We start from the raw sequence: 118,041 nt of genomic DNA, 5'->3' as shown, positions 1-118,041 counted from the left end.
AAAAGCTCCTATATGACTGGTTGTGCTATAACAGTCGTTCTGGTGGAGTGGAGAAGAAGGTGACATTGCCAACCACTCTTTGCACTGCATCCTATGAGCCCATGAGAACAGCCATGCTGGTCCAGCACTTGCACTGCTTCACACTTAAATCCCTGTGGGAAAGACAAATAGTGCAATCCTCAAATGGGTTCTCTCTCTCTCTCAAACACACACACACACACACACAGCATGCTTAATTCTATGTGTTAAAATATTCACACTCTTCTTTTTTGACTTTCCAGATAAGGATCACACAGTGACCTTGTTTGCACAACATGACAACCCACAGAGTTGTCACCTGTTTGTTTCAGGGTGGCTTGTCGTAACATATGAAACCCGCTGTGATTTCCTCAGCGTGGTTTATTTAACCATGCAGAAGCCACCCTGAGAAACCCATAGCTTGTTAGGTTGTTCAGGGTGGCTTGTCAAAATGTGCAACCCTGACAGAATGGCTTATGCATGGCTTGTCAGAAAGATCTACAGAGCCACATAGGCCCTGTTCAGAAGACACCTTAAACCATGGCTTTAACCATGGTGATTAAGCCAGAAAGCCAGGCTGTGTTCAGAAGACACCTTAAACCACAGCTTCAACCATGGTGAATAAAGTAAAAGGCCTTATTCACTTTGATTAAAGCCATGGTTTAAGGTGTCTTCTGAATGGGGCCATTGTAAGCACAACAAAAATCCTTGGTTGCTCCTTGCAAATCTTGCTAGTACCATCTCCCACTTCTATCCTCCCCATCTGCCCATCCTCCAATACATTGTTGCCTCACAAGACAGCAACACCTTTTTTCCTACCTTTGGGTAGATTTGTGCAAATGTAACGTTATTTTGTTTTCCCCTTTGGGGAGATTGTGCTGCAAAAGCCCATGGGATACGTGCCAGGTGCAGACAAGAACACTGAAGGGGAAGCAAGCCACAGAGCTCCTGATTGTCTGTTGGGAGTAACATGGGTTAGTGAATGAGCAACCCACCCACTGTGGCTTATTTTCAGGATGGCTTATTGTGACTTGCTAACTGACCCAATGTCCACAAATTGCAATTTAAAACAATAAAAATCGAAGACAATAAGAAAACCAATGAATGCCTCCTCTCCACAGAGCCATCTAGTAAACCCAATTAAAAATACCTAAGGAAAAAATGGTTGTTAAAGGCAGCTTTGTTACTTCTGTGCTGCTACAGGTAAGATGTAGCATGGGATCAAGCTGTTTTTGGTATAGTCCACAAAGAGAAGTCTGAGAAATAAACTATGCTCTAACTTGAATTCCAGTATAAGCTTCAGTTTATATGCAATCTCAAATGATGTGATCAAGATGTGTGTGTTTACAAAATCCTAAGCAGTAGGACATGCATGCTATAATGTTCCCAATCATTGTGTAGAGAAAAATCTGCCTAGAGGAGGAGGAAGAGGAAGGCGGTGGCGGCAGCAGCTCTGGGACCAGCCACCACCACCTCACTTCAGAGTGTTGCGGGCCTCTGAAGCTGGTCTTAATGTCCAGGTAGATTCTTATGGGGATATGTAATTCTTCAATCTAGTCCCAAGCTGTTTGATAGGTTAATTGTGCTCAGAAATGGATCAGAAGCTACTGTAGCTCTTAAAAACTGCCAGGACGAATTCCTTCCAGCCACTCCCATTTAATAACCAAGTCACTGTCTTTTGCTCTTATAGTTTACATACAGTCTTCAAAGGTCACTCCCTGTAGACAGCACTACGGTAATCTAAATGCATGGATAACTGTGGTCAGGTATTTGTGCCCAGGAGAAGCCACAGTTTCACACTAGCCTAAGCTGGTGGAAGGTGATTCATGCCACAGAGGCCACTTGAGACTTGAGTGACAATTCCAGTGTGACACAATTTACCCTTCCTCCAAGATTTCCTTAACATATGCTGCCAAGCATGCTCAAATGCAATGGAGTAGCTCAGTACAACAAGATGAAAACTGGTTTCCTTTCCTGACCATGCTTCTTACCAGATTTCATTATTCTGTTCCAAAGGTGGACAAGATATGTTTAGATTCTGTAAAAAATAATTGATCAAATTCTGTTCCATGTATTATCCATAAGACTGAAATGCCAAAAGAGAAGGACTACAGTTGTTTATATTAGTCTCTCCCTTTGAGCCTCGTGTGGATATGAGCCTTGTGTGGCGCAGAGTGGTAAGCGGCAGTTACTGCAGCCGAAACTCTCCCCACGGCCTGAGTTTGATCCCAGCGGAAGCTGGTTCACAGGCAGCCAGCTCAGGTCGACTCAGCCTTCCATCCTTCTGAGGTCGGTAACCTGGGGGAAAGGTAACTGCGACTGGGGAAGGCAATGGCAAACCACCCCGCTACAAAGTCTGCCAAGAAAACGTCAGTGAAAGCAGGCGTCCCTCTAGGAGTCAGCAATGACTCAAGTGCTTGCACGAGAGGTTCCTTTCCTATTTTCCTCCCTTTGTAGTCAGTGACCTTATCCTGCTGATATTGCTATCAGAAGTGATCTTTATCCCAAAACAGCGACATCACCTTGGAGTTAGGTGATGTCATACATGTGATTGGGCTGTTCTTGAACTTGCCAGAGGAAAGTGGAAGAGGACTATCTATTTCAAGATGGTGCTGTAGCTTAGGCTGTGCCTGCAGTTGGTGGAAGTGTAGAGGAGACTATTTCTTGGTTTGGAACTTAAAATGCTGGTGGTGGTTCTGCATAAACCTATGGCCCAGTTGGAGTCTACCATGAGAAGAGCCTTCAGTGTGGTGGTTCCCTTTCTGTGGAACTCCCTGCTTCTGGAAGTCAGGCAGGCACCAACATTGTGCTGTTTTTGGTACCTGCTGAAAATATCTTTATTTCAAGAAGTCTTCCTTGATTGACTAGCCATGGCTTTTATTGGTATTGCTTTTTTAAAGAAATGTTTAATATTTTTTTTATTAATCTTTTTAATTTTTATTGTTCACTGCTCCAGGATCTGTTTAGTTGAGGAGTGGTTTACAAATGTTGCAAATAAATACATGCTGTTTCCCAGATAGAGCCCCTGTGTGTCATGGAATTTATTTTTTCTTCTTCTTTTTAACTTTGATTGAATTATCATGAATATTATAATATCATTAATAAAACATAATAAATATTATTATAAATAATATTTATAAATAATAGTATGAACACATAATAAATAGTATGAATAGTATGTTCATAATAAATAGTATGAACAAATAAAAACTGTGAAAACACTTAACATAAAAGAAATGCTAAATGACCATTGGGAGCGGTCATTAGGGGATTTGGAGCTAAATGCCATCAATACGCTGATGGCACGCAGCTCTATCTCCCTGTGACAACTGAATCAGGTGAGGCTGTGCAGGTCCTGGGCCAGTGCCTAGACTCAATAATGGGTTGGATGAGGGCCAATCAACTGAGACTGAATCCTGGCAAGACGGAAGCCCTGTGGGTGAGTGGTTCCTGAGTCCGGGAGACAGGCTCATTGCCTGTTCTGGATGGAGTCGCACTGCCTCTGAAAGTTCAGGTTCGTAGTTTGGGGGTACTCTTAGACAGGGATAGCTTGGCCATGGTGGTACAAGCACTGGTAACCTCAAGTTTGGATTACTGCAACACGCTCCATATGGGGCTGCCCTTGAAGCTGCTCCGGAAGCTGGAGCTAGTGCAGAATGCTGCAGCTCGGCTGTTGTCTGGAGCTGCCCCTTTCCAACATGTAACTCCTCTGCTGAGGGAACTGCACTGGCTGCCTATTTGCTACTGGGCCAGGTTTAAGGTTCTTGTACTTGTGTACAAAGCCCTAAACAACTTGGGACCAGGATACCTGAGACAGCGCCTTCTCCCCTACCAACCTGCCCGGTCACCAAGGTCATCCAAGGGTCTGCTCTTGGTGGTTCCACGTAGATCCATTCTCCAATTGGAGTCCATCAGGGGAAGATCCTTCAGCATGGTGGCTCTCCTTCTTGGGAATTCCTTACCTCTGGAGGTTAGGCAGGTGCCAACTTTGTACTCCTTTCAGTGCCTCCTGAAAACATCTTTATTCCAGGAAGCTTTTCCTTAATATCCAACCATGAGTCACTGTATTTCCTTCTTTTATAATCTGCTTTAAGTGTTTTATTCTGTTTTTATTTTCATTTTATCTTGTACACCGCTCTGAAACTTTTCAATGGGGAGCAGTATATAAATATTATAAATAAATGCTGCATAGTGCATATTGACAATGAAACAAAGGTGGGGGTTTTCCTTAAAAGTACTAATGGTTTGAGCACCTGTGTCTTGACAGTATGCTTCAAAGACTCAGCGGTCTATAAGAAAAAAAATTTTTTTTTACTCTGTTCTTATCATAGCAAAAAAGAGTATGATGTAGAAAGGGAAAAATGTGGAAGACATAATGGTTCTTTCCCAGTAATAGTGCCCTTAAAAAGGATTAATAACTTCTGGTATCATTATTAGGCTTATTTGAATTTTTTTAAAAATCAGACAGCCCCTGCTCTCAGGCTTGGTAGCATGGTGGGCATAAAAGGGCTAATATCAGAGTGTTTACCAAAATACCTTTAATGTTGATAAAATGCAAATTTGGAATGTCTCCATCAGGGCCACAATACCTCAAGAAGGGTGCTTCCTTCCCTGTTCATGAAGATACAGTAACAAGAGATAGTAGGTCCCACTGTTGCGATTTAGTAGTTTTGATTGCATCTTGGGCTCCACATATATTTTAGGAACTGGAAGAATATTTAATATTTCTGTCCACTTTGAGAATCTAAAGGAATTTATAAATTTTTTTTTTTTAATCAAGTAAATAGGTTTTCCCTCCATTAATGATAGCATTAATATTGTCCTTTCAAAATGGAAACAACAGAAAAACAACAGCCCATTCTGTGTCCAGACAAAGGGAAACCAATAAACATTTCCCTATTGATAGTGCTCTGCCAACGAATTCAGGAGTAGAAGTAACTAGTCCTGGATGCTCAAGTCTTGTTTACTTTAAGAAAAGGGTCATTACAAGTGTGGAAATGCTGAGGTTACATTTGGGCAATCCCACGATTCTGAACATTAGCAAAGTATTGAGAACACACTAGTAGTTTCATAGGTCTGTTGCTGACTGGACTTCATGCGCACACAATTATTTGGTAAGTTACTATTCTTAGTTACTTGCTCTCTATGAGTTTAGAGCTATAAAAAAGCCACTAGGATCTGAGTCTCCAAACAGTTCTAATATACAAAAGTGAAACTTGTCAGGGTTGATCACTGTCCTAAAGAACAGCCATCAGCTGGACCAGAAATATTTGCGTGCGGGGAAGGAATTTAAAACAAAACAAAAAACAATAGTAAGTATATTTTTGTAAATAAATGATAGGAGCTATGGACGTTTAAATTTAAGTGAATCTACACTATTGCTTTAAAGCGCTTTATAACAGTTTTCACAACTGTATATGGAAGTGTGTCCTGGGCCTCAATGGTTGTCAAAACTGTTATAAAGCGCTTTAAAGCAGTAGAGTAGATCTTGCTGTTGTTTGAACATGGCTGTAATATTGGAAGTCATGTCTGTGCTGTTGCTGAAGGTGGAGGTGTCCTTGTGAAGTTTAGGGCGCAATCCTATGCATGTTTAGACGGGAGTAGCTGGGGAATGTTGGCAGTTATGGGACTTTTCTCCCTGTCTAAACATGCATAGGATTGTGCAGGTAGTGTGCGCTCCTTAGTTGGGTTTGAATTGGTTAACCAATTAGGTGCCTATATTATAGGAGCAGTTGAGCAGAGCGGCCACTGGGGCTGACAGTACTTAGAGGATACACTCAACGTGGGGCATCATGTACACCGAATTCCTCGTTTCAAATCTGTGATCTGAAAGCCCATCCTCGTTGTCTTTTCTCTCGATGGGGGAGATGTAGTGAGGAGGCGAATGTGAAAGGCACTCTGCACCTGCCCAAGGGCACATTTTCAGCGTGAAACGAGTGCTGGCAGAGGCCGAGTTGAGCCCTGGCACAAGCAAGCCACACTGTGGTCTTCCTCCTCCCACCTTCGCCTCCATCGCCACACAACCCCGCTTTTCATTTGCCCGGTTATGAGCGAGAGCCCCTCTGAACTCCAAGCGGCCGGGGAATTCTACAGTTTCGCTGGATATTTATAGCTTAACGGCGCTTCCAGCCCAAAATAACCCGGCTGGGCCGGAGAGGGGGCCCCATGCGGCGCGGCGAGGACGCTGAGTGGGGGGAAGAGAGGAGGGGGCGGCTGCCGTGTGTGTGTGTGTGTGTGTGTGTGTGGCGGGACAGCTGCAGCCGCGCCGGGGCTCGCTTGGAATGCAAGAGCGGGCTGCGCACCGGGACTTTTATGGAAACTTGCAGAGCCCGACGCTGGAGCCGCAGCCAAGGGGCGCAGCAGCAGCAACGGTAGCAGCAGCAGCAGCAGCAGCAGCAAAGACGCTCTCCAGCTTCTCTCACGCCCACCCATCCGCTGGGATTAGCTGGAGACGAAGAGCGCAGCGCACGGGGGCTCTCGTCCCTCTCTCTCTCTCTCTCTCTCAGGTACGAAAAGCTGCCTTTTGAGGGGTAGGGAGGACGCGCATTTTGGGGCACCACGGCCGGCCTGAGGCGGGCATTTGGCGCGCAATGAAGGAAGGGCGCAAAGGGAGACTGGGGCGGGGAGAGCAGCGTCTCCTGAGGGAAACTCTCGCTTCCAAAGTCGAGTCAAACTTGGTTTTGCTTTCTGCCTGATTCCCCTTTTGCTTTTCCTTGTTCGACGAGGTGTGTCTGGCTGTCTTTTTATCGACTCTCGCTTGCGTTGTGTTTTGCTCAGTTAGGTGACAGAAAGCGGAGGGATGGTTAACCCCTCACCCCACCCCAGCAGCTTTTTGGTCCTGATGAGCATTGCCCCCCCCCCCCATCCCGGGCAAGTTAGCCCTGTCTGCTTAGTGTCTCCTCCAGAAGGCAGGAGCTCCCCTGCTCCCCCCCCCCCGTCCCCTCTTCTCTTCATGAGCTTTTCTCCCCATCGACAGAGCAACAGGCTAAATCGTTTCACTTGGAAGAAAAGAGAGGAAACCCCCACCCCACCCCCGCCAACAAATTTCAATGTGTCCTAAGCACGTTTTAGCACTGCGGCTTCTAAATGGAGGAATCGGACAGAGCCAAGCTATTGTGCAATGGAATAGCAAGCAGCCCAGAAGAAACGGTTCCCTTGTGTGACATCTTGAACTGGGTAATAAGACCAGATGTCCCTGCTTCTAAAGGAGGGCCCCTACTTATTCTGAAACCATTCCACTTGAACATATTGCAACACTCCAGAATTTATGGTACAAAGACCCGCATTTTATATCACATTATAATTGAAGTAATATGAAATGCACTCTCCCCTAGTCCTTGCAAGCTAGGGCAAGAGGTAGGGGAGTTTAACTAAGTCCTGGAGAGAACAGCTTGGATTATGCAGATGTCTTTCTGCTTCCCAGAGGTCAATGTAAAGGAAACCCTTTACTGCAAGGTGTAGGACTGATCAGTGGCTAAGGAGATGACAACGGGGAATAAGGTGCTGAGCTAATATTAGAGCCAAGGTAGTGGTGGTGATACTGTCACCAGATAAGTGGGTGGGTGATCTCTAAACCCTTGCTCTCATCATTTGCTTATCTTGTGGTAGTCACGATGCCATTACTAAATGTAAAAGGCTGTTCTGGGTGACACTGGTAAATCATAGTAATTTATTTAAAGCTGCTTCCCAACGTTCTAACTGTTTAGTGGTTTGTATAACTTTAATGTGCACTATACTGTACAGGGAAGGATAATTTAACAAAATGTGGAGGCAATGAATAGTTGTTCAGTAAAGCAAAAGGCTGATACATCTTTTCATGATGGACAAGTGGAACTGAAGAAAACCTAAATGAAAAAACCCAATGTTTCTTGTATAGGGAATATACCTCTTTGAAGTAAGGGGTGTAAATGTGTGCAAAACCAAACACCCAACAACATATTTTAGCTAGGTTGCTTTATATTTTGAGAACCACCCAGAAAGCTTAAGCTATTGGATATATAGAAATGTAATAAATAAATATTCAAGACCTTTTTAAACAAATGCATACTACACACCCAATGTAAAGTTTTTAAAAATATGTTTATTTACATTGTAAAATATAAGCTTTCTATCAAACTTGTAGTTAAAAACAAATGATGTATGTATGTTATATTATGTCGAGATATTCTCAAACATGCATTATCTTAAATAAGGTAGGGTGGAGGAAAGTTGTTGGCATTTTATATTACCAGGTATTTTATATTACCAGGTCAGTTGTGCAGCTTGGTGATTTTAAACCCTGGAGTGAATGGTCTTATGGGTTGGCCCTTTAGATGGCCTTCTGATTTACTTCAGTTGTGACATACACAACTAACATTTCTCTTCTCCACCAGCTATTATTCCTTGCTTCTACATTCCTTATATGTTAGAACAAGGGTTCTCAACCTTTTTACTAACAGAGCCTGCTTGTGAGAGCTGAAAATGACTGAGGCCCACTAGCCGCAAAATGGTGACAGATGGAGGTGGAGTTTGGCATGATCAACTGGCAATTACAGATATAATTTTATATTTATACCTAACCCCCTCTTTGAAAATTGCTGAATTCTTGGCCAAAGATATTTCCCTGTAGCAGGGAGTTCCGTACTTTAGTTTCCTTAAACTGAAGTACAGACATTGACTCTGGAGGTATTACTCAGCCTCCTCAGTTCTGGAAGAATTTGCTCTGTGTCTGGATTTCCAAAATGGTGCTCATGAACACCAGGCAAGCTCAGACCACCCCACATCTGCCTTGTACATACTGTAGGTGCTTGGGCTAGTTACTATTCTGCTAGTCCTCTGTGTTTGGCTTCTGGGAAATGAGTGTTTTGTAACTGGGCCATGTGCATGGTACTCTCTCAAAGTTCCAAATGTGCCCACCAACTCAAAAGGGTTTGGGACCCATGCGCTAAACAGAGAAAACAGTTTATTTTATATTGTTTGTCTTTCTCCCCCGCCAACATGCCTCTCAAAGTCCGTTTCTACACCTTCCTTTTTTCCAGGGATCATCCCTGTGCATGCAAATGACACACAGGGGATCCTGGGAGCAGGCAGGGACAATCCCTCCATTTTCCTGGGATAATCCTTAGGTGTAGAATAGTTTCTTAGGGGTTCATCAGATGAGCTGTAGGTTATCGCATGCTCGCTACTGCCCACTCATGTTTTTTTACATGTCCTTTAGGTGACACTGTCTGCCTCCCATGTGCCTCCCATTCCTTCTTGCATTCTTTCCATCACAAAATGAACCCCTTTTAATCCGACAGGTTTTTTGGGGAAATGGAATGTGTCGCCATTTCCTACTGTGTGTAGGGAAAGCGGTGTGATAAAAACGCCCCCTGAACGGGCCATGTGTCTTTGTTTACTTCCTCTTCCTTCTTTGGGAAGAAAGATGAAATATTGTGGAACAGTTGCGGGGTCAGAGAAGCGATGGTAGGGAACCGCAAACCCACCCACCCCCAGTCTAATAATGCTCTTAGCCACTGATAGAATTTAAACTTGGAGAGCTATGCTGAGAAAGAACCCAGATGGATTGGTAGGCAAACACATTTCCTTGTTTTGAATATAGTTATAATTAAGTAAAATGTAAGGGAGTGCTTACACCTCAACCCATATCTGGTTCAGGACTAGGCTGCCTTGGCCCAAAGCAGATTAACCCCGATGACCAGCTGCTTCGCTGTGGCCGTCCATAGGACATACTTGAAGCCTCTGTTCGCATTGGCAAGCCACCTGTCCTCCAAAAGAGCTGCTCCGGTGTACCATTGTCCTTGTAGGCCCCTTCCAACTCTGCTATTCTATGATTCTATGATTTCTGGCTGCTGTAGGTTACAGCAGTACTACAGCAGGCCACAGTAGCTCTCCTGGAGGATGAGTGTGGCGATACCCACCTTTCTGTCCCTTAGGTATGTCTGGGTTTGTATGTCTAGTGAGTGTGGAATGTTTGACTGAGTGGGTCTGGCTGATGATGCTGTGAGAGAGGGGGAGGGAGGAGTATAAATAGGGGGAATGGTTTTAGTTTTGAGGTTTTGGTTTTAGTCTGGGAGTTTTAGTCTGGCTTGTGCTTCAGGAGAGTGTTTGTTGTGAGGAGTGAGAAGAGATAGAATTTTAAGGGACTTGGGATTGTGGTTTTAAATATAAAAATATGCAGGTTTGATCTAAATTGAAATACTAAAGTTTTGTTAAATTTCAATAAACTTTACTTTGTGTTCTGTTACCACAAACCATGCGTCAGCTCGGATTTATTACCTGCTATATTACACAGTGTAAAAACATCTAACAATACACCTGCAGTTCTGTACATCAGTAATAGAAGCTATTTTCCAAAACCCTTTTCCTTGTTCCCTCACAAAAAGGGGAGAGGTTGTGTTGTTTTTACCCTTTCCTCAGGCTTTTCAAGAGGTGGCGCTTGGCTTGAGAAGGGTGTGCTAGACAAGGCCTTCTCTGTGAGGTTGGTGCCATCGCAATGAGTGACTTGATGGCTTGAGTGGAGGTTTCAGGTAATTCCCACAGGCGGGGAGCAGCAGCTTGCTGAGTTCTGGGGGCAAGCAGGAAGGGAGGGGAGTCCTATGGACTCCCAGCTGGCCTTGCACCCAGCTTTCTGGGAAACCACAACCTCTGCCCCACTTTGGATTCAGAACTGAATCTGAAGTGGGCCAGGGTGGTTCTGAGGCATCCCAAGTAGAATTTGGAAGCTCTGAATTGGCCTCCAAGGTGAATCTGGGAGTGGGGGCTATACACAGCCCTAGTAAAATGTACCAGCTACTTGGAACAATGGTGCAGCTAGGAGGCAAAATACAGGGCCCTGCAGCCCAAGGGGTCTCCAAATGGCCATCCAGAGAGCAGCAGGTGATGAAGGCATCAGGGCAGCAGATACAATCTCCATTTTATTCCTGTAGTCATGACAGTGCTGTGATTTAAGCGAGCTTAAAATGTACGACTGCACATACTCAGAAAATGTCTTTCTTTTTTTTAACCAGAGTAGGCAAAGATATTAATGTTTTCATACTGTGGGTTGGGACCTAGCAGTGGTCTCAGCAGTCTCAGTGCTTCAGGCTACCCAGTATCTCTTTACTTGACTGACCTGTGCCACAGCCACACCATGCACATTGCATAAGCAGATGTGGCAGTAGGAGTTGGTTAGACAGCAAGGCTAATATTTTTTAATAATAATACTTTTTTTTAAAAAAAAATAGAATGAATAGGAAGGGAATAAGAGAGAAGCTGTTATAGGAGGAAATGAATGTAAGAACAGCAAGAGGGAGGGATGAAAGAAACTGATAGTTGGGGATAGGGTACAAGTTAAGTGTGAAAGAAGGAGAGAGAAAATGACAGGAGATGGGTAAGAAGACTTGGGCCCTTTCTGTGAACTGCAAAGTCCCAATTCAAATCTTACCTTTCCAGTGAAGTAACTTAGCAAGCAACTAGATCAAACCACTATGCCGTAGGACCTTCATATCTACAATACTAAGATAATGCTGGCCTATAAGGTTATTTTAACAATGACTGAGAGAATTCATGGGGAATATTTAAAAACTCTAAAGTGCTATGTAGTGCTAGAGAACTGCCAGCCCCAAAGCTGATTATTTTATAAATACATAGTGAGGGGCATGGGAACACAGTTCTGGAGATGTAAAGGTATCTCTCTACCATCATCTATCCTTCAAGGATACCTGGTGTATAATGAAAGTGATCAAAGCTACGAAATTGGGCCCCTATTTGTCCATCATCATCTGTGGTTTTCCTGACCAACTGCCAACAACAAGTTAACATTTTTATTTTTCTGGCTGCCTCCACTAAAACAATTCATTATCCTTTGGGACTTTTGGTGCTTTTCAGCCAACCCACTTTAATCAAGGTTAAGCCATTGACAAATTTAGTTCTTCTTACTAAAAGTTTTGAAAACAGCAGAGCAATTGGGCTATCAAAATACTATGGAATGAAACAGCTCCATCTAAACCTTTTCTAAACTAATTCCCTATTTAACCCAATTCCTAATAATAAAGCAAACAATTTATTTCAGCTTATCCTAGCCTTATAGCATTGTAGTTTCCTGCCTACTTGTTTTCAATTCATCTTCTATTGTCCTTGAAGTCTTGGCTCTTTGCAGCAATCCCTGTAATAGCTTCTTTCTTTTGACGTCTAGCTGTTGAACTGCTTATCTGCCTGCCACCTTCTTTTATATATTCTATTCCAGCTCCTCCTCCCAACCTCTTAGCCAATCAGAAGGGCAGTATTTTTTTTTTCTTGGCTAAGTTTGTGGTTCCCATATAAAATAGGATTCTTTTCCCCGTTAGGTTTCAGTGTGCAAGGCTGACCCATTGTACCTAAAGACCTTTTGAACTCCTTGGCAAGAACCAGCCAATAACAATCCAATGTCTAAAGAGGAAACAAATAGTTTATAACTAAGAACAAATATAAAATAGCTGAATAGTTCCATTGTTTCACAGAGATGATAAATGCTTTTCTTAATAATAATAATAATAAAATTAAGACTTGGTAGTTGTCAGCTTTTAAGAATGTTCAGTAAGAAATTAGTATCTTTAAGTGAAATCGTGCAGTTAAGATAATAGTTGGTATTTAGAAACAGACATGAACAAAGAAAAAAACAAGCAAACTAAGGGCCAAACTACAGTGTTTCACTAGAAAATCCACAGCTGATTATTTATTTATTTATTACATTTATATATGCCCCATAGCTGAAGCTCTCTGGGCAGTTTACATAGGTTAAAAAGATAGGATTAAAAAGACTGAACATTAAAAATCAATATACAAAATTTTAAAACATAAAAACAGTTAACATTTAAAACAATTTTTAAACACTCAGGCAGGCCAAAGCTATTGGAGTCAGTTAAAACTCAGCATATGCTGTTGAATGCTTGGGGGGAAAGGAAAGTCTTAACCTGGCTCTGAAAAGATAGCTATGTTGGCACCAGGCAGGCCTCATCAAGGGGGTCATTCCATAATTGGGGGGGGCACCACAGAAAAGGCCCTCTCCCTGATGTCTTATTAGTAGGGGAATTACAGGCTTGGTACTGGTATTTGTATCTTCTTTCCCCTGCAGAGCAAATAACAATATCGATGGGCAATTTACATCAGTGAAAGAGTTAAATGTTCCAAGCTGCTATAGGGCCTGTTCAGATGACACACTAAGCTATGGTTAGGCTGCTAACCCTTTTGCAGCAAATAGTGAATGTGTTAAACCATGGTTATGTAGCCACCATGGTTAGGAATGGTTCATACAACACACTATGGTTCACATGACATGCTAAAATGTCAAAATGAGCTCAAAATGCTCAACCACCATGGCTTAGCGTGTCACTAATAAAATTAGAAGCCACCCACCTGCTGCATTTAATGGGAGAGGAAACATTGGCTTAGTTTGGCTGTTCATTATTTTGGTTTACTAAGATGATACATAATTTGGCTGTAATGCTTGGCTCGAAAGGCTGTGAAGCTAGTTTTGTGAGTCCAAAAGGGCTTTTGTCTGCAATCCTATATACACTTACCTAAGAGTAAATTCCATTGAACTCAATGAAACTTACTTCTGAGTAGACACACCTAGGATTGTACTGGTTTACTTGGTTTTGAAAAGAAATGCTTCCTTGTCACATGGGAAATTGATTCTGAATCTGAAGAGAGTTACAAAACCAGTTTTTGATTATGACATAAAGATTAACTGTTCAAAGAAACAAACAAAACACTCTACTGGCTAAAGTAAGGCTCTTAAACGAGCCTAAGCAGCTCTTTGGATCCTGGCCTAGGAATTGTGTTTTATGGGGCTGTTTGAGGCTGGCTATTAAGTGATATTTCCAAACATGTTATAAAGTGACCCACAAGTAGAATTTTGTTTTTTAAAAATAACTTGGAAGTTGCATGGTTCTTTAGCATCATGGGATATATTGTTCCTAAAGCCGCTGGCATCTTGGGAATACATCCCCTGCATAGGTGTGCACAAGGGGTGTGTCAGGTGTGCCCAGGCACACCCTAATATCTCAAGCAATAAGTACTGAATTGAGGGGGCCACTGAGTAGGGATCCAAATGCAGTGGGAATGGTCCTCTGGCTGCCCTCCAGCTGCTCCACCACCGCACCAAAGAACCACTGCTTCTGAGAGAGCATCATTACTCCCAGCAGCAGGAATGAAAAGGGCAGTGTCACCACAAAGCCCCTCATTTCCCCCCCTCATCTGCAACAGCCCTCCCACAGTCAGCCAAGCTGAACATGGAGTAGGGCATCAGTACCTACAGTGTTTAATAAATAAATGAATAAAAATAATGTCCTTTATGACTGAGTAGTCAATAAATGTTAATCTTTTATTTTAAAAAAATCTCTGGACGCACACCCTAATGAAATGTGCTGTGCACGCCTATGGTCCCCTGAACCCAGTGGTGGTAGGTATTAGTTCACTGTTTGTCAATCGCCACTGAAATGAAACTTTGTTTTAGCACATTCATGTTTTTGTTAATTTTTTAGGCAAAAAAGTTGTTCTACGTTGTGGTGTTGCTGCTAGTAGTTGATGCATACTTCATCTTTTGTGCAGCCCCTTTTTCTCTTAATCATAGCATTGTGCAACATGAGTGTTTGTAGATGCTGGTGAAAACAGGAGAGTAAGATGGTGATTGTCCATATGTGCTGATTGTTTCCACATATGGATGTGGAAAAAGTAATTTAGTTAGTTAACAAGATCAAGGAAGAAGTCTTGGAACAATGTGGTCCTTTTTCTAATTTGTGTGCTATAAGTTTGTGAAATGGAAATTGGCAGCTATTCTCCAGAACATGCTGTTAAAGAGTTTTTGGAGTGTGTGTGTGTGTGTGTATGAAATGTAACACATGTTTTATCTCTTTCAATGAGGAATGTAAGGATTACTATACACTTTAGCTCTATGCAGCCTTTGAAAAGTTTATTGAAAGACCACATGGAATTTGTATATAGCAGTCAGCAAGTTCTAAACAACTGACTCAAGAGTTGCTTACATGAAACAGGTGGACTGATGGGAAAATAGATGAGTTTGAGGCAACTCTGCTTGCTTGTGTAAATAAGCTTCATCCCTTGCAGTGGTATAATGGAATAAATACATTGTGGACAAACAAGACTACTGCTTATTCAACTTCTCTCAGTACTGCCATGTATCTTGCTTCTTGCTTCTTTTGGGTAATGAGGGGAACTTTGAGAGTATGTCCTTTAATGCCTTTTTCAGCTGTTTAAGATGGATCAGCCCTATTTAGAATATCTGAATATCTGGTTCACTAAGGTCTTGCTCTCGAGAAGGGAATATTTGCTAAGGTCTTGCTCTAGAGAAGCCTTCTGCAATCTGGTGCCCTCAAGATGTTTTGACTACAACTCCTACTAGCCCGAAGAAGCATGGCTAACTGGGATGTTTCCAGTTGTAGTCCAAATCAGCTGGAGGGTACAAAGTTGGGGAAGGCTGCTTTAGAGAATATTTACACACACACCCCGCATCCTTTTGAACCAGAACCTTGTTCCCCACATTTCCCTAAAAGAGCCACCACATGATGATGATGGTATATTCTAGCTTGTCAGTCAACTATACATCCTGAATTGTGGATGATTACACATCTGTTAAAGAAGTGGGATCATCAGTGGGTTTTTAATAGTCTAATGGATACTGTAGCTAACATCTTGATAGAACCACTTGTTTTGTATGTTCTTTTTTCAAATGCAGTCAAGATACCATCTCTCAGTGATGGCTACGGTCTTGGTTTAGATGCATAATTACTTCTTTTCTCAGGCACAGCCCATGCTGTTTTTAAACTGTAGTAGGAGTGGAATGTAATTTAGATAACAAATGTAAAAATGATGAAACTGCCTAACATGTATTTAACTCCAGATAGTTAGGGTGCAAATGATCAAATAGGAATAGTCTGGGACAGTCATGAATTCAAAGCTCTCTTGTGTATTTGGGCTAGGGTTCTTTGGAGACTTGCATTTATGCTCTGTTCTTTGGATTCAGTATGCCTATTCTAGCACACTTCTCTCCTTCAGTGAAATTTATTTGTTTTTAAGTGAATGGAATTTCTCAACATGGGGCTACTTTCTCTGGATCAAATAAAAATGTGTAATGTTACTATGAACTAATGTTGTTTAGATGAGATAAGATAAGTACTAAATAAGTACTCAGTGTTAGGTATTATGATAATATCAAATATATACTGAGGATCTAGATCATTGTCTCCAAAATATTTAAATGTATGGTATCTTATTTTTAAATCAGAATCAATTATTCTAATTTTTAAAAAAATCTTTTTGAAATCTTTATTGATATATTTTATTATGTGTATGGATAGTATCACATTTTGGGTCTTTTTTTTACTGCTGCATCTTTTAGATTTTTGTGGGGGAGGAGACAAAGTGATTAAGTTATGACTGCCATTCAGGACAGTATCATTATGTAAAGTTTTCTAAGTTGTTACCTTTTCAGTGGCAAGTGAACTTTTTAATGGAATCAGATGGTGTAAAACCTGAGACGTTTTCCCAAGTACCTTCTACACAATATTTTTACATGAGTGCAATGAACTTGAAAGCAATTACTTATGGAGTATATCTCTGTAATGCTTTCCTAATATTTAAGAAATATATTTTGTTTATCTAGTAACAAAACCTCATGGTTTTATCCCAGTTCTAACATTTCCCATTAAAAGTGAAAATGATATGCAAGGCATATAACTTATGTAATACTTCCTTAAGTTTTCAAACAGTTTGTTTTCTGGCCAGGTCAAAACTGAGTAGTAGCAAATATCTGGATTTTGATAGATATCACTTGCAAAAGATATAAGTCAAGAAGTAAATAATGGAGAATGGTTAATGAAATTGACATGTTTCTCTTGATCTTTCTGTGTGAAACAGATTCCACCTTCTGACATCTTAACCAAATAAAACTTTAGGTGGAAATCCTATACTCACTTACCTGGAAGTAAGTCCCATTGAACTCAGTGGGATTTACTTCTGAGTAAACATGTCTAGGATTGCTCAGTTAAAGTGTTTTGATTTGGCAAGTGAATAGTATATTTTGCAGATGGCAGACTGATACTTGGATATCATTCATGCATTACAACTTGAAGGCTGTTAGTAGTGATTTGCCCAGCATTAAAATAATGAATTAAAAAGAGCCAGCTGGCTAAACTTCAATCCACTTTTAAGAATAAAGTGATGTTTTTAAAGTGAAGAAATCAAGGGTGGGGGGAAGGGGCAGGGTTCCCAATTAGGGAAATATTCATGCCTTTTAACAAACTTGCAATTCAGGTCTTGTTATAGCTGCACATGCAGGTGTTCAGGCAGTACCAGTGCCAAAAGTGCTTGTTCTCACTTGTGTTGAAACAAGAATATTGGTACCTTTCCTTTTCTATGTTGATCCTTTCTCCAAACCATTCACTCCTGTTGGTGTGCTGTTGAACTATTGCAATATGCTCTATGTGTAGAGTTTCATCTTTACCTTTCCTCTTACTGGCTGACTATCTGACTGCTTCCATCATGTCTACATCATGTTATATAGAGAGCAAATAGTAGAATTGCATCTTCACTCAAGCACAGGGGGCAAAATGAATGTTGCCCTGAAGGATCCTGTTCTGTCTGTCAAGAACTCAGGGCAGCACTACATATTAAAAATGTGTTTTTAAAACTTTATAGAAAAGCATCTTTGGGAAGGTGCAATTAGAGTGGAGAGGTGGGGGTTAATCCTTTCCATCCCCCACCATTTTTTATTCCGAATTACTCCCACCCCCAAGCTGCTTTTACCTCATAATCATAGTATAGTAGAGTTGGAAGGGGCCTATAAGGCCATCGATTTCAACCCCCTGCTCAATGCAGGAATCCACCCGAAAGCATACCTGGCAGATGGTTGTCCAGCTGCCTCTTGAATGCCTCTAGTGTGGGAGAGCCCACAACCTCCCTAGGTAACTGGTTCCATTGTCGTACTGCTCTAACCATCAGGACGTTTTTCCTGATGTCCAGCTGGAATCTGGCTTCCTGTAACTTGAGCCCATTATTCCGTGTCCTGCACTCTGGAATGATTGAGAAGAGATCCTGGCCCTCCTCTGTGTGACAACCTTTCAAGTATTTGAAGAGTGCTATCATATCTCCCCTCAATAAGGTGCCAGCCAGACTTGTTTGTGAGGATAAACATGGGTTTGGAACTCCAGGAGGTGAGAGAGGTTGGCAAATTGGAAGGGGTGATGTATAGTTTTGAGCTGAAAGATGGCAGGCAGGCAGAAAATTAACCTTGTTTCTTTCCTGCCACTTCTCCACTCACACACACACAAAATCATTTGATTAGGTTTATTGCTATGTAGCTCCAAGTAAATTTAGTTTGGACTTTAAAAAGACACAGGAGAATATAGGAAATACACTGAGAACTTGTTTATGTTGTAGAGACAGTGTTTATTAGAACCTCATTGAGATTGTTGTGGAATTCTGTGGAAAGAAGCATGCACTAACTTATTCAATGTTTGCCTTGAAATTGAGGACAAACTTCTGTTTGTTTATAAAATTGATATATCATATTTCCATAATATACTCAAGAGATTTAACACAAAATAAAACAACATGCATATTCTCTAACACGTGAATAGCAAACCATCGAGTTAGGAAGAGGATCCTAGAGATATGTAATTTCATCTGGCAGCTTATGATACAACAGCAGACAGTAAGCATTTCTCCTGCCCAAATCTCCAAACTACACTGGGCTTCTCCAGTGTAGCCAGATGTGAGCAGTAGTAGCAGTCTGTTTTGGCATTAAGAACAACACTGAATTATCCAGCAGCAGTAAAATCGCTTTTTAAAAAGTAATAATTGCATTCAGCTTTCTCTAGCTGTGGATAAGCCTGTGGAGGCTTGCAGCTTCCAGATCCCTTCCCTAAATTTTCCACACCCATTTAAACAAAAAGTACATCTTTAGCGCTTCTCTTTATGGATATAATGGCCAGGCATTATTCTACATAGTTTCTTGGTAAGATGTGAAACTGCTCCTATGTTCTGACCAATGAATGCCAAGGCCTGGCACAACTGATGGAGCACTTGGAAATTATTTTAATCTTATTATACCTATATCTAAAATATACCAACACACACAAACTTGTATTTGGAATTTGGTTTTGTTTGTTTGTTTAATATTCTGGTGAGAACCAGAACCTCCAACTGAAACAAATTAGTAAGTAGTGAAGCTGGTACAATATCAGTGTGATATGATCCATTTGACTGACTTCAGTCAGAACTCTGGCACTTGCATTTTGAATCAGTTTAAGTTTCTGGCTAGACTTCAAGGGCAGCCCTGTGCAGAGCACATTACAGTTGTTTAATTTGGAGGTGACAAGAACATGAAGCACTGCAACCAAGTCTGGTTTCTCTAGAAAAGAAGGAGAGAAAAAAAGAAGTGCATGTGTTGTGCAAGATCCAGCTAGTAGAACCACTCCTGCAACTTAGCTATTCAGAAGAAGGGCTGCTAGGATTATCCCCAGATTGCAAAGCTGCTGCTTCAGGAAAAGTGCAGCCCCATCCAGAATAGGCTGTGTACTCACCAAAACACCTACCATCAGTAACTCCGACTTGTCTGGATTCTGTTAATACTCTAATAAATACTCACAAGCCACCATGGATGCACATTGTGCATATACAACACTTTCTATTAGCAACTAACACTCACTCAAGGCAAAATGATTCCATCAGAGCCAAGTGGAGTAATTTTAATTGCATGAACACAGGGAGTTTATACTGTTAGCCTGTCCCTTTGTAATTAGGCTCCTTTGAAGCTTTTGCAGATGAGTGATCTCCAACGTGAATTGGTATCATTATTCTTCCTGTATCGCAGATGGCAGAACTGAGGCCAAGTATGACTGGTTCAGAACTAAATATTGAACTTGAACCTATATCTCTGACCCAAGCCCTCCTTTGTCTGCTGGACCATAATGGCTCTTGCTTTTATAATGGAGGAGGCTAACTTCTCACACTAACAGTTTTGATTAGCTTGGTTTGGCTTAAATGCTTGAGTTTGGGCACAAAATAAGGATAGAATCAGCACTGTTTCACATATTACAAGGTGGAAAGAGAGATGCTGCAATCCTATGCCTCTAATTAGTGTGGTAAATGTATTTCCAGATACATGCAGGTTGCATTCACATGTCACAATTTTAGGTGTATGCTGAAGCCATCTTAATTGGGCAGCCAAAACGTGTGTGAAGTGGCTCTTCCGGAAGCAGCATGTGCAAGATCTCCTAGGAGTTTCTGTGAACTGTTTAAAGATACCTTGGTATTTCATTTCAAGTATTGTCAGTTTGCAGTTAGTACATCCCTCCTATACAATACATTAGTTTCCAAATGGTGGTACAGGGCTACTAAGTGAGTTGAGGAGGTCTCAGAACCGCCTAGCAGACTGTGTTGGTGCACTGCAGAGATTGGATCAGAAAGTTAAATCAAAGAAACTCAAAAGTTGTGGTTGGTTTCCTTACACGCACACACACAAAGGCTTTTGAAAGTGGGCTCTGGCCCATGAAACTTTATCGTGAGATACATTTGTTAGTTTATAACACCATTCCTGACCATTGGCCATGCTCTCTGGGGCTGATAGGAGTTGAAGTCCAAAACATCAGGAGGTACCAAGTTGGGGGAAGGCTGGTATATTAGGTACCATAGGATCTTGTTTTTTTTACAACAGACTAACTTCTGAAATAAGCTGTCATTACAAAACCAGCTGAGATACTTGCTTCAAATGTCATATTTAGCTGATAATACTGATACTACTTCACATCACAAAACTTTACCTTTCTTTAACTGTATTATATCTTCAGATTTGGGAAAGCATATCTTTTCATGCTTTAATTTAGTTGTCAATTGTATGTTCAGATGTTGGCTTGGATGCTCTGTATTTTCATTAGATATTACAGATTAAGTTATGGACATTCATAATGAGCATAAGAAAGTATGACAAAAGGATTGTCTACCTCCTGTCTTAGCCCTGACTAATTTGCTATTCACTGGACATATATCCATACAGCTGGACAACTATCTGTCAGGTATGCTTTAGGGTGGATTCCTGCATTGAGCAGGGGGTTGGACTCGATGGCCTTGTAAGTCCCTTCCAACTCTACTATTCTATGATTCTATGATCCAGTGAAATGAGGAAAGCTACTTAGGGCAGGATAGTGTCCCCTTGAGTTCCACCATGGAAGAAAGGTTGGATATAAATATAATTAATAAACAAAAATAAAAAGATTCTGTTCCCTAGATTACTATTATTAAAAGCTTTCCCAAAGTATATTATTCAAGTGATGGCAATAACTTTTTTTTCCTGTAAAGGTCCAAACCTGAAAACATATATTTTTGCACACATCTTTTGCTGGATCCCAGAAAGGAGCCATGAATGACGTTGCACAGAAGGCAGAGGTATGTATAAATCACAAATTCTGTCTTTGCTATATGAACCTGAAACAAATTATGCAAGAAGCCATAGATTCATGAATCTCAACATTCAAAGTTGGTATTTCTAGGGAGGCATGACAGTTGCCAGGGAAGGAAGCACATGGCTTATAGGCTGATTACAAGTCTATTTTTGTCCAATTCAGAGAACTATGTGAGCTTAGATGTTCAAGGGAAAGCATGCATGGATTGGCTCTCTACTACTGCTAAATGAATTGAGAAACCATTTTGTGTAGGGATATTCTTTGTGTACATTGAAGCTCCTAGTCTTGGAACATATTGGAACATATTGCTTAACTAAGATGTAGTTCTGACTTGCAGGCCAAGAAACACATGTGTTTGTGTGTGAGTGTGTTACTTTACAATAAAAGCTGTAGAGTATTGCTCATTTTTAAAATTAAGTATAAATATCAAACTCTGAAGTTTTTATGATTTTAGTAATATTGAAATAAATGGGATATTTACCACTGGAATCTACAATGTCCAGACAAAAATACTGGTTCAATTAGCAGTTTACTCTTTTGTTTGTTTATTTATTTTTTAAAGAACCACCAATTTCTCAGGCTTGATAGTCTTCCATCTAGATTACTAAAAGCTTCAAGATTAGATTCCACATAAACATAGCAAGGGTTGCCACGTTCTCTTCCTGAGAGGGTTCCTGTACCTGCCAAGTACTGTTTCTCTTACAGCATCACTAGAATTTGGTGAAGGGAAAAGCTGCATTTTCCAAAATGCTCACTTCTGTGTAACTTAACCCTCCATCAATAGAAAGATTTGCTGTGTAAGTCTAATTTTGGGGTCAAAAGTACTAGAAGAAAGCCATAAATATATAACACCTGAGGGATGGTATTAAGCATAACAAGATTTGCAAGTTAATAAATTATATCTTCATCAATAACCTTTTTTTTCAGAGGAAAACAATATAGTTGCAGACAAGTCTTTCGGGCGAATCATACCTTGCAATGGCCCTGTTCAGAAGACACCTTAAACCATGGCATTAACCACAGTGAATAAGGCTTTTTTGCTTTATTCACCGTGGTTAAAGCCATGGTTTAAGGTTTGTTCTGAATGGGGCCAATGTAAAGTAAATGGCTATAACAAGGGAGGGGAAACTGCTTTGGCCCAAGGATCTCATTCCCTTTTGGAGAACCACCCAGAGGCCACATGCCAGAGTTGGTTGGTCTTCCTGCAAAATGCAGGTGGGGTTAAAGTGGGTAGTGGTGTGTCTTTTTCATACACACACCAATGCATCCACAAACAAAACACACAGCCATTCACACAAACACAACACATATACGCACCCCCTCCCTCCCACCCCTGCACATGGAAATCAGGTTTTTAAAAAGCCTCTGCTGGCACCAATGGAGGTTTTTTTAAAAATATTTATTGTATTTCTATACCCCCCAATAGCCTAAGCTCTCTGGGCAGTTCACAAAAATTAAAATAATAAAATACTTAAAACACAATATAAAACCACGATACAACCAGAATAAAACTGAGCGGCAATGCAGAGTTTTAAAATACAGATTTAAAACAGCCTAATTATAACATGGGGGGATTCTTTTGAGAATGTGGGGGCTCACTGGAGAGGAATGTCATCAGTGGAGGCTTATTAAAGCCTAATTGCAGTGCAGCCAGGTCAGGCATGCAGAGGGGAAGTCTCATGGGCTGGAATGGGAAGCCTCACAGACCAGGGAGGGGACTGTCTATACGTATATTCGAGAAAGTTGTGTACAAAAATGCATTTATTGGGGAAAGATGAGTACCAAAGGCATATGTTACAGAAAATTGTATATAAAAACATTCATATTTTTGTGCAATTTTTAAAATGGTTTTGCTGAATAATGTGGAAATTGCAGGAAATTGCCTTACATTTGAATACATATGAAGATAGAGAATGTACATTCATACAGTTAAGAAATCATGTGTTCTGATTACTTGTAACAACAACAAATTTCACAGAACATACAACCATAGCACACAACTACTCAAGCAGTTTGTGTACAATTATCACATTTTACAATTGCATGGTTTGGACAGATAAAGCAGTTACATGAAGCACATCATTGCTGAGATTTTCTGTCATTGCATCACCCACAGGGATAACACCTGCCACTTAATTTGATGTCAGCAATGGCAGGCCCTATCAGTCTGGAGACAGTCTTTCTTAATATCCCAGGCAAACTGGCTATGTCCCTAGATTCAGCCTATGATTTGATCAACTCTAGACCCAAGTTTACTAGGAAGAGATATCTTTTGGGATGCTCACTCCTCAGCTTCCAAATATTTTAACAAGCAATGTCCACTACCAAAAATACAATTTGCCACTGCTAGATCACAATTTTGAAATTATATGTGGAACCCATCTTGAAAATATAGTCACATTTAGCCCAGTTATCAGTTACAGAATCTGGACTGATCCAGAGCTAGCATTGCGGCTATATAAGCAGATAATTTTGACTACAAGGGTTATAGATCTACAGCTAACATGGTACATTAAAGCATCACATTAGATGGTTATATGAGTCTTGTCTTAAAATAATACACGTTTTGCTCTATTATAATAAAGAATTATCTCAGGTTTGCATTTGTTGAGGATGTCTCTACATTAAGCAAACCCCCCACATCTTTACTGTGGCTTTCTGCTTTTGGTTTCTTTGTGGGATTAGGAGGGGCTCCTTTACATGCAGAAGCTGTATTAGAGTGACCTCATACAAAAGAGGGCAGGGCTCCTGCAGCTTTAATTGTTGAGATGAAGAGGGAATTTCACCAGGGCTGCATGCATACAAGTGACACCTGCTGAAATTCCCTTTTCTACACAACTGTTAAAGATACAGGAGCCCTGTCCTCCTTTTTATATGGTCCCCCTAATCGGATTGACCTAAAAAACTGTAAGAATTAAAGCATAACTTTTTCACTATATAAAGGAGGGAGATCCCTGAAACACTGTGTGGCAATTCACACCTCTCATCATAGTTGAGGAATACCTGGAGAATAGAATGGTAGCAGACTGACAGAAGAAAAATATGACCCCGCTCTTGCCCCCCAGCATTGTTGGAGTAAGATTGACCCCATTTATCTAAAGAGGGTTAAATGTACAGGAGCCCTCTCATGGTCTAGACTTTGTAACCATAAGCAAGTCCAAGATGCTTTCTCTTGACTAAAATATAAATGAATAAATCTAGATAGCATAATGCAGCTTAGGATACAAAAATCATAAATCCATTTATATTAACTGTTTCTATAAATCTCACTTTCTGTCTAATATATACTATGCAATTTCTCTTCATCTGCTTCTACCATCTTTTCCTTGTCTTTGCCTTCTCTACATCTTCACAAAAGATTCTGCTTTCTTCGTCTAAACCTGTCCCAAAGTCCTATGTGCCCAAACTTCGAAAGGGTGATGTAAAGGATAAATTTGAAGCCATGCAGAAAGCAAGGGAAGAAAGAAATCAAAGACGATCTAGAGATGAAAAGCAAAGAAGAAAAGAACAATATGTTAGAGAGAGAGAATGGAACAGGCGAAAGCAGGAGGTCATTTCCTTTGCAAATACTTATTTCTGTTTCTTTTTATACTTTCATACTGGTATAGAAACTATTTTCTAATATTGTATAAATGGTCTAGAATTTTTATTTCAAAGTCTTAAAGACAGTAAACATTAATGTCTTTGATCTGTTATTCAGATGAAAGAACTACTTGCTTCAGATGATGAAGAAGAAGAAATGTTTTCTAAAGTAGATAAAGCTTATGTTCCAAAACTGACAGGTAAGTCAGCCATGATGAATTTATAATCTATGCCAGCCCTACCATTAGCATAGTGAGGAAGCTGCCTTAGGTGGCAGGTGCAAAGGGGAGGAGAGAGGCAAAGGACATTGGCTTCCAATTCACTTCAGAATCCAATATAAACTTCTCCTGTTGACCTACAAAGCTTTTCACTGTCTAGCTCCTTCCTATCTCTCCTCTCTCATCTCACACTATTGCCCCGCTTGTGCTCTTCGCTCCTCTGATGCCATGTTTATCACCTGCCCAAGGGTCTCTACTTCCCTTGCCCGGCTTCGTCCATTTTCGTCTGCTGCCCCTTACGCCTGGAACGCTCTTCCAGAACATTTGAGAACTACAAGTTCAACCGCAGCTTTTAAAGCTCAGCTAAAAACTTTTCTTTTTCCTAAAGCTTTTAAAACCTGATTTTGTTCTGACTTTATACTGTTAGTTTTACCCTACCCAGTGCCTGTTTACCCTACCCTGTGCCTGTTTGCATTCCCTTCCCCTCCTTATTGTTTTATTATGATTTTATTAGAATGTAAGCCTATGCGGCAGGGTCTTGCTATTTACTGTTTTACTCTGTACAGCACCATGTACATTGATGGTGCTATATAAATAAATAATAATAATAATAATAATAATAATAGGACAGAGTATGGCTGTCTTTCAATTTGACAGCTGCAGCGGGTGCAGAATGTTGCAGCGTGCCTCCTGATAGGCGCAGGACGCAACATATCAGCCTGTTCAGGTCCATTTGTACTGGCTGCCCACATGCTTCCAAGATTAATTCAAAGTGCTGATGATTACCTTTAAATTTCTCCATGGTCTGGGGCCTGTGTTGAAATTCCACCATCCTTCTTTAAATCTCATGCTGACATGTTGCTCTAGGTTCCATCTCTTACAGCAGTAAGATCCACAAGGGCAAGAAATTTTGCCTTTTTTGTGGCAATACTTTAGAATATGGTTCCACTCAAGGCACCCCTTGCTACTTCCCTTCTTGGATTTCAGTGCCTGATTGTCTTGATTATCATTTTTATTCTAGTGTATAGTAGGATACATTTTGGACTTTGCGTTTCTGAGGTTTGTGATTTTAGAGCCATTTTTTAAATTATATGTAGGCTTTAGGTGGAACTTTTGGTGGTTTAGAATATTAGTAAAAGTAATATTTATAGGATATTAGTTTTCTACATTACTTCTCTGCCAACAAAAGAGGGTCAGAGCCATTCACTTTTGCTGTTCATAGGAACTGTCAAAGGAAAGTTTGCTGAAATGGAAAAGCAGAGGCAAGAGGAAGAGAGGAAAAAAATGGAAGAGGAACGGCAGCGAAGAATTGAACAAGACATGATAGAGAAAAGGAAAATTCAGAGAGAACTGGCAAAGAAAGCACAAGAGGTATGCTTATAATAACTGACAAAATGTCTTTCAAATACAAGAACTAGCCATACAAATTAAAATTTAGAATGTGTCTTCACCTCTAGTTTCCAAAACAAATACAAAACATTTGTAGCATCATGTTGCATATAAACCTTACTTTTATATCATGCTGCTGTTGCATTGCAATAGGGGTGTGTGTGTGTGTGTGTGTTTATACATATACACACACAAACAATGTTCTACTAGTCAATTACATCATGCACTTGAAACTCTTGGTTTGTTTGCTTACCTGTTCATAGAGTTTGGTATTCAGTAATGAAAGTTAAATCACTTTCTGATGCTTTTAATTGCTAAGAATGTAGTTTTGTTGCAGCAGGTTTTTATTTACCAAGGGTTGGAGCAAGAGTGTCCCTTCCACAAACTGAAGGGCTCCTTCTGTTTGCAGAAGGGACTGAGATCCAGGGGAGGGTCTGGCTGGTGGGACAGGATGAAAAGCAACCTTCACTGGGTTTTCCTAACTACCCCCAACACTACTTCCTTTGGTGTTTTGGAGAGCCCTCTGGAGCCAATTTTCAGGGTCACAGAGGTGGAAAGGGGAATTGGCAAAGATTGTTTCCCCCTCCTTTCTCCAGCAGAACTCCACCCATGGAGAGTTTGGATCCAAGCCAAAGCTGTAAGCATTGTTATTGAATATTAGAATCTAACCACCTCTGGCTTTACTGCAGCCAGCCTTTTGTGGGGACAGAGGTTAAATCTAGGCCAAGTTCTAGTCTCTCTTTGCTTCTTCAGTGACGCTTGAGATAATTTTTGTAGGCTTTTGTGAATTCAACACACCATAGCCACACTGTTTCCTGGGAAGTGGTATCTGCGTGACGTGTTGCAGAGGACCAAGCATGTGAATGTCTTTTTGAGATTTGGGCCCTAGGATCAGTCTCCTACTGTTTTAATTTCCCCAAAAGTAGGCCAGGATTTTGTGCGGGGGTATGTTGGGTTATTAATGCAAACCTGTCCTGTGCCAGTATAAAACTGGTAATCAAATCATTCTACCACTAGTGCACGTCCTACCTCTCCAGTTGTAAGATACAGCATTTTGCAAAATTAGAGGAAATGTGAACATTTTCAAATAATATGATCTAAATCAGGATGTTGAAAGAGCAAAATGATGTTTCTTGGTATTTGAATGTGGCCAGTGAGAGACATAGAAAAAAGATGACGTAAAAAGGCACCTTTTGTCTTCTTTGAACAAAGAAGGAAAATGCTGTTCTTTTGGCATATGGGAAGTGAAAGGTAGATTATGGTAAAGTATAAAGTAAATTGCATTTGGAGTATCTGTACAGGATTTGTATGACTTAGTAAAGAGTTTTTAAATTTTGAAATAGACAACCTGTAAGTTCAAAGGCAGTTCTGAGCCTGAGATTTTGTATTAAAAATTATTTGCGTTGTTTGCATGGGATGAAATATAGCTAAATAATTAAATTGACTTAACGTTAATTTCATGGGATTTATGGCCTCTCTGGTGACTTCTGCCTGGGTCTTGTACCAGTGAGTATTATTTGTATTAGCCAGTGAGTCATGGCTAATGACTAGACATTAAATAGCTCCAGTGTCTCTTATAGCCGTTCTCATCAATATTGAGGGAGATTGCTATATATTGAGGTCAGTGGCCAGGCCTCGTGGCTGTTTTGGGTTACATGTCCACTGTGTGCATTGAAAGCTTCTTACAAACAGACTAATTTGAGCGGTTGTATTTTGGCCATGAAAGCATTTATGTCAACTCTTTACTCTTAAGAAGTATGTTTCACTCTTAACTGCTGATTTAAACATTACAGTCCCAACATGGTGGCCACTAGAAACTCCTTGCAGAGTGCTCGTCATTCAGCTTTAGCAAGGCATAATTTCATACTCCTGATGATGGCAATGCTAGAGTACAATTACTCCATTATGCCCGGGGAGACATGACATTAGATTTAAAAGCAATGATTTCGTGCTTTTCTATACAAGGCATTTATTGTGCGCTCGTTATTCCCACTAGGTGATGATGTGACCCTTCAGTTTCACTTCTATGTCTAAGCAGCACTGTGATGAATTTTTTTTAGAGCAGGGAAAATGCAACATTAAATTGTGAAAGCAAAACAAAGTTCAGTTTCCACTGGCGTATTTGCACTATTCTGTTATACCGCATTGCCGTCTAGATGTCATGTATCAGAAAAGCAGGAAAGCAAATGCCCCTCTTGTGGTGCTCAGATCTGAATTCTGTGACAAAAGCCAAAGCAGATACAGCAGATCTACAGCCAATTAACTGCCTTGTATAAAAAAGCTCTTAAATCCAGTGTAATGTGAGCGGATTTCCCCTTGGTCTTATCTCCCCTGCAGCCCCCCACATATCTCCCAGATCTGGTCTGGAGGGTCCCCCAATCCTCTGGAACATTCTGGGGGCACATAGTAGGTTGTACTAGGAGGGGGAAACTAATCTGACAGTCAGTGCTGGATACAACATGATGTGTGCTGTGATTAATGCTACCATGGGGCGTTTTTTGGAAGGCATTTTGGGGCCCTCCACATAGGTGCTGTAACATTTAAATTGGCCATACATTTTCATTGGAAAGGTACATTTTGTAAAGTTTTTCCTCATGGCATTTACCTGTTTGCAATGAACAAATACCCATTGTTATAGAGTAGACTGTAAACTAAGCCACCTCAGCCTGCCAGAGTTTAATTGCTTTTGAGTATCATTAGCATCATTATAATGTAAAGTGAAGTACAAATAATTCATAATTGTGTAATTGAGCAGTTAGCTTTACAGGCTATGACAAATAGCTGTTGCCAATTAAATTCCAGTGTGGTCACATGAAGATGGCTTTACACTCTAGGTTTTGTACTTGGGAGGCCCAACGGAGAGCAACGGAGACATGTCTTGTCAAATGTAAAGGCCATGCATGTGTGAGATTCAAGAATTCCTGAACAGCCAGGAAGCAGGAACTTGATCCTTTCTGATCACTTCTGAATATCTTCAAAAGGGACGTATGTCGCATTGGACATGTACCTCAGGTTGAGAGTGTGTGCGTATATGAGTGTGCAAATCTGAGCACAGAAAACACCACATGTAAACAACCTGCAAGTGTTGTCCAAATAGGATGAAGGGTGATATATTTATGTTTTAAATAAATTAAATAGTCAGGCCAAGGCGTTACTCCCCAGAGACAAATCTCAACCCATTTAACCACATTGGGATTTGGAGAAGGAAACAAATTAACTGGGCGATACTATGGTTAGGTGAACTCTGGATATCCCTAACCACAAGACCCATTTCAGCTGGGCTGTAAGGACATTTCTAATCAGAGAGAGAGAGAGAGAGGTTGTGCTTTCCAATAAGCATGGCCCAGCCCAGTGTGCTCATTACCAAGCCTGTGCAACTTGTGATACACCAAGCCGAATGCAGTCCAGGAACCATCTATTACAATTTACCATGGTCTTGCCAAGCCTCATGTTTTTGCTGCTTCCCTAGGATTATAAAAATGAAGCTGGAGAGCTATGTTCAACTTGGTAGGTCACAAGCTGCTCCAGTTGGTGTTGGATGAAGGCAGAGTATACTAAAGCCTGAACTTCTTATGGAGCTGAGATGTATTTGTGGAGAGTAATGTCTGACCAGGGGTTGTGTAGAATTAAATGTCTACACTGAAAGTGTGTTATATTTGCACCTTTCAATCCCACCTTTCTATTTATAATCACTCATCGATTTTCACAATATTTTCATTTTATGTTTTTGAAGGGAAGGAAAAAGAGTCAAAATAACATTATTGTGTAAAATTCTTATTTAATAGATTGATGAACAATTAAACAATTCGGGAACTGAATCAGCATCGGAGGTAATCAGACTTCTTTACAATGCAACATTCACCTATTTATGATTCACTGTTTATTCCTATAGTAATGGCTGTGTTCTAAAACATAATAAAATTTGGGAAAGCCACAAGATCACACTTGATAGCAGAGTACTTTGGATTGATCGGTGTTTTGGCTCCATTTATGAGCTGAATGTAACTTCGGAATTACTATTATTTTGTTTCCATTTTGTTTGTGGTGATTTTTTATTGACTGTGACATTTACTGGTAACTGCTGAAGACATTTACATTTGCACAGTATTTTACCATGCTTCCTATTTTCATATTTGTTTGCTAGAAGTAAAATGTCCATCTACTTCAGACCTGTTATTTGAATTTCTATGGTAACATGAGTGGCATTCTGAAATGCCATCTGCCGGTTGATATGGGGACAATGTATTCCTTAGAGTTTTGCCACTGGGTTAGGTGGATGGAATGACGGGATTGCTACCATTGAATAGCTGGAACATCATTCCAGCTATTCAATGGCTCCACAGTAAATGTTGTGGTCTGATAGCATCTAAAGAAGCCACTCCATTTACTGCATTCACTGATGTGATACCATTACAGTCACATTGCAAGTGGCCTTTGAGTTACCTTCAGAAACCACTGCCTTGATTTCACTGTCAATTGGAACAAACCTATTTACAGTAACAGAACAAAGTAACAATTTCTTTGACAGCTTTTTCAATAAGTATCCAAATGGTTTACTAACCATGAAAGAGTCTTCAAGTCAGTTAAGATGTAGACTTTCAGAGCTATCTTAAGATCACTTTCCAGGAACTTCTTTATGAAGTCTTTTGAAATTCTTAAATTTAAAATGATTTGCTTTTGCAGGATCTTTTAAAATCTTAGATCATTCAAGCAATTAGCTACTTTTTTAATGGCTAAAATTAAGGTGGTTCCTGGTAGCACCTTGCAGATTTCAGTTTGGTCAGTGCTTGGATGGGAGACTGCCTATGAATCATAGATATGTCACTTTGAGCTCCATGATGGAAGAAAGGTGGGATACAAATGTAAGAAACAACATTGAAATGATATATCTTTGTAAATACCTTAGAAACTAAGGTCTTTAAACTTGGACATGGTTAATCAGACATACATTAACATCCTGATCTGTAATGCTGTTAAGTAGAAATACTCGTATTTAAGCTAAAACAGGGTAACTGGAAATGTTGAGATATTTTGCCATGATTCTACAGTGGGCAATGTGGAAAGAACTCTCATGTGCTCCAGATGGCAGCTCTTACATGGAAATAAGTTCTTCTACACAGTGGTCGAGGAGTGTAGGGTGAGACATGAGGATTGCCACAAGGTCGTACTGTGTAATCTAGTCAGTTTTGATATGCCCTTTGTGCCGCTTATGAAGTTATGTAACATAGTTATGATTTCATGACACAACACAATGGCTTTATTTGGGGTGGGGGAATGGCGGAGGGAGGTTTTAAGAAAGAGCAGAGAGATGACAGAAAGGAAGGTTGGAATAGCAGTAGTATTGTATACTGTATCCTAAAGCTTTTAACTGGAAGGTTGTCATGGTGTAAAACAAAGTGCTGCTCCCCAGCACCGTCTTTATTGAGATTCAAAAGAGTGGTTTTGTGTTTTGGAGGTCAGATCCCCATCTCTGCCTTGTAATTAGGAGCTAAGAAAAAGTTATTTTTCTTTTACTTGTACCAGTTTGCCTTCTGGGAAATGAATGTTTTATGGCTGGCCATGCCAACCATAAGGACCATTTTATAAATGGGCAAAGCCCTCAATGGCAGCCATTTTGTGAGAGTGCCTTCAATGCTTTCTCAAAATTCAAAGTGTGTCCACTGTTCCAGAAAGGTTGGGGAGTGTTGATCTTATCCTTTCAGATTTCATGAAATCTGCTGAGATCAGCATTCGGAAAAGGGTGCTAAATTTGGATCTAGTATTTTTATTATTTATTTTTAATGCTCAAAATAGTACAGGTAAAGGTCCATTTGAGAGAAGTTAATCTCATTAAGATGACTCCTACCAACTTTAGTATTGGGGAATTAGCATATCAGTGCAAAGCATATCTGCTTCTCTCTGGACTGGATTTTTTTTTACCTGAATGAGTTTAACATTTAACAAAAAGTTAGCATTAAACCACCCCCGCCCCAAATTACAAGTTTATTAAAGTGGAATAGAATTCTGCAGATTAACTTCTGACTAATAGAAGAGGGGATTCAATTTAATTTTTAAAAGATACATTTCTTCTACCTCTTGGAAAAGCATACTTAAAATCTTTTGTATATTTATGAAGGGATATCTTCTTAACAAATATGGTAGACCAAATAACACACCAACACGGTTTCAGTAATATGCCTTTTCCAGGTTTGGATGGGGAGAAGGGAGTGAGATAGATTTAAAACAATTGTGTGATGAAAAGGGAATGGGAGACTTTCTGAGCACACACCAAGCTCCTGCTTGAGTTAGGATTGTTTACTTGTTTTAATGCAAATGTATCACGTATATCACATAATGCTTAAGGAAGGACTGATTCTGACAGCTGTTTTTCAAACAGGCTAGGGTCATTTTTAAAAATATACTTTCAGTAGTCAAGCTTGTATAAGCTGGTGTGTAATTTTGGCTAGCAAACTGATCTAAAAATGAGAAACATTAAAAACAAAGATAGCCACACTGGTCCATGAATCATTATGGGTTTCAGTTCCATCATTTTATTATATCACCATTTTGGAACTGAGCCTATATTCTGGCTTAATTTTTTAACTTTTCTGTTTCCTGGCCCCATCCCATGCCTCCTGTACCACCTAGGCTGATGAAGAGTTCTGGAGAACTCAAAGGCTTGCACAAGCTTTTGTAGCATTTTGGCTGGTCCTAGTAAAGGTAATGACTAGTTGTAGATTTTGGATTTCCCCCTGCATTTTGGGTGTCCTCAAAATGAGATAGTTCCCAATATGGAACCCACCTCGTCCATGAACTTAGTCAAGCCACTCTCCCTCAACCTCTCCATCAGCAGAATAGGAATAATACTGACCTACCTTCCAGGTTTGTTGTAAGGACTACCAACAGCTTCATATACACTGGTGCAATATATTATTATTATTATTATTATTATTATTATTATTATTATTATTATTATTATTATTATTATTTTATAGTGGGGCTGCAGGGGAAAGGAAGCATTGGCAAAAAAGTCACCTCCCCGCTTCCGTCACTGGGATCCTCCACTGCATCAGAGTGTTTTCTGCAAATGGAAGGAGCCCTTCCATTCATGGAATGGCATGTCTGGATCCATCCTATTACATTGTTGAACATTCAAAAGTGTTAGACAAATGCAACATGTGATTTAAGGTGCTTATGCATGCTTGCCAGCAGCTATACCCAGAGTTGGAACAGCATCTTCCCCTAATGACTATTTGCTATTTCAAGACTGTCTGACCATTGGAAGATGGCTTTGTTCTGCCGTGGCCCCCAATTTTGTCCACCAATGGTCCAAGGAAGTAAACGTTTTGGTGGAAGCTTAATTATTCACAGGCAGTAGTAGCTGCATTCTTTATGGCAACATTTGTTTTTAACAACAGGAAGGTGATGATTCATTGCTAGTGACAGTAGTTCCTGTCAAACCTAATAAAACACCTGGGAAGATGAAAATAAGTTTTGAGGACCTAGAGAGAGAAAGAGGAGAACAAGAAAGGAGAAAGCTTGAAGAAGAAAAACGATTGAGATATGAGCAGGAAAAACAAGCTCTCAGGGAAGTCAAATATTTTTCACCAGATGTGGTAAGCAAAACTGAAAAAACCCCACTCTTGCATGATTATCATAAGCATGTTTACTTGCAAGCAGGCCCCATTGATTACAGGGAAACTTGCTTCCAGGTAAGTGGGCTCAGGGCTGCAGGAGAAGCTGAGATTTGAAGTCTGCATGTATTAATATCATGAACGTTTACATTTGTGTAATAAACTTTGTATATAGGATGAAGATGAAAGCTTTGACAGTGAAAGAAAAGAATCTCCCTCTCCTGGTAAAGTGAAATTAACATTTGAAGAATTGGAAAGACAAAGACAAGAAAACCAGAGGAGGCAAGCAGAAGAGGAGGCAAGGCTACGTTTGGAAGAGGAAAAGCGAACCTTTGAAGAAGCAAGGCAGCAAATGGTAAGCATACAGGGATATGTTGCAGTACATGGATAGATTATCTTTATGGAAGGTGGATATAGCAAGATGATTTATGTTACTGTATTTGTGATGGTGTAGGACTTACCGACAATATAAGAAAATAAAAAGAAGATTTACTGGGGCCCTGATGTGCAGTGTTTCCCATTTCTCAGACCTGAAAATGTTAAAAATAAATTACCAACTTTACTAAAAGGAGCCTGAAACATTGGGTTGGATCCTGACTTCATTCCTGCTGGCAAGAGCATTCCCTGTGCAGAGTACCACTCAGGGTTCTCCTGCCAGTGGAAGCAGGGAAGTCACTTTGGTTGATTTCCTCAATCCCCCCGCAGCCCCTTGCACCCTCCAAAACTCTGCTCTGGGTGTTTGAGGAATCCTCTGGAACAGGGTGGGATATGGTGCTGATAGTCCTCTTTTCTATCACTGGGATCCCTCTCCTGGATCAAAAACCTTCTGTGGACAAGAGGAGCCCTTCAGTTTGCAGATGGCAAAGTCTGGATGTAGATCAGTTTTTGTAAAACTGATTCTTTTGTTTTACCTCAGCAAATATAAAAAAACACAGGTATCCAAAATATTACAAACCTAGGTTACGTACCAGTTGCTGTACTGCTATTTTATTCTTGCAGGTCATGGCAAGCTTCTGTCACTTAGGTTTTATTCTGTAAGATTTGTTTTTGTCTTTACAGTATTATTTACTATTATATGTTTTAGCTTGCATGACCTTTAGTATTCAGTGGTCAATAAATCTACCTATATACATACATTTCTTTAAAATTCTGAAACTTTTTCTCAGTTATTTTCAAAATTTAGTATCTTCCAGATTAGCTGTGCCTTTAAACCTTCCTTTAATTTTTTTTAAAAAAAATTAAATGGTTTTCCTTTAGGTAAATGAAGATGATGATGATAAAGAAAATTCTGAAAACTCTGTCAAGGAGTTTCGTCCAGGGAAACTGATATTTACCTTTGAAGAATTAGAAAGACAAAGGCAAGAGGAAGAAAAAAGAAAATCAGAGGAGGAAGCCAGAAGGCGTATAGAAGAGGAGAAAAGGGCATTTGCCGAAGCAAGAAAAAGCATGGTAGTTAATGTAGCTCCCTTACTCTAGTGATAAGTCTTTCACACACTTTCACAGATTGTACGTAAACAACACTTCATTGGTATTCAATGGACAGTTCAGGAAAAACGTGTAGATATGAAGAAAAACAGCATACCAAATTGTACATCCATAGGCTTGGATCCAGACTGTGTGTGTGAACTGAAGGATCTTTGATCCAGTGGAGGTTACCCCAGGCAGAATGGAGTGTGGGGAGTGAAGAGGCAATTTTCACTGATTCTTCTTCTAGCACACACACACACACACATCCCAATTGCAAAATTGTTCTGAGGTTCTCCCAAATTTGTGGTGACAGATTTTCAGGGTGTACAGCTGCCTGCAGGGGAGGGGGAAATTGGTAAAAAAAACACCTTTTCCCCCTCACATCAGTAAGAGCATCTTGTGAGAAGAGTTCCATTCATGGGATCTCTGGATAAAAGCCATAATTTGCAGACATTTAGACACATCTCATTGTTCAGCTTCAATTAATTGAAATTGGCATATTTGAGTTACAAACATGTCCACTTGAAGTGAAACTAGAGATTAATTTTCAAATGAGACTCATTTAAGTTAAATACACACAACTGCCCCCTGAGGTATTACAACGGTATTACAAGATAATTTTCATGTTTGTTTGTTTTAAATCTGCTGCAGGAATGAAACTGCCCCCCAAAATAATTTACATTAACTTATTTTCAAATGTGAGGATTTTATTTATTTATTTATAAAATTATTTTTCAATTACCTTTCAGCTCAGAAAGAGCCCTCAAGGTGATGTTTCCATTTAGGAGTGATTAGTGCCTGTATCTGTATTCCATTTAAAAGTGTTATTAGGGCTTGTTTTATCTAATATTACAGAACTCACAATAATTCAGTTCTTCTACTTTCGTACATTAACACTCCAGCCTTAAAAGTTGTAGTGAAACAGCAACTTACAATATACATAGCTCTCCTGTTTATTGAAGTGAAAAAACTTTGCAGTGTTCACCAAGATCAATGTGAGGAAAATGGATTTCCAAATAAGATACCTAGAATATATTTCCAAGTAAGAAATAATGATTGTGTTTGGATGATATCTCTGCTTACTAAGATGAGATATAAGTGGGCAAACTAACCAGGAAGTCTTCAATTCATTATAGTTTCATTTTCATGTTTTAACAACTTTGGAACATACCAGGGTATTAAACTATCTTCAAAACATAATTTTCTGGCTTGTTCCAAACCTGTTAACTATATTTTAACCAGAAATTATAATTAGCTGAAGATTTTCTTTTTGTTTTGACAGTTCAAGTGAAGGAGCTGAATGCACTGGCAAAAAGTTCATTCATATGATCATAGGATATCTCAGTGTTTGTGATCAAACTTACAGCTACAGATAAGCAAATATGCCACACCTATCAATAAGCATGGTTGTGCATTAAATCACAAGACACTTGTCCTTGTAAATTTTTAGGGAAATTAGAGATTTTGCTTTAGTTATCTTAAGTTATAATTTAAGGATAGAGGCTGAATGGTAACTTATTTTTAATAGGGCCCAGATGATGAAGTTTCACTGATGTCAAAAACTGTATCTCAAGAATCTCTTACACCTGGAAAACTGGAAATTAACTTTGAAGAGTTACTGAGACAAAAAATGGAAGAGGAAAAGAGACGCACAGAAGAAGAGCGCAGACAAAAACTGGAAATGGAAAAGCATGAATTTGAACAGCTCAGACAAGAAATGGGAGAGGTCTGTCATTATTTAATATAAATTTCTGGTTTATCCACATTTTCCTGCTTCTTGAAATAAGCCATGGAATGAGAAAAGCATCCGTAGGTTAGAAGCTTGTCGCTAGAGCCTGAATATTGCATGCTTGAGCTTAAATCCAACATTATGTGAGCAGACTTTCAGAGCAAATTTGGGGGAAGTGTGGAGACTGCAGGAGGTGGGACCCATTTCACCAGCAATATCAATTTCACCGACAGAACTATGTTGGATTCAAGAAAAGTTTCCTGTGAGCAGAACTCCATTTACAGGGTGTTCCTCCGGGTGGAAGGCGGACAAGGCAACTGTTGCTGATTCCCATTTCCTTACAGCACCCTTATGCCCCCCCTTAAATATGTTCTGGTTGGTTGGAGAACTGTGGAACCCTTGGGAAGTGGTGCTGGGGACTGTAAAGGGATCTCCTCTCCCCTTTTGCCAGTGGGAAATGCTGCTGGATCAGAGTCCTTCGTTTCTGTTCACAGAAGGGAAACTCAAGATCCAATCCACAATTAGGAGATTGACTTCATTTGAAATTAAGCAGCAGGCAAGATGTTACATAACCATAGTGTCCATACTCAGATTAATGTGATTTATATACTTAACAGTTTCTTAATTAGGAAGTACACACAAAAACAGTTTTACTATAAAAACTGTTGAATTGACAGTATCTTTGTGGCATATTTTCCCTCAACAGGAAGAGGAGGAGTGTGAAACCTTTGAGTTAAGCAGGGAATATGAGGAGCTAATAAAATTAAAAAGAAGTGGTTCAATTCAAGCAAAGAATTTGAAGAAAAAGTTTGAAAAAATTGGGGAGTTGTCTGAAGAAGAAATACAGAAAAAAATTGAAGAAGAAAGAGCAAGGAGGAGAGCTATGGATCAGGAAATAAAAGAAAGGGAAGCAGAAAATTTTCAAGAGGTATGCTGATTTTGTAATAATTATCTAGAAAATGTAATCAGTCATAGCCCAGATGATAAAAACCTGTTCTTGCCAGTGTCATCCTACAGTCCTGTTTATAATTAAGTGATTTGTCATGGGCTAGTTTCTTGATGCATGTCTTCTTGCCAGCCCAAGTCCTCCAGCCTTGCTGAGATTGGTTAATACAAATAGTGCTTCACTGCAGTTTCTCTACATGGTTACTGTTTTTCCATAACTGGATCCTATGGCACAGTGGTAATATTGAAATCTAGTAATTGTAGGGCCTGGAAATATCACATTGTAATGAAATGTCATTTCCAGTTTTTAGATATTGCTGCAGCACGCAGTCCTCCCCAGGGAAAACTGCAACAATGCTGCAGATACTCCTATCACGAAGCATCATTCTCAGTTTGCAACACCTTTAAACCCCACTCAGGCCTTAGCTAGACCTACCTGAAAGTTTGAGGGAGAGGAGGGGAGACCTTGTGTTGGGATTAACGTGAGATCTCGCCCCCATTTACACGTAAGGCACGACGATCTCAGGAAGAGAGGCATCGCGCCTGCCATTTTAATTTTTTTTTAAAGGAGATGGAGTACACGAATGCTCATGTGCAAAGGTAAGGTTTTTTTTTTAAAAAAAGTAGCTACTTTCCCCGCTCCCCCCATCCTACCCCCGATGGGCGCAGCTCTGCATGAGTAATCGCGTGGAAACGGGCCACATGCTCTGCGGTCTTGGGCTTAGCCCAAGACCGCGGAAAAAGCAGGCCCAAAGTGTAGGGCTGTATCCCAGGGCAAGGGAAGGATGATCCCTCCCTGATCCCGGGATCCCCTGTGCATCATGTGGACACACAGGAACAATCCCGGGGTTCGCCCCGGGATATAGCCTGGTCTAGCTAAAGCCTTAGCTGGCAGAATACATTTTTCGGTGGTGGTGTACATCCACATCAGAGATACCAGCTGTTGCATGTAATAGCAACTTGGTCAGATCTGTAATATATAAATTGGCTTGGTTGTCAAAAATCAAAGTTAAGGTACAAAAATATACACTATTAAAGGCTAATGTTAAAAGGTGCAATTAAACATTGTATCCAAAACATGTGTCGTAGTATACAAAATAAAAACAGATTGTAAAACCAAAAAACTGTGATGTTAATAATATAAAAGGTCACATATGATAAACCGCCCAGAGAGCTTCGGCTGTGGGGCGGTATATAAATGTAATAAAATAAATAAATAAATAATATGTAATATATATGAAACCATTAAAAACTACAAACGGACCAAACGTGTTTCAACTTTTTGTCTTCATCAGTGGTCTATAAGAGGAATTGATTTATGTTTTTACTTTGAAGTAAAAGCATAACAAATCAATTCCTTTTATATTATTATAACATTTTAACATCAATTTTTAGGTTTTACAATTTTAATTTTTTAAAATTGTGACACATTTTAGTGTTTCTAATGTTTGTACTTTTTAGTATTAAAACTATTTTAATTGTGTATATTTTTGTACTTTAACTTTGTTTGTCATTTGTATATATAGTTAAGGACTATTAATGGTTTCTTGTAATCATCTAAATTGACTTGGTTTCAGTCTTCAATATCTGGCAGGTATGTGGAATAAAGGCTAGGTAAGAATCCTGTGTATCACCACCAGATATGACCTACTTGGAAAGCAAAACCTATGAGGTGCATGATTTTTTCAGAGCTTGCTGTGATGGCATATACTGAACCATTTAAAAAAGGGTTTGAGTGAAACGTATCCACTAAAATTGTTTTAAAAATACAAAAAACTCTTTAGCTTTCTCACATCCTTGGTCCTTAAAAACAAAGGGATCATCTGATGTCTACTTGTGCCACTGAAATGGTTTTGGACAAAGAGGAACAGCTAGCTCCTTCAGCACCATTTGGTGGAAATGTGGGATATAAATTTAACAAATAAAATAAACTCAGGAATCTATGAAATATGAAGCTATTAGGCATGAAATTCAGATCTAGCCTGACAGCTGCTATATATCTGAGAAACACACAAAGGTCTGTGTTAGACAGTAGTCCTAGTTCATAGTGAGCCATTCCTACTGTAATAGCCATGAGGAAAATGGTATTAAGAGTGACCTTCTTTCATGGGAATTCTTGCTGTAGCACAACTACTTGTGCTATAGCAGGTGTAAATACGCAATTCAAATTCCATCATGTGGAAAACAGGGCAATATCCAATAGGGCTGTTCCACCAATTCTGTTGGACTCATGGGACCCACCACTTGTGCAATGGGGCTCTCATACTTCTAAAAACAACCCTGAAAACTAAGAGAAACACTCATTTCTGGATTGGGATGGGTCAGCAGAGCTCCTTTCTGCAAGCTCTGCGGATGTATAAACTACACGAGCTTTTTCCTCACTGCCCTGCTCTTCCCATTTGGTAACCTGTGGATGCATATGAGTTCAGATGCATTTCTTAGAAATGCAGTAGTATTGATCATTTGACGTATTTGGTGCTTGGCAAAATTAAAACAAAATAATTGGAAGTACTTTGACCCGAAAATAGTACTCTCAAAATTAGACAAATTTCAAATATTTGCATATATTCATCTCACCTATCATTACTTAACTTTAAACTCCGGAATACTTATGTAAGGCTACTACCTGAAGCTTCCACCTTTCTCTTATTTTGTGAAAGAAATCCAGGCACTCACAAGTGTCCCTTTATCCAATTCTTATCATGAGTCCTACACCGTGCCAGATATCCTATAACTTATTTGTGGACTTTCAACTAGAGGCTAGGAGAGAGTGAATAGCATTTAAAATGAACACCTGCTCTGTGTCTATGTCTTCATGTTGTCATCTGGAAGAAATTGGATTGTAGATGGAGGGCTGGACCTTGTTAAGAGGCATGGTTTATGCCTGAAATATAATCAAATGATCTCAGCTCCTTGTAGTTCCAATATGCAGTCTCTGTGATTCAACTAGGGAGGAATTCAGTCCATTGTGGTTTTGGATGGTGTCATTCTGGCAACTTCAAATGCATAGGAAGATGTATCAGTTGAAAAGTTTGTTATGCAGACCTATTCGTACATACAAATTGTTTTCTGGACATAATGGGAGAAATTTCCAATCACATCCTTCTGACACTTCCGCCTCTCACCTTGTAAAGTTTTGATCATGATGCACTTTGCTGCTGTTTACTTTTAGGCAGGCTGATGAAAATGTCTTTACAGATTTCAGATATATTATCGATGGAAATATCAAGTCAGATTAAGGCAGTAGCGTTCACCATGCAGTCCATAAATCTGCAAATCACCACCTTTTCAGGGTAACAAAGCCTCGGTTCAGATAACTGTCACTTTTTAATCTTTCTTTTCCTCAAAGCCTTAAATTCTGCTGGTGCAGGATACATATTTTATATATTGGAGGAACTCCACTTTTACTTTGGTAGGTGCTTGCATCTTGAGGTAACAACCTGTATATACTCAATTTTATCTAGTATCAGGCCCACTCCCCACTTTTTCCTTTACATAGCAATGTCAGCACTAGCTCTCCTTTCAAAAACATAGCATCTCACTCCCCAAATAAACCAGGCTTTAGGTTTGTGTGGTTATTGGTGGCAAATCATGGGTTCATTAATTTGTGGGGATGCGAACTGCTTCCTTTTTCTGTACTGGACATGATGAAAGTGATGTGTACCTGGACTGCTGGGTTGTTTAGGCACTAAACATGGGTTAATCACTGAGTTTAGCCCCTAAGCAACCCCATTGATCCATGTATGCACATCACGCTTAAAATCAATCCGGCTGATCAGAGGATGTTTATGGAAAACGTATACATCCCCGCAAATTGTGAGTTAAATAACCCACAATTAGCCACTGTGACGTGTGAATCAGGTCATTCTATGCTTCAAACATCTTCTGCGTTGTACCACCAAAACTGATAGGTGGCCTTTTCTCAGTTACACTCCATTCTTTCCTACCCACTATACTGCATGAGGTGGAATTGGTTAGAAAAGTCTATGCTGGTTCTTTCTCCTCTACTCTTTACTTCAGTGCTTTTACATATTGTACAGAAGTAGTTTCTGCACTAGTGACAGATGTGCACACTGCACGGTGTTCACAATGGATGCTTTGGCAGCAGGCTAATGGTAATGGCTGCTATTAAGGAACATCCAGTCTTTCTCTTGAAAGTTGTATGCTTTTAAGAGGCTCTTTTCCTTTTCTAAACTAATACTGCCCAGTTGTCTTGACCAAATAGATATTTGTTGGAAGCAGAACGATATGAAACTGGGACAAAAGAGAATTTGCAAGATTTGGAGCAAATAGGGATAGTTATCTGTTCTACATGACAAATATACCTTTTCAGTTTTCATAATCCATATATATATATTTAACACAAATATTTTATTTCATAGTAAATGTTGTAGCAAGCCCAACCATCAAGGTTTATTATGTATTCTCATTAATGCAAAGCAACAAGTCTCTTCCTGTTTTATATGGTGGCTAAGAAATTACATTTAAAACATAGAATGAACTTTAGGAAGACATGGAGACACGTGTGTTGGAGGGTATTTTTACTTACTCATATTCTAAACTACTGAACTTAAGACAGTACCTTTTCACCTCCTCTGGCTGTTTTTGAACTAGGTCTACAACTACATTCTTATCTGTAAACCCCACTACTTGTAGTATTTTTCTCACTAATTCTACAGTCCAGATTTAACTCTTAATTTAGCTTGTATGCTTAATTACAACTTTTTCAGGAAGATGAAGTGGATGTGAAACCAGCCACAAAATCTGAAGCCCCATTTACACACAAGGTCAACATGAAGGCTCGATTTGAACAAATGGCAAAGGCAAGGGAAGAGGAGGAACAGAGGAGAATTGAAGAGCAAAAATTGCTACGCATGCAATTTGAACAAAAGGAAATTGATGCAGCATTGCAAAAGGTATCAGAGATCTAACAGCCTCTCCCTAACAGCATGGAGTTTGTATGTGCATAAAAACAGGTTATCACGTCATAGCTGGATGTAGAACTCTTTTGAAGACTTGACAGCTAGTGGTTTAAATCAATAGTATTGAAGTCAAAGAACAGCCCTGGAAATGAAAGTGTTGCATATATACCCTCACCGTGGTCCTTTTTGGTGGTGGCCAAACTAGGACTCTTTGACAGGTTCTGCCCAGGATGCCCAACATGGCATTCACTTATGGAGGAAAAGCACTATTGAGGACACCACTGGGATACAGTTATCTTGCTAAGGTGTAAGGGGCAAATGTTGCTTCTCAGTTGTACCCCAGATAGTTTTGTTACCTTTTAACATTCTTCCTTCCAAGGAGCTCAGGGAAGCATACAAGGCTTACCTATCCCTATTTATCCTCAGAACCCTGCAAGGTTGTTCAAGGTGAGAGATCATGATTGGCCCACAGTCTCACAGCGAGCTTCACAATTGATTGGAGTTTGAAATCTGGATTCTTCACTTCTAGTCTGACAGCAGAGAATTACTCCACAGAGGCTATTGGCAGTTCACAGCCTGTGTATGCCACTGAGATCTGAGCTAGTCATTATCTGCTCAACCTGAATTTTATTCAGAAATTTTAAAATCAAAATAGCCTATTCAATTTTAAATCATTTCCCAGTTGGCTAATTCATAGTAGCCAACAGTCTATGAGCACTTTAGAAGGCAGACAATATATAGACTCATGTGAACAGCTGCATGGTTCTATGGGGACAGTCTGGTCTTCCACATTGAAGTGCTTGCTAATTAGAGGAAGAAATCAGTGCTTTCTAGCAACAGCCCTGAGGCACTTCCGGGGGAAGGAGGGGTGTACAGACTAATGCTTAGATTTTAAGTCTGCGAGTAGGGATGGTTTCTCATCTTTTATAAATGTAGAAAGCTTTAGGAATTACAAATAAAGAACATGAGCTATCCTAACAATAGGAATAGGTGATTCTAGCGGCCTAGGTCTTTGAGAACCAAGCTTGCTCCTCTGTAGAACATCCTAGATTGTTTCTTCATCACAGTAGTGTGATAAAATAGCAAGGGGTAAAATATGTTGAGAACTGACTTTGCAAATATGAAGTCACTCTGATGTACAAAACATGTTCTCATAATTTCTATTTTAAATGCAGAAAAAAGAGGAGGAGGAAGAGGAGGTTGGGAGCATTGTTAATGGCTCTGTTTATGAAGACGAAGAACAGCAAGCACGGTCTGGTGCACCATGGTTCAAGAAGCCTCTTAAGAATGTGTCTGTTGTGGATAGTGAACCAGTAAGGTTTACTGTTAAAATAACTGGAGAACCCAAACCAGAAGTTACATGGTGGTTTGAAGGGGAAATGTTGCAGGACTGTGAGGACTATCAGTATATTGAGAGAGGAGAAACATACTGCCTTTACTTACCAGAAACTTTCCCAGAAGATGAAGGAGAATATATGTGTAAAGCAGTAAACTGTAGAGGAACATCAGCTAGCACCTGTATTCTCACTATTGAAAGTAAGAGTTAACATTTTAACAAGTTCTTCGCTCTTCAGTTCTTGTTCAAGTCTGTTGATCTTTTCTTAACTCTTTTCTCTTCTCTTCTCTAGCTGATGACTATTAAATATCCTACCTTTTCTGGAACCTTCCTTCTCTAAATTTACTGCATCCATCTCTTTCCTGTGGTGGGGCCAACAACAAGTTGTCTATCATTCCTCAAATAAGATACCGAATTGCCTGATTTTTTCGATTTGACTGAAATTTGGCAACAGAAGTTTGGTTCATTTAATGTACGCGAGTTCAATCTACACATGTAAGCAGTACAATGGTAACTGCTCATTTATGCCTCTGTATTGCTCCACGTGATGATATTCTATCAGGCAAATGAAACTGTTCGTGTGAAGCAGATTGCTATATGGTTCCAGCAGTTCTTCACCACGTCAACAAAGTATGCATCGGTGTGGTGAAAATTAACGGAAGTGTATGATAGGCTACTTTAAGTAGTTTGCTATTGAGTGCAACCGTAATTTCACTGTTTTTAGATATGAAAGTATGCTAAAATCATTTGGAAAAGGAAAAATTAAATTGAGTTCTAACAGCCAAAGAACCAGTAATTTATTCTTTATGAAAGCCAATGCCCATTTCTTTGGTCTTGGCAACTTTATGAGGAAAAAGTATGGTCTTGGTTAAACTATTAAGTAGCCATAAGGTAATGTAGTTTATTTAAGTTATGCTTTGTTTAATGCAACGTTTTCCTTTTAATCTGCATTAATAAAATTAAATCAAGTTTATAATAGCTTGAAAGCAGATTTATGTAATTACCAAGTGTACACACAATTGTAAGTCAAAGTTCTTTGAAATCAAACATTTACACTTATTTTATATTAGCTGGTAGACACTGTCCTGCATCTTGCTTGGAATGCTGAACCAAATTTGTATCATTCAGGTTGAAAGTGATAGCATGAGAGTGGATGGATTTTCAACTTACATCTCGTCTTGTATAACTTATCTACTGAATCATCTCACTACAGTATTTACAAACAAATTTATATATATATGATTCATACACACACCTAGAACAAATAGTTATTACAGCTATGCTTTTTGCTACATGAGAAGCAACCAGCTAAACTCCAATAGATGCTTAAATGTGCACTGGAAACTCAAAATGAATAGATATGGAATACATCTACAGAATCTTCCAGCTGATTTTGGCTTACACTACTTTTATTGGTCAGAACAATTCAAATTTACATTATATGCAGGAGATAACTGGCTTTCTTTAACATAACCGTGTATCAAATTCCTATTCTGTATTCTGAATTGGAAGGTTAATAAATATGTTCAGTTCTTAAAGTGGAATACTTTTCTTCATTTCACAAAGGCACTTCATAGACATTTGCATTTTATATATTTGAAACAGGAAATATTGGGGGGAAATCAATACAGAAGACAAATTATTACCCATTAGTTTACATTTATTGAGAACTCATACAAAAACATTACAATTAATGTGTATTCATGAGTACATACAATGTCAATATTGCAAGCTCAACACAACATACTGTAAAGCATTTGATTTACCTCACGTCCAAGCTGCATCTCCCTAAGATACTTCCCATCACAGTAGCCTTTAAAAGACAGTCTTCTTTTTTTTACACGGGTAGTTTCTGTAGAGAACACTATCTCAGGACGAAAATGCATCTTGCATGCATATCAGATAAAGGTTGCATAAACAGAAGGGTTTTATAACAACCAGTATGAAATGTGGATCTATGCACTCTGCAGAGCCCAATTATTTGGCTCTATGAACCATTAGCACACAAAGAAAACCTAAATGCTCTATGCTCTAACTTATGAAAAGAAAGGTTTCCCAGCAGCTGACATTTTCAAGAAAAAGGATTAGTGAATGATACAGCCTACCTAGCTATTACGATCACTGAAGAGTAATTTACACAACAAATCTAGATAAAGATGGCTTTTTTGAACTACTAAAGCATATCCTACATTGAACACATGCTGAAGGATGATTTGTAAACATTACGATCACTTGAAATTAAGATGTTCTTTTCTTTTAAAGTATTAATTACTCTCACTTCTGCCTAGGATTCTCTGAAAATTTTACCATTATTCTTTCTACTATAGCACATGAACTGCTCGTAAACTAACCGTCTATGGACTGGATCCAAAGGTTCTGCTCAACGAGTGGAACGGATTCTTTCAATCCAACCCAATATTTTTGAAAGAAATCACACAAACTGAACATAAAAACTACACTTAGTGCAAGAAGATGCCTATAGGTCCACCAGCAAAATTAAAATGAAATATAAAGATTATTAAAGCAGGTCATCTATCATGTCCTACACCAATTTATTTTTTTCAATTACATCTCTTGTCCTTGAAGTTAATTTCAATTTAAGCTACCTTGACTAAAATCGGAATAGAAAAATAAGCTTTATTTTAAAATGGTGTAACAAAATCCAACCAAGATGAAGCTCCTCAGCACACATCTAGTTCTCATATAAAAATGAAATCTGACATGTTGAATTATAACAAAAAAATGAAGTGGCTTGAGGGAATTCAAGTACAACTATTAATTTAGTTGTGAAATGCAAAACATATCTATGCTTGACTATTTAGCAAAGTGTAAATTGATAGATGGTTTGTATTATTACCACATAACAAATTATGGAACATTTATGGTCAAGCAAATAGCATTTTAAAGAATGAGAAGCGATTAAAACAGGCAAATTATACCCTACACCATTAAGTATGGGATACATTTAAAATCGGTATTTGTTTTGCCAATTTTACCTTCTACATGGAGCCCTTCTATGGTCCATGCTCATCGGCTCACCATGGCCATACACTCAAAGGAATCCTCTTTATTGGAAGTAACTATCTCAGGACCTGATTTTATGAGCTATGATTTGGTGCTTGCAGCATCTTCAGCACTGTGTGTGAAAATCAAGGCAGGGTTTTTGAATATTTTTCTTTGATGCAGAGAAAAGCAGGCTTTTTGATAAAATCAAAACATTATATTAAGTGACAAACAAAAAACTGATGGTACTGCCTTAGTATTGTCTATTTAAACTGAAAAATTTTATCAGTTAAGCTATCTAGAGAAGCCATATACAAAACATTTAAACTGGCAAAAATATACAGCAATTCAGCTGAAATAGCAAGGTAGGAAGGACATTGCTATAAAAAAGAAAGATTTACTAAACTGTTAACATTTCACTGGCACACATGCTTTCTAAAACTATTCTGTAAAATTCAAGTTTAAAACTTCCTTCTGTATGAAATAAGCAAGCTAGGTTAATTTTTGTCTCATGGTGTATAATTCCAACTTATTTTGGGATTGAGAGAAACACACAGTATGCTTGAATAAGTAGTATTGGGTATAACATCCTTTAACATTATAAAAGCATTTGTGAAGGCTGTTGAAGTTCTGACCAATATTTCCTGTATCTTGAAAAAAATATTTTATATTCATTTGTAACAACTCAGTTATTGAGGGAAAAATAGTAAAAGTGACTTACTCAAAAAATATTGCAGCAATCCACTTATCTTTTAAAAATAAAGAAACACATTTACCCAGAAATGTAAGTAATTGTTTCAGACTTTCCATTGGAATGAAACCATGAATAGCAAGAATACATTTGGGGAAAGATATTGGCAGATTGCTTTTGAATACACAAGCACAAAAAAAATCTCACAGGGACAACATTAATATACTGAAATATGTATTTATACACTTCCTTAGGTTGTGCTTACCTGTGCTTTTTGCAGCAGAACCTAAGGTGGAAGGTCTGGGAAGGCACTGTGAAGTATAAATAATTGCACTGTTTGCAATTAATAAAGATTTTATACTTTAAATGAATCAAAATCAACAGCCTCCATTTGGTGAATGATAAAGAGTCTGGTGAATTTTTGTTCTGTTTAGTTAGTAACTACACCATTCCCCAATAAACTACAGACTAATCATGCAAAATATTTGATCTAGAGACTTCATAGCCTACTCTACATATATTTAATAACTTCCTAGTAGTCTTTTCAAAATTTAAATCCTAACCTAAATTGGGATAAAAATAATTCCCTGATTCTACAGTACAACAAAATGCATTTCTAATTATCTGTGCAGTAAAACTACTTCATTTAGACCTCATTTTGTTCTTCTCTTGCAGCCACCCTAAGTGAATACTCCAAAACAACAAAATGGTTTTCCAAAGATAAGGCTAATAAACGTTTATAAAATTAACATATACCTATATCACCAAATATATTCAGACAACTGAAGACAAAACAACTTCCTCCTAACAAGCATTTTGAACGTTAACAATGCACAAGTTTATATCTGAATAGATCTCATTTCTGAACCCCTAATGAACAATGTTACTCGGGTAAATGACAATTTCTTTAGCTAAAGCTGAATGTCTCAAGAATACTTACCCATAAAGCTCATACAGACATATTTATGCATACCTAGGTTTCTGAATTAAGAAGCAATTATGATTTTCTAAAATATTAGCACTGTATTTTATTCCAACATAATATTCACAGAGGTATGGCATTTGCATTATGTGGAACAGTGACAAAAAGATACTGTTGCAGTTCATCATTTTGTCATTCTGATGTACTTACAGTGCAATGCTCCTTGAAGGAACAATCAAGGATGATACACAGCACAGTCCTCCTCACCCCTACAGAGCTAGTTCTATACTGGCTGGATCAAACCTGCACTTCAACAGACAATGGCAAGACAGACTGATTGCATGTAATCTAAGATATGCAAGAAAGCAAACAGTGGATTTTATCAGAATATCAGTTTTCAGTATTAATTATTAGAAGTAAAATGTTTTACGGAGATTTTTCAAAATATAACTTAATGACTAGGCTTCAGCATTTTAAAAACAGACCTCATCTGCGAGATGTTTTTCTGTTAGGCATGCTCAAACTCCAAAAGCATGTTTCTAAGACAAATGCAGTTTTGGTAACTAAAAAACATAGCATCCTTACTACACTGAATTCTGAAGCAAAGTGCTGCAAACTGATTGCTTGCACATTTTGCCTTCTTGAGTAACTGATTATAATAACATGCCTGAAAAAATACTGAAGAATTAAATCATGTATAAACACAAATGTTAACTATACAGCTATATGGGTCTGAGACAGTGGTCATGAATAATAATAAAAAAAGAAATTTCAACTGTTAATGCAGTAGAAGTATGTCAAGAAACACCTTCACATACATGCAATTTTTAATTAAGTAGAAAGAGGAAGATACCAAGATGCTAAACAGTAAAAATACAAGCATGAAAGAGATTTTTCTATAACTATTCTGCAAGGGGAGAATACCAATGTCAAGCCCAAACTTCCAAGGGGGAAAAAAACACCTTACTTGTGTTCATGTATAGTATTACTAACAAATCCTTGAATTTTCCAAGTATCCACATATCCAACTTACCGACACAGGAGGTTTCATATTATTTATTGTAAAGCACAAAACAGGCATTTAAAAGTGATCAAGTATACATTGAAAAAGTACATTTATATCACAAAGCATTGACCACATAATAGTTGCAAATACATTTGCTGGAATGTGTACATCTACACTAATGTACTAAAAACAAACCAATTTCCATTTCTACACAGAAATATTACCTCCTATCAGTAGTGATAGATATTTTGTACATTTTCAAAAACACTATTTTTAAACCAAACAAAATTATGATCTTCATCAAGGCGTCTGCATCCATACATTTAACAAAGGTTTTTTCCCCCACATAATGAAGCAAATACTGTATTGTCCACTTCTTATTATTGGCCCTGTGCGAAGAAATACATAAGAGATACACAAAAAGTTAAAGAAAATATTTTTTAAATTGTGCTAACTCAGGAGTGAAGCCTTTAAGAAAGAAAAATTGGTTAATGTAATGGTGGGTGGCTTCCTGCATGGCTTTCAAAAACCCTGGGAGGAGAAATTTTTAGATCAAAAACACTGAATGTATGCAAAGAAAGACACAGAACTCCAGTTAACAGAGCATGAATTCATTTACTAATTACCCTTTGCCAGGAAAAATAATGCATACTCCAGAAAGGTATCAAAGTGGGAGACATGCAAAAAACAAAAGCAAAACCAAAACAAAAACAGCCCACCCACCCCCGCAAAGGAAGAAAGAAATTTGAAATACTACCTAAATAATTCAAGATTGTTATACCTGTGGTGCTGGAGGGTGTTGTGGCATTCCTTGTGGACTTGTCTGGGCATAATAGGCTGCCTGCTGTCTATAGTACTCGGCCCACGCTGCACTATAATCTGGCTGACCTGCTGGTGGGGCTCCGGCAGGAGCTGGAACTGCCTGACCTAGAACAAATATAGATTACACAACTCTGGTGCCATAAAAGGGACAAAAGAAGCTCAAAATAATCTCATTTCTAACAAACATTACCTTGCTTCTTGTAATATTCCTCCCAAGCCTTTGAATAATCTTGTGGCTGCCCTTGTTGACCTGAAAAACCCCCCACATTTTAATGTAAACAACTCCCAGATACACCAAAATTACAGACAAGAATACAGTGGAAGAGTTCTTTGCTGTTTCATTTGAAGTTTAGTGCAAATAAAAAAAATAAAGACTACATTATACCTCAAGTCTAAAATAAAACCAAGATTCACTGCTTGGCATCATATGTCTGAATTTGTAGGCTCCCTCAGTCCCACTCCTCAAGTTTTAAGTCTGCGGAAAAGTGTGGGAACAAATCTCTCGCCTGAAATCCTCTATAATATGTAGTTACACCTGATTACACAGTGTGCAGATTCAGGACTATTTTCTCACTATATGATGGAGGAACCAGTCCTGAAAGTTTGCAATATTGAGGAATCTTTTGCAGGAACACCTCCCGCAACACAACTTCAAAAAATAAACACACTTTTCCTGTTAAATATTTAAAACTATTTTTCTTTTTCAATGACTGATGCATATAATGAGGGCAGAGAGGAAGGGGAGTCAAATACTGTCAGTTCATAGTGATTACATGGGCCCCTTTAAATTAACTCACTACTGGTTAGTTTTCGATGTTTTAAACTAAATATTTAAAAACTAACTTATATGTACATTGACATGAAGCAATATCATTGTAACGATCTTACATATTGTTAAAAGGAGAAAGCAGTATCATTTAAATCACAAGGTACACACAGGGCAGTAATTGGTAAACAACCCAGAAAATACTTAAGACAATAAATTGTCACAATAAATCTAAAAGAAATGATCATGTATGCCCTGAAAAGCTGTCCTTGATTTTCCACAGCCCTTGTAACTTAGTATGGTATAAAAGCTCAGTTCTCATCACTGGCAGATTTTGTATGTAAATGGTGGCAAATGGAATGTTGAAATACAACATTTATTTCCTGCCCTTCCTCCAAGGAGCGTGAGATGCATGGAATTATTCTTTTATGCTAACAACAAATCCTGTAAAGCAGGTTAGGCTGTGAGATAGTACCCAGAGCTTCACGTACAAGCCTTGGTTTGAATCCAGCATTGCCAATCCACGGCCTAAGCTCTATCTACCCCACCATACTGGCTCTTTGTGCTATGCATAAATTGGCATATGAGCTCATAAAGAATGGAATGGCAGGCAACAGATTTAACATCAGAAGGTCACACAGTAAGACTATTCGGTCCCACCCACCCCCATATTCACTTTGAACAGAGGTCTTTTACTTGGTACATACAAGTAGAGTTCTTACTTTGCAATTAGACAATTCTAATTACGAGGACAGCTTAATTATAAAAATAGCAGAGGACAAGTAACTATCCTGCTATTACATCAGTTCTTTTCTAGAGCTCTTTAACATCTGACCAGAAAGTGGCCTCAAATAGGCTGTTGCAATCTCCATCTCCGAAACTATTAAGTCAGCAATGTAAATAAGACCGCAAAAGTTGCTAGCCTGCATTTTTTTTTACTAGCCTGCTAAGAGGCTAGTTGCATGTTTTCCTGCTGCCCATGAGAAGCTCTTTCTTCTGTACCAGCATGTTCACTTCCTTACATGGAATTTCTTCTTGCCTATGGCTATCAGGCACGCTGTTAAATACAGGGCCGTATTAAGGGGCTCAGATAAGAGAGTGTTTGGGAATTTTTTTTACCAAATACTGAGCTCTTTGGGAAAAAGGCAGGATACAAATATTGAAGTGATATTTATCAGTACCAATAAGCTCAGTTTTCCCCAAGGTGGTGTCCTCCAGATGTTCTGAACTACAACTCCCTGCATTCTCAAACATTCATCTTATGCTGGCTGGGGTTGATGTGAGTTGAAGTCCAAATTATCCTGATGGCACCAGATTGGGGAAGGCTGATTTAACTTCTCACTTCCTACTACAGCTGCATGCTTTTATTGTACCTAAATATAGAAGTTTTAAATACGCCACTGTGGGCAATTAAGAGGACATACAACTGGAAACAAAGTGGCAACTGCATGCAATCTTCCTGGTATCTGAAGCTATGGAAAATGTAAGGAATTAGGGGCTCTCATCTATTGAGGCATGAGTTGCCAAAATCAGGAGTGCAGAGTATACATTTGCAGAATATACATTTCATAAAATGGTGCTACTGAAGTATTTTTTTACTTGAAACATCTTGCATAGTTTTTTAAAAAATTGCAAATCCACATGACTACTACTATTATAACATGGAACCAAAGATACTAACGCATCAGTGGGAGGAACGTCTGCTTGTCCATAGGTGTCACGTGTTGCTGATTTCCCCACCTACTTCTGTCAAAAGCCACTCTGCAGTTGTCCCCGTCCACCCCCAACCCTGGAGCTAGATTATATGAATGAGCTGGCTGCTTCCCACTAAATACTTTCCCCAAGCTAAGTACTTCCCACTCACTCAGCAGGATCTTTGGATCAAAATCATGTGGTTTGTCTCTAACAGGGTTAAATATCATGGCAGCATGAGTAGTAGAAAATTAGCATATAAGGATATTATTATGGCCAACTGCAAATTAGACCTACGGTATATATTCATCTAACTTTTGTAAAGGGATGCAAATATTTAGAAGGCAATACTGGGTATTAGTGGATATTTCCTCAACAGTAAGAACAAATGGAACTGGTGCACTTGAATTTCATTCATATATGTGAAGCTGATTAAAGTCTGTGAATGCTATCCCTATTTCCCCCAATCTGACATACAATGGAATGATTTTAGGACTAACATTTTATGTGTAATTGTCATTCATGAACCAAGCACACAAATACCATCAGGTCTGGTCTGCTTTGATTATTTTGGATGTTACTGGGAATACCTAGGTTAGCCTTATGTTTGAAATACATGGGGTTGAATGTAGATTTCTGAATTATTCTTTACTGCCATTACTTGGAGGGATATGATTGCTGGGAATGCACTTGGATTGGAAATGATGGACGGAAATAGTGTAATGGCTTGTTGCTACCAAGCACTGAAGTTTCCACAACGTAGGATTAAGCAGGGCTTCTCTCCAAGGTGTAACAGTGCAGATTACCACACAGTCTATTCTGCTCTCTGTATAAAGTAGCTATGCTTGCAAGCCAACTCCTAGAGTACCAACTTTCCTGTTACAAGATGCTGAGTGCAAACATAAGGCCGTGGAATGCAGATTTCCCAACTAAATAGAGTATTCATGAAATGCTTGTCTAATAGTTAATTTTCACTGGCAATAGAGTAAAAATGGTGCTTACAACCTTAGGAATACCTATTGAGTGATTTTTTTTTTTTTAAATCTTTTTAGGAGTAAAACATAAACACCTTTTTTAGATTAAGAAAAAATGTAAAACATACCCATTTTTTTATAGTACTCTTCCCATGCCTTGGTATAATCTACCTGCCCTGCTGGTGCTGGATTTGGTTGATCTCCTAATTGAACAGCAAGTCAAAAGAAAACAAAATGGTTTTGTGTGTGTACATATATATATATACATACATTATGCAATAAGCTAAAATCCACGAATCCACAAAGTCAACTACAAAACTTTTCACAAAACAGTAAGAAAAATAAAATGGGGAAACAATGTGGACTATTTTAATCACATATCTAGAAACTTTGGTGAGGAAAGCTTTTGTTCATTGAAATGCCAAAATAAAAATGCATAAATATGCAACTTTACACATCTATAGCTGATGTCAAACCCAGCACATCTATTGTTCAAGGGATTTACAGCTATAGTTCTTTAGCTGGTCTTTATCATCAGCCATAGGTTCAGGCACAGAACATGCATGAGTGACCACATCCAATGACTATCCACCCCTTTTCCATACAAAACATAAAAATTCCCTACCATTGATTTATATAAAACTGGGCAAGGGTTCCCACCATGGTGCTTTTGTTCCTGCTAGATTACTGCTTTCAATCTAGTCCCAAGTTTGCCTAGGTGACTGCACCAAGAATCTTTGCGGTGGCTACAAGTTCTTGCACATATGTGTCTGCGCTGTGACTTTTCTCAGGATGCAGAGAACACACACAGTATGAAACAGAATACTATGGCAGGAATGATGCTACCTGTTAAAAGGTTAATATTTTGTTCTACTTATGGAATCTGCAGCTATCACACAATGATTAGATTTGCTCAACAGAATGGCTTGAATATTAAAGGACTTAACAGAAGGAAAGATTTCCATCACCTTTTCCCTCTCTCTCTAGAGAATCAGGGCACCCTCCTGAACAATGTGGGATAGGGATTGCAGAGGGAGCAGGGACTTGCCCAAGACTTGGTAGACTTCAGCCTGCCTTTGGGCAATTCCCCCCATTTCTAGCAGCCCCCTGCATCCCATAACAACTTCCCAGGAGGGCCCACTGGCTTTTCAGAGAAGCTTTTTGTGTGTGTGACACCCGCAGGCAGGCAACAGGAAAATGTCCTTCTGTGAACTTAAAGTTAAATTATTTTAAGATCCAAGCCAATGTGTATATAATGCTATTTACCAAAGGTTTCCAAATATTTAAATTGGTCAAAATCTATAACTACACTTTCTATGTTTGGAAAACACTAAGTACAGTACTGTGAAATTGATTTTGCTATGTAGCTATATTATATTATAGTATAAGTTACATTCTTATGAATGGCTGATAGTTGCTAAGAAGATACCCTAGGCAGTTTATTATAGCTCTTAAAAAGAAACAAATTTCTATTTAAAAAATCGGTTTGATACCTTGTCCATTGGTCTGAGTGGCTGGTGGTGCACTAGGCGGAGCCGCAGGTGGTGGCTGTGCTTGCTGCTGATAGTAGTGAGCATAATAGGCTGCCCATGCTGCTGAATTAGGATCTGTTGGCTTACCTAGGGAATTGAAAATTACTTTCAGTTCAGCATTTGTTTGGTAAGCTCTCTTCAATATAACTACATGTTTCAGCATATTAATTCTCCTGTGGGATGCTACAATGATGGATTTTCTACAGATAAAAGTGATTCAACATAGGACAGACCATGCCAATCACACGTATGTAGCTCATATATGACAACTGCTAAGACAATTTTTGCTGTGTGCTTAGTTGCTGTAAATTCACCTAAAAGCATCAAGTGAATTAGGATAACTGAAGTTAATTCTTGTTCTTTTTATACACTAGCAAGTTACCACTATCAATATACATAGTGTCCTATCTCACATAGGTCACAACAATGAGGTGCCTCATATAATTCCTAAAGATTTCCCCCCATCTAAAACGTTGTTTCTAATTATTTCTACAGCTTTACGCATAAATGTTTAATATGGGCATATGCCATCTGAAAGCACAATTAATAAACACACACTAACACCAGCCATCAGATTTTTCACAGTACCTGTACCCAAGATTTGTTTATCAGCTGAGGTATATTTACCAAAGAACTGGTTCTTCTATATGACATTAATTGGCAGCTAAGTAATCTATGGAGTGTTACTTAAAAAAGCAGGCTATTAGATAAAAGAACAGACTTACCGTACAACCCTATACATGTCTACACAGAAACAAATCCCATTGTTTTCAATGGGACATTGACAGGTAATTGTACAGGATCGCAGCCTTAGTATGCTAGCCTTCAAACAATTAAATTGAATAGGTTCAATTTAAAAACCAGAATACGGCACCAATAATTGAAGTATTAAAAAATATTTTAGCAACCTATGAAATGTCCATATAAAATATTAGAATACAGATCTATACTTATGGTTAAGAGAGGCCAGGCTGCTGTAATACAAGTCAAGAAAACTAAAGAAAAACATGAGCACCTTTGTTTCAAATGCTTAGATAACTTTGTTTTCTCTCTTTAACTTGTAGCACACTGCAGTCTAATACCATTTCAGCTAGAAAGAATGTCAAAGTAGACTACATGTACAGACATGTTGCATAGTTCTAAATGTTTTTTTTTAAAAAAAATCTGTTTCTTACCAGGATCTGGAGGATTAGGTGGCTGCCAGTGTGGATAAGCATTACCCCATCCTTGTGGAGCGTATGGTGCTGGAGGCCCACTAAAATGGAAGTGCCACATGCAATTAGATCATTAAATACAAATGGAAATTAGCGGCAGTTAACTTTAGGCTTTTTATTAATAAATCACCTGGATGCCATAGGTGACTAGATAATGCTCCAGCAGAGTCTCAAGTTTTGATTTCTTGTATTGAGCAGGGGACTGGATTTAGCTGGCCTGCAGTGCCCACTCCTATTCTGACTCAGCTCCACGAATTTGCAGCATATTCCCCAGCAGGAGTCAATCCCTTTAAAACCCATGTGGACATGCTCAGCTCAGTGCTATCCTTACTGTAAGGACTCTTTAGAATTATTATAATGACTTGAAGTAATCAGCTTGTTTTATGTCTGTTCTGAGAGTGTGGTTTTGTCAGAAAATCGTATCTACCTTTCCCTTACCCAGAGAAGGTATAAAAAAGCTGTGAAGTGAATTCTTAATTAGCTTTCGATAGCTGAGCCTTCTACAGCAAAGGCATTAAGGGAAAAATTGCCTGGAACTCACACCTGTATGGATTATAGCTGTGGCGTGTACAAGACAGTTTATGGTTACTTGGTGAATGAAGGCATCACTTTACTAAAGCTCAAAAATCTTGGGTTCTAGGGCTCAGCTCTGGCAATAACCCACCGCAGTTTAATGGCTTTCAAATTCATGCATGTATCTCTAAGCAAGTTACTATTTATTTTGTAAGCTAGTAACTTTTGCAAACTTATTTGTGGGGGTGAGTTACTTACTGGGGTGCAGGACCTGGAGGTCCAGGTGTATAAGGAGCTGGATTGTAAGGTCCCATTGGAGCCCCAGGAGGTGGCCCAGGAGGCCCATGTGGCCCAGGAACAACACCATGAGGCCCATGTGGCACAGGTGGACCTAGAGGATTCACTGGACCCTGTAAAAAAGATAAAATGCAAGTGGGCTTCAATTAATTGGAACAAATTTGTCCAAATTTTCTATTAAAAGTTCTATTCCCCAACTCTTCCTTCAGGGAAGACATTCTGGCACTTTCAGTTCCCTTAGAGACATAGTTAGTGTATTCAACTATGTTCATCTGCCAGCAGCATAGTCACCACTGGCAGAATGAATTCCCCCTCTCCCCTACAGGGCAGTTTTGGAAGGGTGCGGGGAAGGGGAATTGCATGAGTGAAAATTCACTCACACAACATTGACTATTGCCCTATTTCTACAGGAAGATTCTGCAGCCACCTTACCGTATTTCTTCGATTAAGACACACCTTTTTTCCCATATAAACATCTCTAAAAACGGGGTGCGACTTAGAATCATGGGTGCGTTTATTATTTCTTAGAATCAAAGATTTTTTTCTGTTGGTGGTACTGAAATTACACCAACAGAAAACAATCGATGGTCTTAGAATCAAATAAATATGGTATATTTTTCACAACTTACATCATGAGGTTCACATGTAGTTTCTCATAGTAATCAATGCACTAAGAGCACTAATTTAAGAGCATGATTTTGTTGACTGATAATACTTTATAGTCTAGTCTTGTACTCAGCCAACAGTTCAGTTGCCCATAACTGCTTGCCATATATAACACTCAAATTGCCCTATGAAAAATAAGGTTGGCAAGTATATTTTTGTACTTCTGTACAAAGATGCCAATGACTACATTATAAGGAAAAATATTCTGCACAAAGTCAACTTAGAAATCCATATTATTATTATTTTGACTTACTGCCTTCCTGCCCAACTACCACAGCAGCTGCTTTCACCCTACCCAACACAGCAATTAAGTAAAGGTGGTTTTCCAGAAGACTCACCCCAATCTTTTCTTCTATGAGCTGCCGAGCATAATCAATCTGTTGTGGTGTCCCCCGAATAGTAAACAATTTCATGTTGGGATCTGCATTTGGTGGAGGGTTTCTTTGAAGTTCTATTCTTGCACCAGATTGTTGGCTAATGCTCTTGATAGTTTCACCACCTGAAATTAAAAAAATAAAAACAAGAACTATTACACTGAACTTGACAGAAGTTCTTAAAAGATATTGCGAGTGCATTTGTTATACAAGTCCAGAACAATGGTAATCACAACTCAAAACAAATTAAGATCTCTTTGATGATTTTACAATTTAAAACAGAAACTTGAAACTCTGCAGAAACTTGAATCAAATGCAGCACTTTGGACTGTATTTGGATTTGTGGTGCCACCTTAATTCAATCGTGTTTTATTAGCTCTAAACCTTTCCTCAGTTCTGTTTCATGACCCAACTTGTAGGTGAACAAAGCATTTTTTTTAACTGTTATGAACATTTAAAGAAAATATAAATAGGCCCAGATACATGTAAAGAGACATATATATATGTGCCTGAGTATACATAGCTACATTGCTGAGGAGACCTGCCTGTGCTTTGGGTGTGGGAATTGGATGCCTCCATATGCCTTTACAGTGAGTACTAATGCTCAGTTCTGTTTGGCATAGGAGGCATCCAACAGTGGGATGTAGCATCCTGGATGAATAAGGTGGCTGCCCTAGGAGATGAATAATATGGTAGAGCACCCTCCTTCTAAAGGCCACCCCAATTTTTAAATTTAGTTTTATATTGTATTTTTACAATTCTAAAAGTTTTATGTGTATTGTAACGTTGTATTTTATGGTTTTAACTGTTATGAGCTGGCTATTTGAAGATATAGAAATGAAATAAATAAAATCAGCAGAGACAAGAATATCAAGCTTATATATTTTGTGGGCAGATGTTTGCAGGGGACGTGGTCACTTGGAAAAAATTGGTGATGGATGCATTTTTATGGAAAATGCAGTTGATGTAGTGGCTGCTCTGATTTGAGTGAGCAGTTATTTGTAGAGGGGAGTAGCTAGGTGTGCTTTGTAGAAAAGACAGATACAGGTCTTTACCCAAGAAGCTACTGTAGAGTTAGTTAGACACCTTCTGGCCCATGGAGATGGGACTGCATTGGTCTGAAAGATTCTGTTAACTCAAACTAGATTTTGAAGGTCATGCAGACATCTAGCTTGTGCTGTGAATGTTCCAGTGGGTGGCAGAAGGAAGTAAGGATTAGTACCTGAGATCTACTGAAAAATAGTTATCTTCAGAATGGTGTTTTGAGTACTATCCTAGCTTTGAAGAAGATGCAGAGTTTAGTTAATTGACTGAGCATTAAGTTCTGACACTCTCCTGGATAATGTGATAATTAAAAAGACTATCTTGAAGGGAGATGAGATCCAAGCAGTATAGAGCCTGGTTTGGAAAGTAGAGGAAAGGGCAGAGCCCTAGTGCTTTAAGACGTTAGACTTGAGATCTAGCTTCAGTCTTGCTTGCAGAATCACAGAACAGTAGAGTTGAAAGGGGCCTATAAGGCTATCGAATCCAACGCCCCCCCCCCCCCCCCCCCGCTCAAGAGTTTGCGGATAACTGACTTCCTGTGGTTCAGTCCCTTCTTCTCCAGAAGGGTTTGTAAATTCTATGGGTAAACTTCCACCTGGAGGCCACAAGAACATTGCCAACTTCTATTGGAAAGCCCACTTTCAGGAAGGCTAGCCTTTCACTTTTTAGGTGGCTAAATGGAACTATGCATGGCACTTCAGGAGGCCCCCATGGGGAAGACTTTCCTTCTAGAGAGGAGATAAAGATTGGTAAAGTCATAACCAGAGTCTTCTAAGGAATTAATAGAACAGAGAGGTTACACTTTGGAGGGTTTTTTGAGCTCTTCCTGTTTTTCTTACTTGGAGAAAGACATGAATAAGAAGAGGAAAGAAGCCTGCCCCTTTTATGAGTGCATTTGGCTCTTTTCTTAGCTGCCCATTAATGTCAGAAATAGAACCTTGTTTAATTTTTCCAAATGCTTTTGGAAAAAACAGGTATGGAATACAGAAGAGGTAGGTCTTGTGCGGCTAAATTCCCTGGGGAAATGACTTATCTGGGCTTGGGAGGCCTCTTGGATTCAAGCCGATTTTGAAGCTGATTCAACAACAGCTACTAAACTCTTCCTGATCAGGTAGGATGTCACACAGCTGTAGTCTTTTTTACCCTCTGGCAGATGCTGCTATAAAATCAGTTTTGGATTCAAAGGCAGAAAATGGCACCAATTTTCCAGTAAACCAGGCTCTCATATCAGAGTTTTCAGAATAATTGAAGAGAACATTCTGATTTTTGGCTTTTTTGCAGGCAGGCTGTTTTGTTTCCCCTTTGGAGCCACTGGGTAGAGAAGCAATTAAATCTGGACAGTGGTAACATTTTCATTTGGGGGGTTTTAAATAAAGGAAAAACAAAGCTTTGAGAAAGATAATGACAAAGCATCAGGTAAAGAGTAGTTGAGAGATAGAAAGTGGGCCTGAGGTATGCAGAGTGGCAGGAGGCAAACACTGATTGGTGTGAAGCTAGGAATGGACTGAGATTCTCTTAATTTTCTTTAAATGTAAATCCCTGTTAAAGCCCTTTTTCTTCTGCTACAAGCTGCATCACAAACCAGAGCTGAAGAAGTGTAAAGGGAAAGAATAACGGAAAAAGAAACTATATCACGTGGTTCCTGCCTTCTGAGCAGTAGTACGAGTTAATCCATCGTTGGATGCTTATATGCCAAATGGAAGAAACAATCAAATAAGTCATCTCACTAACACAGATCAAGTTTGTTACCTTTCCCAATTATTAATCCAGTTTTTCCAGTGGGCACAATAAAATTAAATTCTTGTAGTCCACCAGGCGGGCCCATATTCCAATTGCCCTGACCTCTACCTCTTCCACGACCACCAGGCCCTGGACCACCAGGATTGCCAGCCTAGACAGAGATGAAAAGGCACAATTAGCTATGTTGACAAATTATTGCAATGTACAGAAAAATAACTTATTTTGCCCACTGTCAACATTTGGAGAATTGATATACATAGCACTAAATATAATTGTTTCTATGGAGAGGGGCAAATTATACTTTTGCAGAAGGTATAGCATGTTTTACCTTCTTCTGCTCTTCTGGGTATCATTCATTGGAGTGGACCCATTGCAGTAAATGGGCCTAATCTAAGTAGGACACCACTGGATACTGCCCTGATACCAGAAGTGAGCTGGGTGAAAAGTATTTGGAACAAGGGATCATGGGGAGGGAAGAAAGGTTCAGCTCCCCTCAATGGTTCACTCCTTAGATAAAGTTCAACATGCATGTGCACATCACAGAAGGAGAAGTGTAAAGCAGCAAATCTAATGTAGTTTGACCTTCCTTAACTTGTTAACATGTTTACCAACATGTTAGAAACTATAGATTTCTATAGTCACTGTGGTGAGCAAGAAACAATATTGGGCAATGATCATTTGAAGTTTCTTTTCTTTCCTTCTTTCTAGTCCAGAATAACTAATGTAATTATGTGTTTGGAGGTAGGCTGGTAAATATTTGTTTATATGACTAGAGTTTTGTTAAACAAGAATTTCACACACCTTTTAGAATAACTATCACAAATACAAAAGCTACTTCCCCATTCCCTTTGAATTTTAAAGATTTGTAAATCACATAAATATTATTAATTAGAAATTACAAGCAAATAGATAGAATAAAATACTTTGTTCAATTTGCCTGCAAACACGCACATTTCTAGCAACTATTAACCAACCTGGACACTTCGAAGAAGATCTGTAATAATTTCTGCTGCATGTTGGCATCTGTCTGGAGGTCCTGTGATCTGGGCTATTCTGTCTGGAGTTGTTCCATCATCTGGAAGAAAGATGGAATATTTAAACACGTTTTGCTTACAAATTAGGGGGAAAACACTATAATCTTTATTCTTATACATATAGGCAGCCCACCTGGTTTAAACTGGATCCTCACACCAGCATCATTCTGTATCTTTTTTATCATTTCTCCATTTCTTCCAATTACAATACCAACAGCAAATCGTGGTATTGGGACCTTTAGAAACAAAACTTATTTTAAAAACAATGTTCAACTAATTTTTCAACAGAAACCAAACTAAAATGGTTTCAATGTGTAAAGTTATATAACTCGGATCACTGTTCTGACACATCAAGACTTACAAACAAGCTACATAAAGTGGAACGGAAAATGATTAGGTAAGGATGTCCTAAGGTAACAGCAGGATAGCTGGCAATTCTTCTAAACACTTCAAGCTATATTTAACAGGGATCAAATTTATCTGGACCAAGGTGTTTTAAATTAGAGAATTTTTCTACAACATTTTCAGTTCCTGATAGAATTATGAAGGACAAAATACTTGCATATTGGTACAGAAAGTAAATACAACACAAAAATGCTCTAAAGGGCATATTGCAGAAAATATTATCATACTCACATCTAGCCCTTCGTTGCCTCCTATTCTTGACCCATATTCATTGCGCACCTCTCTAAAACCACCTTGATCACGAATTAGGTCTAAAACCATTTCCTTGGCTTGCTAAAAGAGAATTAAGGACAATTTAGATTCTGTAGTCTTGACAATGCTACACATTGAGGAACCTGTATTTTTTCAAATTTTAAAATCTCTTACTTGAACTTTGTACGGATCTCCTGTGATCCTAAGAGGTTTGTCTGCTCCAGTGTTCTGGGGTCCATCTTGAATCATTACCATCTTAACGCCTGCTCGTTCCTATTTAACAAAATTAACCTGTACAGATCATGCAAATTTAAATTCTCATGCATTTACTTAAAAATAAAATTCATCAGCTTACTTGAAGTTGCTTTATTGTCTCTCCACCCTTTCCAATAACTAATCCTGCTTTGCTAGCTGGTATCATAATTTCCTGGACTGCATTTCCCGGACCATCACCATGATGGAATCCTGGTGTAGGCCTTCCTTTTTCAACTATCTGGTCAAGCAATCTCTTTGCAGACCTTGAAAAAGATACAATTTATTATAGCAAAAGGACTGCAAAACATCCCATCACTGGTAACAAACAGCAAGTTCAAATAAGTAATGAGTAACTAGAAAATCAATTAAACTATTTTAAAATTGCACATCTATGAATACGAACTTGTTTCCTCAAGTGCATAATGCTTGTTCTTCCTGCCAAGTAACTGGAGTTTATATTTTACTGTCTGCAGCAATAGCAAAAAAGATTGGCAGTGCAAGGTTAGAATGATTCACAATGCTAGAAATCATATTAAAATGGAGGACACAGCTGTGTTCTGGGTTTGAAAAAAGGAAATTCTAATCATGAATGTCGGTTTCCAGGACTCCCAGAGGTCATGAAAATTAGTCTACCCTTAGTGACAGCAGGCAAGGCCAATGTCTTGCTGGTCTTGTCCAGTATTGGGGGGTGGGGGAATCCTAGATCTCAAGACCAGTACTCAAAAAGCAGAGAACCCCCGAACTACCTTGAAGGAAAAAACATTAACTATAACACAGAAACACTTAATACAACTGTCAGCTACTAGAAGGAAAAAACAGTAACTAGAAATGATAGAACAAAAGAAACATCAGAAAAAAGGGAATTCAGCCCCAGGAATCCCTGACTACCACCCCACATGTGATACACAGCCAGAAGCCCTACTACCTCCACCCAAACATCAAATACATTGGATTGAAGGCAGTCACATGCCCTCTGGAAGTTCTTGAAACAGAAATTCACATTTAAGGATTTCCTTTTTTCTCAGGACTCCAGGAAAAATGCAAATGTATAACAGCAATGCCATTCTGCCGGGGGATTGGGGGGGGTGTACAGGGAACTGCATCCCAGGACAGAAGCACCTTCCTACCAAAAGGGGAGTCATCAAAAGAGTAGTTATCCACCTTATAGTGCTGTGTAAATGTATGGTCTGAGGCCCACGTGTAGCTCTGCAAATTTCCTAGAGAGGACCTCCATCATAGACCCACCAAGGAGGCCAACCCCAACTGAATGAGCCATCACTCCCTGGGGAGGCTGTTTCCCCGTATTGACATACAACATATATACACTTCCAGAGCCACCTGGATATGGATGACCCAGGCTTCCTGAGGGAAGCCTCCTTAAGGACACAAAAAGATATTCTGTTGCCCTATCCAGAGCTGTCCAATCCAAATAAAATTGTAGAGCTCGCCTAATATCTAATTTATGCTAGTTCTTCTCCTGCCAATGTACAGGGTTAAGACAGAATGAATACAGTACTACTTCTTGAGACCTGTGAAAGACAATTCACCTTAGGAATGAATGATGGGTTTGGGCAGAGAACCACTTTGTCCTCATGGAACACACAAAGCAATGGGTTGGAAGACAGGGCTCCCAGCTCGGACAGACTACATGCCAAAATCACAGCCATCTAAAACTCCATTTTAAAATGGGAATATGTGGAAACACCTCTGAACCATAAGGGGATTCAGAAGAGGTGTCCCTTTAAGAACCGCCATAGATGTGGATGGGCTAAGGGTTCAGGACCACCACTGCAACCTAGGATACTGTTCAATGCCACAGCCTGTCTCTACAGGGTATTAGAGCTCAATCCCTTGGCCAGGCCAGAGGGCAAAAAATCCAGAATATCCTGTGCCTGCCAATTGTTTTCCTTTTTACACCAAGACAGGAAGACCTTAGAAGTGTTGGAATATCTTGTAAGTGGATAACCTATGGGAAACTAATAAGGATTTAAGGACCCCTTTCTGAAGAGCTTGAGTCTCTAAGCCATTGTTACTCAGTCTCCAGGCATATAAGGCTGTGTGTTAAGAACAGCCCCTGCAACAGTAGATCCTCTTGGTCCTGGAGTCTCCAGCATTCTGCTATTGACAGGTTGACAAAGTTCAGCAACCAGGGATGACGCAGCCAAAATGGGCCATTAGAAGTACTCCCACCTGCAGATCCTTGAGCCTCCTGAGAAATTTCATTAGGAGAGGCAATGGCAAAAAGGAATATAGAAGCCCCAAGACCCCACCATTTCTGTGTCATAAGCAACGGCTGCTTTGCATTTTGAGGGGCCAGGAATAGGTCTATCTTTGGGGTTGCGAAGAAGATATCTGCTGAAAACTTGTGGGTGAAATAGCCAGTCGGCTACCTGATTCAACTTTACTTCCAGCTATTCGGGTTTGATTGGGGCCAAATTTCCTCTGCCCATGTCAAGATTTCTAAAGCTTCCTTGTGTAAGGTGAAGTTTTGTGCCCCCTTGTTTGTTTATGAAGATCTTTGGAAAAACATTGTCCATCTTTTTTACACATGCAGCCTCCTCATGTCTCATTGGAAGGCTATTAGCACCAACTTGATGGCCCAAAGTTCCAGCATTGATGCTCTTCTTAGACTAATTTTGTCCAGCTTCCCTGGGTCACCTTGAACTCCATATATGTCCTCCATTCAAAGAGACTGGTATCTGTTGTAATGATGATCCTACTAGGATGCTGTCCACCACAACTCCAAGATCTCTTTCTTGGTAAGTCACTGCTACCTCAGAGGTTGGGATTTTTTTTTTTGCCCCAGTGTGCATCACTTTACACTTGCAATTCCCTTTTAAGCACTTTAAATAATTTTGGGTCACCAGCAAACTTGGCCACTTCACTGTTCATTCCTAATTCCAGATCATTTATGAATAAGTTGAAAAGCACAGTACAGATCCCTGCAGGACACTGTTTATGGAGAATCTGCCATTTATTCCTGCTCTCTGCTTTCTGTTCTTTAACCAGTTTCTGATCCTTAAGAAGACCTCTCTTCTTATTCTATGACTGCTAAGTTTGTTCATGAGTCCTTGGTGAGGGACTTCATCAAAAGCATTTTGGAAGTCCAAGTAAACAATGACTACCAGATCCCCCCTGTACACATTTACTGACACTCTCAAAGGACTCCAAAAGGTTAGAGACAGGACTGACTGAACAGGAAGATCATCTCAAGTCATGCAAGCTTAGCCATATCTACTGAAGCAACAATGAAAATTCTGCATTCCAAGTCACAGGAAATTTCCTACCTAGCATAGCTATGCTAGATAAAATATTGAATGCTCACAATATAGCATTTAAGCTTCTTGGAAATGTTTAAGTAAACACTTACTGTACTGATTCTGGAGTTCCAGTTAACATGCAAGATCTTTCAGGCAGCCCACCACTATCTATAAAATGGAAACATTACAGTATGAATACTAGTAATCAACAAAACAAATCAGTAATTAGTAGTTATGTATTAACATTTAATCACACCTTCCAAACAGATATTCAAAATCAACTGTCCAAAATTTGTTAAATTTTTAACTCATTAGTTATCCTCCCTCTTCAAAGTAGTTTATCTTGAATGTTCATTTATACTCCATACTGGAAAGTAATCTAAGACTATTGGTTTGACTGTTTGCTACGTTAATCACTAGCATTATGTACTTGGAACAACAATCGTATCGGAGATTAAATAATTACCAGGTGCAATCTGTATTTTGCATCCAGATTCTTGCTGTATGCGAGATATCTGTTCTCCTCCTCTGCCAATTACTTGAGAAACAGAAAAAAAAACCACCAACAATCATTGCACTAATAGAATTTATTACAGGTTTTATTATATTGTGGTAAGTTTACATTACTTACTGAATCCAACCATTCCATCGGGAACTTTGTATTCTTCTGTCATTACAGACCTGAACAAAATATAACAAAAACTAACATTTGCACCTAGCTTGGAATCCAGTTATCTAAAGAATTACATTTTGTTCTATACTTTAAATGAATCCAAATTGATGCTTTCTGCTTTGCCAGATTTGTTGATTTTTTTAAACTGGCTATTAATGCATGTAGTATTTGTTCCAATATGTCCAATATCTGCTTCAAAATACAATAATATTAATGCTTCAAATATTATTAGAAGGCACTCACAATTCTACACCCTTCTATGGATTTGAAAATTTAGATAATTTATGTATTCCATGGAAAGATATAATAGCATTGTCTATTATATATTAAGACACCATCACGAATAAGACCAAACACATGAATACATATTTGGGAAAGAAAAGGAAAAGGCTAGGAAATTAAAAATATACACACTTTAAAAAGGAAGAAATTTAATAATGAATACATACTTCTCATTTCTTTCTAAGTTAATGGGTATTTAGCCCCATTTCTTATTCTGAAATGCAACATTACCTGTATTGGTATAAGGTTGTGGCATTCTAAAGACTGTAGCAATTATAGCAGGGCTCAATTCAGCAACACTGCCTATTTGAACAGTCTCTCACAACCAATGCATGTTTTCTAGATTACTTCAGATTTGTTATGTTTGGTAAGTGCAGCATGAGATATTACTTGTGCACTGCGTGTTTGTACTGAAGGAGACAGTGATTTGTCTGCACCACAAGTAGGTAATCTGGTGTCTTCCAAATGTTTTGAACTATAACATGCTGGCTGGGGCTGATGGGGCATCTGGTTTTGAAGCATGAGTGAGGAGAAACTAAATTCACCTACATTACCATCAGTCAAATGAATGGAGAACATCTTAATTCCTTGGAAAGTAGCTTGATTGCTTTCAGAAAGTGCATGCACACAAGCACTTCCATTTATATCATACCTCAGTCAGCTGTTTCTAAAATATTAAAGGCAGACTGAACATAAATATACCAATTGTGCAAGGTTCTAATTATTGTAAAATTAAGTGATCATATCAACTACTCTTTCTTCCAACCACTTCCTTCCTGGAAGCTTTAGTTTTGCTCATGAGGGACAAATTAAACACACAAGCCAACAATTTGAACATACTGGGCTCATTCCTGACGGTGATAGTTATGTGTAATTTTGCAGTGGTTTATAAATTTCCAGGAGAAGTCAACAGGAAACAGCCTTTGCCAACTTGGTGCCTTCCATATGTAGAAGAATAAAGTTGTGGTCCAATATATATGGAGGGCACCAGGATGGGGAAGGCTATTAGAATCAAGTTAAAGGGGGGAAATCCTACCTTTGTTGTTGATGCATGGGCGGTAACTGATTTCCAAAAGCTAAAACAAAATATTACGTATTAGACCATCAATTGTATAAAATGCTCTGCAATATAAGACAAAGTGCAACACACAGCCTACCACATGAACATACGATACACAATTTTAACGATACACTTACATACCTTTAATCAGTTTTCCCAATTATGCCAAACCTCATGATTACACCTGGGAGTAAGCCCCATTGAACTTCTGAGTAGACATGCACAGGATTGCACAGTAATTTACTCACACATGGAAACACATCACTGGATAAAATGTCTCAATTCAGATTAAACCATGAATTGGTATAAGTAGAATGAACCTGGAGGGAACCTGTTTGGGCATTACTCCCCCAAACAGCACTCAGCTTAACAATTTCTTTCCCAGTTTGCTGCTTGACCTGAACTGGCAAACTATGGCTTGTGCTTAACCTGCAAACCAGGATTAAACCCTAGTTTGCAGGGCAAGCACAAAGAATAATTTGCCAGTTTGGAAGTAAAGGTAAATGCCAGTTGGGTGCAAACTTAAGAAACCGACAAACAGCAAACGTGCAAGGTGAGAAATAAGAAGAGAGCACAACCAATCTCATTCATCACCTGCAAACCTTTATTTTCCTCTTTGTTCTTTTCTCCTCTCCCAGATATACCATTCCCTCTTTTGCAGCTGAAGCCTATGCATTGTTATACAGATTTTAGTTCTATGGAACTCACACTTAAGTGTATGTAGGATTTCAGCCCTGATTTTACGCTTTGTGTCCTCTATCTTCCACACTACTACTTTGCTTCAATCTTTCATGAGACTGCCTCTCAAGATTCATTTTCTTTCCCCAATGAATAAGCAGTCAACTCACACATATTTCGAGTCTTCGTGTTGTAGTTATCAAGTGCTGAGGGAAAGTCACGCCACACATGCTTAGGTATAGATTGGGTGGGCAACTTGTGTAGCACTCCAGATGTTTTGGTTTACAACTACCATTATGCCTCACCATGGCTATGGTGCCTAGGGGTGATGGGAGCTTCAAGCCAAAATATTTGGAGGGCAACACATTGCCCACCCCTGGTCTAAATATTCACCAAACTCAAAGTTCTGCTTGCAACGTGCTTTCATTTGAAGCAAGAGGAAAGAACTGCATCTGGCTGACCAATCGGAGAACAAAATACTATGCAGTCAATATTTAGTCTGTTCCATGCAAGTCAGTTTTGTCCTTTATCAATAGGAACCTCCATATACCCAGACAATACACCCCTCATATTTGTTCATTTAGACTTTTTGTTATTTCCTGGTGAAAGAAAAATATACATGATTCTGAAAAATGTAGTATTTCATTAAAAATCTAGCATGTATTCATATGCATAGAATGCACATACAGTAAAATCAATGACAATTGATTAAAATTTCTTTAACTAGATTGCAGTCCTACAATTTAAATAGCTGAAAATAGCAACTATCAAGAACGTGGTTAACGAAAATCAAAGTTGTAGTATTTGAGTTTAGAAATAGATCTCAACTTTATGCAGTTAAAAGACATTCCTGGTTTTAGTGAAAATGTTACGAATTTGCTTCTCAATGCTGCTCTTGGTCTTTAAAGCCATATAATTTAAGCTGTGTAACGTAAAACCCCTGATGTAAAACAGAGGTGGGGAACCTCCTCTCCTCATCCCTTTCTCACAGCACTTAAGAAAATGCTTTGATTAATAGCAATGGAATGGAATATTATTTTAAAACCACACGGGGGACATTTGGGAGATTTACATATCTGGAGGGAAGGTTAACCCTCTGCATTGCTGCTTGGTTTTATCCTGGTTGTGCTTTTATATTGTGTTTTGTTTTAATTTTTGTGAAATAGCCCAGGGGCTAGGTGGATGGTGGCTCCGCCCACAACTGGCAACCAATCCCTAACAGCTTTTCCCAGAGGAAATGCTGCCCTCAAGACGAAAATCTTTGACTGCTCGCATACCAATCTGCACAAGCCTTGGAATATTGTCTACTGAGTAAGCATAAAGATCAGCACCTTCTCAATGGCAGCACTGGAGCTTTGGAATGATGCTGCACTGGAGAACCCTCCGGCTTCTTCTTTGTTGTATTTCAGACAGAAGTCAAAGTTGCTTATTTAAACATGCTTTTAATATTGAATTCTGAAGCTGTGTTTAATTAGTTTAATTTCTGATTTTTATGGTTGAGCTTTTAAACCTGTGGTTTCTAATATCTGATGTTTATTCTTTAATGTACAGCCTTTTCTGTTTTTGTAAGTCACTGAATACTTATTGGTAACAAGCGAATTTTAAATATTCCTTAACTATAAAAAATAGCAATCAAATTGATATTTTGCCAAACTTTGGAACACTGAACTAACATATCAAAATCACACATTGCAGCATGGTTAAATACCTCAGTAACTTTAATCAGAACTAGTCATCATCTTAAATCACTTAGGCCACAATCCTATACCTAATATGTTTGAATAAGCCCCACTGAACTAAATGATACTTACTTCCGAGTAGGTAAGTACAAGATTGCTTAAACAGCAAATATATTCTTGAAAACTAGTGCCATAAAAGTTTCTCTAATCATGTTTGAAAAATTGATAGCTTCATATACTACATTTTCATTTTGATCATCACATACTTGAGACAATTTAAGATTTCTCAACTATTCTACATGTTAGGTTGGTTTTGATTTTGTGTGTTTCAAAACATTGACCTGCTGATGGACAACAAGGTGGTATTTCACAGGGCTGTGGAGTCGGAGTCGTGGAGTTGGGAGTCAATTTTTGGGTTACTGGAGTCAGAGTCGGTAAAAATGTACTGACTCCTAATAAATTTAAACTGTATACAGAGTTGCGATACGTCCCTGAAAACCAAGATTGTCCTGGATTCCAGCCAATTCCAAAATATTCTGGCTGGTTGGACAAAAATACCAGATTCGCAGCTCAGCTGGCCAGAGAAATTCAGACCCCCTCAGCAGATCGGCAGCAGCAAAGAAAAAGATGGATCAGTGTGCTGCCTTTTCCAGAGTGCCTCAGACGAGTCACCATGTCTCAAGTGCTCCAAGTATGTGAGTTCCAAGCACAAGAAGGAGTTTGGTAATCTTGGCTGGTTGCGGTAAGCGCTAGGCCCCGCTGGGTTGTTTGTGGGGGAAGAAAGAGGTTTTTGGGGTGTATGAGGGAGGGAGTGGGGGAAGAAAGGAAAGCACAAAAACAAACTTTCACTTTTAACTGAATAAAATACAGTTGTTACGAAGTAGCTCTCCTGTGAGTGAGCAGTAGACTCCATTTTGAGGCAGCCAACAGTCAAGGTGGCTTCACCCCTCCATCTCCAACAGAGATGAGGAAAAAACCACAGGAATGGGGCTGAGAGCAATCACAAGGCTAGGTCAAGCAATTCATTTACATAAGAACTTACTTAGCCACAGACGCTCTATGACCAATGTCTAAAGATTCTTTACAAGTGTGTGTGCGTGAGTCTTATTAGAATGTGTGCAAGTTGTACATGGGTCTAATGAGAGCATATCACGTAACACATCTTTAATAAATTAAAAACAAAACAAAACCAGAATGTCTTAGCTATAGCCTTTAGACCTGGGCTTTAACAGGTTAGGGTTCTAAAAAGTTGTGTGCTTGCAGTCGATGTAGGAAATATATAGGAAATTTATTTCCTATATCGATATATAATTAAAGGAGTCGGGGGTGCCATGAATAAAGGAGTTGGAGGTTTTATGTGCCGACTCCACAGCCCTGGTATTTCAAAATGGCAAGAAAAAATGGTGACTGCATTATACACTTTTGTACACGAGTAATATAATATGCTTGCCAATTTGCATTTCTCAAACACCCAAATATATACTGCACAGTACAACAACTGAAGCTACAAGTTGGGTACAATGAACCATGAACAAAAGAAAAATACTCACTAATATTTTCCCATAAACACTTACAGAAGTGCTACCAGAATATACTAGTCTAAACTAGTTATCCTACTTGTGATTGTAGAATATCATCTTTAGATTTATTATCAGCCTTTTGTGAGAGGTTCTTCCACAAAAAGAAGGGCACCTTTGAATCCAACCAAATATTTCTGTCATTAAATTCAAAGTTTTCAAAATTTTCTAAGTTTTTTTTTGATGTTGAGCCTGGGGTGGGGGTGGGGGACACAGAAGAATATCTGTAGCTTTGTTAAGTTCTTCCACCCCACCCAGGCTTTCATAACTTTATTTGGAGACCTATTGTAAATTCCCTTACATTTCAAGCTATATTTCCCCAGCTAGAACAAGATTTAATACTTTTATGCTGCAGCCACACATTGCTGCCAGTCCAAGTATCAATATTGAATCTAGCAACTCACCTAGGCAAGGCCTAGGATTATATTTTAATAACTGCTTATCAACTTGCCTCATTGGGTGAGTTGCTATTACATTTCAGCATACTGTTAGCCAGATTTATTCAGACAATGGTTTTGAACATGGGGAAGCATATATCTTAAATGTTATGAAACAACAAGCTACGTTAGCTTTTTAGTCTATTAATCCATCAAAAGTTACATCAGCTAACTTCACTGTTCTCTTTGGTTGATTCAATGATTGATTTCACTATCCGTATTCTAAATGAACTTTTGCTGGCTTATAATGGAACCCATTACTTTGATGGCATTTTGTCCTGCCACTGTTTTACACAGCATTTTTTCTACTTATTGTGTATCTTTTAACATTTTCCATTCAGAGAGGAAACTTGTTTAAAAATCGGAACCAAAAGATGTACTTGCAATCAAGGTAAGGAACCACAAGTATAAAGTTGCATTATACACACTTGATTTAGAATTGCCTAAGTTTTAATCTGCTCCCACAGCAGGGCTTTCCCACAGCATCTCTCTGCAACCCCATAAAATAAATTGCCCGAGGGTCTGGGGACTCTTTGGAAAAGTTGTGATATGGGAAGTGGGAAGCTGAGGTGCTCATGCAGTACTGTACCCAACCCATTTTGTAAATTCAGTTAAAACTTTTACACTTGATGTTTGAGCCCAGTATTATATAAAGATTGATAAGAAAAGGATAGATAATAGTTTGAGCAAGAAAATAGTCTTCAAGGAAAGAACAGACCTACCAGTCTCTTCAGTAAAATATTTGAGAACTATAGTTGGCTGCCTTCACATGTTTCCTCCTTTATGTAAAAGGCCAGTAAGCAACAGAAAACTTGCAATAAAACTTGTCTGTAATTAGCCACTAACACAGTTGCTTGCAGAAAGTTTTTTTCAAGGCTATGAAGTCCCCCCTCATATAGAAATCAAGTTGTACATGCATCTATCCTATAGCTGTGCTACAAGAACGTTATCAGTGACTGTCAGACATGTTTCTACTTAAGACAGTTCGGGCGCAATCCTATTTGATCTAACCAATGCTCTACATTTTAGCTAGACGAGTGTTCTTGCCTGTCTAGCGAAAGCTTTGGGGAGGGAAGGAGGCTGGGGGGCAGCTAGTATCCCCTCATCCCCAATCTCCTTACCATCCACCCCTCCTACAAGCTTGTGTTTGCGAGCTCATAGAGGCAGCCAGCACGATTCTCTCCACACTAGCTATAAGGGGTGGGGAGCTCAGACTCCTGAGTCTATCTTCCGCCTCGGATCCAGAAATCCAAAATACCTTATGTCCCCCAGATGCTAAGGGCCACAGGATTGCTCCTTCCATTGCTGCTTATGTACAGCCTCCTGAGTGCAATCCTGTGCTATGGAAGCTACATGTGGAACACTCTCTCCCCCTTATAGCCTAGAATTGGTTTCCGAACAAAAATCACAGAGCATTCAGCATTCCATTTTAGAAAAATACTACTTTTACTGACACAAATACAGCTTTTAAAAAGCAGGTATTAAGCTGTGATCCAGAGAGCCATGTGGCAAGCTCACCTAGCCATTTAATCCCCCCACCCCACACAATAGAATCCCTGTACATAGTATGACAATAGAGAGTATGTGTTAAAAGCAGTATGTGATGCAGAGGTAATAAGTGCTAGTTGAGAGAAGACTCAGCATATATAATACATGCATGCAACCACTGCTTGCATATAAACAATCGTATACTATCATTATCTGCAGAACAGAACAGTAAACAGTTCAGAAAAATACACATACTGCAAGTAAAAAAATAGTAATACTTACAATCATTATTTGGAGGAGCAACTTTCTTAGGCTCTGGTTGATCTGAAAAATTAAGATTGTTTTAAATGTTTTTGGCCACAAATATAGACAACTTAAATAAATGGCTGTTCCAGAAGTGCAAAATGCAACTTGTCCAATGCATTTTAGCAAGTTTTTTTGAATTTCAGGGAATAGGTCATCTAAACAAGGAAAAATCTTATATGTTTAACACTTGGTTAGTATAATCAGGGGAAAAATGCAAAGTATTTCCATTTATCAGATAAAGTATTCAGAGGTTTAATAAGGCATACAAGTTTAAACACACTATTACGGATGTCCAGTCACTAAAACGTAACTAACAAACATTTAGCTGTATTATTAGTAATTTGACACTAAAGCTAATGATGCTTCTGTAACAAAAACTGAAACAACCACCATTGTGAGAAATAATCATTTTACAATTATGTCTGACAACAACCACAATACTAAATAGGAAATCAAAATTCAAGGTTTAACCAACACATAGCAATGCAATCTCAGTCTGGGAACTGACATACAGACTTCCTGACCAAATACTGAAAATTTCACGGCATAAGACTTCAAAACAGCAGATTCAAAGCCACTACCATCACTACTATCCAAATCCGTTTAGTATGAGTGAAAGTCGTAGATAACTGATATCTGATAAAAATTACTTCAAATGTTTCCTTCCCACCCCATATTCAGGATATGATGAACCACGATAATTAAGTGCAGTAAAAGTCAGACACATATTCCAAGAAATATTTGTGTCATCCATTTCAAAAGATCCACTAGTTTATTTCACGTTTACATACTAAACACAGGTAATAAATAAAAATTCCTGCCTTTAAAAGGAGAGGGCATTCCCTCCCAGTGTGTTGTACTGCTCGGACTTGTCCAAGAGCCATCTACACATAAAATAAAAAGAATACATTACATACATCATTTGAAGCATCATTAGCTCATTTTTGAATATTAAAAGCCTCACTATTAATAAAAAGGCACTTTAATAAAGTACACACGTACTCCTTGTCAAGAGCCTTAGAAATTTTCTGTAAACAAAATTGTAATCCTTCAAACCCTTCATAATCCTCCAAGATCAGAAAACTGTCTTCATGAATTTAAAAAGTATTAAACAATGCTTTTTGGAAGATAAACATTAAACCCGGTTAGGCCCACAAGCTTTAAAAAACAAAAACACTTGCTACATATTTCAGTTATGCTTTAGAATTTTAAAAAAATCACAGCATGATTTTTATCAAAGTTCAAACAAGTCAGAACAAGAAATGTTCTTCCAAATCTAGCTTTAATGATGACATTTTCAATGAAATACATTGCATTTAAAAATGTTGCACCTGCACAATGCAACTCATATACCAAACCCCCAGGTTTGAAAAACATTAATATGAATTAAGCAGAATTTGAATAAATCATGATTACAGAAAAAGTTAATCCTTTAATACAAAAGCTTCAATACCAGACTTCAGATATATTTTAAATAATAGTTTACCTACCTTAGCACAAGTTATTAAAATGTGAATATCACTATCCACTCAGAAAAGTAGATGAAATCTCTTAACATAGCTCAATTTATTACAGTCATATCTAAATATCATGCCTATGTTTAAGATGGACTATTCCGCCTTCTATCAGAAATTATTTTGAAATAAAGGTAGTCTAACATGTGCTCTCTCACACACTCTTCAATCAGCATGTATAACTTTGAGAATGGAATATATTAGCATTTTATATATTGATCGACAGCATACCTCCATCTTCAAGAGGTCTTTTCTGTCCCCCATAACTGTAATCATTTGAATTCACTGATGTCCCGGATTCATTTCCAATTTTTGCTGCAATCTGGAAAAAAAAGCAAAAAAAAAAAGAAGCAAAAAAGAAGAAGCAAATTTTTTAAATCTTACTTTGCATTATATATATTCAATAAAAAATATAGTTGCCTCTTTTTGATTAACATGAGCCGCTTTGGGAAACAGTAATTGTCTGAAAAGCGGTATATGAATGCAAATACTACTAATAGTAGTAGTAATAATAGCATCAGCAAATATTTGCTTTTGTCAAGAGGGCTAACACGCCACACATTAGTGAGCTGTTAATCAATAAATTGCACAGAAAATAGATTGTGTCTAATTGTTTACAATTGCAGCTCTAGAAGCACATCTAAAAATTAGGGTAAAAAAACCCTTTTATTAAGAGATAAGTGATGTCAGTTTAACCATAAGGTTCAGATACACAAGTGTTGTAATATATACAGTGGTGACTACTTAAGCCAGGGGTAGACAATCTGGAGTCCTACAAAGGTTTTGGACTCATATAATCCTTGACAGCTAGTTATGCATGTTGGGGCTTATGGAAGCTGCAAGCCAAAGCATCTGGAGGGTACCAGGTTGCTTATCCCTAACATAAGCTAGCTATAGTTAAGTGTGTCTGCTTGTGGCAGGCATAAATATGCAAGCAACTCCTCAGAGAACCTCATAACAGAGTTGAGAAGCTAACATAGACTGTCCTGTTATTTTTCTCAAACAATTATGGGAATTATAGGGAACTGATGTATCCCTGGATACCTGAATCATCCCCAACCATTGACTCTAGAGGCCAGCACTCAGATGGTGCTGCTACCATCATCCATCACTGAAAACTGGGCTGAATGGTTGTTATTGTTGTTAGTCTGCCTGGGTCCTCTGTGGTGGGGATGGAAGCCTAGGGATGCAGCAACTAAATGTAGTGGCACTTTGTAATATTTCCAGACATATTTATAAACGGTAAACAAGCGTACAGATGTACTTGCTATGCAAGCAGTTGTACACTTTGTAAAGGTGGACCCATGCATTTTGTACTCACCCACCCAATTTAAGTATATAGGAAGCTCTCTTATGAGTCAGACCATAGGTCCATCAAACCTAGTATTGCAAACACTGACTGGCAGCAGCTCTCCAGGGTTTCAAGTAAGAGCTTTTCTAGTCTTATCAGGAGATACTGAGGATCAAACCTGGGACCTTCTGTATGCAAAGCAGATGCTCTACCACGGAGCTATAGTCCCTTCACTTTTAAAACAAGACCCTGTATTATTTAAGTAAATCCTGTGTTCAATGGAACTTTCCCCCCAACAGTCCAACCCTATACACACTTTTATTTCAAATGGGTTTACTTCCAAATGAAGTGTGATTAGGATTACAACATTTAATTTCACAGGAAATGTAAGATACAATCAGAGTGGGTCAGCCATGGCCTTGTAACTCCCTTCACCACCCTTCCCTGTGCAGCAATTCTCTCCATTCCCTAATTTGAAGCAAAATATAGTTTGCCTGTTGGAATTGCAAGTCATAGTTCCAAACAAGTAGAGGAACACAGAACTGCAGTGCAAGGTGAGAGATGACAAGAGTGCAAACAGAACATTGTGCCATGGTTTGGTGTTATATCTAAGCCATCTCAGTGCCAAATTGGATTTAGCACATCATTAGGTGGCTTCATATGTGATTAAGGAGTACTCTAAACTGCCCTCAGCCTATAGACAGGACAGGAAAGAAGTCTAGCAAAATAATTTGTAATCATATCTTTAAAAACCCATTAACGCACAAACCAAGATTATTGGCCTTATAAATTTAAGATATACAAACATCTCATTTGCAAGACTTCTCTTCAGCCCTAAGAGTGGAAATGAAGGGTTTAAAAAACACCCCATAATACTTAAGTTTTATTTAACCTTATAGATTTGTGCTAATGTTCAATTAGGCAGTCCACAACTTAATTTTTTTTATAGAAATATTATGTAATTGTATATACACTTAAACAATGTAACTACAATTCTTCTCCATCAATACTATTCCTACAAGCTGCTGGCTTCAGTACTATTCTTGCCCTACTTCACGCAAATGCATAAAGAGCTACCTGTCTGGCTAAATTTGGTATGATACTTTTGCGTCTGAACAGAAATTCCTTGACTGAATGCAAGAAATTCTAAACCAAATGTTAGCTTAACTTTATCTTCACTTTTAAAAATTAAGAAATACTGAAAATGAGATTCTCAGATCACACACATTCCTTAAAGTGAATACTAAATATTTTAGTTCAAAGAGACAAGTCACCTCTAACTGGATTTAACAAGTTACTAGAAAACAAGGAAGCTTCATGTAACAAAGTAAGTTGAAGAGGAGCTTTAGTTCTAAGTATGGCTGCAATTAACACCAACTGCAATAACCCAGCTAATTCCTTTTTCTGGAACACTTCAAGACACAAGCAAATCAAGAAAAATGCATGGACATTTTCAGAGATGTTTTTGTCAGTCAGAACTGGTTTCCATTACTGCCTATAGAAAGGAAGGGAAGTTATTCTCCCATCTAGAAATTGCTCTTATCTCACGCACGCAGCAGGCTATACACAAAAAACAGATTTAAGCATCCCTCCACACACTCCAAACCCAATCAATGAGGGCATATAAAGTGCGAGAGAAAAGGAGACCCTCTAATTGCCGCGTGAATAGCGGAGAGGGAGGATGGGCAGCTTATGAGAAAAAAATTCTCCGATGAAAAGAAGTGATGTTCTGGATGGAAGGCGTGGAGAAATTAGTGAAACCCCTAGTTCTGAGTAAAACGAACAAGGTATCTTGAATAGCGAAGAACCTAAAAATGAGTTAACGCATACGGTCAGAAAATATCTTCTCGACTATGAACGTGGATTAATTCCTCCCCACTGCGTGTAGTGAGAAATACTACAACGAGTAAGATCACTACACTCACAGGAATTATGTGTGGGGAAACAAGGAGGTCTCCTCATAGACACAGCGCAGGAGGGACCGGGGTGGGTGGGGGAGAACAGTGTCCGAAGAATCAGGAGCGCTGACACGCCCGCCTACTTCTCCGGTTTGAAAGCGCATAAAGGACACCGCCATTATGAGGTTGAGGAAAAAAGAGGGGATAGTGGGGGAAATCCAAGGGGGTAAAAACACGAATTATTCCCTCAAATCTAATTCTTCTTTCTCTCCGTCTTCCCGCTCCTCTTCCAGTTAGCGTGGATGTAGCGGAGGTACCACAAGACCTCCTTTCCACGCCTTTGTATTCAGCGAGGCGAGTACTGAAAAGGCCCAAGAAATACAACCCGCCCAGTCTGGAATGGGGACAGCCGGAGCACCTCCGGAGGCCTGCGGGTTAGTGGCGATGGCGGCGGGTAGGGCGTGCCCCGGCTGCCCTTGCGCGGGACGCAGAGCGGTGGATGGGGTGGTTCAGCGGCCTGCTTGAGAACCTGAGGAGCCAGGTCGGCCAAAGAAACGGCATCAATCGGCCGGTACCCACAATACACACCTGCCTAGCCCGTTGCAGCGCGTCTTTAAAAGCATCATTGACTGCCCCGCCGCCTCCTCCGCCTCCCCCGGGCGCACCCGAAGAAGGAGGGGGCACCGTAGAGTAATCCGACATGTCCGCTTCGCCACTTCCTACCGCGCTCTCTGCCTGCGAAGAAAGAAAGAAAATGGCGGCGGGCGGGAGCCTTTCACATTCCTGCGTCTTATCGTGTTCCACGAGAGGAGGAGGTTGATAAAAAACCTCGCGAGATTTCTATGAATAGGCCGCGGGATTTCGAGGGTAAGAAGCATGGGGGGGGAAGAGGAAGAGGAAGAGGTTTTCAGGGAAATCCCGCGAGATGGGAATTGGAACTTGGAAATAGCGAATGAGCGCGAGATTTCCAAGAACCGAATGGGAGGGGTTGCCTGGTGAGGGGATACGTGAAACTTCAGTTGAGAAGAAGAAAGAACGCGCGCGCGATTTCTTCCCGCGCGAGACACGATGGTCACCTTTCAGGGGGAGGTATATCTCGCGAGAGTTGTTGTGAGGCGCTTTCTTTCCCCTCCTCTCTGCATGTCTCGTTTTGACGTTTCTTCAGTCGACGCGCCCGGACAATCGCGGTGGGAGGTGGCTTGTGGGAGTTGCCGTCGCCTCGCGGAGAGACGCTGTCGTTGCGGCATTGGCCTCTTGGCTAGCGAGTGAGTCCGTTGGGGCGGGTGAAACGAGGGAGGCCTCAGGCAGCGTCTTTTCCTCTCACTCCAAGGCACAGAAATAGTAACGAGCTTGGGCTACCTTTAGCGGTCGCTGCAAAATACTGGGTCGCAGTGAGACCGACGAAGCGCTGTGTAGTTACAGGTTTAATAAACATAAGCAGTCAACAGGGAGCGGCCTGTCTTGGGAACAAGCACATGTAACCCAGAAGAATATAAAGCGGCTATACTTCTATTTATCTGTTCAATTAATATTAAAATTTTACAACCTGCCTTTTTTTTTAAAAAATGTGTTTTTCCTCAAAGCGCTTCACAAAACTAATACACTGTAGTTTCAAAGTCCTCTTTGGAAAATCGTGATGATCTTCGCTTTTATCTAATAGTGGTTAATGGTGATCCAGCAAAGATTTAACATGCTGGTGTTTTGTTTTTTGCTGGAGTGCTAGGAGAATGTTTTGAGCTGAATGACACAGTATTATAATAATAATTAATAATTACGAAATAATCGATTACTTTTAACTGGGACTGGGGGTGGGGTGGGGGATGGAAAATATATCATGCTTCTGTGGTTGTACATAGGCCCAAACTCAAAAGCACTCGTGGGCCTATATGCCATTGTAAGCATTACTGGGATATGCAAGTGATATGGAAAACAGTAGGGCTGGCTTCCTAGCCCTATGGGCTTTGGGTTGTTGGGTAAAACACAGTATTCAGTGCATTTCAGTGCAACCAATTGCAAACTATTTTGCCTATGACAAGCTCTTTCTCTTAGGCTGTGACTGTGAGATTGCTTGGAAATATGTCCCATTGTGTGGCATTTTACAGTCTAGTGAGGTTCACACGGAACTCCCCCTACCCACGACAGGTTGAAAGAATGTGACTGGGGGGATGCATGGGCTGTTAACTGCATTCTGTGGCCATGCCTCTAGCTGCCCATTTGGATGGTGTGGGAAAGGACTCTCCACACATAATGATTATGCATGTTGAGCTTTATGCAAAGAAGGACTGCGGCCTACACAAGGGCCTTCTCATATGGAGGTAGTCTACCCATGCACATCAATATTTGCGGAGAGTCCTTTCCTGTACTGTCAACATCTGCACATGTGGATGGCAAGGGAGCATTTCTGCTGTAGGCTACTGTAACTGGATGTGGAGCCCTGTGGGGCCCATCATCTACCTGCTGTGTTCTGCAGAACCTTCAGGATCCTTATCATTATTTGTTATATTTCTATATTGTTGCATAACTGAAGCTCTCTGGGTGGTTATCAAGGATTCCTCAAGAGGTTTAGTAATGGTAGGTACATTTTGCTGAGTGACATCTTGATGGCTATTGCTAATGTTCTGCAACATGTCTGCAGGGAAGGCTTGGCCCTATGGTTCATGCAGGTCTACTGTGGGCCCCAATAAGCTTGGTAAACACTCCCTTTGAATTAAGCACGCATGTTAAAACATACGTCAGATTTTCTGCACATTACGTAGACATTTGTAAGTGAAAAGTATTATCTGAAGGTAGAAAATTTGGAAAAACAAGGGCCACTTGGTATCGACAGGACTTTCTAAGTACATGGGTATAGAATTGGGTTATGTGCTAAATGGGGAAATGTAGCCAGAGGAAATGTGGGGCCATAGCATAAACTACACCTTAAATTTTAGATTTAGGTCCTATTCACACATGCACAGAGCAGGGAGGGGATGGGAAATACAGAGAGGAGTAATGGAATTACAACAGGCGGTCTCACCACACGAACAAGAACCATGCCGTGCCCGTGGTTCCGTCCCCCCCCCCAGTTCTATCACATACCTCTGTAGTTTTATCACAGTTAACTGTACATCCTGCCATCCTCAGCGCCCTGAACAGGCACACAGCAGCAGCTTTGTTTTTTAAAAAATGAAAGCAAAAAAAGGCCACTGACCATAGAGAAAATCCATGGTGGCAAGAGTGTCACTGGAAGTGGTAGTTCTTGCCGGCAGACTGGTTACTGCCATATTATTTTTCCCGTCGAAACAGCCAAAAAACCCATGGAGATTCCGCCAGACAGGGAAACTATGTGGGCAGCCTGCTAACCATCCTGCAGTAGATGGGTAGCAGGCATGGTACCTCTTCCCATGGTGGGGGGAACACTCACCATACTACATGGTGACCCATTGTGGATCATGTTTTTGAGCAATCCATAGTGGGTTAGTGTGGCGTCTGAATAGGCCCTTTGAGTTATCTATAGGTGTTACAAGCAGTCCCTTTTATCTCAAGGGTGGCTTGGGGATAACATTAAAAGTGCTTCCAAATATATAAAAAAAATCCTCAACCAGTGACTATCCAAAATCAAACATGGAGAATTAGGAAGAAGAATCAACTAGCATTTGTTAGTTGCGTAAGTACACACACACACACACACACAAGTCGATACTTGGTGGAAACACCTTTGTCAGCAATTACAGCTGTGAGTCTTTTTGGGCAACTCTCTACCAGCTTTGTGCACCGAGATTCTGCAATATTTGTCCTTTCTTGGCAAAATTGCTCAAGATGGGGACTGTTACTGAACAGCAATTCTCAAGTCATGTCACAGATTCTCAATTGGATTGAGGCCTGGGCTTTGGCTGGGCCATTCTAATACATGTAAGTTCTTGTTTTTAAACCACTCCAGCGTAACTTTAGCTGTGTGTTTAGGGTTATTGTCTTGATAGAAGATGAACCTCTGCTGCAGTCCCAGGTCCCTTGCAGACTGAAACAGGTTTTCCTCTAGAATTGCCCTATATTTGTCTCCATCTATCTTGCCGTCAATATTGACCAGCTTTCCAGTCCCTGCCAATGAAAAGCAACCCTGGAATATGATGCTGACACCAGCATGTTTCATCATGGGGATGGTGTTCTCAGGGCGATAAGCAGTGTTGGCTTTGTGCCACACATAGTATTTTGCACTAAGGCCAAAAAGTCTCATCAGACTAGAGAACCTTTTCCCACATATTTGCTATGTTTCCAACATACCTTTTGGCAAAATCCGAACAGGATTTAATAAGGATCCCCCCCCCCCCAGCAATGGCTTTCTCCTTGCCACTCTTCTATAAAGCCCAGCTTTGTGGAGTATCCAGGTGATAGTTGTCCCATGGATGTTTTTTCCCATCTCAGCTATGGATCTCTCCAAATCCTTCGGAGTTACCATTGGCCTCTTGGTTGGTTCTCTGACTAATCTCCTCCTTACACGGTCACTAAGTTTTAGTGGATGTCCTCCTCTGCACAGAGTCGAGGTTGTGGCATTTCTTTCCATTTTGTAATAATGAATTTAATGGTACTCCAGGGGGTATTCCTAGTTTGGAATATTTTTATAACCCAACCCTGACTGGTGCTTCTCCAGAACTTTATCCCAGACTTGTTTTGATAGCTCCTTGGTCTTGACAATGCTATTTATTTAGATATACTCCCAAAAAAACTCTAGGGCCTTCCAGAAACAGGTGTACTTTATCTGAAATCATGTGACACCTGAACTGCACAGAGGTGGATTCCATTCAACTAATTATGTGACTTCTGAAGGAAGTTGGTTGTACCACAGCTTATTTAGGAGAAGAGGAGCAGGAAGTTGCTATTGAGTTCATGTCCCGCTTGTGGGCTTCCTGTAGGCATCTGGTTGACTACCGTGGAATCAGAAGGCTGGACTAGAAAGTTCTTTGGACTGATCCAGCAGGACTCATATTCTTTTTTTGTAATGGGTCTGAAGAGACGTTTCTCTGAAACATTGCTGAAAGATCACTTCTGAGATATGGAATGTAGTTGGAATATTCTAACTGGAAGACTACAACAGTTTCATATGTTTCTAATTGAATAGGAAAATGATATAAATCAGGTAGCTTATTGAAGAGGCTATCTCAAAATCTTTTAGTCTGCCATGGTTGGTTAGTTTTAAGCAATCAAACTGAGCTGTTTCTTACTGAACTTTATGATACAAGAGTAGCAGGCTTCTGATTCTTCTGTAAACTTTAACTTTAGCACTGTGAGTCATACTTGAATGTGTGGGTGGAGAAAAGCCCTTGAGAGTAAGTATCTGTCATGGATACATGGAAACACACTCCACCCCCTGAAATATATCGCATGTCCACAGCTGAAATGTGCTGTTCCTTTTTTGGTAAAGTATTGATAAAATTAGTTTTCTTTTACTCTGTTTTGGATAAAATAGTGGGATTGGCAAAGTAAACCTCAGTGGGGCTGTTCGCAAGACATGACAGCCCAATGTGGGTTATTTTATTACTATTATTATTTATTGCATTTTTATACCGCCCAACAGCCACAGCTCCCTGGCAGCTGCATGCTGCTGCCATTTTGAATATACAACCCCTGCTTGGGGGTTGTCGTATTGTTATTTAACCCTTGCATAATCCATCATCTTTTTTAGGTTTGTTTAACTCTCGCATAACTCACACTTGCCAGGTTTCCTCAACACAACAACTCCCAAATGGGGGTTAGATATGCAACCTGGGGCCCTCAGACCCCACAACTCACTGTGTGTTGAATAAACTACAACGAGCCATGACATGTCATAAAAACTTGGTCATTGAGTTCAATGGGACTTACTCCCAGGTAAATGTATATGGGATTGCAACCTAAAGGGACTTGATTTGAGTACTTGTGTATGTAAGATTTGTAAAATGCTTTTTTTAATATTACGTAGTAGCTCCAATTACTTCACATGGCATGTATATGAGAGTGTTTCGTTTTTCTCCAACCCCGTTTTACTTGGCATTATTTTAGTCTGCCATACATGCATTGGCTGCATTTAGATGTAACATTAGACTGTAATTTTGCATTATGAGAATGAACCTCAGGCTAATGCAGTGGTTCTTAACCTTTTATGAGTCAAGGACCCCTTTGAAAATGTGGTGAAAGCTATGGACCCCCTCATAAAAATGCACATAAGCACATAAACACAACTTTACATGCCATGAATATACTTTATTTTATTGTAAATTGATTGCCTCGTACAGTGTATGACATACACAAAGTATGAATAAAGTGAACAAGCTTAACAATTTTTTAAAAATAAATCAACTCTAGTGATTCCCTTAATATAGTGAATAGAATTTTTTATTTGACTTTCACGGACCCCTTGAAGCCCATCCATGGACCCCAGGTTAAGAACCCCTGGGCTAATGCTTTCCCCTTCCACCATGGCTGCACGCAGATTGGAAGCTTCTGCCTCTGTTTTAGATTGATTAACCATACTTTAGCATGTTGTTCAAACACTAAATTGTGCTCTAAATTGAACCTTAAATTAAACTTATGTGTGGTTATTTGAAACAAGCTGGTTTCATAAAACTATGGCTTGAAGTTCCTTTGTTTCAACAAACCAACGTTGTGATTAACCACAATGCCCGGGTTCAGACATGGCAAGTTGCCTTGAATTTAAAACAGAAGCAAAAGCTTCCAAATTCATACCCACAGCTGTGCTGGAGGGAGGAGATGGGGGGAACCGTTCAAGACCACAGATCTCTGCAGCTAGCTCTTGTTGAATGAAGTAGCATGTTTTGCTCCTTTCAAACAGTTTTGAAATCTTGATTTCCATTTTTAAAAGTGCATGAAGAAGTAATTTTCTCATAAGAGCTGTTCCCAACCTGATACCCTCCAAATGTAGTAGGCTGCAATTCCCCAAATTCCTAGCCAGCTTGATAATAGTAAAGGATGATGGGAGTTGTAATTCAAAATATCTGGAGGGCGCCAAGTTGAGGAAGGCTGTATTATTGTATTTTTGTGATGTGGGGAACATGAAGCCAGAAAGGAAAGGACAGCAATTCTTTGCTTTCAGGACATAACCTTTGTTACTCAGATCATGGATTTCATGCAGTTGTTGTGTCATGTTAATTTTCAGCTGCTCAATGTTCAGTATCCTTTGTGTGACATTGGACTGAATGCCTGAGTAAAAATTCTATGCTCGTGTATGATACACAAATAGCATGAGCAGCAACAGTGCAGGAACTTATGTAGTTTCAGTGCTCTTATGTCTCAACTCTTTTAGAATCTAAGCCCTTCACAAATGTCGTTTTTGTGTGTGTTGGACCTGCCAAAATGAAGGAAGAATCTGACTTGTTCTTTTACTTGGCAATTGAAAGTCAAAAAGAGGATGTTTATACAAATTGTTCTCCATTCAATCTTAGAAGATAATATCCTGTTGCTTCTTACATTAATTAAACTGATGGTTTAAGACTTGGAATTGACTACTTTGCCATTTAAAAAAAAAAGAAAAAAAAGAGTTATTGACTTTGGAAGTTTAGATGGGAAACTGCATGTGCTGTTTTTGGAATACATCTCTCTTCAGCAGTCACTTGAATTTGATAGGCTGCACGCTACATTTGATAAGCTGCATGATAGACAACTAGTCATGATGGCTATGTGCTACCTCCAGTATCAGAGGCAGTAAGCCTATGTACACCAGTTGCTGGGAAATGTAGGCGGGAGGTTGCTGTTCCACCCATGTCCTGCTTGTTGGTTCCTAGTCGATAGCTGGTTGGCTCCTGTGTGAACAGAGTGCTGGACTAGATGGACCCTTGGTCTTCTTATGTTCTTTTGTTCTTACGCAAGACTGCTAATGGACAGTCATTGGCTGTGATCGGACAACACGGTTCATTATCGAGGGGTACTGCCCACATGACATGATTATAATTAACCATTGTGTGGATTAAGGCCAGTGTCAAGTTGACTATTAGTCAACAGTGTGTTTGATTAACACATCCCCACCCTCTCTGCCCCCCTTAGTCCTCCTGCTGGTATCCCATCAACCATTGAGAGTTTTACTGGCTGGACTAGAGCAGCCGCCACCGCTTTGGTCACTCTTGCCAAGGGACTCTTAGTCGCCGAAAATAGCTAACTCTACACAACAAAATAGTCAACAGTGCCTGACACAACATGATAACCAATCGTTGTTTAGATAGTCAGCTCTGAGCAGCATTGGTTATTTCGTCCAAATAACCAACTATGGTGTGAAAAAGTCCCAACAAATGACACAATAACCATTGACTATTTAATCCACCATTGGTTATTGTGTCATTTGAATCTAGTCAGTGTTAGGACTCTCTGCGGAAGCTGTCCATTTCAACTCATTCCTTCATTCTAGAACTGCAGGGAAGTGGATCAGAAGAAGAATGTATCAGGATGAGTGCTAAGGAGCTGATGCTGGGAGGGGAAGGCTGGAACACAGGGGACCATCCATTAACTTTGGTTTACAAGGCTTGACTAGAAGTAAGAAAAAAAGCTATGAATGCCTATTATCTTTCTCTTCCTTCCTTATAAAAGCTGTTCCTAACCAGTTTTTCATGGACTTCTACTAGCTGTTGAGTTATATATCCTGTTACATCCAAAGTATGTAGTCAGTTTACTTCCATCACTCTGGAAGAAAACGACCTGGTATGATAGCTGACCACAGAGAGATTAAGTGGGGAAGGGCTCATCTCTTGCTTTCCACGTGCCCCTTTTGATGTTGAAAGTTAGACACACACATCTCTGAATGGTTCATACCCTTGAACAAACATTCTTGTCCCTATCACATCTGATTTTGTATTAGCTAATACAAAATCTAAACTTGAAACTTTAAAGTAATGAATTGGATCAAAACATCCTGTTTGCAGTAGTCCACTCACATACAGAAAGGTCACTCCCAGTGCCTGTTATGAGCTCTTCTCATACTGCAGTCATTAGAAACTATTGGTTAAGAAAGTTTCTGTCCTGATCTAAGCCTTCTCTCATAACCAATTTACTTGTGTATGATCTTTTCTTTATGATGTCCTCTTACTTCAGTGATATCCCAATCTAAAAACAAGTTGTGTTTTCTCATGGATAGTGCATTATCTGCCATGGTCCTTGCTGCGTGGAATGTATCTTTGAGAGCACCAGAGGCATCTGTTGAATATTGCCTTTGATGTAATCATGACAAGTGGCAGTACTTCCCGATGCCTGTGCCATTTTGTGAACATAATTTTTATAACACCATTTCCAACCCAGGAATCTTTACATAAAGAGCAACAATAAACCTCCCGTCAATCATTTTAATGTAGTATTTATACATGTTTGTATGCTGAGTGCTTCTCATCTGCTGTGCTGCTGCATACAACACTCAGCCCGCTATTTAAAAATGGTGACACAGTGAGTAGTAGTGATATTATTCCCCATGATTTATGGTTGGGATACTATGCTGCTGTTGCTGAATTTTGTCAAAGTGATTTTTGTAAACCACCCAGAGAGCTTCAGCTATTGGACAGTATAAAAATGCAATAAATAAATAAATAAAGTATTTTGTAAAGTGGAAAATGTACTTTAAAATAATCCTGATCATATGGAAAGGCTTTAAGAAATGTTGTGGAGCATAGAATGTATCCTCTTTGAGAAGAATATGAAAGCGCCTCTGGAAATTCCACTGTGATTACTAACTCCGATCTTGTTTTTGTTACTCTCATTGCTAGTCTGACAGCTTCTCTGTAAGTCTAGCAGTGGCATGATCTTTCCAAATCAAACTTTTATTTAATTTTATTTAATGTTCATGTATCAACTGCCAATTATTTTGCTATTTTTAAAATAATTCAGGCTAAATTTAAAGTAAAGTTAGATACGCACCTCTCTTTGTTATAGGTTTGGAATGCTAAATGTCTATCTAGGCCAATAACTCAAATTCCATTTGAAAAACTTGTGGTTTCATGACTTTTTTATATATTTTGAACTTTACTTGTTCACGCAATTTTTAGTTAATAGAACAGTTTGATGAAAACAATTGTTTGAAATAGAACAACACAATCATTTCTCTAGACTTATTTTGTTGATTATATAAGATGACAATAGCAGCTGCACAAATAGCATATTTCACTTTTTTAAAACGGCACATTACTAATTTTAGGTTCAACAAACATGTTGATGGATACGTGTACTTCTATTCATAAACTGCTCTAACAAATTTATTTAATAACACATTTATATCTTACTTTTTCTCCTCATCCAAGGATCCTGACAGTTTACAAGATCTTTCTCCCCTGCCTTTTGTTTTCACAATAACCCTGTGAGATGGGTCCATCTAGTCCAGCACTCTGTTCACACAGTGGCCAATCAGCCAAAGATCGTGCAACAGCACCCTCCCACCCATGTTCCCCAGCAAGTGGTGCACACAGGCTTACTGCCTTGGATACTAGAGGTAGCACATTACCATCAGGGCTAGTAGACATTGATAGCCTTCTCCAGGAATTTATCCATTCCCCTTTTAAAGCCATCCAAATTGGTGGCCGTCAGTACATTTTGTGGTAGTGAATTCCATAATTTTACTGTGTGCTGTGTGAAGAAGTACTTCCTTTTATTTGTCCTGAATCCCCACCAATCAGCTTCTTGGGATGACCCCGAGTTCTAGTATTTTGAGAGAGGAAGAAAAATGTCTCCCTATCCACATTCTCCACACCATGCATTATTTTGTACACCTCTATCTTGTCTCCCCTTAGCTTCATTTTTTCCAAGCTGAACAATCCCAGCTGTTGTAACCTTCCCTCATAGGGGAGATGCTCTAGCCCCTTAATAATTTTCCGGCTATATATTTAGGTGTGACCAGAACTGTACACTATATTCTAAGTGTGGTCATACCATAGATTTGTATAAAGGCAGTATGATACTGGCAGTTTTATTCTCAATTCCTTTTCTTATAGTGCCTAACATGGAGTTTGCCTTCTTTATAGCTGCTGTACACTGGGTTGACATTTTCATTGAGCTGTCCACTACAACACCAAGATCTCTTTTTTGTTTGGTCACCTCCAGACCAGATTTCCCTAAATTGCACTGCAGAAACAAGTTTAGGTATTTCCCTTAAACATCCTTACAAACAGGAACAAATGCAGTATATCAAGTCTTCCTCTGATGATGCAGATGTTTCAGAAACTACTTGTTGAAATTTTCTGTTTAGAGATAGAAAAGGAACAAAAATGCATTACGTATAACTTGCTGTGCTCATAAAATTAAGTTCATTATATTAAATTTAGAAGTATAGTTTCTTCAGACAATAATCACAAATTTACTGAGTTTACTTTTAATGATCATTTTAGGGGCAAACCAAGTTATATGTAATATATTTTGTTCCTAAAGCAGCCTTCCCCAACCTAGTGCCCCCCCCCGATGTTTTTGGACTACAGTGCCCAGTATTCCTGACCATTGGCCATGCTGGCTGGACCTGATGGGAGCTGAAATCCAAAACATCTGGACGGCACCAGTTTGGGGAAGGCTGTCCTAAAGCTACAAAGTGACTTTAGATCTGTAAAGAGTACTAAAAATAAAATAAATATTGCATATTTTTCAATTTGTCCCCAAATTTCTGTTCTCCTGCCCAAAAAAAAACTCCAGGTGGGGGAGGTTCCCCCCACCCGACTTCAAATTTTTACACCTCCAGTGACAACTAGGGAAAGAACTTTCACTATTAGCACACACAAGCATTTTCTTCAAATCCTCTTAAACATTTCATTTCCCCACAAAGTTTTCATGTAGCTGGCAATATTGCTAGTTAGCGTTTATAGACTTTTTCTTACTTTAGGGACTTGGCTTCATTGCCTTGACATTTCTCTCTATCTGTATATTTATAGATATGACCTTCTTGGAATTTGCCTTGTTTGCTCTTCATTCTGTAGTACCTTTTCACATTTGAATTTGTCCTGTAATGGTTGTTGTTGGATGATGCAGAAAAAAGGCTCATATGCAAAGACGGTACAAATTGTATTTGGAAATATGTCTCCTCTTAGGCTTTTATTTGTGTGCATATATTATTTGTGTACTGTATCATATGGATGTTTTATACAAAGTGTGTGCTTAAAAAAAATGCCAAATTCTGCACCAAGAAAAACTAGATTTTGCAACCCTAATAAGAGGCTAACCGTTGAGATGATCACGGTTCCTTGTCATGAAATAGGTTTGTAACAGCTGAATTTATTCAAAATTATTTAATGTTCATCTGCCCAAATAAGGGGCAAGAGGCAAAAAGAATCAGAGAACACTGTCTCTATCTGTATAATGGAAGGAAGAAGATAGACCAAAGCCAGCATAATTATATAATTTGGTCCACTCAAAGTGGATATAACACAGTATGTAGAGCTACAAATTATGTACCCTTAATGAGATCCTACTTTCAATTTTTTGTCTCTCCATTAATTAGTAGTAGGGTTTCAAAATGTCTTACCTTAAATTGATAAGCCTTTGGTCTGACTTTATTGTGAAGCATTTTCTTCTATCCTAGCTTCTTTGTTCTTAAACCTTTTAAGTATTTCTGGTGATTTAAGAATACTTTCAACAAGATGCAATGAAATTTATGTTAGCAGGTTGTAATAAATAACTCAATGAACATATGAATCATCATTCCCTTTATTTCTGAAGACCAGACATAAGTGCTGTTGCTTATGTAGCCAAAACAGCACTATCCACATACAAAAGGGTGGTATCAGTAAGTTCAGGGGGAAACCCAAGGTTTGCAAAAATACAAATGATCTTTAGGGTTAAAACCCTATCTTAAACAGGAGCACTACATACGGCAACATTTTGTTGCAGGTCCCATGTATTTCTTTACAAGAAGAAAAAGAGTACAAGGGTTTGTATTTAATGGGCAAGATGGACAAGGTGGGGAAGAATTAATAATCTTTTCAAGGACTTTTATGATCAGGACTGAATAAGCAAGCTGCTTCTTTTGGCATGGACCAGCTGTTGAGGGTAGGTTCCCAAGAGACATTTAGGAATTGCTATCATTGGACAAAGAAATTCCAGTCTTGATATCAATTACAGTTCTATTAAGAGAAATTCAGAGGCAAAAAGATAATGGGCTGCAGAATTTTTTTTGCCTTCATGGATGTTCTAAGAATCTGCTTTATATTGCAACTTAAAAAAGTTATTGATTGCATTGGATTTTCTTTAACATACATCTCTTTTAACATGTTCTACCTGGGTATACAAGGCAGTTCTAGAGGGCAGCAAGGACATTGTTCACTAGAATAAACAAAGAAACATAAACTAGAATGCTTGGATCCCACTCCAGTGAGTTCAATAGAATAAATAAATAATTCTCTCAGTGCTTTGTGGGTGACTGGTAATATATACTAACCATTTTTCTAGCGAATTTCTGGTATCCCTATGTCAAAGCGGACATACTCTTATAAATATCTCCAATGAGAGCCAGTATGGTGTAGTGGCTGAAGTGTTGGACTGGGAGTCGGTAGATCCGGGTTCTAGTCCTCACTCGGCCATGGAGACCTACTGGGTGACTTTGGGCCAGTCACAGACTCTCAGTCCAGCCTACCTCCTAGGGTTGTTGCTATGAAGATAAAAATGGATAGGAAGAGGATTATGTACACTTCCTTGGAGAAAAAAAGGTGGGATATAAATGCAATAATAAATAAATAATGTACTCTTGAGTGGTTTGCATGACTACTTTGCTACTGGCATAATAGAATCCTGAGTGGCAAAAAATCCTGAGTGTCATTTTAGGGGTATCCAAAACAGGATTTGTTTATCGATTTATGTTCCTTGTGAGCCATTCTTCTGAATGACAGACAGCATAGAGGTAAAAAAATATGCAAATTTTTAGAAGGGTTGGTGCAGCCGCTTGTGAAGGGGGAGTTCTCAAAATTGGAGGAAGTGACTGATTTGATTCCAATTCCCTGCCACCCAGGCAAGGATTCTGCAATGTTTCAGAAAGACAAGTGCAGAGAGTAGGAAGTTAATGATGGTTAAGACTTACTTCATAGTGCATCTAGTGGCATTGAAAAATAGTCATCCCACAGTTCCATCTTTGCCTGAAACAAAGCACAGTGATTGGAGAGCCCTTGATAAAATATGCCTTATGATTAGAAGGTGGACCTGTCAGTCACTCAATCCCACTCCCTCCCCCACTCATCAGCATTTTGAGGAAGAAAGCAAATGCGCTATTTTTGGAGATACACTATCTTTCTCAAGCTGAATCATGAATGAAGCCTCATGCAGGGTTCAGCTTTGGTTCTGGTCATTTTGGAGGGAAGCCCACTTTGTTTCAAGAAGCACCAGAAACTCTTGGAAAGGGCCTGATTTAGCTTGGGATTTGATGAAATCTGATACACATCCCTGGTATTTTCCATAAAGTCTTTTCAGGTTAATTACTTTTCATCTCTCATCCTACAAACTTTTCATTAGAAATGAAGAAATTGTTTTTCAAAGAACAATTATATTTGTTCATTATGTGGTTAGTTCTTTGTTATTTTGTCTAAAATGTAACCAGTCTCCATAAACTACAGGTCCACATTGAAGTGGGTGCAGAGTCCTAATAGATTAGGAATGCATTTATCTTTAAAGGGAAATGGACACTGAACAGTTAACTGTACAGAGAAAAAACACTGCAGAGTTTTGGCTGTAGTTAGCTTGGGAAGTGACGTCTTACAGCATTTGCTGTTCTAGAAAGAGCTGAGACACGTAGTGTAATTGGGAGGGATCTGAGTGGCAGAATCTCTACCACAGTGTATATTTATCTGTATAAGTGACCAGGGAGGGGGGGAAAGTGACGAGCAGTCTGCCTGCTGCTTAATACAACTTCAGCTCTTGTGACTTCTGTTAACGCTTTTCCAGCAACATCGTATAGCTGAGATACAGGATTCTTTTATATCAAGGGAAATAAACTTTTTGAACAATCAAAATGGGAAAGGATTATTATTCCGTTCTCGGAATTGAAAAGGGGGCATCTGATGAAGACATCAAGAAAGCCTACCGAAAACAAGCCCTTAAATGGCATCCAGATAAGAACAAATCTCCCCATGCAGAAGACAAATTCAAAGAGATCGCAGAAGCCTACGAGGTGCTGAGTGATCCCAAAAAAAGGGAAATTTATGATCAGTTTGGAGAAGAAGGTAAGATAGTTTTATGTAGCTTTTCTTTTACCTTAAAATAGAAACTTGCTTATGGTGAATGTATGAGACAGTTTAAGAAGCAGGCTCTACCATTTGATCTTAATAACTTCTTTGGAGGATTCAAGTAAGTAACATTTTGAGAGTCTGTAATATGTTCTAATTTAGATTATACAATCTGTTCTTAAAACATCTCTTTTATTCAGCTTTTAAAAATGCATGATTGACCCCCTAATACATTTCTGTTGCAAGAACTTTTGCAATAATGTGCTTCCTTTGGCTGCCACATAGTTGCTTAATGGGTTTTTTTTTGTCCCACTCTTTGAGAGTGACACAAAATATCATTGGGATGTAATGTATTATATTTTTATTAAAATCAGCTTGCATTAAAAGATGGTCTTTGTCAGGCTGGGTCCTGGTGTCCAGACTTCAGCTACCATTGGCATCCTGCCTGGGAAGGAAAGAATTTGCCTGATGTCATGAAATACCAAAACACGTTTTCAGCTTAATTGTAAACATTGCAAACATGCCAAGGGATTGAGGCCCAGAAACAGTGTGTTTAGCCTAAAACAGTTATTTTTAAAGATATGTTTTAGTTCAGCTGGCTTCTCAGAATTCTTAGAACTGAGCTGATGCCTTTATGGTTCAAAATTCCGTTTAAGATTTTGAACTAGTTTTTGTTCCGCTAACAAAGTTGGCTTCATTGAAGCTATTCAATACTTGCATTCTCACAACTTATTCTTTCATTGTAACATAACTATTCGTTTTAAGAGCATGTGCTCAAGACCTACAGAGCTATTTAAAATAGGTGTATCTTTACTGATCTCATGATGATGATTGCTATGAGAAACTTGCATTTCTCACAAACCCATAAAATATAAAGTATCATAAGTAATGGTTTTCTAGTTCCAGGATTGCAGTTTCCTTAATACTCTTTGGAGATATACAAAACTTTGTTACATTTTATAAAAACATGTTTTATTTGTAAAGTCAAGAGTTAGTGTTCTTTAGACTTTACATGTTTTCAGTCCTTCCATTCCTAAGGTCTTATTTCCCTTTTAGTATGCAAATGTGTGTATTCTGGCTCGTATATTGCTTCTTTTCCAGTGAATGGCAAAATTGATTTTATACTCTTACTACAAGGAATTAAGGTGAAAAGAATAGAAGCAGGTGACCCCAACCTTAAATGCATTTGTAATATTCTTATATAACGTCTTAAAGTCAATGCGTTTAAAATACAGCTATAAAACTTGGTGACTGTTAAAACGTTGCTGCTGTCCAAAGCTACAGTAGGTCTAAAGCTCATTTTTAATCGCTGTGGGACCTGATGTCCTTTCAGCAAAACCTATCCATTATCTATTCTAGGAAGTGACATTCCACCAAACACATGGTATGGTTTGTCAGCAGGCTTGGCATTACTCATTAATACTACATCTATATACTTAGATGTAAATAGCATCATGTTCATCATAAGTAAGACTAAGGTTTAACTTGAAATGTCATTTTTAATAGCATATTTTATTACTGAGATTATTATTTTTTGAATTTAGAGAAGGGATTGGGTTTTGGTTTGCTTGTTCTAAGTCAATACAAACCAAGATTTTAAAATTTAAGCGCCCTAAAATCACACTAGATGAAAATCATTTGTACTTTTTCTTTCTGAATTTCATCCTAGTGTAAGTCACTAGGTGAAAAGCAATTGAAACATCAATTCTTCCAATTTGGGTACTATGGGCTAAATCCAATGTTATGTAAGTGGACTTCCACTTTTGCAACAGAGTTTCCTTTCACCTTCCCCTCGCTCCACTGATCCCTGCATGTCCCCAAATGTACTCTGGATGGTCCCCCAACCCTCCAGAGTGGATTTGGGGCATGTGCAAGGTGTTGCAGGAAAGAAAGTGGAATTGGATCCAGCTGTGATATCTGTTCTATTTGTGGAAACTGTTGGATTCAAACTTATATCCCCAATTTTGGGAATCTAAAATTCATATTGGAGATTGAAACATACATACAAAATCCCCTTCTCCCTGCCTACTGCCCTGCCCCCAGCAGCCCCTCCTTGCTCCTTCAAAATCTGCTCCAGGGGGTTGGGATACCCTCCAGAGCAGATTGTGGGGTGGGTGGGTTGCAGGGGTGAGCAGAATAACATCTTGTGGGATGATATTGAATTCCGCCCTTAGATTGGTGGTAATTTTGTGTTATGCTACTTGGGGTTTACCTTTTCATAGCTGCAGATTGCTCACATTAAACTTTTCAACATTCCAGTGGTGTATGTACGTGTTTTCTTTACATACTATAAAAGGTCTGTCTTTGTTATCAGTTATTGTTGTATGGTGATAGGACACTGTAAACTTCTCAAATTCTTTAAATTGGGGGTGGGATAGGGTCGGGAGCCTGTGGCTCTCCAAGTATTGTTGGACTCCACCCCAGCCAGCATTGCAAATGGTCAGGTATGATGGGAGTTCAGGTCCAGCTCCACCAGTGTGCCACAGGTTCCCCTTCTCTGCCCCAAAATATATTAGGAGGCTAGATTGGTGTCAGTATGGGGTAGTGGTTAGAGTGCTGGATTGGGATTCAGGAGATCTGAATTCTAGTCCCCTCTCAGTCTTGAAGTGGGAGCTACTTTGGGCCAGTCACTGACACTCACAGGGTTGTTTTGTCGATAAAATGGAGAGGAGGAGAACTATATAAGCCACCTTGGGTTCCTTGCAAGAGGAAAAAAGGCAGCATATTTCTTTTAAATATATTATTGAAGGTTGGCCTAGGATAAAAAAAAACTCCATCAAGGATCATCTTGGTGTTACCCTGTGAGTGTTATGTGTGCTTGCTTTGTGCTAAAAGGAGTGTAGGCAACCTAGTACCCTCCAGATGTTTTGAACTACGATCCCTGACTATTGGCCATGCTGGTGGGAGTCACAATCCAGCTTACTGCTGCACCCTGCTCAATTGTTCTCACTTGGCTCCTCTTGCAAATGGGAGTGTCTAAACAAACCACAAACCTCCCATCTTGGTTTATTTATTGTGATGGTCAAGCCAGGAACTCTGGCTTGTACTCCTGGACAAGTCATAGTCATAACTTCTTGGCTTATAACTCTGGCTTGTCTGGGGTGAGACAAGTGAGTGTTCTGGTGTGCATGTTGCAATGAACAAACCATGGCTGAAAGGTCTGTGGTTTGTTCAGCCACTCCCACTTGTATCAAGAATGATTGGGCAGCACGCACCAGTGTGTTGTTCAAATGAAACAATTAAGGATGCTTGTTTCTAAGAAGCAGATGGGGTTTAGAACTAAAGACTACAGGTTTAAGATGCCTTAGGCCTTAAGCGAAGTCTTTTGTAGATAGAATAGAAAGCTGAGAAACTGTTTAAATTTAGGAAGGATGCGTAGGTGAAATTAATCACAGAGTGTGGGTGGGTGCCATAATGTAGGAAGAAATGGCAGGCTTGAAATAGTTGAGGTAACTGTCAGCATAAATGTGAAAGCATAACTGTAAGATCTCTTTATAAAACTCACTTTGCATGGTTTGCAGTACTTTAATATTTTATGATCTCTTGGGCTGCAATCCCTTCCACGCTTACTCCAGTTAAATTCAGTTGGATTTAATTCCAAATAAATAAGCATAAGATTGGACTATGTTCCTTGTACATGGTGTGTGGTCCAGTCCTATGTTTATTTACTTAGAAGTAAGTCCCACTATATTCAGTAAGGCTTATTCTAGCCTTATAAATAATCCCAAAAGTGTTACTAGCCTGAAAAAATTATTCAGTAGCCTGCATTTGCTTGCTGGTTGCAGAGGAATTAAACACACAGCTGGCTTACTCCCAAGAAAGTATTTATAGAATTGCAGCCCAAGACAGTTCCTAGCACATCTGAGTAAATGTTAGTATTTAAAATTGGCATTGCTAAGCTTGTTTGTACCTTTTTGCAGGACTAAAAGGAGGAGCTGGAGGACCAGATGGGCAAGGCGGTACCTTCCGGTACTCCTTTCATGGAGACCCACATGCCACATTTGCAGCATTTTTTGGTGGAGCAAATCCTTTTGAAATCTTCTTTGGTCGAAGGATGCCAGGTGGAAGGGACAGTGAAGACATGGAAGTGGATGGAGATCCGTTTGGTTCCTTTACTACTTTTAATATGAACGGATTTCCAAGGGAAAGAAATACTGTTGGTAGCCAACCCCGTCGTAAGCAAGACCCCCCTGTTATTCATGAACTCAAGGTATCATTGGAAGAGATTTACCATGGTTGCACAAAAAGAATGAGAATTTCCCGAAAAAGGCTCAACCCAGATGGTAGAAGTGTTAGAACAGAAGATAAAATCCTTACTATTGATATCAAGAGAGGATGGAAAGAGGGTACCAAAATTACATTCCCCAAAGAGGGTGATGAAACACCCAGCACCATCCCAGCTGATATTGTGTTTGTAATTAAAGATAAAATACATCCCCACTTCAAGAGGGATGGTTCAAATATTGTCTATCCTGTAAAGATAAGCTTGCGGGAGGTAAGTACGTTGTTAAGCTTTGCGACTATATTGTTAATGCTTCATAATGTCTTTGCTTCGGCTTTTTAATATTGTTTTGCAGTCAGCTGAGTTAGCCCATAGCTCAGGGGTGGGCAACTTGTGTCCCTCTAGATGTTTTGGCCTACAACTCCCATTGGCCCTAACCAGCATAGCCAGTGGTGGGGCATGATGGGAGTTGTAGGCCAACTGGAGGGGCGCAAGTTGTCCATCCCTGCCAGACCTGATATGTTGTGCTTATATTTTAAAAGTATGAGAATCTATGTTGGGTAGTTTATTTTGCACCATTTGGAGGAAGGGCAGCTGCTACTATAAATTAAGATTACATTAAAAATGGTATCCCAAGTTAACCCTGTACTTCACTATTCTAGTTGCTATCTGTAGGTAAGTAGTTTGTGCTTTCCCCCCTATTGCCATTGTCCATTATGTCTTTAACAAAAGATATAGATAAGCCTGCTTTAGACTAGTTTGGGAAGTTTTCTGGTCTTCCTTTGATGGCTTCTTATATTATCAAAATTTGCAGATTGAGAGTGTGCTGTTGTACTACATTATGGTAGAAAATGTGCTATTCTCATAGGTTGCTAGAACAAAACAATAAAAACGAACAAGCAAACAAACTGATTACATGTGAGAGAGCAAAACTCTCAGCAGAGTGCCTGTGTGTAAAAAAGTACACCAACAAACTATGTAGAAAGCTTTTTGGGCAGCAAATAAACTACTGCTGTGTGACACAGAATTGCTTTCTTTCTCTTTTGGTAGTTGTTGAGTAGTTGATTTCAAAACTGGTGTGGTCTGCAAACCAGCACTGTACCATTTAGAGCAACAGTAAACTATGCTGAGATGCTGTGGATTTAATTTTAAAACAACGTGATTAAATAAATGCATCCTATAAATGGGAACTATGTTTGTTTATGTATCCACATTATATTGCTTCTAGAACTAATCAAACTAAACAAAATAGCACCATTTTAAGCAATATCAATTATGGATATCATCCATATTTAGATGCAGCTAACTTGAGCTTTGTCTTATAATGTGATACATAAGATTCAAGTCTCATATATAGATAGCAATTTATATTATATTGTGATGACCTAGGAGTATAAACAATTAAACTGAACTATATAGAAAACCAAAGCAAATAGTTTTTCCTAATGTTGGTTTTAATACAAATTGCTATGTCATGTTTTTAAAGGGGCAGTTTGAGAGTTGTTCTGGATCCCAAACTGGTTGGTTAAACTGCAAGACAGTGACAGGACTATGATATTCACACTGATTTCCATGCATACAGGGTCTGCTTCATTTCAGTTCTATCACTTACAGAATGAGTGTAGTGGACTGTATCCATAGATCATTCTACCATTCAATAAGAAAATTAGTGGGGGAAATTAGCACAAAAAACTCCATGTAACTGCCCCGCTGGAGCTACTCTGTGGCATCTGTTATGCATTGTATGCATTATTTATACCAGGGACAAGGGACTGTTTTGGCCCTAGGCTATGGGGATTGCCTACTGGACACCCCTAGGGCCCAAATGATGTTTGGGCAAGCTACTCCCTCCTGAAGCCCCCCATCTTCTGATTCCTTTCTGTGTGTACAAAGCAGCACAGAGCAATCTTTCCATGCCTCTCTGAGCACAGAGAAAGGAGTGATGTAGTGTAGCCAGGTTACACAGGGATGCAGCACTGGCTCTTCTTTAGTAGCAGGGACTCTGCTGTCACCTGCTAGCCCCATCTGAATTCTCTGTTCCTTCTGAGCTTAGCTGTAATGCTCACTGCTCTTAGGGTGGATGGGGGGAAGAATTTTTCTCAGCAACAATATATTGTTTCTTGTAATGTAAAGTATTTTGGGGTGGCTTAGTTTTTTTGAATGGACAGTTAAGTCTCATTAGCTTTACAAAAAAAACCTTGTTTCTTGCAGATGCAACTGGTTTGTTGATATGGATCAACAGAGCTGCCTGCAGTTTAGGAATCTCATCGGCAGCGTGACTATGGGGATTGTCATAAAATGCACCACTGTATACCACTGTTCCCTGCTCAGTGCTAGAGAGTGGTAGTATTTCCCTACCACTGAGCACAACACCCCCACTGTGATCAGAGATAAGAGCAGAGTTTCCGGGTTTGGTGCTAGAGAGAGGCAACTTTTCTCTAGCACTAAGAAGAGAAACTCCACTTTTCTGTCTGATCACTTATAGGAGGCAGGAATTGGTTTTCCTTCTCAGTGTTAAGAGAGTCTGACTTCCTCTAGCAGTGAGCATTGGGTAGGTCTTGGGAGAGAGATAATACCAGCAGCAGAAGCCCTCATGAACTGGATTCCAGCTCATCCCTAGGAACTGGATTCCCCATCCCTAGTTTGAACACTGTATTAAGTGGTACAGTACTGTTTTTTCTTACTATAAATTTGTATTTTATCCACTGAAATTTGCTCTTCACACTTGCTAATTTTAAAGCCCCTAGCTGAATCTGTGCAACTTTTCAAAGTTATTGTATTCCATTTATAAAACTAAGGCTACAGTCATTGAACATTGGAGTTGTTTTTGAGTAAACATGCATAAGGCTGTCCTGTAATACCAGAATTTGGGCTATCTAATGTGATTGTTTGTGCAAGAGTTGCTCTCTGTTCTTCCTCAAATATTTCTACTAATAGTATTTATTTATTTATTTATTTATTTATTACATTTCTATACCGCCCAATAGCCGAAGCTCTCTGGGCGGTTCACAAAAATTAAAATCATAGTAAAACAATCAACAGGTTAAAAGCACAAATACACAATACAATATAAAAAGCACAACCAGAATAAAAACCACGCAGCAAAATTGATATAAAATTAAAATACAGAGTTAAAACAGTAAAATTTAAATTTAAGTTAAAATTAAGTGTTAAAATACTGGGAGAATAAAAAGTATGCTAGATATAGTACAACTGTAGGATGCATCGTAACTGTTTTTTCCAAATTATATTTCATAGATATTGTCTTTCTGCATGGTACTTAGTACATTTAGTTATTTTACAAATACTGAATACATGCTACTTCTCCTGATTTGATTTTTTATATGTTTTATATTTTTTTAGGCTTTATGTGGCACTTCAGTCAATGTACCAACTATAGAAGGTCGAACCATACCTATGACGGTAAATGAAGTTGTAAAGCCTGGGATGAGAAGAAGAATTATAGGATATGGTTTACCATTTCCGAAAAATCCTGACCAACGAGGTGACTTAATTATAGAATTTGAAGTAATGTTCCCAGACAGTATAGCTCCAGCATCAAAAGAAGTACTCAGGAGAAATCTTCCTGTTTCATAAGAAATTTACTTTAATGAACTGTTCCAAGAGGACACTGAAAATGAAGACTTTCAGGTTTTATGCTGTAAAAGTGCAATCTATAACTGTGGAACTTTTCTTGTTCGTGTGTGTGCGTGGGCAAGGGAATTATGCAGTGCTGCATGAGAATACAAGGGGAAAATATAAAAAACTTGCAATCAAGTATAAAGCTAAAACCACTTGCTGTGTATTGGATCTTCCTTTTCAAAATATTTTATCCAGTATTTTGCTTACATGTAATATGTAATATTTGGGGAGGGGAACACCCCTTTGCATATCTTTCTAATGAAGTGCTTAACTTTCAAAGCATTTTATTCCAGATATTTCTTAATCATCTATGTGAGATATTATATTGCAGTATCAGAATTTATGATATGATCCTATGTAAGATTTGTAATATTTATGTTGTGTATATACCCAGTAAGCTCTGTTTACATTGCACACAGCAGAAGGAAGAAAATCTCACATGAAATGTTCATGAGCCCCAAAAGGATAAGTTTTACTTGTATTGCTGTAGATGTTTGCTTAATATTCTAGCAGTAAGCATACTGGCCTGATAGAAAATACATACACCATTCCAAGGTGTACTTTTTTTGACCTAGCAGATTTCCAGGTGGAAACAGCTGTGAAAACAGTCACTTTAATGTCCCTAAGAACAAATGTTGAAAATATGTAGCTTGTCTGCTAAGACATCATATTTATAGGAAGGGCTATCTGAACAATTGTCAAGACAATTAGCCTTTATCAATCAACTCCAGTTTTTTATAGGTTTAATCCTCTTGTAAGTTCTATGAACAGTAAATTGGTAAAGCTGAATTTAACTGAAAGATTTGTCAGTCCATCATGAATTATCTGAACAAAGAGATAGTGGGGGGGGGGAACCCTCAGTCTAGTTTTCAAAAACATCTACAGGGCTGGTACCCTTGGATGGTAAAATAAGACTACTAAACATGCTTTCAGCATAGTCTTGAAATATGCTGCAATATATTAACATTTGTTAATCATTTTTTTGTTTCATTTTACTTACATACAAATGTGCTAGGTAGCTCCCCTGATAACCAACAGGGTGATTAATTGTGCATGGTTCCATCAATTTTCTAAGCATTAGTAGATGTAAAATATGGAACAGTTATAAGAATCTTTGGCGGAGTGGGGATGGGGAGCAGGACATTTTAGGAACTACAAACTTGAGTGAGTTGGCAACTTTTTTAGAGGATGTAATACATGGGGGAGGAACAAACATGCAGTTTGAAAGCAGAAAATATCCAGGATGCTGGTTTTCATGACACTAGAAGTGAGAAAGTAGAAAACTTCTGTTTTTTCTTTATGCATATTGTAAGAGCATTTAAATATCCTTCACGGTCTGTATTGCATTTCATATGTTTTTTTAATTAAAAAAATACTGTTTCTAACTTGTCTTTCTTTCTGGATGGGTAAACGAAAACAAATTAAAGTTACATTTAACGGTTTGTTCAATCATAACATATACCTACAATTTTGAGGCTATAATCCTATTCACGCTTACTTAAGAGTAAGTGCCATTGTATTCTGTGGGACTTACTGCTTAGTAACCATAAATAGGTTTGAGCTGTATTTTTTCAACATTACATAGTTATAAAAACACACACATTTAATATGTAATCTTATGCATATTTAGACAGTAAAGTCCTCCAACTAGCAAGCATGAAATTTAAAACAAAATAGAGTTCAGAGATCAAGTAAAAATAGGTGTAAAAATTAGGCAATGTGATAGGGAAATGTATATACATTAAATGGTCAGTATTAGCCTGCACAACTTGTGACCCAGTAAACAATGAAAGCCACCTGCCATTTTTGTAGTCTGCCAAATGCATTCACACTCCTGTTTTTATACTCTCAGGGAGGCAGAAAACAAGAGTAGTTGATCTAAACGGCTGATAGGCTTATATGGCTGGTAGGATGCATTTTATTTTAGAATGTAAGGAGTATCTTATTTGATCTGATCAAGGATCCACCTAATTCAGTATCCTGTTTCCAGAAGACTCACAAGCATGGCGTGAAGGAACCAGCTTTTCCCCATTATTTATCTCTATCCAATGGTATTCAGAGATACACTGTCTCTGAACATGAAAGGTCTATGTATGTCAGTCATTGCTGAACTGTCTGATCTAAAGCAGTAGCCATATTTTGTAGCAGTGAATTTAGTAAGACTACATTGTATGATCTATTTTCTGTCCTGAATGTACTGCCAAGCGATTTCTTTGGGTAATCCTGAGTTCTAATACTATGAGAGCAGGATAAGAATTCTCACCACTTTTCATAGTGCATCATTTTGTAAACATCTGCTTCTGAACAATTTTCTTAAACAATACTTTGGATGTGTCTGATAACTTTAGTAGCCAGCTTGGGTGAACCCCTGTCCTAAGTCCAATTGTGGGATTATTAGGGAGGGCCTGTGGCTCAATGGTAGGTCTCATGCGTTGCCTGCAGAAGTTCCTAGGTTCAATCCCTGGCATCTCCATGTAGGGCTGGAAAATTCTTATCCTGAAACCATGGAGAGTTGCTGCCAGTCAATGTCAACAATACAAGGCTAGACTCAGTGTAAGGCAGCTTCATATGTTCCTAATTGCCTGAGCTGACAGCAGCATATGTTCTGAAACGAGCTTGTCATGTGCTTCCAAAATGCATTTAGGAACTGGATTGGTTGGGTGTGCATATTTTCTCCGAGAGGAGAGGAGGTGGATTTATACAAGAACTGAATTCAATATCAGAGAGCTGGTGGGTGGAGCAAGACACTATACTATTGTAAATCATTCCAATTGGTTTAAAAGATAAGCAGAGGGATCACTAAGGATCTGTATTGGGAGCAGTGGGTTTTAATCAGCTCCTAAGCCACCTGGAGTCGGGTGAGCAGTGAACTGCCTGAGTTTGCTTTTTTAAAATTGTGGTACTAATATATTTTTTCTTACATCCTGATTACATTTTTTTGGTTTTTAAATCTTTTAAAATGATAAGTTAAAATTGTAAAGGAAACCACACTCGGCCAAACCGGCTGTCCACTGGATTTTGCACAGATCTTGGAATAAAGCACACAGCTCTCAAATTGAAAGGGTTAGGCCCAATCCTTTATTAAAATTGGAAGGGTAAGAGGCAAGCATTTACACCAGATTAGCTACTAAAATTGATACAGAAATAACACCCTGAACCCCAATACCAGCAATACTAATACATTGTTACAGAATATACTTCCGCAGCCAGGTGTCCTTCAGCTCAGGCCCCAGGCCCCACGTTTGGTAGACTTTTTATGGCCACTCAACTATTCTACTCCCCCCCACCCTCCGGATGGGCCATTTTTCCCTTCACAGATGCAAATTGCCCCAAGGCCACTTCTCTCGCCTTGACGGAGCCAGGAGATGGCCTCACGCCCACGGCCAGGTGGAGAGATAAGCGGTCCTTCTGCAATTCTATAACAGACAATAGACAATGAATAAAGATTCTTAAAAACAGCAATTCTTTGTACACTTAACCCCTTCCTTACACCTTCCCCCTCAAGATGGCTTTTCTAGAAAAAGCCATCTCTCATTAAAATCTTTAATTGTTGTTCAACCCCCCCCTTCCCCTCGGTTGAAGCTCTGGGATAGCCCATCAGCCACCACATTCTCTCTGCCTTTAATGTGGGAGATTGTAAATTCAAAGTCCTGTAAGGCCAGGCTCCATCGTAGCAGTTTTTGATTGGTATTCTTCACCCTGGCTAACCAACACAAGGGGGAATGGTCGGTTTGGATCGTAAAAGATCTTCCCCACAAATACGGCCTCAGCTTGCCTAACACCCAAACGATGGCCAAACATTCCTTTTCAATAGTCGCCAAAGCCCTTTCTTTCGGCAACAGCTTTTTACTAACAAATGCTACCGGTTGCTACAGCCCTCCGTCTCCTTTCTGCAGCAACACCGCACCCAGGCCCGCTTCTGAGGCGTCCGTCTGAACCACAAATGGCTGGTCAAAATGGGGGCTTTCAAGATCGGGGCACGTTGCAACCGATCCTTCAGCTTCTCAAACGCCCTCTGGCAAGCCTCTGTCCAGCGGACTCGCAGCGGCTGCCTCTTTCGGCACAGCTCTGTCAAAGGAGCGGCCAGCTGGCTAAAATTTGGCACAAACCTCCGGTAGTACCCGGCTAGCCCAAGGAAAGACTGCACCTGCCTCTTAGTCTGGGGAAGCAGCCACTGCCTGATGGCCTCCACTTTGGCGGCCATCGGTTTCAGCGCCCCCCGTCCCACCTTATGCCCTAGGTAGGTCACCTCTCCTCGCCCAAATTGGCATTTGGAAGCCTTCACGGTCAACCCCGCCTCTCGCAACCATCCCAGTACCTGTCCTAGATGTTCTAGATGTTGTTCCCACGTGTCGCTAAATATGGGCACGTCATCCAGATAAACACACGCAAACGCTCCTAAGCGTCTAGGACCCGATCCATTAGCCTTTGGAAGCAAGCCGGTGCAGACGAGAGCCCGAAAGGAAGAACCTTAAATTGGTAGTGACCCCGCGGAGTAGAGAAGGCGGATTTGGCGGCCGCGTCCTCATCCAGCGGCACTTGCCAATATCCCTTAGTTAAGTCTAACGTCGAGATAAACTTCGCTTTCCCCAAAGTTTCAATCAAATCATCAGTGCGAGGCATAGGATAAGCCTCCACGGTTGTCACGCTGTTTAATTTTCTAAAATCCACGCAAAAACGGACAGATCCGTCCTTTTTTGCCACGAGCACAAGGGGAGAGGACCAAGGGCTCTGACTCTTTTCAATCACCCCCATAGCTAACATTTCCTCCACTTCCTTATTCACCACCTCCAACTGTCTTCCGTTTAACTGGTGAGGTGGCGTGTGGCGGGGGGTGTTTCCCAGTATTAATGGAGTGTCTAGTCAATGATGTTTGCCCGGGCAATCCCGAGAACAACTCCCTAAACTCTCCAAGCCGCTGCCACAACTGCTTCCCTTGCAGGGCGCTCAGCTCCCTGGGAACTTGAATTTCTTCTACCCCCTCCATTCGCCGATAACGGGCCAATACGTCCAGCCCGGCTCCATCTCCCCCTTCTTCCTCACTGCCCACCTGACCAACGTGCACCCCGCGTGCCCGAAACGGCTTCATCATGTTTACATGAAAGACTTTCGCCCGCCGTTGTTTATCTACGTCCCGCAACAAATAGTTCACTTCGTTCAACTTCTTCTCCACTACTAAGGGCCCCTCCCAACGCACTGCCAATTTCTCGGGCTTTACAGGTTTCAACACCAACACCTTTTCTCCCACTTGGAACACTCGCCGCCTGGCCTGCCGATCGTACCACCGCTTCTGAGTCTGCTGGGCCTGCTCCAAATTCTCCTGTGCGGCTTCCCCTACCTCCTTCAATAAATTTTGCAGCTTTTGCATATACTCCACTACCGACACCGGGGCCGGGGAGGCACCGTCCTCCCACTTCTCCCGCTACAGCTTCAAAGGTCCTCGCAACTCCCTCCCAAACACCAATTCATTCGCCGAGAACCCTAGGCTATCGCTTTTCGAGTCCCGAGCGGCAAAGAGAAGGTAGGGCAGTGCCTGATCCCAGTCGGCTGCGTGCTTCACTGCGTAGGCCTTTAACATTTTCCCCAGGGTCTGATTAAACCGTTCCACCAACCCATTCCCTTCATGATGATACACCGCCTCCACACACTGTTGCACCCCCGCCAACCGCCACAGCTCTTTTAGCAGGGCTGACATAAAATTTCCTCCCTGGTCATGCACCAATGTTTTAGGGACCCCCACCCTGGTAAATATAGACATCAGGGCTTTGGCCACCTGGGGGGCTGAAATAACTGCGAGCGGCACTGCCTCCGCATATCGCATGGCGCAATCCACCATGGTTAATATATATTTCTTTCCCCCTCGGGTGGCTGGATTAAAGGGGCCCAAAATATCCACCCCCACCTTTTCGAAGGGTACTTCCATAATCAAGGACGGGTGTAGTGGGGCCTTCGGGTGATCCCGAGGAAAGCCCACCCGTTGGCAAACTTCACAGGAGTTACAAAAATCTTTTACCTCCTGAGCCACCCCTGGCCAGTAAAAGTCCCGGCTCACCCGCTCCAGTGTGCGACGGACTCCCAAATGCCCCCCCCACAACCGCTCATGGGCCATTTCCAGCACCTTCCCCCGCTCTGACTTGGGCACCACCAGCTGTTTTCGTTCCGCTCCCCCTCCTCCTTTTGGCGAAAACCTGCGGTATAGCCTGCCCCATTCCAACACAAACGTGGCTTTTCCCATTTTTCCTCTCTCTCCCCCGGGACCTCCCGCGGCATCCCGGCACTCTAGACAATGAATAAAGATTCTTAAAAACAGCAATTCTTTGTACACTTAACCCCTTCCTTACAAAAATCACAGTTCAATAGTCTTCCTATATTAATATTCCAACTAACATCTACTCAGCTAACATTCCTCTACTGTGGAGAGTTATTTTTATTTGGTTTATTTGAGATAGTAATTTTAGTTTTTATTTTAGATTTTAATTCTTTTGTGCAGGAACATGTTTTGTTTGTTACTCTATAGTTACGGATGGCACTGTGTACATATCAAAACATTTGAGCTGCAAGGTAATTTAAAACAACATCCATGTTTTAGTTTTGTATGTTACTTGCTTTTGTAATTTGTGCCAAGTTGGTATATTTGTTTGAAGTTAAAATCCCAATGACCCAGTTTTCTCAGCATTTTGTTTTGTTCTATAAGGGCAGTTGAATTTCATTATAGTAATTTTTACTGTACTTAATTCATTCTTTATGTTCGCCAAGTTGCACTAATCTATGTACCTTGAATTAAGATAAGCATTTCTTAAGAAAAGGTAAGGAACTTAGCTGTTAAACTGTTTGCCAAGAATCAACACGATTAATTAAAAATCAAAGTTCTTGTTGAAGATGAATAACGCACCTCCCGCACCCCTTTTCCCCATCAACATTTCTTCACATATTTTATACCTTTTGTTTTCTGCATATCTCTTGAATAAAGTTCACATGATAGTGATTATGCAGAAAGCCCATTCAGACATAAAGCTAAGCCATGGTTTAGTATTATAAAAACAAAAAGGGTGAAGTCTTTGCCTTAAGGCAACACTTTGCCTTAAACATTTTATTCATCATGTAAAATAAAACATCCCGTAATCCGTTTTTTCTTCATTTTTTCCAATTTTTCGGAACCCCCCCACCAAAAAAAAGGCTTTGGAAAAAAACGGGAAAAAACCCTGGCTTTTTTCTGAATTTTTCTGGTTTTTTTCCGGGCCTTCACATCTCTAGTCATAGTGAAGGATTTTTTCTTCCTTTGAATTTTACTGAATATGTGTAAGAGTGGGTTTATAAGAATTTGTTGGCATAGCATAGAGAAAGAAGCTTTTGAGGGCGTAGAATGGGTTTAAATGGATGTACAAGTAATGGGGCAATGTTTTAAGTAGGAGTACAAAAACTGTATCAAGGGTTAGATGCTTTGGTTTAGATAAGGCCTGATGAAATATGATTTGATATTGCTCAAAGACATTACTTACATATAAGAACTTGTGACTTGTACCACCTGTATGTATTCCTGTTAAAGGAACAAGTAAAAGGTCCAGGGTGATGGAAAGGTAAAGTTATGGTTTGGAAAATCCCCGTGTTCATAAGAACAAAGAAGTAAACCAGACAGTTAACCACATGAAAAGCAGAAGTAATGTCAAGCTTTGGGATAAACAAATATGTCAGAAGGGATGAAACATAATGGGAAGAGGATGATCTTAATTGATGATGTGGACCAATAGATATTTTAGCATAAATTAATATGAATTCGGAGGGAGGTCTTTGCTTTTGAGAAGTGTATTTAAGTCTGAACACAGAGGAGAAAGATGTTTTTCCTTTCCCTCAGGCATGACATCCAGGATGTTGCTTTGAAGCCTAGCATGTAGGCCTCAGTAACTCTTTGGTTTTGCCTGGGAGAAATGGAAGTCCCTCTACAGAGAAGAGCTCCTTTGCAGAGTCAGTATGAGTAATGCAGAATTTGTGAGCATACAAATACTCTTCTTTCTTTTCTCAAGTCATCAAGACCTAAGCTGACTTTTTAGTACTAGCTTGAGCCTGTGTTGTCATGTGGGGGATGGGGGCGTTGTCAGTGTTTGTCCAACAAGATTATTTATTTATTTATTTATTTATTGCATTTTTATACCGCCCAACAGCCGAAGCTCTCTGGGCGGTTCACAAAAAATAAAACCATTCAAAGTATAAAACAAACAGTATAAAAACATGATATAAAATACACATTAAAAATTGATTAAAACCAAGATCTTGTCTTCTAAAGCTACTAGAATCTAAGTATATTTTAATTTGCTTTGCTGAATGGAGGTTTGTGTGTCTGTTTGTGTGTCAATCATTCTGGTTAATGATTGACACATGAGGGCCCTGCCCTCTTTTGTATGTGGTCACTCTAGATCTGATTAATATGCTGTTCTGTTTTATTGCTTTTTTACTCTGGTGACCAGATAAAAAAGAAGGCAGAGCTCCTGCAGTTTTAATTGTTGTGATAAAGAGGGAATTTCACCAGGTGCCACATGCATACAAATGACACCTGCTGAAATTCCCTTTTCTATACAACTGTTAAAGATACAGGAGCCCTGACCTCCTTTCCATATGGTCATCCTAGATCTGTTTAATATGCTGTTCTGTTTTATTCCATTTTTATTCCATTATCATCATCATCACCATCATCATCATCATCATCTCTATCTTTTTCTCGCTCATGGCAGTTTTTCTAGACAGACATGACAGGGATTGCCAAGTCAAGCTGTCTTTTACAGATTCAGGAATTTCCTGACAATTGAGTATGTTTTAAGTATGACTGCTTTCTGGATGTTGGTGTGGATGTATTTTGGTAGGCCCAGTTTCTGAAAGTTTTCTGTATAGTTTTTTGATGTGATGCCAGTGACGGATGTGACTAATGGAATAATTATGACCTTTTCCTGTTGCCATAGTTCTTTGACTTCCATGGCCAGTAGTGTATATTTTCCTCTCTTTTCCTCTTCCTTTTCAACAACATTTTTATCATTTGTTATTGCTATATCGATGAGATATGTGTCTTTTTCTTTTTTGTCTACGACCGTTATGTCTGGTCGGTTGCAAGGTATTGTTTTGTCAGTTTGAATTGTTCTGTCCCAGTATATTTTATGATCTACATTTTCCAAGATTGTTTTGGGTGGGTATGTATAGTATGGTGTAAGTTGTTTGATAAGGTTGAATTTGATGGCCAGTTGTTGGTGAATTATTTTTACAGCTCTATTGTGTCTGACTGAATAGTCCATTCCTGCCAGAATTTTACATCCTCCCGTTACATGGTTTATTGTTTCTTGGAAATGATGGCATTTCCTGCATAGGTCTGTTGTTACCTTGTTATCTTTTATGCTGCATTTTTGGTAGTTCTTGGTTGCTATAACTTGATCCTGTATAGCTATTAGGAATCCTTCTGTTTCTGGAAATAGCTCACCCTTCCTGAGCCATTTGTACGATTGTTCTTTGTTTATTTGTGGGTTCTGTATTATGTTGTAGTGCTTCCTGTGGAGTGCCTTTTGGCCCATTTTTCTTTTTTCTCTGTGAGTGAGAGTGGTCGTGTTTGGTCTTCATTTTGTAGTGCTAGGTTGAGTGGGGTGTAGTTTTTATCTGCTTTTACTATGGCTTTATGGATGGGGGTGCTTTTAGTGTGGAAGAATTCTCTGAGTGATTATATCTGTTTAGCATGGATTGTGTTGATGTCTAGCAGACCTCTTCATCCTTCTTTCCTGCTGATTGTTATTCTTTCAATGCATGAGTTGGGATGGAGCATGCAATGTTTTGTGAGTTCGGTGCGATTGAGTATTATTATTATTATTATTACTATTATTATTATTATTATTATTATTCCCGCCCTTCCTGTATGGTAGGGCCAACCTTTTTGGTCCCAAGGGCTGCATGTGATGCTGGTACATGCACACGCACACATATATATGCACCCGTGTACAAATGTGCACATGCATGAACACACCTCCCAGCAATCTAGCAGCAGCAGCAGGGGAAGTGCAGTCCCTATGAAGAAATCAGCTGGGGGCGGTTGAGCAGGGGGCAGGGTCCTACAGGTTATGCACCCCTGCTCTATGGGTGTCAGGGCAATGTACATAGTTCCCCCCAACACACTTTATGTTCTCAACTATCTACATGTAAGGTAGGTTAGGCTGAGTAATGGTGACTGGCCCAACGTCACCTACTGAGTTTCATGGCTGAGTGGAGATTTTAAACCTGGGACTCCCTGGTCTTAATTTGACACCCTGTTGAAAATTAGCTTGTAACTAAGCCTAGCACCATCTAACTAAAAAGACTGAATATTCTTTACCTGTTTACTCCTGCCTCATTTTCCTCCCATTCCTCTGTTGTTCCCCCAGCATTGCAAGCTACAACGATTTTACATTGTAAACTGTAAAGGCATGCCAGATTGGGGGCATGCCAGATTGGGGCATGCCTTGCACATTGATGGCTCTATATGAATCAGCAATCATCATAGTTATTCTCTTGCAGAGAGTAACCTTTAACAAAGTATAAGCTTGGCATGATAGATTGTTTTCAGAGTTTGTCTAAAGTTTACATAAAGTTGACATAATAGCGTTCAAAATGTTTTGGAGATTTGTAAAGTGGTCCTATTGACCTTTAATAAAATGTATAAAATGTCCTGAACAGCCACTATAAATAATTTATATAAATGAAAATTGGCAAGAATCCTTGGCTCTATAATTTTATATGCTTATACCATTTTCTGCTGTTGATCAATATTTATTAGTCACCGTGATGGTTTTTAAAAATATGTTTAGCTTTATTGCTGTAAAGTGAAATCTTAGAAGCAAATAGACCTCCAGCCTAAAATTCTTCCATTTAAAAATGCAGATGGAAGATTTCTTTTCAAGCTGCTTACTTCTAAAATAAATGTCCTAATTTATTTCTGTTAAATTGTTTTCAATTCTAAAAGATATCATTATTTGTGATAAAAATAACGACTTTATAAGAAGTTATAGAGCGGCTATTGCCTGAATCTATTTGCCCGTTTCTTTGTGAACCTCTCCCTGAGCCCACTGGCTGAATTGCTGTGATGCTGTGGAATCTTTATATAAATTTCAATACTCTTTGTCAATGTTCTATTCTATTATACTTGTTTTACAATTCAAATCCAGAGTCATACAGCCCTCCGCATGCCATGATACAATTTAATCCAGAGCATTTAGGATGTTGGTGATTGTTTAAAAGGATGGATGTACGGTGAAGGTAGCTATTTGAGAAAAGGATAGTTGAAGAGAAAGGAGAGTTAACAAAAAACTAAAAGGATCGAAAGATCAGTGTGATAAACATGAAGAGGGCAATGACTGAAGTAGAGTTTCTGGGTGAAAGGAGGAAGCCATTTGCCAACCCTTCCTCACAGTGTTCCTGTGCAAATTATAGCTGTGATAGAAATGTAAAAGGTGCTGCTTTCCCATCCCTGCATCTCTATATTAGTAGAAGTCTCATATATTGAATGTCTGTACATCTCACAGCTGCAGGGGTGGACAACTTGTGGATTTCCAGATGTTTTGATGTACAACTCCCATCAGATCTAGCTAAGATAGTCAATGGTGAGGGATGATGGGAGTTATAAGTCAAAACATCTGGAGGGCTGCAAGTTGCCCACACCTGTGCTAAAACAACAGGAGCCTACCAAAAATAGTGCCAGCCTTATAATACAAGTCCTTAGAGGTTTAATTAAATGATCCAGATAGATCGTGCAAGTGAAGTCATTCACATCCTTCAGGAAACAGCAACAAGAGAGGTCTGGCTGCAGAAAACCTGTAATATTGGGGGTTAGAGTTGGTGAAAGAGATAGCAAGATTGGAGTGCTGACTGGAATGTATGGAGGCATGGGAATAAAAACACAAGAGTTATTGGATGATGATGCATTCACAACATGATAGCACTCTTCAAATACTTCAAAGGTTGTCACAGAGAGGAGGGCCAGGTTCTCTTCTCGATCATCCCAGAGTGCAGGGCATGGAAAAATGGGCTCAAGTTACAGGAAGCCAAATTCCGGCTGGACATCAGGAAAAACTTCTTGACTGTTAGAGCAGTATGACAATGGAATCAATGACCTAGGGAGGTCATGGGTTCTTCCACACTAGAGGCATTCAAGAGGCAGCTGGACAGCCATCTGTCAGGTATGCTTTAAGGTAGATTCCTACAATGAGCAGGGGGTTGAACTCAATGGCCTTATAGGCCCCTTCCAACTCTACTATTCTATGATTCTATGATTCTATGTTTAACTGCAAATGCAGTACAAAACTGCTGCAGAGTACAGCCTGAAACATGGAAAAATGAAGGGCTGAAAACACGGAGGAAATTATGTTAGGCATAAATAGAAAGGAATTGAGAATAACACTGCTAATATCATACTGCCCTTGTATAAATCTATGGTGTAACCACAATTAGAATAATGTGTACAGTTCTGGTCTTACCTAAAAAAAGATTTTGTAGAACTGGAGAAAGGGCAACTAAAATGATCAAGGGGCTGGAGCTACTCCCCTATGAGAGCAGATTATAACAGCTGCAATTGTTTAGCTTGGAAAAGAGGATAAAGGGAGACATGAAAGAGGTGTACAAAATTATGCATGGTGTGAAGAATGTGGATAGGGAGACATTTCTCTCTTAAAATTCTAGAACCCAAAGTCATGCTATGAAGTTGATTGGTGGGAGATTCAGGATGGATAAAAGGAAGTCCTTCACACAGCACATAGTTAAACTATGGAATTCAATACCACAAGACATAGTGATGGCCACCAATTTGGATGGCTTTAAAAGGGGGTTAGACAAATTCCTGGAAGAGAACACTATCAATGGCTATATGCTACCTCCAGTATCAGTATTAGTCCTGATGGCTATATGCTACCTCCAGTATCAGAGGCAGTATGCCTATGTACACCAGTTGCTGGAGAACATGGGTGGGAGGTTGGTGTTGCATTTGTATCCTGCTAGTGGGTTCCCAGTTGACAGGTGATTGGCTACCGTGTGTGAACAGAACGCTGGACTAGATGCACCTGTGGTCTGATCCACCATGGCTTTTTTTATGTTCTTATGATTCTTGAATTAATAAACACCCACCACCACCACAACCACACCATTTGCTTCATGATAGGGGGAACATTTAAATGCACTGGCTAACATATTGTTTGTAATGGACTGGGATAGTAAGGATGAAAGCAGGCCACAGCCTTCTAGAATCATAGAATCATAGAATAGCAGAGTTGGAGGGGGCCTACAAGGCCATCGAGTCCAACCCCCTGCTCAGTGCAGGAATCCACCCTAAAGCATCCCTGACAGATGGTTGTCCGGCTGCCTCTTGAAGGCCTCTACTGTGGGAGAGCCCACAACCTCCCTAGGTAACTGATTCCATTGTCGTACTGCTCTAATAGGAAGTTTTTCCTGATGTCCAGCTGGAATCTGGCTTCCTTTAACTTGAGCCCATTATTCCGTGTCCTGCACTCTGGGAGGATCGAGAAGAGATCCTGGCCCTCCTCTGTGTGACAACCTTTTAAGTATTTGAAGAGTGCTATCATGTCTCCCCTCAATCTTCTCTTCTCCTTCTATGAGGAAATGTTACAGTCAGGTTGGCTAGGGTGGAGTCATAGAATAACAGATCAGCAGTGGGGGAGGGGACAGCAGAACAAAGCAGTTATACACCCCTTCGTATGCTGTCATGCAAGTGGAGCTTAGCATTACATAATCATGGCAGCAAACAGAATAGTTAAATGAACTGGCCTTTTGAACACTGTGTCATAGAACATTACAGATGTATTCATCATAAAGTCGAGATAACTTATCTTACCAGTACAGGGCAAATCAGGGAAGAAAATTTGGCTGAAAGCCCAGAGGTGTGTGTGTGTGTGTGTGAAGAAGCCTTTCCATATCCTACTGTAACTGAGGACACTTTTTAAAGTGTCATTGCCTTGCCTCATTCATGGAATTTTATGGTGAGTCAAGATGACAACAGCTTTCACTCATAATTCTCCTGTATTTTCCCACCACTTCTTCCGACTTTTTCCTTATCTCATGATATCCATTAAAGAAAAAAAAAAGACAGAATTGTTGTACAATGCCTTCTAATAAGTAGCAGTAGGTGCCTTCCAGCTGGAAGCACCCTAAATCTACATATATATGACTGAAATAACACACATTCCTTTTTGTCAACTCCTGTATTTGTTTTCCTCCTCTTCCTGTGTTTACTTCCCAGGCTGAATTATTGTTTGCAGGCCCTCTGGGTAAGGACCATTCCTTTTGGACTCTGTATAGTACCATGCAGGTTGACAGTGCTATATAAGTGATGAAGAAGCAAGCATAATATGTGAGACTGTACAAAACCTTTACTGTTCACACAATAGGAATGTTAAGACGGGGTGATTCACGTTTGTGGTGTACATATGAAATTGTAAAGGCCTTAGTTCTACTCTGAAATGAAAGTTTTTTGATCCTAGAATAATCAACTGAGCTGAAATACACACAAAGTTATATTTGCATTGCAAATATATTTGCATTGCAAGAGAAAGGGAAGAGAACTGGGTTGGAGAAAGTGGTGCACAGTAAGTATCACACAACAGAGATCTAGAGTGTGTGGGAAGACTGATATTGAAATATGTAAGGAATCCCTGGATTTCCACATACTTTGAACCTCTTTCACAGGTTGTTCCTCTTTTGAACTATCAAGTCTGTCTACAGTGATTATAATTTTGCTACATCATTCACAGCCAGTGGGTCACTTACAGTAGTGGACTCAATGAAAGAGAGCTGAGACAAGAGTTTCTGATCTTGCTAGAGGTCTCTCTCTTACTCTCTCTTCTGCTGTGCACTTCAGCCTGTAATTACAATGCAAACAATTTCTGTTTTGAAGAGAATGCAGACAGAGGTTGTTATTCAAAAGACAACAGATTTTGTAAACTCAGGCAGTAGTAGTAACATAGCTGGCACTTTGCTTGACATTTATGTTTGCACACACTCCATCCCCGATGCATGTTATCTCAGAAGTCCCATTGAGAACTGCAAAGTTTTATT

At 39.4% G+C, this 118,041-nt stretch overlaps 3 protein-coding genes across 15 annotated transcripts; 2 read left to right on the top strand and 1 right to left on the bottom strand.

Moving 5' to 3' along the window:
• The first annotated feature begins 5,194 nt into the window (after window positions 1–5,194).
• NEXN (nexilin F-actin binding protein) lies at window positions 5,195–46,979 on the top strand. 6 transcript variants are annotated; one of them, XM_063137135.1, is made up of 14 exons: window positions 5,195–5,330; window positions 21,334–21,420; window positions 24,796–24,987; window positions 25,138–25,219; window positions 26,460–26,608; window positions 30,412–30,456; window positions 34,024–34,221; window positions 34,415–34,594; window positions 35,497–35,688; window positions 37,235–37,432; window positions 38,142–38,363; window positions 43,111–43,296; window positions 44,478–44,838; window positions 44,931–46,979. In XM_063137135.1, exons 2-14 carry the CDS (start codon window positions 21,394–21,396, stop codon window positions 44,942–44,944), a joined length of 2,046 nt encoding a protein of 681 aa, XP_062993205.1. In that variant the 5' UTR covers window positions 5,195–5,330; window positions 21,334–21,393; the 3' UTR covers window positions 44,945–46,979. The 6 variants fall into 6 exon arrangements, with proteins under 6 accessions (XP_062993205.1, XP_062993220.1, XP_062993217.1 ...); XM_063137150.1 differs by lacking the exon at window positions 24,796–24,987; XM_063137147.1 differs by lacking the exon at window positions 30,412–30,456.
• On the bottom strand, window positions 46,278–80,784 carry FUBP1 (far upstream element binding protein 1). Of its 7 annotated transcripts, XR_010025957.1 has the most exons (24): window positions 80,572–80,784; window positions 77,026–77,116; window positions 76,102–76,164; window positions 75,257–75,298; window positions 69,092–69,131; window positions 67,732–67,781; window positions 67,567–67,638; window positions 67,211–67,268; window positions 63,941–64,103; window positions 63,760–63,858; window positions 63,565–63,666; window positions 63,062–63,164; window positions 62,869–62,969; window positions 61,904–62,045; window positions 59,075–59,235; window positions 58,032–58,183; window positions 57,222–57,301; window positions 56,008–56,133; window positions 54,643–54,717; window positions 51,273–51,332; window positions 51,042–51,187; window positions 49,465–50,649; window positions 48,598–48,643; window positions 46,278–47,774 (listed from the first exon to the last, which is right to left on the bottom strand). XR_010025957.1 is itself a non-coding variant. In XM_063137092.1 (22 exons), exons 1-22 carry the CDS (start codon window positions 80,683–80,685, stop codon window positions 50,641–50,643), a joined length of 2,049 nt encoding a protein of 682 aa, XP_062993162.1. In that variant the 5' UTR covers window positions 80,686–80,784; the 3' UTR covers window positions 46,278–50,640. The 7 variants fall into 7 exon arrangements, 4 of the variants coding, with proteins under 4 accessions (XP_062993162.1, XP_062993179.1, XP_062993185.1 ...); XR_010025956.1 differs by having other exon boundaries at window positions 48,598–50,649; XR_010025955.1 differs by having other exon boundaries at window positions 46,278–48,643.
• A 13,841-nt stretch (window positions 80,785–94,625) lies between these two features.
• Window positions 94,626–104,344, top strand: DNAJB4 (DnaJ heat shock protein family (Hsp40) member B4). 2 transcript variants are annotated; one of them, XM_063137080.1, is made up of 3 exons: window positions 94,626–95,111; window positions 99,035–99,324; window positions 102,700–104,344. In XM_063137080.1, exons 1-3 carry the CDS (start codon window positions 94,901–94,903, stop codon window positions 102,931–102,933), a joined length of 735 nt encoding a protein of 244 aa, XP_062993150.1. In that variant the 5' UTR covers window positions 94,626–94,900; the 3' UTR covers window positions 102,934–104,344. The 2 variants fall into 2 exon arrangements, with proteins under 2 accessions (XP_062993150.1, XP_062993142.1); XM_063137072.1 differs by having other exon boundaries at window positions 94,629–95,111; window positions 99,035–99,609.
• Window positions 104,345–118,041: the final 13,697 nt, after the last annotated feature.

Source organism: Elgaria multicarinata, chromosome 1, assembly GCF_023053635.1.
Source record: "Elgaria multicarinata webbii isolate HBS135686 ecotype San Diego chromosome 1, rElgMul1.1.pri, whole genome shotgun sequence".
In the NCBI taxonomy this organism is placed as follows: domain Eukaryota; kingdom Metazoa; phylum Chordata; class Lepidosauria; order Squamata; family Anguidae; genus Elgaria; species Elgaria multicarinata.
Note: the sequence above shows the minus strand (reverse complement) of the source record. Positions and strands in the feature narration are given on the sequence as shown.

Bases quoted from the DNA above. Each gene is read 5' to 3' on its own strand.
- NEXN (XM_063137135.1), top strand. From the start codon at position 21,394: ATGAATGACGTTGCACAGAAGGCAGAG. The intron at 21,421-24,795 runs GTATGTATAAAT...TCTTCACAAAAG, and splicing joins ACGTTGCACAGAAGGCAGAG to ATTCTGCTTTCTTCGTCTAA. The intron at 30,457-34,023 runs GTAATCAGACTT...TTTTAACAACAG, and splicing joins GAACTGAATCAGCATCGGAG to GAAGGTGATGATTCATTGCT.
- FUBP1 (XM_063137092.1), bottom strand. From the start codon at position 80,685: ATGTCGGATTACTCTACGGTGCCCCCTCCTTCTTCGGGTGCGCCCGGG. The intron at 69,132-75,256 runs GTAAGTATTACT...ATTTTGTTTTAG, and splicing joins TGCTCCTCCAAATAATGATT to CTTTTGGAAATCAGTTACCG. The intron at 62,970-63,061 runs GTGGGCTGCCTA...TCTTTCTTCCAG, and splicing joins GAGGATCCAGTTTAAACCAG to ATGATGGAACAACTCCAGAC.
- DNAJB4 (XM_063137072.1), top strand. From the start codon at position 94,901: ATGGGAAAGGATTATTATTCCGTTCTCGGAATTGAAAAGGGGGCATCT. The intron at 95,112-99,034 runs GTAAGATAGTTT...ACCTTTTTGCAG, and splicing joins TGATCAGTTTGGAGAAGAAG to GACTAAAAGGAGGAGCTGGA. The intron at 99,610-102,699 runs GTAAGTACGTTG...ATATTTTTTTAG, and splicing joins TAAAGATAAGCTTGCGGGAG to GCTTTATGTGGCACTTCAGT.